Here is a 144,179-nt window from a genome sequence, read left to right as displayed (position 1 = left end):
GGCTGTTTCATGGAACTGGATGGTCGACCCTTTTGTTCCCTGCACTTTCACTCCAGACAGGGGACCCTCTGCGGTGGCTGTGGGGAGCCCATCACCGGCCGCTGTGTCTCAGCTCTCGATCGCAGATTTCATCCTGAGCACTTTGTTTGCGCCTTCTGTCTGCGGCAGCTCAACCATGGCATCTTCAAGGAGCAGAAAGAAAAGCCCTACTGTACAGTTTGCTACAACAAGCTCTTTCTATGAGACATTTACAGCAAGTCACTCAAAGATAATGCAACAGATATAACTCTTTATGTTGGGGGTGGGTGGCTGTTTTCCTACATTAGTGAGATGAATTATTAAAACACATCACATCCCAAGCTTGTATCTCTCTTTATAAAGGTATACTGCTAACTGGGCTAACGAATTGTACTGTTGCCACTTTTTACATTTTGTTAAAGCCACAACCTTCATTGTATTTTATTGGGATTTATTAAATCAGCCATGTATCAACCTCTTTCCACCTCCCAATTGTGCTTTACTTGGTATAGGTCGATCACATAAACTCCTACTAAAATATTTTGGCCCAACGTGACAAAATGTGAAAAAGACCAAGGTGTATAAATTCTTCAGCAAAGCAACGGATGACGAATAATGATTCATCTTACAGAGCCATTTACGAACTCATGTAGGAATATCAGAGAGTAATTATTACCGACATGGCTTTTATAACTCAATCAAAACATTTCCCATGAAGAAAATGTTTTCATGTGTGAACTTTCGATGCTTGTAAAAGAATTGTCGTTGATGCTCAGTTTTACTTTTGATGAGATTTCATACATCACAATCACATCAAATTCCAAATGAAGCATGATAAACACAAAAGCGCTGTTTTAATGGATTCCATGAAGCTATCCTCAGTTTGCTGTTAGACTTGGCAGTCAAGATTTACTTTCTCACAGTTTGAAACAGCTTGTCAGGAGATTTGTCTGTGCGGCCCGATAGCTTGTCTTGGCAGAGACTGGCATGGACTTGTCCTGCCAACCTGTGATTCCTCTGTCTCAGATTGACCACTTGGCCCCTGGCAGCCACTGGATTCAGACATCCCCTTCATCCTCCACACAGGCTCCTTTATGACTGCCTCTCGAAGATTAATGAATGTGGTGTGGTTAACAAAGGTAGTTTTTAGAAGGAGCTCATTCACATCCCCGCATCCCCTCAGAAACTGTTGAAGGATGTATGAACCGCAAAAGTGTTTTAATGCCACAGCGGTTGCTGGCAGATTTAGGCTCATTTTGTCATCGGCTGAGTTATATTTCCTTTCCTGAAAACTAATTGTGGAAATTACGCAGGAAGACGAGGCAGTTGCTGGACTGCGACACAAATAACGGGAAGATTTTACTCATGAGTATTGGAGATTTTTTTTTTGTAATTTTTGCAGGTTTTAAAACAAAATGGAATTTTGTGTTTTACATCTAATGACTAAACGGCACTGATATCAGCAGGCTACCAAACTTATTGTGATACAAATTTTGTGTCAGGGCTTATTATTTTAATGTGTGTTGTATATTTTGCAAAAGACTGTTCTCACTTTAAATGTGTCATATTTTGTACACATTTCCTATCAGGACAGACAAGTAAACCATGAGTTTCATTTAATAGCGACTAAGATTTCTGATAGAGATCCATCTCCATCTGAGAGAAAATACAAAAGGCTTCTCACCTTCCACTGTTTTTATATCTTTTGCAGTTTTTTATAGAAAATTTTGCACATGGATAAACATGCTTTCTAAGTTACTCTTTAGTTTTTTTTGAGGCCTCACATGCTCAAGTCACTGGATTCTACATTCTTCCATGAGTGGGTCAACCATTACCTGTATTACAATCAAATAATGTTGTTATTTTGTCAATTTTGTCAATTTGCTTAATAACATTTTAATTTTGTATTGTATTGTATTTTTGTCCAAACAGAAATTATCCTATGTTTTGAATATTTTTCGCTAAATGTTTTTACATAAAAAAAAAAATTAAAAATCTGATCAATTTATTTCAGTTTATTTGCAATTATATAATTTTCATTCAACATTTTCATCTAACATTTAAATATTTGAAGATTCATTCATTTATTCATTCATTCATTTTCTATACCGCTTATTCCATAGAGGGTCACGGGGAAGCTGGTGCCTATCTCCAGCAGTCTACGGGCGGGAGGCAGGGTACACCCTGGACAGGTCGCCAGTCCATCGCAGGGCAACACAGAGACACACAGGACAAACAATCATGCACACACTCATTCACACCTAAGGTCAATTTAGAGAGCCCAATTAACCTAACAGTCATGTTTTTGAACTGTTAAGTTAAGATAACAGCAATAATTTTGAAAAACCTGTAAAATATTCTATTAGGTTTATTCATATATTCCCAATTCATTGCATCCGTCATGTCAAAACAGGTCCAGTTCATATCCAACAATATGGGATCCAATTTGATTAAACTTCAGTTTAAACCAATCCATTTAACTTAAATATAATTCAATCATATTGTGAGATTCAGATCCACATACATGCAGTCCAGTTTAATCCTATCAATGATACAAGCAAGATGTTATCTGTCTAAGGAAGCACAGCTGATTGGTGAGCAAGCATATTCCATAACTATTAGTATCATACAGTGCTAATGTTAAAAATTAAAAAAATATTAAGCTGCCTACATTTCACAAGAAGTACATACTAGAAATAAAATATAATTACACTTTGAAGTATTAATATCAGTGAAATTACCTTTTCAATGGTAAAAATAAACCAAAATAACATTGTCTCTGTAATCACTTGTTGATATATTTGATTCTGCAAATGGAAGCAATGCAAGCTTTAGTAATCTCAGTGAGCAGTTTATTTCAGGTTTTCTTAAGCATGCCATGTGCGCTGAGTGTGTGAAGTCAGTGTTTGAGTGGGAACGACGTTGAGCATTAATCATGCTGTCATCACTGTCAGGAACGGCCTCATAAGGCTGCTGCAGACTGTGGACTGTGCATCATGGAAGAAGTATGGGTGTATCATATTTAGTCAGATCTAAACATTCAAGATCGTAAGCATTACATGAGCTAACAGACATACGCCTTGTTTTCAAATGGACTCATGTGTTCACTCTGTCATTAAATGTTTTCCAACATGATCTCACTGTTTAACACAACTGCAAAGAGTTACATTGCTACATTTCTGTTCTTCTCCTACTTAGTGTTGTGTCTGGGAGATTTCTGGATGCATCTAATCGTTAATCTAAGTGGCTCTACATCAACAAAAACACTGCTGATAGAACAGATAAGAAAATGAAACACATTTAACAATTAGTATCCCCTAAAAATATAACTAAAAGAACATTGGGGATAAAAATAAATGAAGCATTGTATAGCGAAGTTAATAAGTAGGTAAAGGAGTCACAGGCACACAGAAAAAATGAGAAAACATGAAATGGTGTAGCAGGGGCCTTTTTAAAGGGATAGTGAATAAAGTGCCATCTGTGGAAAGGAGAGAGAGTGTAAGTCAGGTGACATTTACAACAGTAAAACAGAGTCTCTGAGCACTTTGGGAAATAAGATGGATGTCTGAACTTGATGGGAGAAGGAACTAACAGAGTGAGGCGTAAACTGGAATATAATGCTCAGGGAAGCAGGGGGAGGAGAAGAGGGGATTAGAAGCATTGTTTCAGGAGGGTTTTTTTTGGTTCAGACTGTAACCAAACACTTACCTCCTCCCCTGTAAAATGACTGTGTCCGCTAGGCCACCCCTGATGGGGACGACTGGGCGCCCTGTCCAGTCTGTTACAGCCCCACTGTGGGTCATACCCAGCTAGGCCCTACCCTAAACTATAAGTCCACATCAACTCTGAACCTGTCAAAAAGTACTCAAACACATAAATCACTACATTTACTTGTAGACACATAACATACATCTGTGGAAACAGCAACCGGAGACAACTCAAAGAACTCCTGTAGGCACAGTAAATGTAGGTGGATCAGATTACTGTAACATCATTATTGAATGTTTCTGTATGCCATGTGCGCTAATGATTACAAACTTTATCTACAACATATCACAAGGATGTATACTGTACCTCGGTGGTTTTTTAAAATTTTCTACCAAATCCCACCTCAAAGAATGCTATACTCCCCAAATATCACCATTATTGCTTATTAAAAATAAAGAAGTACATACAGGCTTACCAAACACAATCCACACAGACTAACAAGGGAGAAACAACACAAAACGTTTTCATAGGTTCTCAGTTATTTCTTCTACACTTAATGAGTGTCATCTCTTTGGCTCATTTTTGACACAATCAACTGTATGTAGTGGGACCATCTTCTCCTTCAGTGCAGAATACACCCATCGCCAATAGCAGCTAATCCTTGCAGAATTGCAGAGGGGCAGGTGCCTAACTCCGGTGGTCACTGGTGAGAGGTGTGGTTCATCCTGCACTTTACACTAGAGCCACATTCACCCATTCACGTTCACAAACACATTTGTACACCGATCGGTAGGCAACTTTTGGTCAAGAGCATTGCTGAAGGGCAAATCAGCATCAGCAAGAGTAAGCTGGACTCGAATCCACAACTTTGTAATTGTAAGACGTGTAGTCTATCCACTCAGCCACAGTACCTAAAGAGAACTCATGCGTGCAAACATTGAGAACAGGCAAACTTCATGCAGAAAGACCCCAGACCAGGATTCATACCCGAAAATGTCTTGCGGCAAGGCAACAGTGACAACAGCTGCAGTTTAAAAGGCAATTCTACCAAATACTGTAAACTTCTGAATCTTAGGAAACTTAAAAAAAAGAAGTTTTTCTCTTATTATATACTGACATTTAACAAACAGAAGTAATTTTAATAATCCTAACTGACCTAAAACAGTAACATTTAGTCAAATTTAATGTCAGACAGTAAGAAACAAAAGGATATGTACCTTTTTATGTCATGCATGTAAAAATCTGGCTTCAACGCATATTTATTTGTAAGTGAGACTGTTTACAATCCCTGATTGCAGCCAATAGCAAAGACTGATAAGATTTTACTTCAAAAGAGAAGCCAAATTAACTGAACTCTGGATTACTTGGAGGTCCAGCAAGCAGATGGAAATTTGACTCCTCTGTAATGCTGCAACGGCTTGCTGAGATTAGAAGGATTTCAGTGTTGGAGTTTAAATGAATGTATTTTCCGCTGTTCAAGAAAAGTAAAGGTGTTGACACCTTGGTAATTACATCTACACAGAGAAAAGTTGAGCCAGAATGCAACTCTACTTTGTGGATGTTTGTTTTGGCGTACCACTAATGCTGGAAGCAGGTATCACACCTGATTCATGACTGACTGCTCTGTGCAAACGAACTTCTTGTTGTTTTTGGCTGAACACAGAGTTCTCCTCGCTATCTCAGCCTCTCTCACATACCAGCAGACATATAAATGCCACACACGAAAAGCCAACCATCTTGTAAATCCTATTTGGGGATTTTCTATTCATTCCATTTTGGATTCGCACCGCATGATCGTGTAAACAGGCATGCATAAATCCAATGAAACATGAACACAAACAGTTTGAGCTTAGCCACATGTAAAGACTAATAAAGTGACTTACTGGCAAGCAGAAATCCATTCAAATATATGCATAGTACCTTTGGGTTTGGTCTCCAAGTTCAGCTGCATATAGACAGAAAACACACAGAGAGGCATATATATTCTTTTTATGAGTTTGGTGTCAGTCTCTGTTTTTGAATACTCAAGAAACTATGGTTTTCTGAATAGTTGACACAAAGCATAGCTGTGTGAGCATCACTGCTTTCTCTGTGCGCCCGCTGGTCCTAAACCAAGTGAACTTGGGTTCTCTGGTTTTATTGGTTAAAATGAGTCAGCTTTTGGGGAACAATTCTTCTCCTGTTTCAGTGCTACACATTTTTGTGTCGTCTCTTTTACATCGCCTGCCAAAGACTCTTTTCCTCAACAACAAGAAATCTGTGTGAGAGAAAAGTCAAAATCTGGCAAAAGGACTGGATATTTATGACAGCTCGGACCGAAAAGACTTGGACAGTGGAAGATTTATAAGACAGTGGGCTAGCCTTCAGTGTCAAAAAGATCGATGGTTTCATTATGCTTCTTTATTGCGTCCATGTGTGGATTTATAATGCAATGAGTAAAACCAGGAGTGTCTAATGCAATGGAATAAACATTTTATTGTTTTTCACAAATTAGTGCCCTGCCAATAACTATTAGATAGCATAGCAGGTTGGTGGCTTGTAAAGCTGAAAGGTTTTAACAAGGTTTAAAGCTTGGTTGTATTTAGACTATTGACCATTCTTTCAGTTGCTTTAGTCTGGTTAGGGGTGGCAACTTTGGCTTAATCAAAGCGCAAAACTACATTTTAAAACAGAACATGCTATATAATGTCTCACCGATCCAAATCAAGTTACCATACATATGTATTTTAATTTTTGTTTAAAGAAGCTATATTTAACTGTTTGTGGCATTGTTCTTTAAAAGCTCAAATGTGTCAATACCCAGGTTGGACAGTTCTGGACCTCAAGGGGCAAGGTCTATATGTTCAAGACGTTTCCCTACTTGACGGAACTCGAGTAAAATAAATTGCTCATTAGCAGGGTCCTGCAGAACTTGGTGAAAGGATCAAGAGGTAATTTAATCATTTGAACCTAAATTTGGAGAAGTAACACCTACCAATCATATGACACCAACCCTTGAAAACTGGAGTTACCCAACTTTTGCTTTAGAGTTTTTATCAAGCAGGACTTTGGTAAAGGTTTTTCTGTCCTTAAGCGGTGGGCATGATGTTTTTGGAGAGTAAAATATTGAACCAGCCTCTCTTACTCCAGAAAAACTACACTTATTTTTGGCATTAAATGCTGCAATACAGCTAATTTTGTTTTTGATAGAGATCAACATAACCTTTCATGATGCAAGTTAATAGACAACCAAGGAAGAGTCCCGTGGCCATCTGCTGAGGAGGAAGCCAGCGAACCCAGAGAGAATGCAAAGAATGTGGTGTGCTTGGAGAGTGAGGCTTGGCAGCAGAGGTATTTGATCTGACCTGCATTAAAACATCTAAATCACTCCTTTATCCTTCTAACACTTGTTTCTGGTATAGCAGATTGATTATTACCTGCTGCAAGTACACACACAGTACTTGTACATAAGTAAGAAACAGCTGTATTTTTGTTTTTGACTGGCTTCAGAGCAACTTTTATGAATCCAGCTGGATTTGATAGAGGGCTGGCAACTAACATCCATTGGGCTGCAAGTGTGTGTCTGCTACAAAACCTATATCCAGATACTGTAGCAAATCTCTAAGTTAAAGGTTTAAGCAGAAATGGATGTGGTAGGAACCACTGCCTTTTGTAGTTTTATGTAGTTTTTGTGCACAAATTCAGGTTTGTAAATTATGTTTATAAAAAGGTAAGAATATGCAAGCCTCAAATAATTTTGGGGTTTTCCCGTTCCAGGTTGGCATCTAAGGAATGGAAAAGACAGAGTTAGATTCTGAGGAGTTTGGCAAGTATTTGTTAAGTTGAGATAAATAAATGTTCATGAGGTAGAAGCAGGCACCATAGTAAACTCAACCTGCATAAACTTGCTTGATACTACCACAATGGTTGCCCTTTAGGTGAAGAGAGACTGTTTGGCAGTATCTTTTATCCCACTAGCTTGTTGGACTGCTGAAATTTGGGTCTGTCCTTCTACAGTGGCTTAAATAGAAATTAAAACAACAAACACACACAGCAAAAACCCCAGAAACCATGTCACTGCCACTTATTGGCCACTAAAGCAGATGGCTACAATGGAGACTGGACCTTGGCAACCAAAGAGTCGCATTGATTTCTTACGCAAGTCTAGGTCTGGAGATGCAACCGATGCTTATAGGAAGACACTGTTTCATCGATATCCTGTGGAGAGCAGAAATGCAGATTTGTTTTAATATATATTTTTAAAATGCTTTAAAATCAAAGGCCTGATCATTAACACACATGAGGCCTGTAATCTCTCTACAATAAGTTACATAACATAACACACTTGTACATACTGTACACAAACATCTTCCTTGGCAATTCCAACTGCATTTTGAAGTAATTTCATTAGCAGGTGTCCATTTTCCATTTCTCCATGGTCATGGAGTGCTAAAAGACCATTTATTTAAATTTGTCTGAGGGGATTCAGAAGAATACATTAGCAGCACACTCCAGCCATTTGAGTTCGAGTGACACCTTGTTCCCACTTATGTCATTAAAATGCAATCATGAGCCCTTTTGCCTGAGAGCAGGGCTCGCCCAGAGCTATGGCTGGAGTTACTTCTTTGAATAAAAATGATTTAGTGTGCAGTAATTCAAAACCAATGTTCTGCTTTCATCATAAAGATGACCTATTCATTCTTACTATTCTGCAACTTCAGTCATCCCAATTAATTTATGAATAGTGGCAGCAAGACATTTTCAGAAAGTCCCATCTAAGGATATATACAGCTACATGGAGTGTGTGAGTCTCAAGGTGTAAAGATTTATGTTTACACTTTTATTTTATTTTATGGTTCAGTTTAGGTGGACCGAATTAACTTGCTTTCACTAAATCTCTGCAATGTCTCTGAAGTGCAATATTAAGCAGCAGGACTAGGAGACAATAATCTAATGGAGATCAAGTTTTGACAACAATACATTCATTAATTACAATGTGTATCAACGTGTAAAATAACAATATTTTAAACATCTTTTTATAAAACAAACTATAATGTGTGCCTGCATTTTGTAATTTTCTTGAAAAAAAAAAAGCATTAAAAGAATCCAGTAGTTTATGTAAACTATTCCTTTATAACATCAGGGAGTATTTTCTTTTTTTTTTGTAAAATTATGTTTGAAGAGTCCTGTTAATGTTGCCCCTTCATGATTTCTTATTTTCTCAGTTTTGATCATTTACCATGGGAGTCTGGGACATGAAATTGTCAGTAAATAACATACCGCTAAGTTAAATTATAAGTGGGATTTGACTGTTTATACTCACATTTATTTCCATAATTCACCCTATGGCTCAATGTCCAAGAGAAAAAAAACTATACAAAATGGTAAATTAAATGAATATTTTATAACTAAATAAACTGATAATAATTAGAGACTTATTTAATAAATTTCAATTATTTCATGAATTAAATTCAAAAGAGAAACTAACAATAAATACATACAAACTGATATATTTCAAGCATTTATTTCTACACATTGTGATGATTATGTCTAACAACTAATGACAACAAATAAATACGCTTCTCAGAAATTAAAATTCCCAAAGGACCAATGAAACAAAAGATTTTTCAGACAGAGTTAAGCATTTCAGCAACTTCACTCCATACATGGGCAAGGCTCCTTTATCTTGAATTATTGCATTAATGCTATGTGGCATGAAGGTGACAAAGATCTGCAAAAAAACAAAACACAATAGGAAACATCATGAAAATAGCATTTTCTTATGCTTAAGCAGAGTGCAAATTAGTTCCTCAAGTGGCCCCATTAGTACAATATGACAATATTAGACATTATTATGGCGCCAGTATCTGCCAGCTTGGATGCACTACCTTTGTTTAGGTTTAGATTCAAAACTCAGGGATTTTCTGTGCCTAAACAGCAATCAGAATAAATAATTCAGTTTGAATAACGGGAATAGTGGTAATGTTACTGTGTTATTTTAGTATTGAAAGGTTAGCTTATTGCAGTGCTAGCAATGTGATTTGAAATCCAATCTGTAATTCTGTTTTTTGCTTCCTCTAAGTCTCACAAATCATGTGGTACCCAATAAAGCCAAGACAAACAGGAACCCTGGGATTATTTGGTCCTTTTTATCAATATCTTCTTCACTTCCTTTCCCTGAATGATGTCTGGGCTTTGGAAATGTTCCACTAAACAGCCAAGACTCCACTGGGGCTTAGGATGGGATTAGAGCTCAAATTGCAGACTCTGTGGCTCATTTACTCTCCGTGTCCATGGTCTGCAAAACAAAAGTTGCATGTGGACATGTCCAGTGATATGATAATGGGATGAAATGAGGAACACATTTCAAGAGAGAAACTCTTCCCAGGCGCCATGGAGAGGCTTTTATGTGAAACGTTTGATGTTACAACATACAGAAGATGTGAAGGACCAAAGCAGAAGTAAAAGGAAAGAGGTTTTGTGCATATCCCTGAACAATCGGAAAATGGCAACAGGATGAAAATAATGATCTCACGGAGAAAAGGAGGAAATTACCACCATTACGTGGAGCTATTAGCATTTTCATGGGGCTGGACTGAGGAAAGTATAATAAAACAAATGTCACATGAAGATAACCTATATTAGTGAGAATCTTCATATTGATTAACACAATTTGATTGGATTAGCTTTATTGATTATTTTTTCTCTGTACAGATATTTATTTTTACCGATCACAAACTTATTTGTGTAGTGTTCTATAATTCTTACCTAAATAAATGGAGACATTGAATGTTTAACTTAGACAGCTTTGGAACCAAACAATGATCAGTTGTCACAAGATGACTTATACATTTTGTTGCAATAGTCAGGTCCAGTACATTACTGCTGTTATTATCGTCCACTTCTGTCTGCAGTAACTAACAACTCTGATTTACCCTTTGACGCACCAGCACTAAATGCAACGGAGGTAGCTGACTCAGGCAAAGAAAATATTGCCCCTGTGTTTCAAAAAGTTAGAGAAAATGGAGATTTGCAATGCATGGTGTCCAATTCTTTGCTGTATTTATTTTCATAATATTTAGCACGAATCAATAAAGCCAAACATACAATGACTTGAAAAAAAATTTACATGGCTTTGTGTTTTTCAAATGTGTCACGTTTCTTACATCCACAAACGTCAGTGGGATTTATGTGATAGATTAACACAAAGTTGTGAATTACTGTAAAGAGTACGAAAAAGGTATAAATGATTTCAAATGTTTTACCAACTTATTCAGAAAAGTGTGGTGTGCATTTATAATAATCCCCCTTTACCCTGATACCCCTAAATAAAATCAACCTACCAAAGTCATGGTCATCCACCTAAACTGACAGGCTGGGCAGGTACGAATTGGTCAAGAGCCCTATGGTAACTCTGGAGGAGCTGCAGACAACCAGATAAAAACCACATGGAACCACATGTACTGTAAAAGTTTTAGTCTTGTACTCTACAAATCTGGCCTTTATGGCAGGGGACCTGAAGGAAAGCTATTGCTGAATTAATAAGCTATCCCTTCTCCAAAACATCTGAACCAAATGGTTGGCTCGGTTCCAGGCCTCTGCAGAACTGAAAGACATTCCATTTGAATCAGGTGTGATGGAGAAGGGATGCATCTAAACGTTGCAGGATAGTAGCTCCTGATGACTGGAGTTAGGCACCACTGTTATAGATGGATGCTCTCCATTCAATCTAAGCTTGAACTATTCTGCAATGAAAATGGACAAGAATATCAGGCTCTGAGTCTGCAAAGCTAGCAGGGGTATACACTGAAAGACTTGCAGCTAAAATTGTTGCAAAAGGTGGTTCCACAAAATTTAGACTCAAGGTAGTTGAAGACATATGCAGCCAATAGTTTTGAGATATTTACTTGAAAAACATGTCAAAAAACCATGAGTTCACTTTGTTTCACTTGAACGTTAACCCACTACTTTGTGTTGATGACAAAAAATCCCATTAAATTACATTGTGGTTGGTTGTAATGTGGCAAAATGTGAAAAAACGTCTCAGGCATTTTCTTAAAATACTTTTGTAAGGCAAATCACATAGGTTAATAGGCATCCTTAAACATAATTCTGTTTGGCCTTAAATTTTTCGCATCACAAGTACTACAAACATCTGATTTGACCGGAGTTATTAGAAGGTCATGCAATAATGTTATGAGTAGCCAGAAAATCACATTCTCTCTGCATAGTTATACTAAGAAAAGGTTCAAGCTACTGAATCACTGAGGTTTTCTGCGTGCAAATGGACACCTATGCAGTATATGATCAAAGGAGCAAAAAAACGGAAAGAACACAGGAGAGAATTACAATCAACAAAATCCAAATGCCATTTCACAAAAACAGTAGACTCTTGTATTGGATGTGCTCAGATTTCTTCTTAAAAGTTGACATGTCAACTTAATTTGTGAGCCTCCGATGTCAAAACAAAGCTCAGTCATGTCTGTGTGTGTGCACAGTCTGCAGAGTGAGAGGCCAGCACATTGGCTTAGATGTGACTTTCAATCATGGTGCGTGCCTCAGCCCACCAGAATGTGCTTAGCCCAGCTCTTGCTCATAAATCAACCTACTGTCTCAGTTTGGCTGCAGCATTCTGAATTCCCCATAGAGTGATGCACCGTAAGTGTTAACCCTCTGTAGTCTTTACAGGCAGGCCAGTGGCCAGCCAAGTCATCGCAGTGATCTGCCAACAAAGATTTACAGCTGTTTACTTTGCTTTTTGCATTTTTTTGTCTGGAGAACTTTTTGTTGTTGAAAAAAGAAATGGTAGTTGTGTATGATGATACACAACTGTTCAAGCTTGGCTGTTTTAATCACTATTTATTTATTTTCATACATAATCTGTATTATCTTTCTAAATTACTGTTCATTCATTTTTTCTTGCAATCTTAGTAACTTTATAAATACTTTCCTGTAAGCATTTTGTCTTACAAACAACATAAACTCAATATTTTGTCAGTTTTCGAATGAGGGACCCAAAAATGATCAGATCAAACTTTAATTAAAAAGATAATGATGAATTAATAACAATGTCTACCACAATAAAGCTTTCCTATTGTACCAAACATGTCAGAATAACTAAAAACTCTAAAGCTCAAGAAATGAAGCACATTATGTGGATCATCAAATCCTTCAGTATCTATGAAGGATGTGTGTCACTCATGATGTGGCTCTGTTTTGTATGTCGTGTGTGTGTTGGGTTTGAAATTGACATTGTACAACTGAGTATAAACTAAGTTCAGTTCTTTTTGCTGTAATGTTACTGGCTTACTGCCTGACCATTTAGGGCTAAAAGGTCAATGCTGAGTTCACAGACAATGAGTGCCCTTTAGTAGTCAAATATTTATTTGTCTGAATTAATTAAAAATAAGTCCAACTCCCCTCTCACCTTAGCCAATCCATGCATTCAACATGTTGAGTGAATCTTCATATGCACAGACAGTGCGTCTGCTTACGTAATTTTAATATCAAGTCATTACTGCAATACCTTTTTCTTTGAAGTTCCATAGCAGTGGCGCGATGCACTGTGGCACAGTTAGTAGCACGGTTGCCTTGCAACAAGAAACTCCTGATTTTAAATCCTGGTCTGGGGTCTTTTTGTGCTGAGATTGCATGGTCTCCAAGTGCATGTGTGGGTTCTCTCCAGACACTACGGCTTCCTGTCACAATCCAAAAACATGAGTGTTAAGTTGACTGGTCTCTTTGACTGGTCTCTCTCCTCTATAGGGACTGGCAAACTGTCCAGGGTGTACTCTACCCCTCGCCCAATGACTGCTGGAGATAGACACCAGCCCCCTCAGTGACCCTGCAAGGACAAGTGGGTATAGACAATGGACAGATAGATAACAATGGCATCTATATATGGTAAATATTTAAATTTTAAATTGTGTAACTATTGCTAGACAACTTTTTGACATGCCCAAACATTCTGTGGCAGCCTAGTTTAGCAGGAAATCACATTATGTATACTGCAGAACCGCATGGGTAGAAAAATAATTATTTTCTGAAAGCAGTTTATCTTTGTATGCTACTAACACGCAAAGCGGATATGCACTAATGTGATTGGGGTAAAGAGAAGTCAAACCTAATAAACTTTAAGCTGGAAAATTAAGAGAATTGATTTCATTGTGTGACTGTTTGTGACATAACAAAGTCAGGTAGAAGGTTGTGCACTTAAAAAAGTAACAAATATTTGAACAGACGTCACTCTTTGTGCCATACAGTCAAAGAAAAATTAAGTACAACTCGTAAAGTTGGTTGATGTTGTTACATGCAACTTCTCACCTAGCACATTAAACCCAGTAGTATGTGAACATATGTTTGGTTCCATATTTTTTCATAAAGGTTTGCATGTAACATTGTATGCATGAGTCTTACTGAAACAGAATGTAGTGCTCCAAGTGTTTTATTAACTCGGCTGCTGGGTAGTGAGTGTCAAAGCTTAGTCAGATTCAGGCTGTAATTTATCTTACATGAGGCCGGTTGGAGACTGAGAGCTGTCATCGCTGGTTTTTAGCTATACTCCTAAACCGCATTGCTAAAAGAGCCAGACTAATCTTTGCTTGATGGAGTAGCAATGCAATAAATGCGATGATTATTTTGAGAATGAATTTTGGATGATATTCATTCAATTCTGTCTTACTCACTGAAAACTAAGTGGCTATAGGGGCACACACTGGAGCACAACAGCAGAGTCCCAAACAGAACTCCAGGAACGATGAAGTTAGTGTTTTTTCTTTGTTTGATTTTTTTACTATAGACTTAAACACTGTAAACCGTGACACATGTTCAGGATCAGCTAAAGAAGAAAATCCCTTTTGTGGATCTTTCCCTGAAGGCCTGTTTATAAATCCGTTTGTATGTTTCTGTACTCAGTCACAGGAGTCATACTGTTTTCATGTGTTTCAGCTCTTTGTATGATGCTTGTGTGTCTTGCAGCTCAGTCATACAAACGCCACTGTTTAATGTGTTCCTCTGACATACCTCGTGTGTGTTTGTGTATATTTTGTCAGAGGAGTCATCTTGCTTGACATGACTGTGTGCGTCTGTATGGATCTGTTTATATCAGTACCGATGTGTGTGTGTTGTGATGGTGCAGCTTGCTTTTGTGCAGACTCTGGGCCTGTCAACAGTCCAACTGCTCCCTGTCAACCACCAGAAGAGCTCTAAGTGTTGGTGAGGAGCTGCTGAAGGAACAATGCCCAGAAAGCAGAAAAGGAGTCTGGTGTGTGTGTTTGTGTGTTTAAGCATGTGTGTGTAGGTCTATGTGCATATATATGTTTTACTGTTTATGTGAGTCTGTGTGTTTATGTGACTTGTCAGCTACACTATGCTTATGGATTCAGGTTTTCTTCCTTTTCGGCTGTTTTTCCACAAACCATGACTTACAGACACTTGAAATGTGCCCTTAAAAACAATAAATCATATTTGTTTGGTATCAATTCAGAGTCATCAATCATACCTAATCAGCTCTCTCCATTACAATCCTGTGTCTCCTCACATTAACAGCTTTTGTTTACAACTTTTTCTTTTTTGCATTTTTTTTTTTCTGTTCCCACTCCTCCTCTACCTCCCAGACTCTGATGAATGCACATCCAGCACTGACACATAAACTCGGCTCCTGAGGTTTGAGGGAGCATACCAGTCAAGTGTTACAGATCCCCACCTTGATCTTGAAAATAACCAGAACTGAAGTCTGAATGTACGGCGAGTAAGAGACCGAGACTCAGAGATGACCAAGAGTCAGCATGAATTGACATATTACACAATATTGTATTCATACTCTTCAGCCCCTGTCAATCACAGCTAATAAAGTAATGATTTTACTCCTGAGGTTAAGCTATATGCTTAATAATAACAACAGGAGTATAGACATGGTTGGGTTATAACTGTCAAACCATGTCAAGGCTTAAAAAATGTTAACGGTTAAAAAAAATCAATGTTTTCCATCATATAGTTTCCACAGTTTTAAGTCCTTTATTGAGATGCCAGAGGAAGTACTGGTGGAGTTTTCTCCAGCTGTATGGAGCATAGAGCAGTGCAGCACTGGTCTCCACCACGTGTTGCTGTGTACTGCCCACTAGCTGACTGAAACAGGCTGATAACCCCTTTTCTTTGCGTAAAGGAAGAAACAATTTTACTGTATATTTGTAAATGTTTCCAGTCACAAGAAACATGAACAGCAATGTTGTGGAAAGTAAAGGAGCAACATCTTCACACTTATAAAGGTAACTGTTGTTGTGATTATGAATCTGAGAATATTATTTTATATTTAATATTAATATTTTATCAAATAATATTTCGGTCTGTTAAGGGTTGTCCTGTGAATACCAGCCCAGTAAGGCGATGGTGTTAGGACAAAATCGAAAAGAGTGAGCCAAGCTCTGACATTATTGAACAACTAAACTCTGCACACACATGGAATGAATTCACACAATTTCTTAAAATACATGGAGGAATCAATGTAGTAAAGAGACATCTGGCATGAAGGTGAAGAAATTGACAAGCTTTTAACTACAGCGAAGGTAGATAGTTGACAAGAAAATCAGGTGTGACTAATCAGTGAAATTAAATGATCATCATAATAATCAAGAAATGTCTTCATCCACACAAAAATCAAAGACCTAAATATCTAAATATGCCAGGCCAGTATGTGGTGTTATAGTGTGAAATGCACAAAAATAAAAGGTCTGAGGCATGTTTGCTGTTGTTATGCCTGACATGCTTGCATCATGCTTGATGCTCGGGTTAGAGGTCATGCAATGATAAATGTTTTCAAATAGCTGCTTATTGATTATCTACACAAAAATCTGACTAAATAAAACATCTCATGGTGGCTTGCCCATTTTTGGAAACTTGTAAAACAGCAAGTTTTCAAAGCATCCATGTCTTGAAAAAATATTTGAATAAGAAAAACAGTTTTGTAGCCCCAAATACTTTGGTGGAGGGGCTACTGCCCTGGTAAAGCCTTGCTAAAGTCAGGCACTACCCCTAATCCCTAACCCTTAATAATGAAATGAGATAATCTTCTGCACTTGAAGTACAAATCAATTTGTCAGGGGTTTATTTTTGCTTAAGCCTTTGTATCAAAATAATAACAAATAAATGCTATATACGGTAATTGATATCAATAAAATCAATTGTATAACTTTGATGTGCTGTTCAATTTTTGTGATAGTGATAGGAACAATAGTTACTTTCTGTTTTAAATAGAAGCACTTCAACCAAGTTATATTTTATTTTATTTATTTTCTTCGTAAATACAAATTAAACTGTGGTATTTTTATTCAAGATTATAAGACTAAGGGAATCTCTCACCAGCTCATGCCTGCAGCACTTTTGTGCTGACTCTGTTTGTGTGCTTAGCATTTATTTTGAATTGAATTTTGAATTGAATTTTATTAAACATATAGCTAAAGAAAAACAGAATAAAAGAAAAGCAAAACAAAACAAAAGTAAAAACAACAGTTAAAAAATAATATTTGCACGTTTATGTCAGGCTATGGTGTTCAGAGTGGACCCCAGATTGCAGACAAGCAGAAAGCAGTGTGGCGTGGTGAGTAACCAGATTTCCAATAAAACAAAAGAAAACTCACAGCAGGCTAAAGGCAGCAGATGCAGGTATGGACAAGCTTGGCAAAACAGGCTTGGTAAAACAGACTTGGCATGAACAGATGAGATGTTTCCGCAAGGAGTAAACAGAAAAGAGGAGTATATATGGAGCATGGTGCAGGTGAAATGGCGAAACTGATTGCATAACATATTCTTAAAATACTCAGAAATGTATTTTTGCTTTTCTTATATTTAGATTCTGGTTCTTTAATTTTTAATCTTATGAAGTTTCTATAAAGCTTATTTTTCCGTTTTACATGTGTTTTTTAAACCATTCATTATTATTAAAAAAGTTATCTGTTAGCTGAAAGGAAACTTATCAACTGTACAAGTCTGTCAGCATATCCAGCATGTCTGACCAAGCAAACAACTTCACTTAGTTCGGTATTTAAACACCTGGCTCAAGAAGACACACTATGGCTGAGACTCTTCCCTGAAATGATTTTTTTTTCTGCGACTGAGGCGACAGCACTGGGAATGCTGTATGACCAGAGAGAGTACCGCAGGGCACTAAACAAACTCTACATGAATGTAGAGTAAACAGTTAAAATCCTGTCAGTCTGAACGCTGAGCCAGAAGCTAAACTCTCTGAGGCTGGGCTTAGCTTTCTTTAGTCCGTGTAAACTCCCAGAAGCTAGAAAGAGCAACCACAGACCATCAGTGGCTAAAACATCCACTTCACATTTTCTGAAGCACTTTAAGAAGGGTACCTTTTAACCAAGGCAAACTTTGATGCCATGAATTTGCCAAACATATGACATTAAAGCACCTGGAACAATAAGCTAATCTTCAAAGGACCTCATTAAAGCATACAACCTTCTTCAAAAGGACGTCGAGTCCAAATCCCTTTTCCTTTATTTCTTCGTCTTACAGAAGAGCCTATCTGATCCCTGAGGCTGGATTTCATGTCTGGTTCCTGCACATTACTAAAGGCCCAAGGCTTTGGTTTCATGATATCAAAACACATGCCATTAATACTCTCCAGCAAATACAAAAAGGCCTTGTTTGGCTGTGGCAGCCTCTGAACTACAAACAGGACAATGACAATGACAACATTATCACAGAGACCAACATTAAAGATATTCTACTTCCATAATATTATCATATCAGTGAAAACTATTGTCCAGCTCTGGGATTTACAGAAACACCACTATGGCAGCTGAAATGACAAGAGGGGAAACATTATTATTTCTCTGCGTTCTATTTTTTTTACCATTCAAATAGCTAAAAGGTAGATGTGCCTAACAGCAGGAGGAGCCTTTTCACTCCTCCGCCTCTCCTGCTTTGGCTTTCACAAGGTAAATGGGGTTGAAAGAAGAAAGAAGATGGCAGGGTGCCTGCAGATTTGGATAATGCAATTACTCACAATGGTGGTGATCAGTGGGAGAGAGCATAATGCATCACAGGGTGACTTTGGCAGCCTTTGAAGTGAGAGCATCATCTGCTCTACAAAACAAACATGAGGTATGCCTCTTTCTAAAGGAAGTTGGTATCTGTGTATACAAACTGAAGGATAAGAAATATTATGATCCAAACAGTTATTTTACCAAAATCTTGGAACAAAAGAAAATTTCTACAATGATTGCAGTGATCCCAATTACCAAGCAGGCTACTGTTATCTTAAGATAGAATCTCATCAATCCATTAATTCTTTTGTAGACTTATCAAAAGAAACCCAAACAGGAAGTGTGCCAATAGTTCAACAGAGGTCTCAGTGTCAATAGAACAGATTCTTTATAACACACTTCCTTCCTTCTAATGAAGGTTCCTTGTCCATGAAAATGTAGAAGAATACATGCCTTTCTTTTAATAAGACATTTGAGCAAAACCATTTTTATTTATGAATGCATTTAGTTTATTATTTAAAACAAAAAAGTGAACAAAAAAAATCCACAATACATTTATTTACTTTATTGTGGATAACCAAAAAACTAAGTTTGATTTTTGTGGCCCTTGAGTACTTTAAACTTGACAATTTTGGCCCACAGGGCAAAAGGTTTTGACATCCCTGCTCTAATGTTTTCTGTTCTGTAAAACAAGACTCTGAAATTTTAGTTTTAGGTTTATCACTCTAAAGAGTTTATCTTTAAAATGCAAAAATGAACTGTAAAATGTGTGAAATCAGCAGTGAGAAGCGATTTAAAACAAATTAAATCTTCTGTTTGGAAGGACCAAAAAAGAAAACAGAAAAAACATTCATCGCCATCATGCCTTTACCTCAGAGCCACATCCTTCTTCCCTTTCTTTACTTGGCTGTGACCTCTGCCATTTTATCTCCTCCTACCATCTTTCTCCTCCTGCTTTTGCTCATTCAGGAAGATGAAGATAGACAGATAGCTTTCATCTGCATGTGTTGACGAGCCATGGCAGATATCAGTCTGATTAATGGTGGGAAACACCTTTACAGAGCCTCTGTGAAGTTTCTCAGTGACAACAAAACAAACCTCATTTCCACTTCCTCCTCACTTTTGTATAGTCCCAGTGTTAAACATTTTGGAGTTCTGTCATATTTTGTAACAACTATTATTGTCCTCCACCTCCTAAGCCTTTCTTATGGCCCTCTTTTCCCATGACATCCGGAAAAGGGAAACCACTGTAACATTTCACAAGAGACTCCGTCAATATTATTCCTTGACATCTTCAAAGCAGGAGAGAGGATATTGGAGCCTGAGCAAGAGACGGGTGGACGTAAAGGACAGAGTGTGCATGTGACTGTGTGTTTGTGTGAGTCTATGTGTGTGTATAGCACCCAGCAAAAATGTTCACAACCCTTGAGCTTTATCCCATTTTGTCACGAAAACAACCATAAACTTCAGTGTATTTTAATGTGATTTATGTGACTAATTCAAAGTAGTGCATAATTGTGAAGTGGAATGCATATGTATACTAAACCTTTACAGATACGGTTTGGTATGCATTTTGCATTCAGCACCCTAAGGAAAATATGAGGTTGAATTACCTTTTGCTGCAATTGCAGCTGTATGTCTTTTAGGGTTTGTCTATAACAGTTTTGCTTTTCTGCACACAGAAAATGTAGCTTACTGTTCCTTGCAAAACAGCTCAAGCTCAGTCAGGTTGGATTTAGAACATTTCTAAACAATAACCCTTCAAATCATGGCACAGGTTCTCAATGGGATTTAAGTCTGGACTGGGCCATTTTAACGTGTCAAAGCGCTTTGATCTAAACCATTCTGTTGGCCCTATGAACTCAAATCTGAACATCATTGTAACTTCTAACAGGGTTTCTTTGCCCGGTATTTAACGTTTTTCCAGATGTCCATCAACTCTGACCAAACTCCCTGACAGTGCTAAAGAAAAGCATTCTCAGAACATGATGCTGCCACCACCTTGTTTCACAGTGGGGATGATGTGCTCAGGGTGACGCAGTGGCCCAAAAAGTGGGTGTGCACTACATGCGACGCATAGGGCCACTGTGCTAAAGGGGTGCCAAAGTGATGGCGGGAAAATTATTTTTAGTCGGCAATTTCCGTATTTAATATTTGTTTGTGCATTTGTAAATGATATAGTAAAAAATGACAAATGGCCTGAACTTGTATGGCGCTTTATCAAGTCCCTAGATACCCCAAAGCGCTTTACACTTCAGTCAGTCATTCATCCATTCACACCCTGACAGTGGTGAGCTACAATGTAGCCACAGCTGCCCTGAGGCGCACTGACAGAGCGCCATTGAGTCCTCTGACCACCATCAGCAGGCAAGTCGGGTGAAGTGTCTTGCCCAAGGACACAACGACTGAGACGGACAGAGCGGGAATTTGAACCAGCAACCCACTGATTACAAAGTCCTACCACCTGAGCCACAGCTGCCCCATCTAAATGTCAAAATATATAATCAAAAATAGAGGCACAGCACTGAAAATGCGCCCCTCCGCTCCTTCACCGTCCATCCTGTCACCACACACACTATAGGCTCTCCATTGTGTTCCCCCTCTAGACTGCGCTCAAGCATGATGGTTTCAATTTGAATTGTGTAGTCATCAGATGACGGAGCTAAAGATGGAGAGGCAGAAAAGAAAGCTCTCGGAAGCACAAAACAGAAAACAGAAGAGGGAGAAGGATAAAGTTGTGGCAGGGATGAAGAAAAGGCTTTCAAAGTGGTTGAAAGACAGTAGGTAAGATATGTCAGGGTATCAACAGGAGGCTTGTAAATATTCAGGTTAGCTAAACTACAACTAGTAAAATGACAGGTTACCTTTGTCTGGCAAGTCTGTACTGATCAGTATTTACAATATAACAAATCATGACAAGAAAAATGAAGGAAATTGTTTGTGGTTATTTAGTTGTTTAGACAGTAATCATTTGTTTAGCTAGATTGTGAATCATAATAAAGATAAATTATAGAACCTGGGAGTGATACACTTGAGTTAAATGTCTTCACTCAGATATAACACTACAGTGCTGTTGTGATGTATCTGACAAGTCTGCTCAGATGCAACATCCAATCAGTAAGTGAACAAGGATATCATTTAAAATTAAAATTTCATGTTTTTATATTTGGTTTGACTGCAGTATTTGTCATGTAATTCAGGTGTCAGGATGAAGAAAAAGAAGAGATGCAGAGAGAAAGAGTCAAGACAGACAGAAGAAGGCGACAGGTTGGTCTTATATTCAGCGGAAGTATAGGAACCAAGTGATTCATTTTAAAATAGTGTTTATGTTGAAAAAGTGCATTAACAAGATGTGTAAACCTTTAAAGTAGTAAATAAAGCTTCTTTGACCACATGACGTAGCAAAGAAGAACAGGGAAGGGGTGAGTGGTTCCTACCATGCCTCTGATGCCTCTGATGGTTGCATCTGCAGAGACATCCTTTAATAAGCTGAAGCTTATAAAAACATACCTTTGCTGTAATATATAACATAAAATAAAAGTCTTTAATAGTAGTCTTGTATCTTCTAAGCCCATGAATAAGTAAGATTTATATACATAAACATAAAAAAAGAAAAAGTCCAGCTTTAGGGGTGGGGTGGGGGTTCGGGGTGCCTGCAATGTGTCTGCATACCCCTCAGAAAGTAGGTAGTTGTGCCCCTGGGGTGAGGTGCAGTATTATTTTGGATACCACACAGCATTTTGCATGTTGGCCAAATAAATTCTTTTTCAGTCTCATCTCATCAGGCCAACTTCCTCCACGTTTGTTGTGTTCCCTACATGTTTCCTACAAACTGCAAACATGACTTCTTGTGGTTTTCTTCTAACTAGGAGTTTTTTTTTCTCCAAACACTCTGCCATTAAAGGCTAGATTTGTGGACTGCACAGCTAATTGCTGTCTCAATGAGAGTTTCTCCCACCTGAACCATAGGGAGTTTCCATGGGCCTTTTTGCTTCTCTCATTAAGGCTGACATTTAATACTCCTGCGTTAACTTTAACATTGTACCAACTCCTTCCATTTTCGGATAATGGATTGAACAGTGACGCATTTTCAAAGCTTTTTTTTCATAACCTAAACGTGTTTTTAACTTCTTTGCAACTTTCTCCGTGCTTTGTTCATTGGTCTTCAGGATGCTGTTTGTTCACTAATGTTCTCTACCAAACCCATGATGCCTTCATAGAACAGATGGATTTATACTAAGGTAAATTATATACAGGTGGACTCTATTAACTAATTATGTGACCTTTGAAGGCAGTTGGCTGCTCTGGAATTTATTTAGAGGCATCAGAGTAAGCAGATATACACACTGCACTTGTATTATTTTCTTTCCTCTTTAGAAATATGTATGACTTTCTGATCTGTTGTTCAATCAGATAAAACCTCTATAGAACAGATTGATGTTTGTGGTTGTAGGGTAACAAAATGTAACAAAGGTTCAAAGCATCAAGGTGCTGTCTTTAAACTTAAGACAGAGAACTAGAAATGATAAAGAAAGAATGTACGTCAGTAGTTTCAAACAAGAAATTGATCCTTCATGTTCATTACAATCGTAAATTATATCGTTGCCCTCTTTCCAGTCATCCATCTCTCTGTTGATCCCTTCTTTGCTCACGCTGTGCATAATTTCAAGTCTTCTTCACACCACTAGGGGTCCCTGTGCACATAATAAACAAAACAATTTGCTTGCATCCCAATTGTTTTTATTTGGCGCTGCAAGGAGCTGTATTTAGAGGGATACATTTGGTATTGGATACCTAATGACAGGAAAGAATGCAGAGCAATGTTAGAGATTTCTCAAGGAATTTCTGCACAACATCAGACAGACAGACAGACCTCCTCAAGGACAAGCAGACATTTATTCTCCTCCCTCAACGTGTGTGCTTTCCTCTTTATCTGCTCATGCAGAATCTAATAGCCAGATAAAGTGCTGGAAAGCATATTAACTTGGTCAACTACAGACACACATTGTTCAGCATTTCAAAAAATATCTTTACGAGTAGCAGGGGGAAGCTTTCCTTTTCTCCAACACCTTCCCCAAACTTGTCCTCTGTAGATGAGGGCATTTCTGCAATCTTCTTTCTTCCCCAGCTATATATGCGAGCCATGCTGTAAGCACTGGCCCCGGTCCAGGAATCTCCAACAGCAGGGTCGTTCATAAGCCCTCTTCTAACAGGCCAAGAATGCAAAAAGCTCCTTCAAAGAGAAAACCCTCTGCAAGGTGTGGTTACAGAAAGGCACCAGAGTCCGCAGGTGGCAGGGTTAGAGAAGTTGAAGCAGCTAAATGAAATCCCACACCTGTCGGAGCAAAAACCACAAAATGTGAAAAACAGGGTAGTATGTTTATAGTAATTAGATTACATCATCATCCTTTTATTGTCTTATTGCTTTTTATCGGCAGCAAGCATGTAAAAGCATTTCAGGTAATGCTGAAGAGAACACTTTTCTACTTCTTTGATTTTATAAAGAGATTGATAAATGGGCCTGTAAAAGTTATTCATGTCTAATTTTTACAATGTGAAACTTGTTGAAAAGACAATTAGATCAAAGTTACTCAGCACTCATGTGAATGAAAAACACAATAAAGATGCAGAGGGACAGTCAGCTGTGAGCAGAGTGGGTCACAGCAAAAGTGAACGCTGAGTGGTGAGAAGAGGAATGGAGAGGATGGGGAGAACATGGCCGAGGACAAAGAGACGCTTGTCTGGGGTCTTTCTATCACCGGCACGGTTGGTAGGGGGCCCGGTGCCACTTGTTTAAGGGGGTCCCCATGATAAATTTCCACTACTTGACTCTGTCACACAGTCTGCCACTTGAACAATAACTGAGGTCACAGCTGAGTAGTGGAGTGCTGACATTGTGGGGAGGGGGGCAGTCACTTTCTCTCAACACTGGCTGCTATTTCAGATCCGCCTGCTCCACTTCATGACTAATGCTTCTTTAGAAGAGAACTGCATGTAACATAAATTCAACAACTCTCACGGTTTTCTTTAATCGCACCTATTTGTGTTCATTAATCAAGCTTGTAGGGGTCAAGGGTATCTGCCTCAACAAGATCCCTGTACAAAGGTTTGTCAAGCAAGGATTCGAGGAGCACGCAAGTGGCCGCATTTGAAATATTGCGTATTTACATCTTTGAAATGAAGTTGCTGAAAATAAGGCAAAATAAACCTCTAAGCTGCCCTGCAGTGTCACCTTTTGTAAAAGAACAATATTAACATTCAGAAGGTAAATAGTAGCCATTGGCCTCTACCTGGTATCGTGGTATAACAGGGCCTAAAAAAGAAAGCCATTATAAAACAGCTAAACATATTTTTTTTTATATGGTTTAAAGTGGTTTTAATGAGAAACCAAAGAAAATGCCATCTTCGCCTCTCCCTGACCTGTTGCTATGCATTGCTGGTGAGCTGCCTGAAATCAGGGTACTACACTTTTCCATTACTAAGAAGAAGGAAACATTTGGCTGTTTGGATATGTGTATGTTTGGTCACAGAAAACATGGAAGGTGGTGATGGAAAACTAAACAAGCACAACCCACCGCTATTTTTTACACTCTTTTAAAATTATAGCTAGTCACCTACGAGCAGTGTCTTACTACAGAGGCTCCTAATGAATCATCTAATATCAGCTTTTCTGTAAATACTGTGATTTTGGGAATTTAATTAACAAATAGTGAATAAGACCAGCTTGGTAAAAGATTCTCCAGCATCTCCTTCAAAGCTCTTTAAGGTGTAGGAACAGTACCACAGAATATTTTGGAGATTTGAGTTACTATTTTCAGCCTTGGTATACCTTGATGATGCTTACCAGCCCAGGCATTGAAGCTCCTGTTTCTAAAGGGAGAACATTTCCAGCATCTTGGGGGATTCAAGAAATTAACAGCTAATAGCCAAAAAACAGCTGCCCTAACAGGAATTTAATTTGGGGCCCACCTCCAATTAAGCCCAAACTTCACCACAGCATCACTGACCTTCTGTTTATATTGTCCATGCCTGATCTTTTGTGTTGGGTGACTTCTGAAGGTAAATGATTGATTGACACTATTGTCTAGGGGGATATTTTATTCAGGTTTAGTAAAATTTTGTTTTTTTCCTATCACTTAATTTTACAAGTGACCAGATTTGATGTTGTGCTAACAAGCAACCCAAAAAAGAGCCTATGAGCAGTTAACATGTGTCTAAAACGTTTTCCAAGCTCAGACATAGGCTATGGAAACCATTAAATCAACTTGAAATTATAGCTTTGTTACCATAACTTTCAAATTATGAAGGTTTTCCTCCACAAAAGCACAGAAAAGAGCTATATAAATCCAGACTATTTACCATTTATATGTGTGTACAACTGGTGTGTTTGTCAACAGGTCTTGTGTGTATTTAAGTTCTCCTGAGCCCCAAGGCAAGCACTTGTAAAGTTGGCTTTTACCCTGACTGGCCCTGCCTACAGCAAGAAAATATACACACAATCACCAACTCTGTACGGTTTGTATATGTTAAATGATTGTTTGAAGGAGTCTGTTAACACCAATTAATACACAGGAAAGATCCAGCTGTGATAATATTGAGGTTATTGCATTATCATAAAACGATTTAAACCACGCAGCTTTGTTTCTGTGACTATATTTAGGGGCTTTTCTCACGCAAACCTGAGACCACTGGATCTGCTGCTCGCTCATCTCTAAAGAAGCTGGGGTGGTGTGTGCATACTTTGTGAGTAATGTTGTGGAGGGGCGAGGGGTGTACTCACATCGTTTCACCTCTCTCTCTTTCTCTCTCTCTCTTTCTAGCCCTCGTCCAAACTCGCGCAGCGCAAACTTTTCCCAAAGACTTTTTCAGCTCCTGCCTCAGGAGCGCACCGAGCGAAGACACAAGAAAAACTGCAGACAGAAACAAAACAAACTCAGAGGCGGAGTGCATGAAGAGGTGGGATGGTGCTCCAGACGAGCTGCACATGTGAGCCCAGAGGCCACCGGTAGCGCTTCTTTTTATTCTTAATTCAAAGCGCAGAGAGTAAGAGGAGAGGACGCAGTTAGAGAGAGAGAAAAAAGTTCTCTGGCACAAGTGTCCTGTCACCTCGGGGAGATGTTCTTTTCGCCGGTGTTTAGCTGGCTCCTCCTGGGCGGTCTGCTGCAAACAGTGGCACCCTGGGGCGCAGGGCGTACTGGCAGACCAACGCAGTGCGACCCACCAAAGTCGGTAAGTTTTAATGGGGACGGTTTGTGACGCAGAAGGGTCCTTTTATTGAACTCATGACATAATTTGGCAAAAGGTCTGTGGCACATGTCAGACGTAGCGTAGACTCTTTTTTTCCCTTTTATATTGCATTTTTACTATTACTGTTTGGAGAATGTGGAAAAACTAAAAGAATTTAGCTATTCAGTGTATGTATTCAATAAACTAATATATTTGTACCTTAATAACTGTATAGGTTAGCAACTTTCAGGGTTATATAATATGTTTAAAGTAAATATATCTGTATATCTCAACATATTATTTTTCTTAATAATAATAATAATAACAATAATAATAAAATAATAAAAGGTTCATTTTAAAATCTTTAGATCTCGGCCTTCCCAATAAGCGGGTTTGCCAAAAGAAACTACGCGCTCGCCAATTTTACGGCTGTTTATGTGACAAAGTGGGGAACACCCACGGTTGACTTGACTTCATTTGGAAAAGTTTCATTGACCTTTCAGAAGTGGTCGTGTTTCAGTACAGCGTGCGGCTTATTAAACAAATAAAGGTTATTATTGGTGGAAATCAACGATTTTTCATGATGCGCAGAAGTGCATAAATCATATAGCTAACATGCTTTATTTCTGCTGTCAGGAACAAATGCATCACCTCAGAAACAGGTGGATGACACTTGAAAATTGCTTGCCAAGTATTTGCAGTGCCATTATCATTATGTCATTATATCATTATGTCTCAAAAATGGTTTTGTTTTCAGAGTTCAATAAAGACTTCGTGCCCCTTCGCTTCGTGTGATTTGTATGCGTCAGTACAGTGGTCTCTGCTTTGCATTAGGAGTAATTACCCTCATAAAAAGCACCGCGCGTCAAGGCTCTCCAGAAAAAGTCAGCGCTGCCTCAGCAAAGGGGATCTCGCCTCTCGTCGGTTAGAAGTCAAGCACAACCACACTTTCCGTGTCTAAACGTCCTCTTAACCCTTTAAAGCCTATATAAGTAATGAGAGTCAGAAAATTATGATTAAAAAAACCCCAAAACAGTTGATTGCATGGTTTAACTAGTATTTTATCTTAAACAGTAGCCTTTTCCTCATGTTTTGCAGGCAGTATTTAGCATTCTTAACACTTATAAAAACTACATTACATTTTTGTCTCACACATCTGTTCACATAATCTTTTAAATATATTTAGCAACATCTTTATTTCTCGTGGAATTTCAATTTAAACTTTCTTTTTTTTTCAAGATTGCATGTGAATACAACATCAAACTTGACAATATACACAGTCATATTCAATGAATAAGAAAATAAACTTCAATAATGCCCACTTTTCATCTTTAAAATACCTTTTGAAAATAACAACCTTCAGAATCAAATTAGTCTGGTTTGTTTCATAGCAGTGTAGCTGACTACTCTGGCTGTAAGGTTGTGTTCATTAGAGAGGCTAAACTTTGGGGGAAGAAACTGTCTCTGTAGCAGCTGGTTTTTGTGAATAGTTCTCTGTAGCAACGACCTGAAAGTTAAAAGTCTAAATAGTTTGTGTCCAGGATGTGTGGGGTCTGCAGAGATGTTAGCTGCCCTTTTCCTGACCCTAGACCTTTACAAGTTCTGGATGGAGGGAAGGTCAACCCGATGGTCCTCTTTGCAGACCAAATTGTTCGTTACAGTTCAGACCTGCCCTGTTTTGTGGATGATCCAAACCACACAGTGATGGATGTGCACAGGACAGACTGAATTATGGCAGAGTAAAAGATTACCAGCGGGTCCTGTGGAAGGTTGTACACTCTCTGCTGGGCCTTCTTCTGCACAGTGTCTATGTGTGAGAATTACCTCAGGTCCTGTGAAAGGGCTGCCTTTATTACCTTTAAGCAGGTAGTAAACATGCTTTTCATTAAGCCCACATTGCTTTATTAAGAATGTGTTGTTATTGGTCTGAGGCAATATTCTAACCTTATAAGAAATGAAATACTGTGTTTTCATTAGCTGTAAGTGGAAAAGCATCATAATTAATATAAATAAAGGGTTGAAAGCATAAGTCTGTGTAAGACAATGCACTACAAATTATTTTTACTCAGTTAATTAGAGACTTTGTATGTTGTTAATCTGAAGTCACTTTTTTTAAATAAATTTGGACGTGAAAACTTGCATTTATAAAATAGCAATATTTGACACTCTCAGTGGCAAATCAAGTTTTTCAATCAAATAAGATTTAAATGACAACTGAATCAATGACTAGACATACATACCTGGACAGTCATGTCAATGTTACTTATTTTGGCTCTGAACCCCACCATCTGATTTGTTGTTGGCTGTTGTAGTTAAAGTTAGCTCTGTTATCGGTGCTGGGACAACATGTTTTGCATTAAAGTAAAACTGTAGTCTTGAAGTACTCAGTGTGTCATCTGTGCGGTTGACAAACACGCTTTAGATGCATTACTATCACCTACTGGGTGGAGTGTGTGCACCAGTTTTACCAGTGTGTCGGGAACCAGTGAACTGAAAAAGGTGTGATTTACTGCCTTGTTTTTTTCTACACATATTTTTTATGTATGTATAATTTTATATATTAATGCAGATTTGTGAAATAGTTATTTTTTTAAACAAATAAATACCGGAAAATGTGTACTCAGTTCACTTTACTCTGATATGCCTAAAATAAAATCCAGTGAAAGCAATTGCTTTCAGACGTTACCAAGCATGGAGAATATAAATGGGAGGCTAGTGGTGCTGAGGTGGATGGTGGGCTTAACCTGAGCTTTGCCCAAAATTGAGTTCTGCTTACTTCCTCAAACAACCTTGAGCTGGCTCTGGTGATTAGAGGTAAAATACTGCATCCCCATTTCTCAGAAACATGATGGAGGGAGAATGTTCAAATCCAACCCTGTGTCGGGAGAATATTAAAAATGAAACAAAACTAACAATCTCCTCTACTTAAATATCTCAGCTTATCTGCAAAGACTTCAAACCACTGTAATGAAATCATCCAGACCATAGCAGTTCTGTTTAGTTTGCCCTTCCATAGGACTGCCAGGAAAAATACTGGATGCTCATTGCAATTAATTAAAGAGAACATCCTACAAGAAGACTTTACTCATTTTGGCTGCTATTTCAAAATTTTAAGGAAAACTTGGCAGTGTGCAGTATGGCTGGAGCGCAGATCAGGGAAATCTTCTTGATTTAATTGTAGAGGTAAACATTTTCTAAGAATAACTTTATTTGACAGTAATGGGTCTCATCCCCTCAGTGGCCTGATTACACTGTGTGTCGGTGGCCAGCAGTTTGATATTGTTTAGAGAAGCAATTTCTTTTTTCATATTTGAATAATGCCAACATCAAAGTCGTAGCACATGCACGGCACATTGGCTGAGCTCTTAACAAGAAACACATTTAATATGCAATACAGCATGATGTTCATTTAAAATGACTATGATTATTTAATTTCCATTGTGACATTGTTTTTTATGAATATAAGCATAACAGACAAATGCTTCCTGTTATGGAAACCGCAGAAAAACACAATGCTGTGTTTAGGACTGTCAGCATTGCATCTCCGTCTTGTGGAGAACACAACAACATCACAAAGAAAAGGATGACAGTGAGGTCAGAATGGAGAGCAGGTTTCTTTCAGCTTTTTGTTTCTTGGAGCTTCAACGTGTTACTCTATTTGCACTGTTGCCTTGAAAATGCTACACAAAGAGGCTTTGGCATCAGAGGGTTCGGTTTACAGCCCAGAAGGCCTCACTATAAACTCCTTCAACCCCAGCATGACTCGACCTTATATTTCCTCACTATTGAACCTAAAACTGTTTTAGAGGAAAAAATACTTTAGCTCTAGTTTAAATGTAAGCTTAACCACTCTAAAGAGACACTTTTGGTTTTCCTCTTCCACAGCAAAGCGAGCTGAACTCTTTCCTCTGGAGAGTAAACCGCACACCTCCTCAGCCACCCTCTTACTTGTTTGGTACCATCCACGTGCCCTACACTCGAGTCTGGGACTACATCCCCAACAGCTCCAAGCAAGCCTTCCGAAGCAGCAGTAACGTGTTCTTTGAGCTGGATCTCACAGATCCTCTGACTATCTCCAAGCTGACCAGCTGCCAGCTGCTCCCCCATGGAGAGAACCTGCAGACCCTTCTGCCTCGAGACCTGTACCGTCGCCTCAAGCGCCACCTGGACTATGTCAAACACATGATGCCCTACTGGATGACGGCAGACCAGAGAGGCCGTGGCCTGTATGCTGACTATCTGTTCAAAGCTATTGCAGGGAACTGGGAGAGGAAGAGGCCTGTGTGGGTGATGTTGATGGTTAACTCCCTGACAGAGTGGGACGTCCGGTCCAGAGGGACTCCAGTGTTAGACTTGTTCTTGGCTCAAGAGGCAGAACGAATGGGGAAGAAGACAGGGGCGGTGGAGCGGGTTGAGGAGCAGTGTCACCCCCTTAATGGGCTAAACTTCTCTCAGGTAAGGAGGATAAAGAAAGATTCTTCTTCTTGATTTTACTGTTTTGTTTTTGAGTCTAAACAGCTGGAATATCTGGAGAACTTGAGCAGAATCTCAAGTCATAACTCTGGCTGCATTAAAGTACCTCTAAAGGAGAAGGAGGTGGGGCTTTTTAGTGTGCTATATAGGTTTAGTGAATATGCACACATTCTGATTCTGAAAGAACAAACGAGAAAGAGGGAAAGGACAATATAAGGAGAAAGAAGCATTAAAAACATGTCTGTATAGAGACAGCTTTATGGTTATGGATGTCTCTCCACCTCACTAAACAAACACGTTCAACAGCTGAATCTGCAGAAAGGGTATCAGTGTGAGCAGTAGACACAAGAGCAGATTAGTGAAGGTGAGGAGAGCATGGAGCTCTCCCTTCCATCGGTGTAGGCTTGCTCTGTCTCTGACAAATTGTTTGACTTTGAATGTAACTGGAGACTAAAATATGAGTGAGGCACTAATTAGTTGTTGAGAGAAACATGACTACTAGATCTTTACTTTTTTGTAAAAAGATAACGAAAGTATGAAAGTATCTATTGAAAGAATTTGTTTGTGCTGACACAAAAATCATGAGACCTATTTAAGGTAGTAGAAAACCCAGTAATGAGCCTCAGCAGGAAGAAGATGCTCTCTGTAGCCATGCAGAGACTCGACACAGCCACATTCATGGTGCGGTGCAACAGAATCTGTGGGGTGGCTAAATGTCCATGTGACGGCGCAGATTGGTTCACAGCTAATTTGAGCGGCAGTGCCTTTTGAGCCTCTCCTCTTTCATCAGTGCTCTCTAACTATGCTGTCAAAACGGCACTGCATGCACTGCACATGCCTGAGAGTGTTGCTACCCCTAGAAATAAGCAGCTGCAAGGAGAACCGTTTTTTTAGTAATGACAGGGGCAAAGGCTACCAGCTTTGGGTGGGCTTAGCAGTGGTCTGTTTTGTGCTCCAGACATGCCATTTGCCTAATGTGCGCAGGTATTCTCGTTCTATGTGTGTAGCTGTACCTTGCATTTAAAGTGGATCTGCATTTTTTGTGGCAGACAGTGTCATTTTAAAGCTTTGTTGTATATTGCATCCTGCATGGCTGAATATACAGTGCATTTCTAAAGAATTATTACCACTGGAACCTTTTCACATTTCACAACCATGGACTTAAATGTACTGGGATTTTATTTGATAGGCTAGCACAAAGTACCACTTTACAGTAAAGTGGGAGGGAAAGGACAAGCAATTTCCAAATATTTTAAAAAATAGAAATCTGAAATTTGTGTCATTCATTCTTATTCACGGGTGTTGGTGGAAGGACGTGGTCTGGCCAGATGAGATCATATTTTAACGTTTTGCCCAGTATCCCCCATGCTATGTTTGGCAAAAACCTAATGCTGCGTATTACCATTGAACACACCATTCACACTGTAGCACATAGTGGTGGCAGCATCATGCTGTTGGAATGCTTCTCTTCAGCAGGGACAGAGAAGCTGGTCAGAGTTAATGGGAAGATGGATGGAGGTAAAAACACGGCAAAAGTGGAAGAAAACTAGTTAAGGCTGTAAAAGACTTTAGACTGGGGCAGAGGTTCACCTTCTAGCAGAACAACAGAAAATATGGTAACATAGCTACATTGAATTAGGTTAATTCAAAGCATACTCATGTTTCAGGGTGGCCCAGTCAAAGTCCAGACCTAAATTCAATTGAGTATCCTTGGCAAAACTTGAAAATTGCTGTTTACATATGCTGTCCATCTAATATCATTCAGCCTGAGCTTTTTTGCATGAAAGAAAAGGCTAAATTTCAGTCTTTCATATATTTGTAAAGCTGGTAGAGCCATTCCCAAAAAGAAGCTATAATGTAGTTATAATTGCAGAGAAAGATGGTTCTACAAAGAATTGACTAAGGTGGGCTGAGTAGATTTTTATTTGTTATAAAAATACCCTGTATAATTTTTTTCTGTTTCACAATTATGCACTACTTTATATTAGTCTGTCATATAAAATCCCAATCCCAAAATTCGTTAAAGTGGTTGTAACACAACAAAATTTAAAAAACATTCAAGGAGTGTAAATATCTTTGGAAGGCACTGTAAGTGTAGAAAATATGAATTGCATTCAGTCTTAACACACTACATTTTATATAACTCATGTGTTCAACAGGGCAGGTGTTCAAATTCAGACTTTACTGGCTAATTAAAAAGATGACTAACCTGAAATCCACCCAACCCATGCTCATGCAGCTCTGAACTTTTGAGCCTCTGGTCTCCTCTTTCCACATATGTATAAGAACAATTCATCGCTGTACTGAAACTTATATGGAAACCATTATTCTCAATTACAATAATGTGTGGTTTAATCTGAAGATCATGGTTGATTGGATCCTTTTACGCTTGACTGTAACAATGATGAGGTCAGGAGAATGGATAGACCTCGAGTCAAAAGGGAAACTGTGTGGGTGTGAACTAAAGGAAAGTGAAGCACCAGAGAGAGAGGGTCAAAGACTCACACTATCTGGGGATAGACAGAGTGCTGAAACAGCGGTAAGGGTGAGAATTGGAGACTAGGCTGCGTCACTTCACTGCTAACAGCAATCTGAATCACTAGCAAAGGCAAATTTGAATGTGGAAATATTCCAAACCTTACAGGATTCACATTCTTTTGTTCTCACTCAAATAGCTGTATGTTGTAACATTCACAGAGAAGCTTTTACAGAAAGGTGAACTATCTCGCCGCACACTGGGTTCCTCACCACCCGTATTTTACGTTTTTTTGGGGTGACAGTGGCTTAGGTGGTAGGGGTTAGGCCTGTAACTGGTGGGTTGACGGTCTCAGTTCTTGTGTTCTTGGGCAAGACATTTCACCTGCCTTGCTTGCTTACTGTGTGAATCAGAATCAGAATCAGAAAAGCTTTATTGCCAAGTACGTTTTTGGACATACAAGGAATTTGTTTTGGCGTAGTCAGTGCAATACAATACAAATTAAACAGCATAAACATATCTACAGTATAATATAAATATATGTGCACAGTTTTAAGTGAGTGAGAGTAAATGTAGAGCAGTATAGGATGCGAGAGTGGTACAACAACAATGGGTGGATGACTGATTGTAGTGTAAAGTGCTTTGATTTCCTCAGACTTGATAAAGTCCTATACAAGTGTAGGCCATTCTGTATTTATCCAGATCTGGTAAATTAATAAACAAATTAAAAAAACGACTGCTATGACATTTCTTAAAAAGGAATCTGAAACACAGCTAGAGTAAGTCATGAGCTTCGAATGGTTTAATACAGCTCTTGATCTTTCTGGAAGCTGTATTTGCTAAGCAAACAAGATTCTGTCTGAAGAAGGAAGAAGAGGTATGCTTTAATGGAATAATCATCTAAATCTTGGGAGTTAAAGAGAAACAATAGGTACACTAAAGCCTTTATTAGACAACAGTGGTCTCCCATGAGCTCTGCCTGTCTGAGACCTCTCTGTGGTCTCTTTAGATCACAGAGAGGTGTGAATATGTCTATGAGAAGCAGTTTAGAGGCTGTGGAAACAATGGCAGGTTATGGTGCATGGTTCTTCTCCAGCTCTGTGAGGGCTGATGCAGCTTGACAGGTGGGCAGGACAGCGAGGAGCAAATGCTTTGAGCGCTGATTGGAAAAGGCTGGAGAAAGTTTAGTCAGTTCAAAGAGTGCAAGCTGCACATCGGTATCCCTTTAAAGGCTTGCTTTTTCCCACAAGAGTGGGTCATTACAGTGCCATCCGTGTTTATCAAGTAAATGCATCCGTCAAATATCAAATAATTGCTTCAAAGACAAAATGCTTCTCTTGGATCAAATCTTCAGTTGCTTAAAAACAGTTTTGCTTAATAATCTCAGCTCTCACAAGTTATCAATAGTGATGCACATTACATAACTGTAATGGATTATTTTTACAATGATACTTTGCCTACTGAACATGTCTGTAAGAAATGTCTCTAATTTTGGGAAACATCATTGCAAATTTAGCTTGTGAGTCTCCTTCTATTCCACCAATACCGGTATTTATTTTCCCAGGGTCACATTTCAGCTGAGGCCAATGGCCCATGTTGTTGAGAAATTACATCATATTGGAGGCGCCTTTCTCCTGGGCAGGGGTCATAGGTTATGGTAGGAAGTGGTGGTGGAGTCACGAGCAGCGAAGCAGTAAGGAGACTAGCAGTCTGCTGGGGTCAAGCCTGGACACTGCTAAGCTGGCCCGCAACACCACTACCCACATTGGTCTTTGACCAAGTTGAGTTTCCATCAGCTGCTTTTTATGGGGATCTGTGCAAGAGAGAGATGTCACTTATCACTTCATGGCTGAAGATCAAATAGGGTTAAAGGTTTTGAGAATGCTAGGTGACATAATCTGGTTTCCTCTTTGTCTAATCATCTTTTTATGTCTGTGGTGTTTACAATGCTTATTTCAGTGACTACTGCAGTATCCTTCTGCTTAAGTGGGATTCTCCACCAACCAAAAACAGACCTATAGGTCATGTGTTCATGCAGGAATTTACAATCTGTAGCTACAAGAATAGCTTCAGGAACATGCTACCTCTAGTGGTCATCAGAGCAGCTGCATAAGAAGCTTTAAAAAATGCATTTCAAATGACAGTGAACAGCTGTCAAGGACAAGATGAAACAAAATCATCAGAAGAGTTTTTCTTGTATGATTTTGTCTTCTTGTCTCAAGGAAACACTTCCTGCATGTGGTCAAATCTTTAAAGTTGAAAGTGTTGTGTATGTATGGTGGTGCTATTTTTCCTCCTTGAGAGGACTCTTCGGCTTGTCAAATGAAACACTTTAGAGAGGGTCTGTTGTAAAGTGCAAATGCTTACATAAGTGTTATTTCTAGTGGATGTAAGAATCTATGTTAAACTATATTAACATACATACTTTCTCTCAAGCAGTGTCATATAATGTATCACATAATCCATCAAAACTCAGTCTGAAAGATTAACTCTTTACCCATTTAACAATTTTACCATGCATAGAAGCAAGGAGGCTCTGTGTATTTCACACATTTACGATTTATTTCACACCAATGGACTTAATCACACATTTTATTCATTATTAATGACATTAAAGCGTATTTTTCTATTTCCTACCTTAACAAAGGGGAAAGTTTCCTGAAAAACAAACTGAATGTTCAAAATAATTGTTTGATGTTTGGAGTTTATAATTTTGAGTTATAATATCAAGGTCAATTTGAGAGATAAGAGTTTGGGAAAGGAAACTGAACTGAGAGGGATTCAAAGTTTTCTCTACACATTAATTCCCCAGCACCAGAAAACCAGCTTAGCAGAAGAAGCGGATTGCCATACCACGGCATGGATCTTGCTGTGTCACCTCTAAGTGAACCTTACTGGGTCTCTGGGCCTGTGGTTCTTGCCATTCTCAGCTTGAAGGATGGAGAAAACCTTTGCTACAAGGGCAGTTCAAACCAGAGAGTTTGAACTGCCTATCTGGCCCAGGCTGACAGGTAGTTTTGATAGTTAATACTCGAGAAATGGAACTGGACAAGGAGAAAAAGGAAACTCACTGAGTGATGCTGAGTATGTCTGAGGGGTGGAGGAAAGAAAAAATAAAGCTTTGCAGGACTTCACAAAAAAATTAGATGAAAGTGACAAGGCCTTGGTTCTGACTTGGCTGGGCTTCTTACAATTTCTCTCTCTGTCTGAGTCCCAACACTTAGCTGCTTGAAAGCCAGCAGCATCTGGTAATGGAAATCATCATGAGAGCTTGATCAGCCAATCAGATGCCGAATTTAGGTAATGTGCAACTAGGTGACAATTGCCAGCCAATACGAAAAAATATTCTATTTTGAGTTGTATTAGGTTTTTGTGGCACTAATTGCCGTTTTTTTTCCTTTTTTTGAAAGTGAGCTGATAAAAAAAGTAAGCAGACAGGAAATGGGGTGGAGAGAAGGGAAGACAGGCAGCAAACGTCAACGGGCCGGGACTCGAACACGTGAAGGGCTGCGTCAGGGACTAAAGCCTCCGTACATGCGTCTCACACTTCTATCTCTGCACCCCTCTTTTGTTTCTACTTAATTTCACGGAGAGGCAAGCCAGTTTAACATTGTAGATAAAGTAATATCTCCAGGCTGAAGTTGTTTCACATTAAGGGTTTCTACCAGGCACTCAGTCTACTTTTGCAAATAATATTTAAGGGTCATAATACCTTTCATATATTTAAGATCCAGGATAACATTGGATGGTATCGGATGGTATCGGATCTAACAGTTCAGCAATGGCATTTTTAAGATCCTTGATAAAAGAGCGGGTGTATTTGTAAACCCTACATATTAAAGACAACATCAAACCCTGTGTAAGGGCAAATCCATTACCCTACACTTTGCTCTGATTTTTGCGCCACTGCCAAGCCTATGCAATGGAAATATTGACATCTGTTCATGGCCTCTAGGGTTCACCAAAACTCTCCGCTGTGTACTACAGATTTTTGTAACAGTGCAGACTGTGTGTGCCAACAGCAAAAATAGGTCTCCCATTCAAAAGTTGGCACCAGGTACAAAGCACCAAGAGAAACCCACAATTTAGATAACAAGCAGCAGAAGTAAAAACAAGGATGCTGTTTTTTACTTAATATAAAGTTTGGAGATTTGGGTTTTCTTCTCATTTGAATTACTTTTCTCTCAGCAACAACAAGGGCACTGTATTGATTTAATGGTAAATATCATTATTCTTTATTTTAAGTTATCTTCTTCAAAAGAGAATTATCACTTCCAAAGAGGCTTTAGTAAAAAAATCTTATTTCCTGGGAGAAAAGTAGAGGTTCACCTCAGTTAATGAGTGCGAGTTTGTAGGTGAGGTCCAAGCGACTCACGTTCATAGACACGGACAATTTGGGAAGATTTTTTTATTTTTTTGCAGAGTAGTACCTTTGGCCCATCCCACTTCCATTTCCTACCTGTAAACATCCTGTTTGGTTTTTACCTATGCTCTTAAATAGTCACTGTTAATTTTGGTTGGTAACTAATTATTTTTAATGAATTATCGAGATAGTCATCAAGATGCTTCATTTCATTTTTTTCTATTATTTCTTTTTTCCTGAGTACTTGGTAATACACCCTAATTCAGTTTGTTTTGATTCTGTTCTACGTTTGGGTCAGTTGGCTCTTATGAAAGATGACAGACCTGTCAAAAATTTGAAATATTTCTTGCTGGCAGATTCTATGTCTTAGAGAAAACTGAGTGCTGCCCTGACAGGTACAAACTAAAGCATGGTCAGTGCAGGCTCCTTTTCATATCTTAAAAAGTAAGGTACCAAAACTAAAAAGGTATGACTGGGTGAAATGACCAGCAACCCTACAAGGTATAAGCAAACAACCAATACATTCATATGAATTGGTGGAATTGTTCAATCCTTAGACTTTACAGATAGCCTGTTTATTGCTCTGATGTCAATGTTTGATCATAATATTCTCCAGACCCTTCAGATCTTAAGATGTGGCCAAAATTTTACAACAGTGTACATTATCAGGGTAGCACTATGTGCAACATGTTAACATTTATGCTTAATTATTTTTATGACGACATATAATGAAAGAAAAACAATGGCACTCAATGAGTTTACACCCACTGGTTTTAAAGAGATGTTTTATTTCCTGTCTGGACCAAAAAATGTTCCACTTAACTGTTTACAGCCACACAATATGTGTTTTCCATAAGCCACTATAATTGTGTATGCTGCTAAATTTTATTTGTGTTTAGTTCTTCAGTTGAAGAAGAAACCTACTACAAATTATCCCTTAAAAACCAAATCAATATTTTAAAATATATTGAAAAAAATGTAAAGCAACTATAATGTAGGATATCCAGGGGGACTCTCCACTGTGCAGATTCAGATGGTTCTGGTAGTTCAACAATAGTTCTCCAACAAGCATTTATGTTAAGTAGCTAGTATAATACTTATAGCTCGGGGCAGTAAAGTCTGCACTTGCTGGGCAAGTACTGCTTTGAAGAACAGTCAACAATTCTTACATGTCATATCAAATGATGCTAAATATTTTCTTTGGATAGTATTTACTCAAACAAGAGATGTTTAAGGGAGGACTTCAGTAACATGCAACCATGGCCAAATCCAAATATTTACATTCAGTGATGGGTGTGTATGTCTAGGTTTAAAGGGATGTGCTAACCATGGTCTGACTGATGTAAAAGGCAATTCTGTGTCTGAACCCTGCTCTTGTTTGCTCTGACCATGTCCCTCCCTTTTGATTCCTTCTTCTTGCTTCCTTTCTTCTCTCTGACATGACCCAAGGGTCTGGTTGTCTCATTGCTGACTCACTGCTCATCTGAACACACAACATCAACACACCCACACCAAGTGGAAAAAAAGTGAGAGATAGAAGGAGAAGAGGGGAGGTAATTACCTTTAAAGTGTGCCGGTGACGTCTACTACTTTAAGCGTGACATCTGAGGGCCTTTTACAGCTAACCTATAATTACCTGTGCAAATATGTGGAAAACTACTAGGTAAAACCTATCAACCTATCAAGCTGATCATCTGGTTCCCTTCGGCTGGCAGATGGCAGTCCCACTGTTACTCTAATGACTTAATAGACTTCTTAATGACCAAATAGCTCACTGCCATTCAGAAACACTTAAAGAATTATTTCCTGGCCAGAACTCTGTAGGAAAGATGGAGCAAGTTACAGTGGCCCTGTACACTGTAGACAAAATACATGTCAACAAATCTTTTGCTTGATTCATATTTTGAGAAGAAATTAGTAATTTCCTTGAATGCACTTCAACAGAAGGCTGCTGCCAGGAGTTTATTGAAAAATCCTACATGGTTACAGACATGCTTCTGTAGAAAATAATCAGCAAATATTTTTCCTGTCTGGAAAAAAACCTTAACTCTCTTCCATTTTAACAAAGATAGAAAAAATTACTGGAAAATGCTAATGCAGAAAGTTAACTGTGTATCCAAATGTTTTTTTTTTCTTTTAAAGAAATCACATTGAACTGTTTTTATAAGTCATTTTCAGTCAAACCAAGATGCCTGTAAAACATGTGCGTCTCTATTAACTTTCATTGGTGTCTCCATTCCTTGACTCCAACTGAAGCAATGTCCCCTTTTGCTCTAAGTACCTGAAACCTAAAGTGATGACTCCACCATATTGTTACTACACTGCAAAAAAAGCTTTTGGATGGCATTTTATTTACTTAATTTTGTCAAATAAAGAAGTCAAAGACTGTTCTATAGCAGCAGCACTCACAAAACCACATTTCAACAACTCTGTACAACCTCTGTTGGCCACCTTAATGCCAGAGAATTAATTTTAAATGGTAAATACTTAAATGGTTTCGCTACCCTCTACCACTCTAAACTGCTTTAGTGTTATGTTCCAGTGTAGGGTCTTTCCTCAGCTTACCAGCTGCTTTTTGTTGCCTCATAAACGAGACTGAGACTCAGAGAAGATTAGGCTTTTTCAGTCGTGGGTCCTGAACTTTTGCACAAGCTCAGATATTAGACAGACATTTTCACATTATGTTTTTAAGTCTGTTTAACAACATGTATTTCCAGTGACCTTTAGCACAATGTGAACTGGTATATTCCTGTTATCGTTTGTGTTTTATTGTGTCCTTCCTTACCTCTGTAACATGCTTTATTTTGATTTATATTGTTGTTATTGAGTTAGTTTAATGTCTTTTACATGTTTTATAATTTTACAGCAGTTTAGTAATTATGTTTTAGGAATAAATTGGACTTTGGCTACTGTTTTTTGGTTATGTTCTGACATTTCTTTTTTCCAGTGTAAGCTGAGTGCTGCTGAGACTGGGAGTAAAGTGTGGGGCTAAAGTGCTCTTTCATGCCTCTGTCCTTCGCCCACAGAGAAGACAAATGTCCCTTCCTGCTTAAATTGTAAAAACCTCACGTCTCTCTCTTTATACACACTTCTTCCCTTCATGAGAAAAACAAAGCTGCCAAGCACACCTACACAGTAGTCAGTTTCTATGTAATTACTGTGTCAATCTTAAAGAAAGGAGAAAAACTGCAGTAAAGGCTGACTGAAATTGTTTTGTTGTTGGCAGGTTGTCTTGTTTGTGTTAATTTTTTTCAGATACAACAAAACTGCGGAGATGGCTGAAAGTTAGAAAGAACTGAAGGTTGTTTTTTTTTGTGCGAAGGGCAGGTAGTTTTAAAGATTGGTTGATTTGACCTGGGTTTGGCTGGGCCACAGGCTGATTGATCACAGGCAAGAATGTGAATGACTGATTTCCTCAGAGGCCCACATGGCCCCTCTGGAATGTTGTCTTTAGGAACATTGTTGTTTTATAGCCTTTGTTTAACCAAGGATCCACCTTTGTTTGAGGCCAGGAGTTTAGAGAATTAGAGATATTATATGCCCTCCCTCCAATAACATTTAGGAAGAAAGGCAACACACTCACTGCATCATTTTATTTAGTTCATTATGGTAGCCTATTTGGTTTCTGGCTGATATAAACAAACCTATACATTAATGTACATTAATGGCCCATTCAATTAATGTAACATTTCTTCAACTTTATTCAGTGAGCTGACTAGTGCATCTAAGGAGGCCAGCAACATGCTCAGGAACATTCACAAATGTGGCCAAATCCGTTCTCATCGCATTCCTCCACTTTATAGCCCCAACCTTACATGCGCACCAGGAAAACTGGGGTGTTCCTTATTATTTTTATAATGTAGGAGAAATATGTTATTAATGTACACTCCCATAGCACCACATGTTGCTTCATATTTTACTCTGTAGCATACACAGTTTGATCAGTTTTGACCAGACTGGCACAGATTTTTAGGAATACATGACACAGCGCTCATGTCATGTATAGATGTGCACCACTGCTACAGAAACAAAGCAACTGCAACTCCCATGTCACAGCAATGACCCAATATTAACATCTGTTAATCTCACATTACACTAGCAGATTATTATTAGTTAAACAATCTTATTTATTTTAAGCCGTCATTTGCTGCCTAAGCAATTTGGCTAATAATTGCTTGATCACCTGGGGACATTCATAGACCATTTAAATGCTAATTTGTGAATGACGTCATGAGCTATATTGCTTCACTTTATTTTAGACAAATAATGATAAATGAACGAGAGCTATTTTAGGTTGGAGCAGTAAACTGAGTTAAACAAGTAATGTAGTTTTACTATACCGTACTTTTTACTGTTACCTGAGTAATATTATTAAGTATCACTACTCTTACTTCAGTACAATTCCTGACTACTCTACCCACCACAGGTAACTTCACTGAATGAAGAACAAACCCGATTTAACCATAAATACTTCAGACACAGACCTATGGTTTATGAAAAAGTGCGACTAACTGATCATAACCACAGATGTCATGAAGAGATGCTCAGCACTTGAGTAGCCTTTTTACCAACACTTTTTTACTCTTACTTTAGTCATTTCTTGTATGGCTACTTTTTACTTTTACTTTAGTAAAAATATGATGAAGTAGTGCTACTCTTACTTGAGGAGAATGTTTGGGTGCTCTACCCACCTCTGTTAAAATAACAAAAATGCTTAAGCCACATCTTATAGTTTCAGGCTTTGGCTTAGAATCGAGCAATTATCATAACTACTTTGTGTTTTGTTAGAGCTACACAATGTTTATTGAAAACAGGAAGTAACTGTTTGTAAATGTTAAAGTCCAGTGTTTGGTTGACCCATGAACCCACCCTAAACTCTCTTTTTGTTGACTGTGTAAGTCATTATAATTGCAACTTTTAGTACTCCCCATGCTCTCAGTGCAAAAAAAAATAATTCACATGCAAATTAAAGGAATGTGTAACTTAAACACAGTGTTGCTTAATCAGTTAATCATCTATTTTGCAATGTTTTTTTCTGTTTGTTTTAGAGGGTACATTATGTTTATTATTTGAAAAACTTTGCATGATTGTGAATGAATCATAGAGCACTATTGTGCATATCACTAACTAGAAGATGTGGTGTATTATTTTCAGTAAGGTGAACATGTAAAACGGATGGTCAGCATGCCATGGTATGCAACTTTCCATGTTGGATGCTTGGTCCATGATAACCTCAGTTTCCAGGTCTGCCTGTGACATCAGCAACACATACGCTGCAGTCCAACAATCAAAAATAGACAAGCAAATGCATGTTGTGTGTTGTGAGCTACAGGCTTTTTTAGGATTAAATGTCATTAGCTAAGCCCTCTCACTGAACCCGGTTTTAATGTGACCTGTGCTTCTCTTCAGCCCCCCTCTATCCATGTCTCATTATATACAACCCAGTGGAGCACTTTGTCTTTCCTCCCACTCTGCTCCCATACTTCTTCTCTGTCTACACCCTCCCCAACCAGAAAAGTGACCAACACAACATCGGGCCTAATTGTGATAATAAAATAAATATCTGAAAAACGTTTCATCGAATTGTATTCAACCTTTACTCTGATACGTCTAAATAAAACACAGTGCAACTAATTGCCTTCTGTATTTACCTAATTAGTAAACATAAACAAAAAGTAAACCAAAAAAAAGTAAAGCTATTGTCGAAAGGAAGTTGTTTTGAGTTTGACACAAGAAATGCAGGAGCTTGTGAATGAAGGTGTTCTGGTCAGAGGAGACCAAAATTTAAACTTTTCTCTAAATTCAAAATGCTTTGTGTGGTGAACACCTACCATTTCATGTCCACCTGAGGTTTCACCATCCCCAATGTGAAACATAGGGGAGATGGCATCATGCTGTGGGAAAACTTTTCTTGAGCAATGACAGAAAAGCTGGTGGGAGCTGATAGGGAGATGGATGAAGGAATCCTGGAAGAAATACTTTTGGAGGCAGCAAACTACTTCAAACTGGGGGAGAGATTCAATTTCCAACAGAACTTCAATCTTAAAAGTACAGCCAGAGCAGGAAAGGAATGGTTTAGATTAAAGTATATTTGTGTTATAATAGCTTAATATAAATGCAGACCTAACTCTAACTGGGAATTTGTGGCAGAGCTTGAAAATTGCTACATCCAATTAGGATGACAAATATGAATTGGTGAAAACAGTTTCTAGATGTGCTACACTTATAGATTCATACCCCAACAGACTTACAAATGTAATTGGAAAATGTGGATTTACTTGGAGTGGGGTGGCTGTGGTGGTGGGGTAAAGCTTTAATATTTTTCACCAACACTTTTGAACTTAAAAACAGTTAAGTCTTTTGTTTCTCTCCCCCAATTATGTAAAAACTCCTTGTTGGAGGTCTTGAGACAAGGCTCCATTCGTAAACTTTACTGAAGAGCAAATAAATCTTGTTGCGTAATCTTCACCATTATAAGTAGGTTTAGTGACTCCCTTTGAACACTTCTCCTTAAAAGACAACTTTGTAGCAGAAGCCGGAGTGTTGAGAGTCACTGGGTCAAAAGATAAACGAGAAGAGAGGCCCAGAATCAGGCAAGCAGACAGTCAAGGCACAAATATGTTGACAGGGAAGCTCGAGGAAGGCTGCGGTAACGTTAAAAAAATATCAGGTGTTCTAGTATCAGTGCAAATAACATTTTTGCATGGATAGATTACATCAGAGATGAGAGAAAGTGCAAAATCAGAACTTCAAAAGTCAAACTGAGTTTAATGTAAAAAATGCCAGCCTCCACCTAGATATTCATCCTCTCTTACACACTTGTTCTGACTTTCAAACATATAAAGTGTAGCCAAGCTGTAGACATAACAGAAGGATGGGGTTCAGGATGATTGTAGCAAACATTAAAAAATCTTAAAGGACTCAAAATTTTGAAAAAATCCCAATCTGTAGTTTAGAACCTGGAAAACTAATATGTCACGTGGGATTTCGCCCATAATCCCTTAAACTCTGATCAATATGCTTCTTTGAAACTGGTGTTTCCTTTCTATGGATTAGAGGCCTCTGTCTTACCTTTCAAACAAGGGTTTGAAGAACTCAGACTCCCTGTACTGGGAGACTGTTGGTCTTGCCCTCTGGGTGACCCCACTACTTTGTCTGAGGCCCAGTGGGTTCCACCCCTCCCTGCTCTGCAGTTGAACATGACATTTTATTCCTTTGTAATAAAACAGACCTAAGTCAATTAGTCATTGCCTGTTTGGCTTCAATGAGATAAGAGGCTTAGTGAACACATCAGTGGAGCATTATATACAAATATATTTTTTTAAAGTGGGTATACAGCATCAGGACAATCGTGAAAATAAAAGATTTCCTGATGCTTGTAACTCCCTCTGTGTGATTCAATTTCCTTGTACCGTTTAGTGCGTTCAGAGTAAAGAAATGTTGAAAGCAAGACTAAGAAAAGGGGAGAAGAAGCAAGATATGTGCAATGAGAGATGGACGAAACAATGTAGTTTGATTGGGTTAAACTAGTGAGCAAAATCAACAATAATACAGGATGACTTTCCCTCCCTCTTCTCAACTGTTTTCTGTGAGCTGAAATAAAAACTAACAAAAATAAGATGCTGCTCTGAAGGTTTCCCTTTCTTTTTTCTGGTGCTGATTTGCTCCCCTCTCTCATCATGCTCAATTTCACCTGCCATTCACCAGACCAATTTTTCCAGCACAGTTCCTCTACTTTTCCCAAGGCATAGACTCTCTTGGCATCCACTGGAACTGTTTAAACATAATATTAACCACATGGTAGAGTTTACATAAAGTATATGAGATGAAAAAAAAAATCTAATTTACTTAGTGAGACTTGCAGCGCTGAGGTCCCAAGGAGGACATAGGTGTGCTGCTGTTGAGAGACTTCCTGAAAGATGAGCAGCTGTAATTACACCTGCAAACTGAGTGGGATAAGTGTAGGAGCCAAGCGAAGGGGGAGCATGAGAGGAGGGATCAAGGTTCAGGGGAAGGAAAACCAGGGTGAGAAGAGGGAAAAAATTGGTAAAGAGGGGGCTCTCTGTGGGTGGCTCATTTTTCTTTTTCATTCTGTCTTGTGGGTGTGCTTCATGTGACCATATGTAATTGCCCTGTGGTCACACCAGAGTTGTGCAAACAGATTAGCAAGGAAACATGTCAGCCTGAGGGACTGTAGAGGTGAATGTATGGGTTGTGCAATTCCCAGATGTGGGATGGTGTGGGAAATTGTTTGCTGGAGTAAGGTATGTATTAATGGTGAACAGGTGGGTCAGTTGATTTTGTCATTGACAAATTTGTTGTCCAGGGCACTTGAGAAATGTGGAAGAGCAGTATAGAGGTCTGTTTATGCACCATTACACATATACTGGATGTCCAATGCAAACACTCTTGCACGAACTTGCACCAATCTTTACCAGACCACTTACTGCATGTGTGTTTAAGGTTTTGTATTGATCCTCAAAACACCCTGAACTAACGTTGTATAACAAAAACAGCACTCTGGATAAATGTGATGAACTGTAAATGTAACAAAGCCCAAAAAGGTTTGGGCTCAAGTTGCCTATACTGATTTTTACCTCTGAATTATAATGCACTGCAATTTAGTCCTGACCTACCTTCTGCTGGTTAAGTACTTTGCTGAACTATCGCAATAAATTATCAAAAAACTGTTTCAAATCTTGTGTATAATTAAAATTATTTGTTAATTATTTTCCAGTTCTGATCCTGGGCTGTGGCTCTTATAAAATATGTCCCACAATCAAATCAAAATGACTCCCAGCTGGAAGATATTGATTTTGGAGCCACATATCCTTACAGTAGGTTATTTGTAGCATTTAGAAAGAATAAATCATCAGTTGTCAAAGTAGGTCTTGCGGCAGACAGTTCCTTTGTGTATCCGTAAAAACACGGGAACAAAATAATCAAAACTCCAAAAGTATAAAAATGGTGAAGTACCTTTTGCCAGAAATAAGAGCACATTCATTTGCATTATGAAGGTTCCTAAACCTTGCTGTTGGTCCTTCTTGTTTTGTTATTTTTTTTAAACTTAATATGTCAAAGTAACTTACAAAGTTTTACCGTTTGACTTATCTGATGAAATATGTAAAATATAGTTTTTTGTATTAATGTTTATATAAATAACATTTATTTTCTCATTTCCCCAGGTTAAATTTGAAGATCTTATTATGTAGAAAGATCTAGCGTGGTGTACGAAAACATTAGCACTGATTTTTAAGAGAATTCAAATGCACTGATGAACACCCCTAACTGTCAAACTGTTGTGGGCTCAGTGTTTCACCAATTTCATTTTACACTAATGTTGAATAAAAAGCCTTGCAGCATGTATATTTTTCTGCAGCTAAACATTAATGTATGTCTTACTCCCTTTCCAAGAATGAACATTTTCCTGAAAGTATCAAGCAATTACATTAGGGACACCACATAATTTTTATACCCTGACAAACATTGGATCCATCAGCTGTGTTGTGAAAATAGTAGTTATAAAAGCTATGTTCTTCTATCTATAGCTCAGAAATGCTCTCATGTACAGTCAGTTCAGGGAATAAGAGAAACCTTCGCAAAGTGAGCATTCCTGTAACCCTGCTCTGGAGACAGACAATTAGAGACTGTTAAGGAAAATAGCAGCTATAAAGGAATGTCATGGACACACTGTACAGGCCCATTCACACATCTAAGTTTAACTTGGCTTAGGAAAGGTGTGTAAGCAAATCCAGTTATTGCTTTTTGATGCTTCTGTCAGCTCTGTGCCAAACCATCACATTTTGGCTTGAAAATCTCCAAGCTCTCTTAGGTTGGTGTTATTCATTGTAGCTAAAGAGAGCCTTTCATTTTCAATAGGTGTTTACATTGAACTAAAGTATACTGCTATTTAATAAGAAGAAAAAGTCAATCTGTATTACCTGTAATGCCAATATTAGTTGTTCAAACTGCACTTAGGTAACTTGGGCACTTGTTGTGGACTTCTATTTCACAATCTTGTCTAGTAATGGGTTCTTCTATGGACTGATATCCCTCATTTAGGTAGTATTCTCTTGGTACTTGTATGTTATTAGAATACAAGAATGTGAAAAAACGTTTATCTGCCTGTTGAACAGAGGCAGATTCTCAAAAATCAAATGTACCGTGAAGGCACCACTTTCATTACCAATTTATCTGGGATTTTTAACAGCTAATACATAATAGAATTAGTATCAATTACAGCTATTTGCTTAAAAATAACTAAATCTAAAGGTTTGTCTAAATTCAACTTCAATTGATACAATTATTGACTCAACAAAATTGTATTCTTATCTTTAAAATATACTGGATATTGTAAAAGTACATAGGCTAATTGAAAGAAAAGACTAAGTAAAATGTGTTTTTATATCTAAAAGACAGAATGAAAGTAAATTAAAAAGAAATTCATTTTTACATGTGAAGGACATGATAAAATCTGTCTTACTCTTTTGTTTGTCTTCAGATGCTGTCAAACTTTTCTATAGTCGTTTTTTGTATATAATCTTGCAGCAAAAACAAAAAAAAGAAAGTACTACTGAGCTGATGACATTTCCTGCATCATCAGTACCGGGACCGGATGATACACAGCGACCGAAGAAACAAAAGTGAAAATATTGTAGAAAATATAACTGACAGCTAGGAGTTTGATGTCTGGGGGTTCAGTTGCTAAATTATGTTCCTGGAGCCATTCCTCAATAAAGCACATTACATTCCCACTGCCTCCTAATCAGAACTTTATGTTGGTCCAGTTGTTGGCCAGTAGGTTTCCTTTCCACTTGATGATCGGCAGCATCCATCAGTGCATTCCATATTGGTCTTGTCTTACGTCCACAAAATTAGTCTCCTTTTTAGATTTGGGTCAGGGTTATGAAAGGTCTGTAATTTAAAAATTTTTTTTTCCATGCTTTTGTTCCTGTTAAATGGGTTCCAGTTTCACGTTAAATAAACTTTTCCTGATTAGAGCTTGATTCCACTGGTTTTGCATGGGTGTATTTTTGGTAGCATCTGGAAGGCATTCGCTGCTGATGTTTCAGCCTTTAAGATCATGGATCTACCACACATCGTGGATCTAACACCTGTTTTAACACATGCCACTTTAAAATCTTAATAGAGGAAAAAATAAATGCCCATCTAAGTGTGACTAAATGCTGCATTGGTTTGACATCTGCACTTCCCATATTATTCAAAGATTTTTCTAATATTGTCACTTGGAATAGTGTCAATAACCAGGGCAGTTAATTGGGCCAAGCAAATACAGTCGTGTCCAAGATAATTGCAGTCCAACAACACTAACCAGATTAGTCACTGTTTTTTTTTTTTTTTTTTTATATTTCTATGTATTTGACCCACATGCAGAAAGCAATTCAGGAGACTGAGTTTAACAGTAAGGAGTTTATTTACAGTGTACTGGAAAGTGCAGGAAACTGGAACTGGGACAAAAACTGTAAAATAAACAGAACGGTAAGCAAGGGAAAACTCAGGACCTATATTTTTAAATAATAATTCAGTCTTGCTGGATAGATGGGAAGATCCACCAGAGGGGGTGTGGAGAGACCAAAGGATTGTTTACCCGTGAGACTGGAGACTGAATACTGGAGTGTCAGGATGTTAATAGGTCCAAGAGTATCTGATGTTTGTGCAGTGGACGAAGGAGGGTGGACAGGGTTGGCAGAAGGAGGTCCAAGGAACGAAGGAACCAGGAGGCTGCCAGCCGATTTAATCCAATGAAGTAACAAGAGGCTTGAGTCTTTATTCATGGAGCAGGATAGCTTCTTTCCAGAAGACAGTAATCCAAGCAGAGGACACTCTGGCAACGAGTTGCTGGCCGCCTCCTCCTTAAATACTCCTCTGGTGATGATCAGGGAGAATAGAGAACACCTGTCACCTCTCCTCCAGGTTCCAACGCCATCTAGAGGCTAAACACAGTAAACAGCACCAAACAAACAGACATAGCAAGATCCTGACAAGCCCAAGTTTATTCACACACCTTTCAGATTTAGATTTTAAATTTTATTCAACCAAGAAGTTTGTTTCTGATAGGAAAAGAGACTGGCATTCCTCAAAAAAATTAAATAATGTGAATAGAGTATAATAAAAAAAAACTTCTCACTGTTTATTTATGTTTTATTTAAAAATTTTATGTAGAATATGATTTATGCCCTTCTCAATAATCAGTGAAAAACCTTTATTGGCACTACAGCAATCAAACAGTTATACAAGCTGACCAGCTTTTTGCATGTTTCCTCTTGTATTTTAACGATTAATCTTTAGTGATAAGTTGAGAGTTTTTGAGGATGAAAGACCTCCTTGCCATCACACTATTCTTGAACTCCCTTCACAGATTCTCTATCAGATACAAGCCAGGTCTCTGGCTGGACCACTCTTAGCCCCTTTCCACCAACGCGGTTTGGAGCCCGTTCTGATTCCTGAAAGTGATTTCGACCTGGTGACGCCTGTTTCCACTAATGAAACAAGGTTCCAGAGCGCGAACTCTGGTTCAGCTCGAGCATCACAGAATACTTGATTCTTCTTTGCAAACCATAACGTCACCCATGGGAGGGTAGAAGCTGCAGACAATAGAAGTAACAAGTACAAAGGTGAAGACGGAAACGCACCGCATAAAAATTATTTATATGTTTGCAAAAACACACTAAACACGCATACATATACAACTACTTGTTCCCGTTTCATTTGCGAATACTGAATTTATGCAAATGAAAACACTGTACCATTGTCTTGCTAGTGGAAACTCATGTCGGATCACAACAAAACACCAAAGTTCAAAGACATGCAAACTGAACCGGTTTAAGGTCGATAGTTCCTGCGGTGGAAAAGCACTATCTATAAAGTTAATAATACCTCTAGTAAGAAAAAAAAAACAAGATGGTAAAAGTGAAATGATTACTTTAAATCTCAATCTATGTGGGGAATTAATAATTTTGGGCTTAACTCTACCTGTGAATACTGCAACAATTACAGTGGGAAGTCAAGATAACAGCAAGAAGTCCCTACAAAGTCCCACTGTTGAAAAAACATCAAGCCCCATTACACTATGAAGCATGGCAGCTAAGGTATCATACTATGGGAATGTTTCCCATACTTTGGTGTCTGGGCTTTTTTATCACATACCTGGGATCATGTATTGGTCATAGTAAATGAAAACACTTGCAGAGGTCATGTTGCCATATGCTGAAGAGGAAATGGTCTTAAACTGGGTGTTTCAACAAGTGAGCATCAAATTGATTCCAGAGCAAAAAGATTAACAATACAAAGGGGCAAGCCTACTACCTAAATTTTACTACAGTAGAAAACTTGCGGCAAAACTGAAAAATGCAAAGGCATTATGGAATAAATTTTAATCATTCTGGGCTGTAATACCTGAAGTTGTTCATCTCCATTCACCACAATTATAAGCAATTATAAGCAAACAGTGGTTACATTCCTAAATATTTTGTGATTCGCAGGAAATTAAAAAAATTTAAGCATTTAAGCAGGGGATGTGTATCCTTGATGGCAGCAGAAAATTAGATTGGTATGAAAAGCATGTAGAAAATGATTATACTGGTCTGCAGAAACGTAAAGAAGAGGACTAGTTGGCAGACTCAGAGAAAGAGAATCAGGCGGAGAGAGAGGAAGAGTCTAGGATCTCTTAAAGTCTCTTTACAGAGCCGTGGTGGCAGCCAATTGAAGCACTTCAGTTGTGGTCGGAATTGCTTTTTAATGCCTGCTAACAACCAGGGATTTTAGTGGGTTGCTCGGATGGATGAAGTGATATAGTGAGGAACTGAAAAGATGGGAAGTGAGTGAGAGTGCCAACAATGTTTGGACAAGAAGTTTCAGCTGACCACACTGCTGCTACACCGCTGCCAGTCCTACTGACTCTAAATGGCCGCAAGACTTAAGTGCAGTTTGGGTTTATTGCTATCAGTGATTGTATATTTAACCTTTTGGTCTTTTCTCTCACTCCAGTCTCATTTATCTTGGTTGTGTGTCTGTGTTTCTGTTAAGACTTGTTATGTTGTCCAAGCTGTGGAAAGTACAGGAGCAATCGCCTTTATTGTTCTTCAATCTGTACATGACTATCCAGCTGGCTGCTGATTACTCACTTGCTTAATTTGCTGGTAAGGAACTGCATCCAACAAAAGTAAAACACAGTATCAATAGCAGTTATAACAAATTCGTACAGTATAATGGCAGTGATCACAAGACATGCATTAGCTGTTTTTATCTTGACGTGAACCCAACTCCTGTTTAATCTATTCTTGGCTTTGTGTGACACTATTTCCTACAACAAATCAAAGCACAAAAGAGAAAGTGTTGCTATAGTCTTCAAACATCATTTTCATAATTTACCAAATAAAAGTCAAGGTTAGACTTGAGCAAATAAGTATGGATCAAATTTTAAGCGGCTACAGATGTCAGTTAAACAATGTCACAATCCCATCAAACTGTGGGAAAACCTCAGTGACTGTTTTTTTTAATCCCGCTCCCGATGAATTTCTGACTTACTATCTGTCTCTGTCACTCCCTGCAATATTTGCGACCAATACATGCTGCACTCACCACTTTTTTTGATGCACTGTATGATTCAATGAAATTATATCCAATGAATGTTTTACTGTAGCTAAAGCAGAATAAATAAAATATATTCGACAAAAACCTCTCTGCTTTGAATCACAAATTCTCATGTAAAACGAGGCCGGAAACCAAAAATAACATCTGCACAGCAAAAGAAATATAAAAACTAATAAAAGGTATAAAACAACATCACAAAAAACTGATGAAACATTAATTCTGAATTGTTGAACATTGATGAAAAAACAATAGCTCAGAAAATAAATATAAATAAATATATGACAATGATGAAATGAAATAGGGACTGTTGTCCTACTCTAAATTGCTGTGCAGAAAAAGTATATTGCAGAGAGACTCTGATATCAGGCAAATGCAGCATTCCTTTCAAATGTGCGCACGCTAAATGCTCTCTCTGATGGTGCAGAACAATCATATAATAAACCCATCAAGTCAAATAAACAACATTAAATACATTATCTATGCTATTTGCACAAGACTGTCTCTAATTTAAACAAACGTTGGAAAGGTTATCTGAAAACCCTGTAGAGAGAAGGTGTGAAAATGAGCAGAGGAAACAGGAGGTGTTGAAAAAGTTCACACAAAAAAAATATAAATAGAATTAAAACTAAGGACACCGGGTTTCTCTAAATATGAATGACTCTTGCATTTTTTAAATTTGATTTATTGTTACTTCTGCATTCACTTTTCAAAGAGCTATTTCAAAAATATTCCTAAAGCCTTTACTTTCTCCATGATTAACGCACAGTAGGGAAAGCTGCTTGGAATTTACTAAAGCTGTCACTTTGTAAGTTGATATGAGCCATTCTCAGTGCTTGGCAATAAAATGGCTTCTTACATATGACATTTTTGGTCAGACTACACCATTCCAAGGAATTGATCATAACGTGAAATTTTGTAATGACATCTTTCCTGTTGCTTGCAAGTTACTCAGCAGCACAATAGACATTAACCTAAACTCACCCTAAAACCTTTTTAAAACTCCCCTACACATGTGAGAGATAAATTTAAATATGAAAATACCAATTTAGTTCTCCAAGGTTCTCAGCAGGGGTGTAACAATATCTCAAGATATTAAACCAGGATAGGTTTGTTCTATACAGTTGCTGTTTAAGTTCCAGATATAAAAGTAACGGCAAATGTTTAGGTTTTACATTCAAAATCTATGACATTTGTTTTGAAGTAAATTAGAAAGCCATTTGGTTTCATGATAAAGTCGATAGACCTGCAGGCTGACAACGCTCAGTTACAGAAGCACTGAAGAAGTCTCAAACACTTTTAAAGTGTTTGTCTTGCAGCATTTTTGGTACTTGGCAGAAAAAGAAACATTGACAGACAAGCTACAAATAGTTTGAAAGCGCTGTGTGTGAAACTGTAACTTACTAACACAAACTGTTTGCCACGTCGGCCAAAATAGTCAAGTTGAAGGTACTCACAGACCAAATAAATTAGTATTTGAAAACCCTTAAAAATTGTGTGATACTCAAGAAACTTAACAGTATATTTTGATGAAACCAGCAAAGTACCTTGATTTTTGTAGAAAATGGATAATTAGATCCTGTAGACTGTAGCCCTAAAAATGCATACAATGTCCTGTGTCCTATGGGTGGATTTGTTTCTGTTTTCTTGGCCAAGACATTTTTTGTGTATTCTAAGCAACAAAAATAGTTAAATTTGAAAAGGCATGGTTTACTTAACCATGTTTAGTAAACTGGTGTACCCAAGTCTGCTTTGAGGAGAAGCCAACGCTTCCTATTTACTATAAAAATAAAATGGAAGAAAAAAAAACTTTGGGCTTATTCTTTGTGCTCTATTTGACATAAAAAAAATTGTATGTTATTTTGTGGCACTAGTGGCTTTTATTTTGTTAGTTGATCGACAGTAAATGTTGTGGAGAGAGAGAGGGGAAGACATGCAAGTAACCTAACAGTCATGTTTTTAGACTGTGTAGGAAGCCAGAGTACCTGGAGAGAAAACACCTTGCAGAAAGACACCAGGCCAGGATTTGAAACCCAGGCATTCTTGCTACAGGGCAACAGTCCTGCCAACTGCACCGCCGTTCAGGGCCTGGCATACTTACTCAAATATTTTGGATCATTTTGGCATCGCTTTTATTCATGGCATAATTTTTAGAAATTTCTTCTTATGAGTAAGTGCGCATTTATCGGCAGTTGGCTGGATTACGCTTGTTTTTGCCATTGGCTCTCTTCCTTTGCCGACCCATACTAGGCTAGGTACATTCTGTGTAAAAAACCTTTTAAGCTTTGCACCATGAGGTTAGAGAGCCATTTTAAGTATGAGAAGAACAAAGCCGTTGCAAAGAGCCACAAATGCCCATTTTCCACTGGCTCCTTTTAGGCGACGAGGCTCTGCTCCCCTCTGCTCTACTCAGTACTGGTACCAGTTGTGTTTCAACTGACCCACTGGCGTCTAAAGCTCCGCCTCCAGCCGTCAGTGTAGTGGGCTGTTCTGCTATTAACGTTACTGTGTGACATTGTCACATTAGTCTGCTTAAAAAATAAATAATTAAACACAAAATAAAAACATGATAAACCAAATACTAATAATGTTTGTATTATTGTATATGCCAGAATGTCTTATATACCTTTTTGTGATCTATAAAATGATCCACTGGGAGAATTATCTGGACCACAGCCCAGCCAGAGCTTATGAAATAAGGCTCAGGGGTTCTGATGCAAGGGGGTGTGGAGAAGAGGAGATGCTGCTGTCTGGACTGGTGAAGCTACAAATGTTTGCATGAAGTTACGATTTTGAGCTTTATGAGAAAGTTTCTGGCTCAGCCATGGCAATACCGAGGACAAGGACTTTCTGGCCACGGTGAAGTTAGTTTTATGGGCAGCAGCTCTCTGCCTGCTCCCTCCTCCTGCAGACACTGGTTCGCTAAAGCACCGTCAGTAAATTTCGGAGCCGAACACACTGTTTCATGGTGGTTTTGTTTTGTGTGTTTTGGGGGAAATGTTTGTGCGTCTGAACAGTTGATTTTATGTGTGATCAGCTGGTTTAGGATGTTATTAAATACAGCTCCTCCTACCTGTGTGTAATTCAGAAAGCTGTCATTGTGTCCTTTTTCTTTTCTCTCAGACTTCAGGCATGGGATTCAGGCATTTATGATTTGTAAATAGTACAATTATTTTTCGATTTGACCCACAAATGTAATCCTTAATATTACTGTAGTAGCTTTGAGTTTTATTAACTTTTTGTTGAACTACTTCAGTAAAAACCCTCTCATTTCCCTTGGTCCCATGGCCAATCAGTAAACTGCAGTCTGTTCATGTAACATGTAGTCCCGACTCAGCTTCAGTCGGGCCTGCTCAGGAGCAGAAAAGTAGGTACTGGTACGGACAAAAACAGTAATGGAAATGCTCGTAAAGCAAGCCGAGTGGAGTTGAGCAGGGTCAAATCCAGCCAGTGGAAAAGGTACAAAGTAGACCCCAGAAATTTCACTGTGGCGTGGCTAAAGCTCCTCAGAAAATGGTCGCCGCTGCTACTACTAACACTGATCTAAGAGCAGCATTTGGACAACGCAAACTCTAAAGTTGGAAGTTTTGTGGATTTTAAACAGTGGTCAAGCACCAGTCTTACAACTCCAATGAGAGGATAAGGTGATGCGTTTCGCTTGATGTTCCCTGACTCACAAATTGCGAGCACATTTTTATGCACTTGTTCATACAACAACTGAACCAGAGACCACCCTCTGGTTCAGTTGTTGTATTCATAAATAGACAAAAACTAAACGTAAATGTGTCTCATTAGCTGCGCTTCCATTGATCAAATTGGAATTACAAAAAAAAAAAAAGAAAATCGCTTAATGGAAACAAGGCAATTTCGAAAAAACTTTTTTTTTTTTTTTTTTTATAAAAAAGTTTTTGCGCTAGGATGAGGTGTTTTTTTTGGCCATATCGAAATTGTTGTAAACTGCAATGGAAACACTTTTTTCGCATCACACAAGTCATGTGATCAACAACCGGATGGTACTGCTGGTGTAAAAGATGAAGAAGACGACTGGAAGTAGTAGGAGGATGGTGGCGTGGCATGTTTGGAAATTTAGTTCGTGACAGGGGCATTAGCAGCATTTTAGATTCCAAAAAGCAAAAAAATGCGAGCATTTACAAGTGTTAGCAAGCGTTTAAATCCGTCGCTTCCATGTTTTTAATGAGTTGTCGCGTAAACAAACTTATTCACGTGTGATTTTAATTATTTTTCTTATTTAATGGAAACACCACAATTGCGAAATTTAGTTTTCTCGACATTGGCAGAATATTGACAAAGTTTTGCGCACATTTGAAATGGAAACGCAGCTACTGTGGGACACACATGCTATGCTTGATTGTAACACAGCAGGATCCCCCAACCATCCCCTATATTTACTGTTTTTTGGGCCTTAAATTTAATTGAAGGTTACATTAAAACGGTCTTTAAAAGTCTCAAATTTAAGTTGCTGAAACCTGCAGATACCCTGATTAAGAAATAAAAAAAAATGATGCCATGTTGATAAGGAACCCTTTAGAACGGATAGAAACATTGTTTTTGTTTTGTTTTTTTTGCAAATACACAATTTTAATATAGACAAGGCCTACAAACCTTAAAGTTGTATCAAGGTATCAATCTTTTTTAATTTTTATTTGCAAACTTGTGTGGGTGGGAAAACAAAGCTGGCAATAGCCAAGTGGCCCATGCCCTCTCCTGTTGCAATTTTGTCTAATCTTGTTCTCATAAGCTCATTGTATTGTTATACCTCTAGTGTTCAAGAATTTGCCCGTACTAATGTTGCCCATACTAACCTGGGATGTTTTTGAATTATGGATATGATAGCATGTTGGATGGGAGGACTTCAGTTGCTAAAAAAAAGTATTTGGGAATGTTTGTGGAAAAGTAGATGTTTCTGTCCACTGAGGGAATTTTCTTGCATATCTAATGTTTATCTTGGATCTGCCACAGCAATTAGCACATCAGAGATTCGGGATGAAATCCTGACGAAAGATATCTGGTTTGGGTTGGGTACCATTGCCCACCCAGGAGCTCCTGCTGATCTGGAGCTTGTAAAAATAAAAAATAAATCCCCATTTCACGTCGTCTTCCATAGAAACACAAATAAATTCCTTTTAATCAGCCATGTATTGTCCAGGCCTCATTTGGAAAGAATGTAATCAAATCTAAGGTATTGTTATTCATAAGGTAAATTTGCTTTCTTCAGCTTGATTTCTTTTTCTACCACTGCTGGCTTTTGATGCACACAAGGGTGATCTTGCGGTTTACATAAAGACTCAGTTATTGGAGATGAACAGAGGAGGGCTTAAACGTTTAAGGACTGCAGCTGGTTAAATGTTAGAATTCACACGGCATTGAAGCTATTTGAACAAATGATTAAATATAAACTCTTTGGTACCATGAGAGGTCCTTGGCTCTCACTTCATGTCTGTCCTGTTTCCTCTGTGTTTTGCTCCTTTCCTGCCTGCACAAGCTCCTGACACTCTCTGGAAGTGCTGATGGAAAAAGGTCCCAGGTTCACCTTCTCTGAAAGGGGATCTTAACCGCCTGCTAACAGGAATGCCAAGCCTAACAGGGACTGACAGCTCATCGCACTGAACACTGTTGCATGCATGTGTGTGTGGTGGTGGAAGTGTGTGTGTGTAAATGTGTGTGTGGTGAAGGGGAGGGTTATTCTCTTGGAGTGTGCCAAATATCTGTGCTCATTTATTATGAGAATGCAAACATCCCTGATAAGGCTTAATAACTTATTGTTTTCTCTTGCGTGCATGCTAGGAATGTTCCAGCATAAACACATGCAGCTGATTAAACTACACACACAGACACAATCACACATGCTCTACATATATCAATCACTTGGCAATAATAATATTTAGGAACTTGATTGGAAATGTAAGGTATATGTCCCCCTCCCTCCCTCCCTCCTCTTTTAACTGCGTCAAGGCCCTAACCACCAGCTTTCTCCACTCGTCAATCTCGGCACAGATGGAAAGCAGATGGCTGCTTAAGATCGTCAAAGGGAGACTGAATGAAAGACATAAGGTGGAATTAAACAGGCATAGAGTCAGATAAAGGCCAAAGGTCAAAGTTGAAGACAGATGAGATGAAAATCCACGTAAAAGACATAGTGCCTAGGAGAAGGCTAGAGACAGAGAGAGACAGACAACCAGCACGAGTGACACAAAGGCAGCCAAGGGATCAGGACGAGAACCATGGACCAGACAGCCATTTTCAGATGAAAGGAATCCAACCAATCCCCTCAATGATAAACATGTGTCTGTGTCACCCATCCCAGGACTTTATTTATGCATGTGTGTGTTAGTGTGAGACTGTGTATCATTGCGTTGTTATAGACACTGATTCCTGACACACACGATGCAGATGAAGATATACACTCAGAGACACGACACCTCGTTCACCAGTTTGGCAACAGCCAGGGAAATATCCAGCAGGGGTGTCAACTGACAAAAACCATCATCCTCTCAGCACAGCAACAACCCAGATACAAAAGTATTTCATCTTTTCTATTCTTTGGTCCAAACCGCTACTACTTTCTAACATTATACTTTTGCATTAGCTCATAGAGCACTTCTAAGACATCTGCTCTTGACATAATTGTACACTTAGATGAGGTACCTTAAAGTATTTTAATCATTGCTGTATAGCTTTCTCTGTAAAAAAAATTACAATAAAAATCTCTTGTGAAATGTGAAACTGGCAGTGATTACTCAAATGTATATTCCACTTTAACATCCCAGTGTCAGAGGTTATGCAACGGTGTATGAGTATGAAGAAGGTAGGGGAATTACTGTGACCCAAGGGTATTGAGGAATTTATAGATAAGGAGGATTTTCCAGTATATGTAAAATTTTACTGAAAGCCAGTAAAATTAAATAAGGGTAATAGGGATGTGCCACATGGATTTGGATAGCTGTGTATTGCTCAACTCACAGTTGGTGAGTTAAGACGTTTTTTGGCATCCAGCTGAGGAGTATGGTGGAAATACTGAGGGGTAGTGGTTTGGAGATTAGAAAGTAGGTAGATGAAAAAGATGTGTATTCCCAGCACAGGGCCTTGAGGCACACCATGTTTGATGGGGGACTGTAAGGGTATAGGAATTATTAATAAAGTTATTAGACTGCCTTCGATTCCTTTGAAGAAAGGGCTTAGAGAGATTATTGGTAAAAATGAGGATTTGGAGGTTGATTTAAAACATAACTGAAAGCCTGTAAAGTTAAATATAGGTTAGAGGGGTGTGCTGCCATCATTTGGTGTGGGTGAAAACCCTTGCACCAGTTTTGGATATCTTGATTTGGAGTCCTGAAGAGGGGTTTCTGTCCCTCTCTATATCCCCAGGAGGAAGAGGTGTGTTCTAAGCTCTGAGCATTGAGGCACACCCTGCTTGGCTTTGCTTTAGAAGAATAGGAATTCTTCATGTTGGTATTAGACTACTACATACTGTAAATGTAAGACTACAGCCAAATGGGTGAACTAAGAAGCAAGTTAAACAAAGCTGAGTTTCTTTGAGTAAACTGCCTTGGCAAAATCTAAACTGCAGCTCAGAGATAATTAGCACAATATCATGATTCTGGTTTTACTCTGTACCCCATAAAACAACGCATCTTCGGGTGCGCATTAGCTTGCTGTATGGTTATGCGGCAAACTGATTTTGTCTAACTTTAAAAACATGAAGAAAATGTATGTCCTTTTCTGTCATGATTTCATGACTGATTAGTTTTTTTTATGTGGTTTTTGTGGCTATGTTGCAATATATTGTGAATCTATTTTTTTCTAAATTGTAAACAAGATGTAATGGACACTGCATATACATAGATGTCCATATACACTTCATATACATACTGAAGATCTTGCTTTTGTTCCTGGTCGTGAGTGTGGTTTGTTGTAATGACGCTGTTGTGTGGGGGTACACAAGTTAGGGGATATACAATATGATGGTTATTGCACAGTGATAGTGAAGAGATTGCATTGCTTACTTCTATGCAAGTAGCAAAGACATGTCAAGAGTCTGAGGGCTTGTTCCCTTGTATGGGTATAGGTATCCTAAGATAAATCAGATGTTAAATGTCTTATTTGCCCTGATTCATGGTCAGTAGCTGGAGTTTAGAAGTGTTCATTTTATTTCCAATATCAAACCTGGCTCAAATATTGTTTTGTTTGTGCATGCCAAATAAGTAAACAGTTCAATGTGGATGAACTAAAACAATTCTGTTAGAAAGACTGGGCCAGAAGTCCTGCAAACATTATATATGATTGATAGGCTGGGATAGTTTTGATAGTTTTTTTCTCCTAAATAAATGCAATCGTCATTTCAAAACTGCATTCTTTATTTAGTCGGGTTATCTTTATTTGAAATAAAGATTTGTTTGATGATCTGAAAAATTTAAGTTTGACAAAAAAGAAGCCTGTAAGGGGGCAAGCAATTTTTCACAACTTTGGATCTTTGCTGATTATGATTATCAACCATCAAAAATACACATCTGCATAATAATAGTTGAATGCTAAACCACTTTTGGGAGGCTTTTGGTGAAAATGCAATCAGTAACACTCTGGTGCAGAGCCTCCCATGATCACATCTCCATTAGCAAGTAAGCCCTCTTCAAAAATCTGTCCTGTCCAGCATTTGTTTTTGTGAATGTTTATCAGTGTATGTGTAGTGTTTTATAATAGTTTTACAGAAATGGCTGTGGTTAACAAGGTATTTATTTGTGGCACATGGAGTGTACATTCATTCCTTTTTCTTAGTGTGTAACCCATAACCGTGTTGAGCATCAATCAGTGTGCCCTTTGTTTGTGTGTATGTGAATGTGTGGAGCCATTGAAACCACGGGTACTCACCCGTAACCACACCATCACAACTGGGTTGCTGGCATGCATTGATGCATGCTGAAGAATAGATAAACACCGGAGGACACTCACTCATTTGTATACTGCATTATTGCTTCTTGTGGCTCAACTCTACTCACTCACTTTGACAGTTATTGTTTTAGTTAGGTAACATCATGTTTGTGTGACACCTTCTTTTTCTGTTGACACACTGTCGCCTCAGCTTTAGCTTTAGCACTTAATTACTGTCAAAGCCAGTACTAAACCAATAGTAATGTAGTAAAATCTCAGTGTTAATTAATGCAGGTTTTGTTACATCAGGAATGGAGGCAAAAGATAACTGAAGCGCTTTGCATCTGAAAAACAAGTGTTTCTAGGTTCACTCAATGCTATCATTAATTTAAAAATTTAAGCACAACACAAAGAATTGAATCTATACGAATCTATACCGGATGCCTCCTGGACGCCTTCCTCGGGAGGTGTTCCAGGCACGTCCCGCTGGAAGGAGGCCCAGGGGACAGCCCAGGATACGCTGCAGGGACTATGTCTCTCGGCTGGCCTGGGAACGCCTTGGGCTCCCCCCGGATGAGCTGGAGGAGGTGTCTGGGGAGAGGGACGTCTGGGCATCTCTGCTGAGTCTGCTGCCCCCGCGACCCGGTCCCGGATAAGCGGAAGACGACGAGACGAGACAAAGAATTGATATAAGATTGAAAGGATGAGAAAAGAAAGAAAGGAGTATCAAATAAAAATAATGAGATAAAGAGCTTGGAAAATCCACGGTCTCAATAGGAATTTGTTTCCTCTGTAGTAACACTTGGCCCATTAAACCGATGGTATGAGAAACTGTGAGAAAATGTTTGTTTGTGGTTCTTTGGCTTCAGTTCAGTTTGAAAGTTGACCAGCAGTGTCTGTCAGTGTTTTGAAGAGAGATAACCTTAACGTAGACTACATGGACAAAGTGCTGTTTGTGTTTGTGTGTGTTTGGTTTTGTCCTTTACATAGACCTTTAATAGACACATTCTACAGTGAGAGGCATAATGACATCTGTTCTTTGCTGAGAGGGCAAACATTTTGAGTTTTTTTTTTAAATTGGCAAGCATGAATACATTTTATCCTTTCAATTTTTAGCTAAATGCAGTCAATTTTGAAGACTTAGCATGACTTACAAAACTGTTTATAAAACTGTGATTGTTCTTTTATTTCTTAAGAGGTGAATAAGTGCTGATGTAGTCCTACATATATGTGCTGACATGCAGACTTACTATGCTTTTCAGAAAGTCTGCCCAAAAAGAAAAAAAGGAGAATTTTAAGGCTTTAAAAGATATTGTGTTTTGATAGAATTTATTGACATGGCATGAGGCACCTGCATTATGAATCATCACCAGACTGAAATGCAACACAAAGTATCAATGAATCCCAATTTTAGGCTTATTTTGCAGCCTGTTTTAGTCTGCCTTCAGTTGTTGCATCTTCCTTCCATTATTTAGGATCTGGAGTTAAAACAATGTAATCAACTGGTGACAGCGCTGTTGCAGATTTCCAGTCTATGACATGTCTGGCTTTCCTATTCAAATCTGAACTGATTCCAGTTAAAATATATTACTTTAAAGAATATAATTAACAGAATAAAGAAAACACATTTCACCGGGAGCCAGAGCTTCTATGGAAGGAGTTGTCATGAGGTGGTGATCAACCAATCAGAAACAGACTTTGTACAAAGTGTGGCTAAGCTATGTATATTGAAGCCAATAGAAAAAATGGACTCTTCTGTTTTTTTTTCAACTATGCTCTTTTGACTCAGGTAAAGACCTGGAATGTAAACAATTATTCCTGTTAATAAAACTGCCTTCTGTCTGAAGGTGTTTTACCCTCAAGGTTTCCAGCAAGTATATTCAGTCTTTTAGGTAAAGAAACAGATGTACATTTCAGAATTCAAGACAGGTTTATAGAAAAAATTGCTATAAACAACAGTCTCTGTTTGGGTTCTTTGGATAACTTTTTAAATCCAGTATGTTCCTTGACAGAAATTGTCTGGAAGCTTAAATAAAACGGGCAATTTTGCTCTAAAATGTTCAGCCCTTCTGTAAAATGCTGTGTAAAAGTCTGGCTTCTTACACAGTTTGAGTCTTCTTCACTCAGTAACATCTTTGGGTCAAGCTTAAAATCTGCCAGTTCAAGTAACCTTCTGATTTCTCTCTGCATATTAAACATTAGGCTGGGTATTGAACCATTCCCTAGTGACAGGTAACACAATCCAATAAGATAATGGGCGAATAGCTTAGTGAATGCAAAAAATCTACTTTAGTACAACAATACTTCCACTCATTGAATGAGGACATAAACTTTGTAATTTCTTTGTATGACCTAAAAATAAAGTTGTGTTGCACACATCCACCACAAAATATTCAATATTAATAGAAACAATAAATAGTTAAGAACAAAGTCTAAGTAAATAGGTTCAAACTGGGCTAAAAATTTAATTCTTAAAAATCTGAATGAATGAATAATACATGTACTATACACTCATCGGCCACTTTATTAGGCACACCTTGCTAGTACCGGGTTGGACCCCTTTTTGTCTTCAGAACTTCCTTAATCCTTCGAGGCATAGATTCAACAAGGTACTGGAAACATTCCTCAGAGAGTTTGGTCCATATTGACATGATAGCAACACACAGATGCTGCAGATTTGTCAGCTTCACATCCATGATGCGAATCTCCCGTTCCACCACATCCCAAAGGTGCTCTATTGGATTGAGATCTGGTGACGGTGGAGGTCATTTGAGTCCAGTGAACTCATTGTCATGTTCAAGGAACCAGTCTGAGATGATTGGTGCTTTATAACATGGTGCGTTATCCTGCTGGAAGTAACCATCAGAATATGGGTACACTGCTGTCATAAAGGGATGGACATGGTCAGCAACAATACTCAGGTAGGCTGTGGCTTTGACATGATGCTCAATTGGTACTAAGGGGCCCAAAGTGTGCCAAGAAAATATCCCCCACACCATTACACCACCAGCATGAACCTTTGATACAAGGCAGGATGGATCCATGCTTTCATGTTGTTGATGCCAAATTCTGACCCTACCATCTGAATGTCGCAGCAGAAATCAAGACTCATCAGACCAGGCAACGTTTTTCCAATCTTCTATTGTCCAATTTTGGTGAGTCTGTGCAAATTGTAGCCTCAGTTTCCTGTTCTTAGCTGACAGGAGTGGCACCCGGTGTGGTCTTCTGCTGCTGTAGCCTACCTGCCTCAAGGTTCGACATGTTGTGCGTTCAGAGATGCTCTTCTGCATGCCTTGGTTGTAACGAGTGGTTATTTGAGTTACTGTTGCCTTTTTATCAGCTTGAACCAGTCTGGCCATTCTCCTCTGACCTCTGGCATCAACAAGGCATTTGCGCCCACAGAGCTGCCGCTCACTGGATATTTTCTCTTTTTCGGACCATTCTCTATAAACCCTAGAGATGGTAGTGCACGAAAATCCCAGTAGATCAGCAGTTTCTGAAATACTCAGACCAGCCCGTCTGGCACCAACAACCAGGCCACGTTCAAAGTAACTTAAAACACCTTTCTTCTCCATTCTGATGCTCGGTTTGAACTGCAGCAGATCGTCTTAATCCTGTCTACATGCTTAATGCATTGAGTTGCTGCCATGTGATTGGCTGATTAGAAATTTGCATTAACGAGCAATTGGAGAAGTGTACCCAATAAAGTGGCCGGTGAGTGTACATCCTTTGGTTAAGCATTTCCTAAGCTTACTTAAATCTTGCAGAATTGTGGGGTGGTGGTGGCTAGTTGTCAATAAGACAAGGTGCATTCTGGGCAGTTTGCAAGTCCATCACAGGGCAACACAGAGACACACAAACAGAGTGGGCAATTAAACCTAACATGCATGTTTTTAGACAGTGGGAGGAAGCCAGAGTATCTGCAAAAAACCCACACATGCACACTGAGCGCATGCAAATGCAACCCAAAAGCCCCCAGCTGGGATTTGAAGACGGGACATTCTGGATGCGAGGAAACAATGCAACTACTGTAAAACAACTAGTTTGAGCAAAATTAAAAAAACACAATGAAAGACCACCAATCAGTGATAAAATATGGCATTGTGTCATAAAAACCTTAGTAGTGACAGTGCAAGACAAATATATAATGCATTGGTACATTTGATCAAAACTTGAGCACAACCTGTTGTTTTCTGCAGATGCCACTGGATGGTTTCTTTTTACATTAATTACTGCACATAGACTTCTGTTTAAACATTTTACATGGTGGCCTAAGTGCAAGCTGACTGTAATCAACAATAAAAAGAAAACAAAAAAACAAAAAAATCTATGTAAACTATCAGTCACTGACTAGTTTTAACCTAGTAGTCTGGGGACTGAAAAATCCTTAAATAGACACCTTCATTAAAATAATCTGATATGCTTTATTATACTTTTAATGGTCTAGCTTTAGAGTTGATATTTAAAAGCCTCAATATCTTTATTTTTTAAGTAATTAGAGAAAAATCCCTCCATTCTTAGTCCACTATTGAGTCCCAGACTTTTTTAAGATCAAAGGTGTGACTTACGGTTAGCAGAACTCTTGACAAGGTCCTGTGATAACTGCCTATAACTAGGAACAGCAGTTTAACAGTGGTGATACAGCAGAAATGTATTAATGACAGCTGCTTTTTGCATTTGAGTAGAAAAACAAAGATTGCCTTTTGAATTGAGAGCCCTGCACCCAATCCCTGTTAGCTTTTTCTGTAAGTATGATTTGAAATATGTGTCAAATAAATCAGGAAGGACATGGTGGCAGCACTAGAAGGGCTTATGAGACAGCAGTGCTTTTGCTCAATTTAGAGTGGACTGTTCAAATAAAGTAATGTGGAGCATAGTTTGGAGATTGTGATAAACATTTAAGAAAAGGTATATTTTAAATATATCCTGTGTTTAATAACAATGCTGTTGGAGAGATAGAGGCCTACGCTGATTGTGATTTAGGACTATGTAAACATCACACGGTATAAAGAAAGTTGCCCTGTTATGAAATGGTAAAACTGTACACATGGTTGTAATCTGCTCTACTTCCACTTTGAGACTTTTTATTTTTTGTTCCACAGGTTTTATTTTTTGTCTTCTTGATAAACTGCAGAGGTTGTAATCTTGTTTATCTTGTTCTCTTCCTGTCTGCTTTGGCATCCCTCTCCATCGGTGTGGCCTCTTTGATGATTTGTGGCCCACTTATAGCCATAATCCTGTGATCTGCTGGTCATGTTGACCACAAACACTCAAAAGCAACATGAGCTTACAGTTTTACATGCATTGAATACAATGCATGTGCATAAATTACATTGAAGAGAGTGGAGGAAAAAGTTAGTCAGGCATATTCAGATGTATATACAGCTCACACTTATTGTATGTACATACACAATATTAAACACTGAATTATAGGTTTTTCCCACAGGCTGATCCTCTCGGTCAGAAGCTTATGCTGAGCTGTGGGTTTAAACCTCTCTATTTTTCCTAATAGATGGTATGGGTGCTAAAACTATTAGAAACAGCAATTGTAGACTTAAGAATATTGTATTTCTTAATACCAAGCAGTTTTCCTTACAGGCTGTGAGTGCTAGGTGGTTAAAAGGATGATGGATGACATTTATGTGAAAGCAAAAAAAAAACCAACTCAAAAAAGTTTTTTCATGCAAACCTGAAAAGAAAAATAGTCTGTGTCACTCCCCAACGTGTTTAGAGTAGTGCAGACATTATAAACCTATGTGTATTTTTAGTTTAGTGTATGTTTATGTCTGAGACTGCAGAGATGCAGAGTTTTGAGTTTTCGTAGACGGTACGTCAGCAGATGACATGTTCTGTTGTGGGAAGAGCCCTGATAACAAAGACAATGCAGGGATAAAGATGAGGCCAGGAATGTGACTGTGATAAATAAAATAAAATATGTGTCGCATTTTTATCAAAGGACAATTTCATGTGCACACCAGATGTGATGGCACTGTATAAAAATTGTCACTTTACAGCTCCCGTCGGAAGGTGCACAAAGACGCAGAGGAGAGGGAGTGCACTCCACTTTACTTTACTTTAACCTACTGGTGGGAGGTCAATTCCAAATCTTATTGAGGGTCTCTGTGTGTCTGCCTCTGTTCTTTGTGCTGCCATTTGAAATACTAAACGACCAGACTGCCTAACAACAATAAGCACAAGTTTGGATGTTATAAAATGCCTTGCATTAGTATTTGTAAGACTTGAACCTTTTCACAATTTGGCAATTTAAGAACACATATTTCAATGTGTTTCTTTGGGATTTTATTGCACTGCATAACTGTGAATGTTACACATACAATTGCAAAAAGTGTATGCGCACATGTATTAAGCCCCTTTAAAATAATACCCTCAAACAAAATCTAATGCAATCGAGTACACCTGTGTGTAATTTATTTTTTGTAGAAATACAGCTGTTCTATGAAGGTCTTACTGGTTTGTTGTTTGAGAACATTAGTGAACATCATGAAGACCAATGACATACAGGTCAAAGAACGCTGTAGAGAAGTTTAAAGAAAGATTGGATCATAAAACTCCATCCCAAGCTTTAAAGATCTCACAGCAAACAGTTCAATCCATCATCCCAAAATAGAAAGAGTATGGGACAACTGCCAAACTAGGCTGTTGGGCCATACAATATATGACTGGCATAGGACAAGTAGTATTGATTAGAGAAGCAGTCACAAAGTGAATGATAGCTCTGAAGGAGAAGAAGCAGCCCCATTTAAAGTTTGCCTCAAGTCATGTAGGAGGCACACCAAACATGTAGAAGAGGGTACCCATGTCAGGTAGCACCTTAATCTAGATGCAAAACACAATGGAGGATTTGACTCTTGGAGATAGCTACCAGTATTAAGTGGCTATAGAGAGATTGTGATTATCTTTTCACCATCATCTCTCCATTTAGTACTGTTGATTTTCTTTGTTCCTTGCTGTAACATCTAGACACACATATTCAAAGCTGTACACACATAAAACTCAAGGCTGTAAATAAATTAAAAAGACTGTAAAAACATTTTCTAAGCCCTGGCTGGGATTCAAGTCAACAGAGCTGACTGCCCAAACTGCAGATTTATGAAATAATGAGAGTCTTACGAGGGTAGTTAAAAACCCGGTCTCTGATGTGATTGCCAGCTCCGCTCTTAATCAAGGCATGCTAGAGGAAGGTCAGTTAATCTAGGGCCGGCATCGCATTTTCTCTTTTATCACGTTATACAGACACTGCCTCCCAATCTTTAAAACCACTGACAACATAAATAAGTTTCCTCCCTTATCCTATCTCTGCTCTCATTCCCTATCACTCCTACCTTCTTGGTGCTTCTGTGAAATTTTCAGTGTGCCTGTTTTGCCTTGTCTCCATGTTGGCCTCAATGTCTTTTACTCTGCCGTACCTTTTCAACACATACAGATGTATTTTACGTCTGTATCTTTTTTGTCTGTCTGTCAAACTGAAATGTGCTTAAGTCATTGAGCCAATCCATGTTTTCTCCAGCTTTCTTCACTCCAGCTTTGATTAGTTGCTCTGATGATGCAGGCAGACTCATTCATGGGTGGCTCATAAACATGATTAATTCCTGCCAAGTCCATACTTCAGCACAAGCTTGATGATATGATTTAGTTTTTATTAACAGCTGATCATGGTAATAAGGTACAGCATGTGAAGGCAAAAACATTTAATTTAAAATCTCTGCTTCTAAACATATGTAAGCCAAGTTTATGGTCACTTCATAGATGTGGTAAAGTCAGGCCTACAGCACACTCTTTACTAAATTAAATTAAATTAAATTAAATTCAATTCAATTCAATTCAATTCAATTCAATTCAATTCAATTCAATTCAATTCAATTCAATTCAATTCAGTTCAATTCTCAATTGAACTGAATGGAACTGCTCAGTTAATATAATCCAGTTTGATTTGACTCAGTTCATACCAAATTAGTTCAATTCTGTTCCATTCTGTTCAATTAAATTACATTTGATTCAGTTTAATGTAATTTAGCTTAGTACAGAATACAATGATTTGCAAGTCCTCTTCAACCTATATGCAATTGAAAACACTGCAAAGACAAGATATTTCATGTTCAAACTGATAAATCTTATTGTTTTTTTGCAAATATTCACTCATTTTCAATTTGATGCTTGTAACACGTTCCAAACAAGCAGGGACGTGTTCATTTGATTTTATGCAACAAAAAAGCTACAAAACCCACTAAATTACATCAGACAGAATGATGCATGGAGAGCAGTAAAACGTTGCAGACACTATGTTTCCAACATTTTGTGTGTTAAACACATCAGAGCTTTCTTTGGTGGTCCAACAATTTGAGGTCCTGACAGACATTGACTTACAGGATAGGAACAGCCGTAAACAACGTTACATGTGAACCTCTGATGATACTGTACCTCTCTTTGCTCTACCAGTGTGATTTCAGCCTTTAAAAAGGCTGAATTCAAATCTGACACACACATGCAATTACCATTCAGTCAGTGCCTCTTTTGTGCTTGAAGGTTTCAGTCTCTCTGTGTCTCTCTGTTTTCCTGCCGGCTGACTACACTCGCGTGAAATCGAACATCTCTCCTGCTGATTTGCCGTGAAATGGTGTGCTTGTGTGGGATTACCCTGTCAGCTTCAGCTCTGAGCGTAACACGGACCAGACTGCAGGAAAGGAAGGGAAGAAAGGAAGCCTGGTCCACCTACAGCGCCTTCTGCTACTCAAGTCACCCGGAGCACTGTGCAATTTAGACAAATTTTGTGGTGTAGACAGATGCATGGGGAAATACAAACAGGGTATCCTCATGCATGTGCATATGCACACAAGCTTTCATGCTCCTTTCGGACTGTGTCAGTGTGTAGAATGTAGAGCACAGGGAGGAGAGAGGATTCAAAAGCTAAATAAACAGAGATCAGTGACGGTGGGAGGGGATCCGCCATGAGATGAAAGAAAATGCAGAATGAGGCTGTGGTGAGTGGAAGGGAGAGAAATGGCAAAAATTTGAATTTGTCACAGTTAACATATAACCTGGAGACATAAAAAGAGGATGGCTGATAATTAAGTGTAAAACAAATCAACGGTTGATGAGATGAAATAACATGAGGGCTGAACCATCTGTGCTGCAGATATGTTTCGACCAGGAGGATGAAGAGGTTAGAGAAAAAAGTCGCACACTCATCTCTTACAGTTCGGGGTTAACTGTAAGCATCTGGTATTTTGTTTCTTTTTGTTGTTGTTTTTGTTTTTGTCCTGTGGATATTTAATAGATTAAGCCTCTAGCTGTTTATCTGTTTTTCCCTCTGATGATATTTCATCTCAAATCTCTTTCTTTTCTGATTACTCTCTGCTAAATTATGACGGAAGAACAAGGATGCACAAAGTAAACATATATGCGCTTTTTTATAGCTGTAATTTTCAGCATTCTTCCATGAACAGTGGCAAAAATTCGATATGTAATGTAAGTGATACATTGATTTTCATAAAGGGTAAGATGTGCACACTTGAATAAGAAGAGACAGAGACAATCTGAATGTCATTTGAACCCAGATGTTAGACATTGAAAGATATTTTATTAAAATAATGCTAAAAATGCTAGAAATAATGCTCTTAAATAATGCTAGAAACAGACACTTTTTTGATTGATTTAGATTTTTTTCCCTTATTCTTATTTGATGTGAGATTGCACCTACAGTGCCCTGCAAAGGGATCCAGACCCCTTGATCATTTTAAAATGTTTTGTACATTAAAACCACAAACTTCAATGTATCCAATAAAGATTTTATGTGACAGACAAACAAAAAGCATTACTCAACTCTGAAATAAAAGGAGCCTCTTTTACTCTAGCAAGCACTAAATACAATCCAAATACCCTTAAAGGGCTCGGAGGTTTGTTAGAGACCATAAGTGAACAAACAACATTCATAAAATCAAGCAACAGAGCAGACAGGTTGTCGATGAAGATCTGGAGATGAATTAAAGCAGGGTTAGGTTCTAAAACAATATTCAAAGCTGTGAACGTCTCACAGAGCAGTTTTCAATTCATTGTCTGAAAATAGAAAGAGCATGGCACAACTTTAAACCTACCAAGACATGACCATTCACCATGTCTTAACAGGCCACACTAAGAGAGCATTAACCAGAGAAATAGCCAGGAGGTCAATTGTAACTCTGGAGGAGCTGCACATATCCACAGCTCAAGTCAGAGAATCTGTTGATTGGTAAAAAAATAGCTGCACACTCCACTTATCTGGCTTTTATGGCACAGGGGCAAAGACAAAGGTATTTTTAAAAGATAGCCATCAAATCTTATTCAAAAACTATGGCACCTCCTATTTTAGATTCTCTTAACAATGTTTTCTTTCAACTTCAGAGTTCTGCACTGATTTGTGTTGATCAGTTTGAGCCCCAATAAAATACATTAAAGTTTCTTGCTGTATTGTGACAAAATGTGAAAAAGTTCAAGGTGTGGAAATACCTATGCTAGCCCATGTATCCTAATGAGTTTAAATGTCTTGATGTATTTATGATTGTCATCATTTATCAGGCTGCTGCACAATAACATAAAACCATGCATCATCACAATGACCCAATGCCACTCTGTCACTAAAATCACAGTCACTAAACTCTTTATCATGTTTAGCCATCAAGGGCAGCATTAATTTACAGGATACAACAATGGTAATTCGATTAGGTATATTGTGTGGTTTTATTAAAGGTCTGTTGTGGAAAACGTTGTGTCAAAAACAAGATCAAAAGATTTAACACAGTTCTTAAAAGAAAAACATAAACAGTAAAAGCAAAAAGAAAGCAATGGAACAGAATGATGTGCAATGAATGATATGATTTAATGCTTATATTACTCACATCTTCAGAAATGTCTGCAGGGATTCCAAAGGACTCAACCCCTGTTATCTGTTCAGTCACATCCCATTTCTCAGTATGAATTCTGGATTTTGCAAAGTTTATGTCCATGCAGAAGATTATGTGCTGTTCTTGTGTTTCAGCCACCCTTCAAATTTAGACTTTGCAACAGACAAACCATTCCTTAGGAATGATTCTGACTAAATCCTAAGTCCTGCCAAAGAGACAGAAAGAGATAAGACAGAGTGGTTGGGGTCGGGGACGTATGTTTTAAACATGAAACTGTTCATTTCTCATGTTGTGGAGATGGCTCCACTCATCTGGTTTGCATAGCATCACACATAATAGTGGAAAGCCAGATAAATCCGACTGAATTCAATAAGAGCGTTTCTCTTGGAAAGAATGTAGATGAGAAATGTGTTGGGATTAGTGGAAGCTATGATGGCAGAGATAGCCCATGAGTTTTGGGAGAGATAAGGTTAACGTAACTTGATGCAAGGTCTGCCTGTGCAGGACATTAAAATGTTATTTTCCTTAAGAACAAAATAGAAAAATATGTAATTCTAGAGTCATGTGAAAAAAACAAGAACACCCAGTGAAACTCTGTATGTATTTTACTTCCATGGAAGGTATACAAAAAGGAAACCTTTGCTCTACGAAAAAAAAACATTAAGACCAGACTTTAGTTTGCCAGAGAAAATTTAGACAAAGACCAGGACTTGTGGAATAATGTTCTTTGGTGAAATAAGTTTGAAATTGAATTATATAGGCACCAGAACAAAGAACATGTTTGGCATTAAGTAAATACAGCAGCCCAGAAAACAAATTGTTTTGCATCTCTAATGCATAGAGACATGGGAGCGTCATGGTTTAAGGGTTGGTTTGCTGCAGCAGGACCTGGTCAACTCATGAATTATGCTGTGTATCAGGCGGTTTTTGAGGAATATATAAGGCAATCTGTGAAAAAATGAAATAACATCAAAGTAGAACAGGGCATGCAACATGACAGCACCCCTAAACATGTCCAGTAAATCCACCAAGGACTAAATGAAAATCGAGAAAAAAAGTCAAAATCTTTATTTCATCTTGAATATACTTTTTTTTTTAATCTTTTGTTTTATGCAAAAAGGAGGACAACCAGATATAAATAAAAAAAGATCAGTCAGCAATATTTGAAAATATTTCTTTTCAAAGAGTATATTATTGTATGGGGTGTCCTAATCTTACACCTCTGTCTGAACACATGACTTTAAATGACTTACATGTGTATGACAGTGAAATAAATGTTCCACATCAAATGGTGTGACAGTTTTGTTGTTTCTTAGTTCCGTCAGGACAACAATGAAACCTTGAAAATCTGTAAGTCTATTCTTCTTTATTGTATTTGCCCACATCCTGCTCCACTTTCTGGTGGGCATTTATGATCAGTAGCCAGCTGCTTGCTTTTTCCCTCTGGTTTGATCTGGTCTGATGCTTTATTATTTTCTCCCCCTGCCTTCTGGGGAAACAGGAAAGCTAGTATGACTGACTCAGCGGTGGTTCTGCCAAGTCAAACAGCAGGGTTTATTCGTGGACAAGTGTATACAGAGGAGATCCCCACCTCAGAGTCTCTTGACAGTCTCATTAAGAGGGAAGATAGGACACTCTTGAGATGTTTTATAAGTGTTTTTGTGGATGCATGTAGAAAAAGCTAAGCACAAGGAAAAGAGCAAGCAAAGAAATGGCAAGCGTATAAGCAGGGTTAATCAAGAAAGAATTAGAAAAGAGAGCAATGGCTTCTATTTTAAAAGGAAATTGTACTCTCCTGCTTCAGAGGAAATTGGGCAGAATGGATGGAAGAAGGTTAAGGGGGTGGGGGGCGGGTTTTCTGGAGACGCTGGGAGCAGCAGGCCTCTGCCACTTGGATTGTCCCTCTGGTAATCCCTGGATTTCCTGAGCTGAGACAGGAGGTAGACCAGGCACGGTGAAGGACTTAGCAAAATAGAGCGAGGGGTAAAAAGAAAAAGGAAGACTGGAGGATGAAAAATAAGGCTGAGGCAAAACAGAAACAGTGTTCCAAACACTGGCTTTGTAATTTCTGCATTATGTGGTTTGTATGTAGGTATTGCTCTAAGAGGGCTGCAGTGTTTGTAATTATTTCCACATGTATGGTTGCATATGTGTTTTTGATAGTGCATGTATGTGTGTTTGTGTGCACCTAGTATTAACAAGGATACAAAAATTGGAAGAAAACTACTTTCCCTGCAGATGTGGTGAGCTTACCTGCTGCTAATCTAAAAAAACAATTACAGAAAGGCTCCAAAACTATTTAGGCAAATGCTCCAGCACGTTAGGTACATTTGAGACTGGTGCCGTTAAAAGTCCATGAGACTTTACACAGTTCGCTCAAAATGAAAGGAAAGAACATCAGGTTCTGGTTGGCATCTTGATAAAGTTGTAGAAGACCACAGTTTCCTAGTTGACCAGATAGTTTCCTAGTTGGGACGCCATCTCGTCATGATAATGTATTTAAGGTACCTTTACTAGCCTTGAAAGTGGAGGGTCGGATCACAGCATGTTTTAACACGGCTGTTTTGTTTGCACAGTAAAAATAACAAAAAATAAGATAAAACAATATTTTTTACGAGTTCATTTATGGCCCTATCCTGAGGCTAGGAAAGTACAATCTCAAACACACACACACAGACCCCTGGTAACTACCTCCTTTGGGGCTCCTCTGTGGGGAACAGAGATGAGATATTGCACTTCATCTATTCTTGGGTTGCCCAGGATGTTATTTCAACTCCCAGCCTCCATCTCTTTAGACACCCCTGGGTGTTGTGAACCCAATGCCTTCTTGTAGTCTGTATAGCTGAAGCCCATAGGGAAGGTCAGTTAGACCCAGAGGAGCTCAGCAGTGTGTGTTTTGGGTCAGAGGTCCAGCTCTTCCCTTTCTCGGGCAATGAAACACAAGTGGCTCTCGGGGAAACGAGAGTGTTTGAGGGGAAAAAAGCACCTCAAGACTGTTTTTTTTTGTTTTTTTTTGTTTGGAAGCTGATTAAATAACAATGGCTAAGAGCTGCAGAGAGAGCAGAATTTCTACCATTTTCTGAATTTAAATGTATTTTAGAGTCTTTGAAGATCAGAGGGAGGAGCCTTAAACCTTATGACTTCAGAGATATACTGAGTGCCCTTTCTTTAGACATGACTCATACTTTTTGTGTACTAACTCGAACTCTGCTCTCTTTCATCTGGGTTTTCACAGCAAGTATAACATTATTTACCTTACTGTTTCATATTTCAAATACTTTTAAGGCCTTGGAAATGTTTTCATACCCCATGAACATTTTGACATGTTACCAATTTATTTTAATTGGATTTTAAATAACATACAAGCAAAGAGTAGTGCATAATTGACGAGTGGAATAATAAAGCTTACATGGTTTTAATTGTTTTCCTTTTTTTTTTAAAATAAATCATTGAAAAATGCCATGTATTTGTATTCAACCCCTCCTCTCTGTTATTCTTAAATCCAATGTGGATTCAACATAACTTTGAGAAGCCACCAAACTAGTAAATAAGTATGACATGTATAATTTAGTCTCAGTGTTAATATAGCTGTTCTGTGAAGATCTCATTAGAGAACAAAGAGCTTTAAAAAAAACAAGGAACACACCAGAGCTATCAGAAATAAAGTTAAGGAGAAATTTAAAGAAGGGTTTTGTTATAAATCAATATGCCAAGCTTTGAACATCTGAAAATGCAAAAAGTATGACAAAACTAAAAATCTAATGAGTCCTAGCTTTCCACCTAAGAATTAATTAGAGAAGCAGTCAAGAGACCCATGGTAAACTCACGGCTTAGGTGGGAGAAGCTTTTCACACTACAAATATTTTGACACTGCACAAGTGTGGCCTTTATGGTGGAGTGGCAAGAAGAAAGGTATTGTTAAAAGAAAATCATAAGAAGCCCGGTTTGCAGTTTTCCACAAGCCATGAGGGTGACACAGCAGACGTGGAAGAAGGTATTCTGGTCTGATGAAGAAAACCAACAGTTCACAAACACTGCTCCCCAAAGTGAAATATGGTAGTGGCAGCATCATGCTGAGATGGTTTTTCTTTAGAAAGGACAAAGATGATGGGAAGATGCATAGAGCTAAATACAGGACAGTCCTGGAAGAGAACCTGTAAGAGGCTGTAAAACAGTACAGGTCAATAGCCTTAAACATACAGCCAGAGCTGCAACGGGAAGGTTTACAACAAAATATATTCATGTGTTGCCAGTGCCTTAAGTGTATTGAGGTGCTACAAAGTATTGAGTCAGAGTGGCTGAACACTTGCACACGTCGTTTGTAAAACATTTGGAAGTCATGTATTCTCTTTTCCGTACTTCACAATTATACACTGCTTTGTGTTGGTCTATAATCTAAATAATTCCAATAAAATACATTGGAAGTTGGCGTCTTTAGAAGGACATGGTGTAGCTTTTGTTCTCTTTATTTTATTTCTTCTTTATTTTGTTCAGTTTTAGGTAGTTAAACTTAGCAAAATATAATTTAGTCCTGCTTCATTATTCCCAACAAAAAGGGAATAATTGAAAAGTGTGTGTAAGTGGAACAAAAGACAAAACAGTATAGATGTAATTGTGTATCTTTGGTTTGGTGTTGGTTTCCTTTGTACATGTTTCATTTCTGTTGTTTTTGATTAGTGCAAGCCTTTGAACCTCCAGACTAAATTATTTACTGCAAACCAAAGTCTTTTACTCTATCACTTGGTTTCTCGTGTTCAGATTTCCACAAACATAACAGGACTGATTCATGTGACAACTGGAACTTTGTTGGTTAATGCACCTCATCACAATGCGAGGTAACAGCCAGGATAATGCACTTCAAGATTAACTGTTGTGGTATACACACGTTAATACATTACATTGTGTAAGATTTAAAAGAGCTCCCAAATTTCTGGAATTTATTCATCTCCCCCTCTTCCCAACCCTGTCTTTCTGTTTTCCTTCCAGCATTCACTAATAAATTTTTGGAGCGCTGCGATCTGATTGCTGGTTCCAAGACCAGCCATGTGCCTATCTCCTTCCATCGTTGTTCTTATAAGCCTCTTTATTTAACTACAATCAGAGTTTCTCACGCATGTAAAAGACATGATTCAAGGAATGCAAAATCACAGAGATGAAAACCTGTAGTTGCAATTAATTCAGATCAGAAAAGTTGACTTTTGTTACCCTGATGAGGCATGTTGGCTACAGAGTTTGTCACTTGAGCATGGGAACACCCAAACTGTCAGTCAGCACACATGTTCAGATGCATGCATATACTAGCACACACACAGCAATATTTGGTCTCTCCTTTTTATGCCTCCTTATTTCTTCTTTGCCTCCCGTTTAGTGACTGACATGCTCCCTCATTCAGGCCAGCACAAACTTCGTAACCATAGTTACAGCTGCATAGATGTTCTTTTCCCCGGAGACAGACAATATTGAAATAACAGCTCCCTTGACGACACAGCCGTCCGTGTACTTGCTCTCATGTCTGTTGTGCCTCAGGAGAGTTTACCATGTAAGACAAACTACTGAGGCTGTCAGGGTTACAATAATCCTGGCGAATGTATTTGCTTTGTCAGCTCCTAACCACGAATCTGCCTAGAATTTGATGCAGTTTCCCTTGGAAAAACCTGAAGACATGGAGGTAGTAACTCAATGCTGCAGCATCAGTAGATCCTGGGTAATTCCCCACCTGGCAGCTTTAGCTTCTCTGGGTTTGGCATCTTTCCATGATATTACATGGAATTCAGAATAGTTACAAAACCCAAATAAGATGGAAATTTAATCTAAATGGATGAAACTGACACCCTAAAGCCAGTTCATACATTAAAACTATCTGATGCAAAGATCTGAGGGGATTAAAGCAACAAAAAATCATTCTGAGATTGTCTGCCTCTGGCAGACTAACTGTGAGTAGCATACTCACAGTTGCACAGTCATTTTTGCAAAAATATTCATCCCCCTTTAAACCTTTTCACATTGTGTCATGTTACAACAAAAATGTATTTCATTGGGATTGTTTTTTTTAGACAGACCAACCTAAAGTAGAGCATAGTTGTGAAATGGAGTCAATGCTTTGTAAAACAATTTCCACTGCATTTACAGATATAAGTCTTTTGAGGCATGTCTTTACCAGCTTTGCACATCTAGAGATTAAAATCTTTTCCAGTTTTCTCTTTGCAAAATACCTCAAACTCAGTCAATTCAGACAGAGAGCATCTGTGATGTTCAGTTTTCAAGGCTTGCCATAAATTCCCAAATGGATTTAGGTCTAGCTTCAAACTGAGCCATTGTTGCATATACATTTGCTTTGCTCTAAATCATTCCATTGTACGATCAGGCTTTATGTTTGGGGGCGTAGTCCTCGTGGAAAGTGAACCTCCACCCTAATGTTAAGTCCCTCTAACACAGAGGAATCTAGCTCCAGTCCGCAGGGGGCCAGCGTCCTGCATGTTGGAGAATTGTCCCTGCTCCAAAATAGCTGAATTAAAAAGCTGAATGAACTCCTCAGCATTTCAGGACCCTGCTAATAACCCATTCATTTGATCCTGGTGTACAAAACCAGACAACCATCTAAAACATGCAGGACACTGGCCCTTGAGATCTGATCTTGAACATCACTTCTCTCACAGTTTTTCTTCCTGGATTACCCTGATTGACCTACAGTCATCTTCCCGTTAACTCTCAACAGGTTTCTTTTCCCTGGTGAAGGCAAGCATCCCCACAGCATGATGCTACCAATGCACTGTTTTTAAGAGGGTGTTATGGGTAAGGTGCATTTTTGCATACCCCAAAAAGTTTGATTTTGGTCTTATATGGCCAGACCACCTTCCTGGCAATACAAATGTAATCAAAATATTCTGATTTCTTATAAAAAAAGTTATGACAGAGAAAACACAATTGCGTGAATTATGACCTAGAATTTAGACATTGGCCTCAATCAGTTCTGCTGCTGTATCGGTCTTTACCTGCTCTATAAATCAATCGTGCCCGGATACTGATACCGATGGTCTTTCAGTCATATTTTTCAATGCAGGTTTTCATTTATAATTGGGATCATAGACACAGATCAGCCTCGTTTAATTTAAAGATGCCCTGAGCTCAGTTTATGTTCTAATGGTCATTAGCAGATATAACACAAAGTATATGTTTGCTGAAGCTCAATACGGAAAAAAAAAACAAGAAAATCTCTATCTGATGCAGCTCTGATTTTTGTAAGAGAGCTTTACGATGATTGACAACTTGGCCTTGGTTGCCAGGGCCAGTCAGAGGAGGTGTGGGACTGTGGAAAGTGTGAGCAAGGAGGTTAACCCCAGGTGTCTAAGACAGCTGTGGACCCCTTGGGCTGGCTGGTGGCTACACGCTATAAATTCTTTCTAAAGAGGGTTAACTTCTGATTTTAATGGGTGCTGTAAATTTATAACACGCAAGTACTGGAGAGCACAAAAGGGGGATTATATGCAGAAGGTCTCTCTCTTCACCTTCTCCTTTATAAATCCATTATATTCTTCCTCCAGGAAAGCACAGTAGCTCACAATTGTGAAGTGGAAGAAAATGTATCAAATAGTTTTACAATTAAAATCTGAAACGTTTGGTGTCAATTTGTATTCAAGCCCCTTAAGCTCTGATTAGAACTCCAAAGCGTTTTAAAGGTGTTTTATTCTCAAATATAGGCACATTTTTATTTAAAAATTCCTAAACATCAACACTGACCATTTTAAAGTAGTTATATTGTTGTATAATCTAGCCAGGCACTGGCTATGCCTGCTTATACTACTTTTTTCAATTAACAAAATCCAACCAAATCTCCAGTCAGTTATATACTCTACACTTTTCTAAAGATTTAGAACATAATAAAATCAAATGGACTTAAGAAATTGATGCTGATGGAAATAAAAACAAATATACCCAGTAAGCCTTTCTATTCCCCCCGTGAGTTCGCTTCGTTCATCCTGGTCGGTGTTTACATCCCGCCGCAAGCTAACGTGCAGGTCGCACAGCGCATGCTCGCCGACCAGATACTGAGTGTGGAGCGGACCAACCCGGACTCCTTAGTAATCGTCGCTGGCGACTTTAACAAAGGTAATCTCACCCACGAACTCCCCAAATATAGACAGTTTATTAAATGTCCGACCAGAGAGGACAACATTCTGGATCACTGTTACACCACCATCAGAGACGCTTATCATGCCGTCCCACGTGCTGCACTGGGCCAATCCGACCACATCATGGTCCACCTGATTCCTGCATACAGGCAGAAACTAAAGCTCTGCAAACCTGTTGTGAGGACGACAAGGAAGTGGAGCAGTGAGGCTGTGGAGAATCTCCAGGCGTGTTTAGGCTGTACAGACTGGGATGTGTTCAGGACTACTACCAACAGTCTGGACGAGTACACAGAGGCTGTGACTTCCTACATCAGCTTCTGTGAGGACAGCTGTGTACCATCATGCACCAGGGTGAGTTACAACAACGACAAACCCTGGTTCACAGCTAAACTCAGAAGGTTAAGACTGGATAAGGAAGAGGCCTTCAGGAGTGGGGACAAAAACATATACAGAGAGGCTAAGTACAAGTTTGGCAAGGCAGTGAAAGAGGCCAAACGACTGTACTCTGAGAAGCTCCAAAACCAGTTCTCAGCCAACGACTCTGCGTCTGTCTGGAAAGGGCTCAAGCAAATCACCAACTACAAGTCGAAAGCCCCCCACTCCATCAACGACCGACGCCTCGCCAACGACCTGAACGAATTCTACTGCCGCTTTGAAAGACAAAGGGACAGTCCTGCAACCATCTCCCACGACGCCCCCCAACAGCTGCAGCCACAATCCACCACCCCCACCTCCCCAACCTCAAGAGGGGCCTTGGCACTTCCAACCCCCACCCTGAAGTTCCCCCCCACCAGCCCCCTACCCACGCCGAGGACGGCTCTTTCCATCCAGGAGAGGGACGTCAACAAACTCTTCAGGAGACAGAACCCCCGGAAAGCTGCTGGTCCGGATTCTGTCTCACCAGCCAGCCTGAAGCACTGCGCTGATCAGCTGTCTCCAGTCTTCACAGACATTTTTAACACCTCACTGGAGACATGTCATGTGCCAGCCTGCTTCAAGTCCTCCACCATCGTCCCTGTTCCCAAGAAGCCAAGGACCACAGGGCTTAATGACTTCAGACCCGTCGCCCTGACCTCTGTGGTGATGAAGTCCTTTGAGCGCCTTGTGCTCTCACACCTAAAAGACATCACCGACCCCCTCCTTGACCCCCTGCAGTTTGCCTACAGAGCCAACAGGTCTGTAGATGATGCAGTCAACCTAGCCCTTCACTTCATCCTCCGGCACCTGGACTCCACAGGAACCTACGCCAGGATCCTGTTTGTGGATTTCAGCTCTGCCTTCAACACCATCGTCCCAGTTCTGCTACAGGAGAAGCTCTCCCAGCTGAGTGTGCCCGACTCCACCTGCAGGTGGATCACTGACTTCCTGTCTGACAGGAAGCAGCGCGTGAGGCTGGGGAAGCACGTCTCTGACTCCCTGACCATCAGCACCGGTTCCCCCCAAGGCTGTGTTCTCTCTCCTCTGCTCTTCTCCCTGTACACCAACAGCTGCACCTCCAGTCACCAGTCTGTCAAGCTTCTGAAGTTTGCGGACGATACCACCCTGATCGGACTCATCTCTGATGGTGACGAGTCTGCGTACAGATGGGAGGTGGACCATCTGTTGGACTGGTGCAGCCAGAACAACCTTGAGCTCAACGCTCTAAAGACAGTAGAGGTGGTTGTGGACTTCAGGCAGAACCCAGCCCCACCTGCCCCCATCACCCTCTGTGACTCCACAATTGACACTGTGGAATCTTTCTGCTTCCTGGGAACCATCATCTCCCAGGATCTCAAGTGGGAGCCAAACATCAGCTCCCTCATCAAGAAAGCCCAGCAGAGGATGTTCTTCCTGCGGCAGCTGAAGAAATTCAACCTGCCAAAGACTATGATGGTGCACTTCTACACAGCCATCATTGAGTCCATCCTCACCTCCTCCATCACCATCTGGTACGCCGCTGCTACAGCCAAGGATAAGGGCAGGCTGCAGCGTGTCATTCGGTCTGCTGAGAAGGTGATTGGCTGCAGTCTACTGTCGCTCCAGGAACTGTACACCTCCAGGACCCTGAAGCGGGCCGGGAAGATTCTGGCTGATCCCTCCCACCCCGGTCACAGACTCTTTGAGACTCTCCCCTCTGGCAGGAGGCTGCGGTCCATCCGGACCAAAACCTCACGCCACAAGAACAGTTTTTTCCCATCTGCCACCAGCCTGGTTAACAAAGCCCGGAAACCACCCTGACACTCTCCCTTTCCCCCATACCCCCCCTTTTTTTGCTGACAGGACACCTGTAACCTGTAACTCTATGCGTTACATTAACGCTCAGCATGGACTCCTGCTTTACTTGCACTGCTTTACTTGCACAATGATCACCTGCACTGTTGTATTGCTCTTGCATCTTATACTGCTCTATATTTACTCTCACTCACTTAAAACTGTGCACATATATTTATATTATATTGTAGATATGTTTATACTGTTTTATTTGTACTGTATTGCACCGACTACGCCAAAACAAATTCCTTGTATGTCCAAAAACGTACTTGGCAATAAAGCTTTTCTGATTCTGATTCTGATTCTGATTAAAGAGAGTACATCCCTCACAGTTTTGTAAAAAAGGTTTTAATATATCTTTTATAGGACAAAACTGAACATATGAAACTTTAATACAATGTAAAGTATTCAGTGTACAGCTTGTATAGCAGTGTAAATATGCTGTCTCCTCAACATAACAACACAGCCATTAATATAGAAATCGCTGGCAATAAAGGTTAGTACAGTCCTAAGTGACAACCCACAAATTGTGCCCACAGGGTCAAAATTTTGTGTGGCCACCATTATTTTCCAGCACTGCCTTAACTCTCTTTGGCAGAGAGTTCACTAGAGCTTCATAGGTTGCCACTGGAATCTTCTTCCCCTCCTCCATGGTGACATCACGGAGCTGGTGGATGTTAGAGACCTTGCGCGTCTCCACCTTCAGTTTGTGGATGCCCCACAGAAACTGAATAGGGTTTAGTTCTGGAGACATGCTTGACCAGACCAGCACCTTTTACAGTTTATTTAACGTGGCAGTGTTCATCTTGGAGGTGTGTTCGGGGTGGTTATCATTTTGGAATACTGCCCTGCAGCCCAGTTTCCGAAGGGAAGGGATCGTGCTCCGCTTCAGTATATTAAATTACATGTTGGCATTCATTGTTCCCTCAATGAACTGTAGCCATAACATTCCCACCACCATGCTCGACTGTGTTCAAGACACACTTGTACTCCTCACCTGGTTGCCACCACACACGCTTGACACCATTTTAACCAAATAGGTTTAACTTGGTCTCATCAGACCCCTGGACACAGTTTCAGTAATCCATGTGCTTAGTCTGCTTGTTTTCAGCAAACTGTTTTTGAAGAGGCTTCTTTCTGGGACCACAGCCATGCAGACCAGTTGAAAGCTGTGTGTGTTGAGTGGTCTGAACACTGAGAGGCTGCCCCCCACTCCTTCAACCTCTACAGCAATGCTGGCAGCACTTATGTCTATTTTCAGAACACAACCTCTGGATATTACACTGCGAATGTGCACTCAACTTCTTGGCCCATGTGTAGGAGCTCAGATTCAGGATATTGGCCATCTTTTTATAGCCTAGACCACCTTTGTGTAGAGCGACAATTCTTTTTGTAGATCCTCAGAGAGTTCTTTGCCATGAGGTGTCATGCTGAACTTCCAGTAACCAGTATGAGTGTGTGAGAGCAATAACACAACATTTAACACACCTGCTCCTCATACACACATGAAACCTTGTAACCCTAATGAGTCACATGACACTGAAGAGAGAAACTGGCCAATTGACACAATTTGGACATTTTCACTTAGGGGTGTACTCACATTTATAGCTGTGTGTTTAGTTATTTTGAAGGACAGCAGATTTACACTGTTATACAAGCTGTACAATGACTGCTTTACATTGTAGTAAAGTTTCATATCTTTAGTGTTGTCCTAAAATATTTACAAAATTGTGAGGGGTGTACTAACTTTTGTGAGATACTGAATTTTTCATTCATTGTTCTTGATTGAAGCCTACCGAAAATTTACTAAACAATCACTTTAAAACCCAAATACATCCTGAACCATGATTTTTGTGTACCGTTACACCTCTAGCTCTGATACTCTTAAATGATATCCAGTGCAACCAACTACCTTCAGAGGTCCCTGGTCAGATGAGAGCAGAATCTAACATTTTGGCCCACTTGCAAAATTATATGTGCGTTGGTAAACTAACAATGCATATCACCCTGAATAACCGTGAAACATGGCATCATGCTGTGTGGATGCTTTTTTTCAGCAGACATCAAAGACGTTGTTAGAAAGGTACTCTAACCTTACCCTAAACATACAACCAGATCTGGAATGGTTATGATTGATACAAAAGCATACTACACTTTTCAGATTCTTATTTATAAAAACATTTCTAAACCATGTATGCCTTTTCCTCCACTTCATAATTATGCACTACTTTGTAATGGTTTATAACATAAAATCCAAATTATATACATTAAAGTCTGTGGTTATAGTGTGACAAAATGTGAAAAAGTTCTAGCAGAATGAATACTTTTGCACAGTGCTACAGAACTAAGATCAGGCCGTTTTTATATTGATAGTGCAGTTCCATTAGCTTTCTGTTTAAATCTTCTTGAGAACAGAGTAGAGAAAGCAGAATTTATAATTGCAGAAACCTCAGGGCATCCATTTCTTTACTTTGGTCTCTTTGTCTGCAGGTATTGTTTGCATTGAACCAGACACTGCTGCAGCATGAGGGTGTCCGAGCAGGCAGCCTGCAAGGATCTTACACCACGGAAGATCTCATCACACATTACAACTGTGGGGATCTCAACTCTATCATCTTTAACCATGACACCTCACAGGTTTGTTACATCACATTAGAACTAATTTTATCAGTTATTTTGCAGAACAATGGAAATCAATTAAATCTTGTGAGTTTTCAAAAGTTTCACAACAGAATATAACACAGGTGATTTTTCAAATATTTTTAATATTATATTTAAAAATCACCTGTTGAACACAGGCTGCACGGTGGCGCAGTTGGTAGCACTGTGCACTAAAATCTTTCTGCATGGAGTTTGCATGTTCTCCCCGTGCATGCGTGGGTTCTCACCGGGTACTCCGGCTTCCTCCCACAGTCCAAAGACATGACTGTTAGGTAAACTGGTCTCTGTAAATTGCCCTTAGATGTGAATGAGTGTGCACATTGTGTGTGTCCTGTGTGTCTCTGTGCTACCCTGCAATGGATTGGCGACCTGTCCAGGGTGTACCCAGCCTCTCGCCCGTAGACTGCTGGAGATAGGCACCAGCTCCCCTGTAACCCACTATGGAACAAGCGGAATAGAAGATGAATGAATGACCTGTTGAACACAGTACAAATGATCTGATCTATTTATCTTTCATAAACACAGAAAATTTGATATTATCCTCCCTGTTTTACCATTTACAAAGCTGCAAGTTGTCCAACAACAATGTGCTCCAACAAACCCTTTACTCTAAATGCGTAAAGGTTTTGCCAAAAGATTCTGTCAGATAGAAAATAACTTTAATGCTAGGACTGAAGTGGACCGTATTGCCCTGATAATAGCTCATCTGGAAACCAAGAAGCCACCATCATAACATACACCAACAGTAAATCTATAAATTTGTTAAATTTTCAACAGATGCTTGGCAAAACTTGTTTAGTTTCATGTTCTGAGGCAGTGTTTTCTCCAAGTTTACCATCAGCAAAGACGTTTGTTGAAATGTTGCATGTCGATGTTAATCCGCTTGTGAGTACTTCAGCTTTGGAAGCTGATTTAATGAAAAACTTGCAATTGGTTATGTATTTATTGCTCCACCACATATAATTATTTTCATACCCTATTCTCTACAGAAAATAAAAACTCAGGGCTGCAGTCTGCCTACAGACCTAGAATGCAAATTCTATTTTTATAAATTGTGCATAAATACTTCATAGAATGCTGAGTTATAAGAATATAATCCTATAAAATGATTTTCTTCTTTACAGATAATGCTTGGGCAATAGTACACGACTTTACTCTGTGGTGTTTTGAGCACATAATATTAGATTAGGAGTCCTTAACCTGAACCATGAAGAACGTCTCTAAGTGTTTTATATGTGACTAGCACCAACTATTTTTAGATTAAATCTAAAAGCCTCTGTGTTCAAAAACCCAAATATGTCAAGACTGGATTTAAGTTGGCATCTATCTCTTCTCTGCTCCTCTGCCATTACATAATCATCACCTCAAACATTATGCTTACACATCAGTTCCATAAATCTGCAAACTGCCATATTAATCCTACTTAGCCCCAAGTTACTTGATGGTCTGACACTTTAATAGCTCTGAATGTAACTGAAAACTCATCTGCTCACCTCTTACTGACATTGACTCAGTTCCTTTGCTGAAAGCTACCATCAGCATTCCCATAGAGCTGTCAAAAGGCTAGTTGGTCCATAACACATGTACAGGTCCTTCTCAAAATATTAGCATATTGTGATAAAGTTAATTATTTTCCATAATGTCATGATGAAAATTTAACATTCATATATTTTAGATTCATTGCACACTAACTGAAATATTTCAGGTCTTTTATTGTCTTAATACGGATGATTTTGGCATACAGCTCATGAAAACCCAAATGTCCTATCTCACAAAATTAGCATATCATTAAAAGGGTCTCTAAACGATCTATGAACCTAATCATCTGAATCAACGAGTTAACTCTAAACACCTGCAAAAGATTCCTGAGGCCTTTAAAACTCCCAGCCTGGTTCATCACTCAAAACCCCAATCATGGGTAAGACTGCCGACCTGACTGCTGTCCAGAAGGCCACTATTGACACCCTCAAGCAAGAGGGTAAGACACAGAAAGAAATTTCTGAACGAATAGGCTGTTCCCAGAGTGCTGTATCAAGGCACCTTAGTGGGAAGTCTGTGGGAAGGAAAAAGTGTGGCAGAAAACGCTGCACAACGAGAAGAGGTGACCGGACCCTGAGGAAGATTGTGGAGAAGGGCCGATTCCAGACCTTGGGGGACCTGCGGAAGCAGTGGACTGAGTCTGGAGTAGAAACATCCAGAGCCATCGTGCACAGGCGTGTGCAGGAAATGGGCTACAGGTGCCGCATTCCTCAGACCTGGGCTACAGAGAAGCAGCACTGGACTGTTGCTCGGTGGTCCAAAGTACTTTTTTTGGATGAAAGCAAATTCTGCATGTCATTTGGAAATCAAGGTGCCAGAGTCTGGAGGAAGACTGGGGAGAAGGAAATGCCAAAATGCCAGAAGTCCAGTGTCAAGTACCCACAGTCAGTGATGGTCTGGGGTGCCGTGTCAGCTGCTGGTGTTGGTCCACTGTGTTTTATCAAGGGCAGGGTCAATGCAGCTAGCTATCAGGAGATTTTGGAGCACTTCATGCTTCCATCTGCTGAAAAGCTTTATGGAGATGAAGATTTCATTTTTCAGCACGACCTGGCACCTGCTCACAGTGCCAAAACCACTGGTAAATGGTTTACTGACCATGGTATCACTGTGCTCAATTGGCCTGCCAACTCTCCTGACCTGAACCCCATAGAGAATCTGTGGGATATTGTGAAGAGAACGTTGAGAGACTCAAGACCCAACACTCTGGATGAGCTAAAGGCCGCTATCGAAGCATCCTGGGCCTCCATAAGACCTCAGCAGTGCCACAGGCTGATTGCCTCCATGCCACGCCGCATTGAAGCAGTCATTTCTGCAAAAGGATTCCCGACCAAGTATTGAGTGCATAACTGTACATGATTATTTGATGGTTGACGTTTTTTGTATTAAAAACACTTTTCTTTTATTGGTCGGATGAAATATGCTAATATTGTGAGATAGGAATTTTGGGTTTTCATGAGCTGTATGCCAAAATCATCCGTATTAAGACAATAAAAGACCTGAAATATTTCAGTTAGTATGCAATGGATCTAAAATATATGAATGTTAAATTTTCATCATGACATTATGGAAAATAATTAACTTTATCACAATATGCTAATATTTTGAGAAGGACCAGTATGTAAATGCAAAAAATTCACATGCTGGAGCTGTGTTGGTTTATTCAAAAAGCCATTCTTGTAGTGCTGCATTGTCAATCTCGATCATTGACCCTAAAGTTGCATTAAATGCCACACACTATGCAAAATCAATGTAACAGTTTACATTAAGCGCAAAATCAATGTAACAGTTTACATTAGGCGCAGGCTGCACGGTGGTGCAGTTGGTAGCACTGTTGCCTTGCAGCAAGAAGGTCCTGGGTTCAATTCTAGCTCCTCCCCAGCCTAAAATAAAACTTGATCAGACTATCCCTGTCCATCAAGTTGTTTTGTTCCTCCGTATGTTTGAGAAAGTGCGCTGTTTTAGTACTTTGTGTGCACATTGTACCTATGTCATGGGAACAAATTAGTATTTCGTGCACACATTATATATATTTGGTGGGCACAAATTAATATTTCGTAGGAACAAATTAGTATTTTGTGCTCATGCTATATATATTTTTTTCCCCATGTTAGTTTCCCGGCGCTGTAGAAAACAGTCAGAAATGGAGAACAGAATTAAAAAACAGGAACAAAATAAGATAAAACACAGCTGGACAGAAGTACATTGTTGTGTGCCAGGAAACAAACCAAAAAAACTGAAGAGCAGTAATACCAATAGGGAGGGGAGGACATTTATCACCATTACCCTACATTTCCTGTCTGGGTTGGCAAAGTGGTCTTTCCTTGGAAAACCTTTCAGCATTTACTGCTGCAGTCTCGCCCTAAAAGAACACTTACTGAGGTAATCATAAAGTCCTGCCCTGTCTGTACATCCTTTAAACATATGAACATATTTCATGTCAGACAAAACCTGATTATTGAACATTGGGTTCTGTGGCCTTCACTGAACCTGTGTCACATACCCTGAGAAAACACAAGTAGATACAATTGATTTATATCTTCCTTATATATTACAATTCCTTACATTTTAGCATATTTTTTGTATGTGGCTCACATAAAAAAATAAGTCATGTACATTATATAACTGAAATAAAGCCTTTCAGCCTTCATGTGAAACAGACTTTGGAAAAAACAAACACAAGGGAGTGAGAGAAAATGTGTTATAAACCAACATTGGCTTTATGCTAAAATACCATGTTATAATAAATCTCTCCATATATTTACCATTCACTATGAAATATACACAGATTTACCCACCATTTCCAGCCATTATTCTGTCCTTTCAACCTGTAACTCACTTGTAGACAGCAAAGCAATGCAAGTTCTGCATGTGTCTCCTTGTCACAATAATAAAATCCAGATAAACACATCTGCTCAACACAGGACATAAACAACCATTCTGTCGCTAATCTCTCCTTCATTTCATTATTTTCCCAGCAGCACAGAAGACTGCAGGGTAGGTTTTCTTATGTGAACTCCTGATCCCTGTTCACACCTAGTATTAGCATGCATCTTTTGAGATCTCTTTAAAGAAGTGAGTACAGCGAATATGCACCCTGAATGCACTGATTCCTCAATCCTCATCATTCATAATACTTTTGGGTTTTTCACCAGGTTGGTACCCTTTGTTAATTTTCAAAAAATATTAAGTGAATAATTAAAAGTGAGGCACTTTTGTATTTGGTCTGAATCTGACTTGTTCAACCTATGCAATGAAGCATTATGGCAGTTCTAAATGCAAAAGGTGGGTCCAACCCAGTACTGGTAAGGTATATATAATAAAGTAGCCAGTGACTTTATGTGTGCCCATCAATGTACATCTGCTCATGAACGGCCATTTGAGACACATAAGCAAACACAAACACAAATTATGAAAATATATATTTCTAGATTTCTTTCAGTCACTTTCAGACTGCCTAAGATAGTGCTCTAGCTAGGCACAGTTAGTACGCGAGCCTAAAAGCCTTCTAAAATATTATAAAGGGGTCAAAGTGTTTGATTTCAGAGGCAGTGCTGTATATAGGTAGCTACTTAGGAAACAAAGGAAACAAATTATGAACACTGTATTAAATGGAGTAAAGACAAAAATTCAATCTGGCAGACTCACCCCTCCTCCAGCTTCACCCAATGGCTTCTCCGTGCGTCTCCGTGCCAACCAATCAGCTTCAAGTCTGCAATAATCCTCAGCCAATGATCCTTCAAGGCTCCACATTTAAAGTCTCCCATCCATGGATCTCTCAGCTGTCAGTCGAGCTTCGACCCTCCTCCACCCCATCGCCTCCATCGGATTCTCAGTTCCATTACCATCAGGCCTCCTCTCCTTCACCAGTACCAGATCCGGGGGAAGACAATTCTAATTCTAATCCTAAAACGTTCATCAGTTCATGCATTATCAGCATTCATGTCTTCCTCTGGGGTCTGAGCGCCAAACAAATAAACATCCATTGTGTAACTTCTCTAATCGCATTTTGTGTTTCTTATTGTGAGTCTCTACATAATTGAATTGATTAGTAGTTCTTGTTGTTTACTTCAAAAAGTGACACAAACACCTCTTACTTCCAGGACTCACAACGTTCCAAACATTCCTGTTTAACAGTGTCGTTTCATGCTATACCTGTTTTCTTTAAAAATTTTCTTTCTATGTTTGATGTGCAACTAAGGATGTTGTCACACCTATAGTTTGTTTACTTAGGCTCAAAGTAGTTGATGAGTTGGTTAACTTTGACCTTTTTGTGGCGGATCAGTTTCTTTGCACACAGTGAAAACTTCAAGCAAACCAAAAACCTGTCTCTAGAAATCACACGAGAATGGTCAGTCTGTTTAATGGTTGGATGTGTCCGGGGCGGGATAACCAAATGTGAATACAGGGCGCAAATGCTGTGTTCCAAACTGGTAGAAAACATGGAGAACTTAATCATATACAGGTCCTTCTCAAAATATTAGCATATTGTGATAAAGTTAATTATTTTCCATAATGTCATGATGAAAATTTAACATTCATATATTTTAGATTCATTGCACACTAACTGAAATATTTCAGGTCTTTTATTGTCTTAATACGGATGATTTTGGCATACAGCTCATGAAAACCCCAAATTCCTATCTCACAAAATTAGCATATTTCATCCGACCAATAAAAGAAAAGTGTTTTTAATACAAAAAACGTCAACCTTCAAATAATCATGTACAGTTATGCACTCAATACTTGGTCGGGAATCCTTTGGCAGAAATTACTGCTTCAATGCGGCGTGGCATGGAGGCAATCAGCCTGTGGCACTGCTGAGGTCTTATGGAGGCCCAGGATGCTTCGATAGCGGCCTTTAGCTCATCCAGAGTGTTGGGTCTTGAGTCTCTCAACGTTCTCTTCACAATATCCCACAGATTCTCTATGGGGTTCAGGTCAGGAGAGTTGGCAGGCCAATTGTGCACAGTGATACCATGGTCAGTAAACCATTTACCAGTGGTTTTGGCACTGTGAGCAGGTGCCAGGTCATGCTGAAAAATGAAATCTTCATCTCCATAAAGCTTTTCAGCAGATGGAAGCATGAAGTGCTCCAAAATCTCCTGATAGCTATCTGCATTGACCCTGCCCTTGATAAAACACAGTGGACCAACACCAGCAGCTGACACGGCACCCCAGACCATCACTGACTGTGGGTACTTGACACTGGACTTCTGGCATTTTGGCATTTCCTTCTCCCCAGTCTTCCTCCAGACTCTGGCACCTTGATTTCTGAATGACATGCAGAATTTGCTTTCATCCGAAAAAAGTACTTCGGACCACTGAGCAACAGTCCAGTGCTGCTTCTCTGTAGCCCAGGTCTGAGGAATGCGGCACCTGTAGCCCATTTCCTGCACACGCCTGTGCACGGTGGCTCTGGATGTTTCTACTCCAGACTCAGTCCACCTCTTCCGCAGGTCCCCCAAGGTCTGGAATCGGCCCTTCTCCAAAATCTTCCTCAGGGTCCGGTCACCTCTTCTCGTTGTGCAGCGTTTTCTGCCACACTTTTTCCTTCCCACAGACTTCCCAATGAGGTGCCTTGATACAGCACTCTGGGAACAGCCTATTTGTTCAGGAATTTCTTTCTGTGTCTTACCCTCTTGCTTGAGGGTGGCAATAGTGGTCTTCTGGACAGCAGTCAGGTCGGCAGTCTTACCCATGATTGGGGTTTTGAGTGATGAACCAGGCTGGGAGTTTTAAAGGCCCCAGGAATCTTTTGCAGGTGTTTAGAGTTAACTCGTTGATTCAGATGATTAGGTTCATAGCTTGTTTAGAGACCCTTTTAATGATATGCTAATTTTGTGAGATAGGAATTTGGGGTTTTCATGAGCTGTATGCCACAATCATCCGTATTAAGACAATAAAAGACCTGAAATATTTCAGTTAGTGTGCAATGAATCTAAAATATATGAATGTTAAATTTTCATCATGACATTATGGAAAATAATGAACTTTATCACAATATGCTAATATTTTGAGAAGGACCTGTATTTAGTATGTTTCTAGATACTATTTCCGACAAGATTATACATACCAAATGATTTTGAGAAGCTGTCTTGACAGGTGCAGAGGGCTTTATGCTTTATGAAAATGAAGCACAACCTTTGTTTAAAAAAAACTATTAATCACAAAGGGAAATAATAATAAATATTAAGTTATTTGTTTATTAGCTTGTTTACTCTGCCACATAATAATGCAATGCAATAATGCAATAATGCCAATAATGCAACGCATACCTGGATTTGGGAAGGATTGGGTCAAGCCTGCAGCGTTACACCTGGTAGTTGTGTGGGTACGAGGTTGAATTACGTTCAAATGATAAATGATCAGCTCAAGAGTTTCTTTAGAACTGTACCGACGCCACCTTCTAAAAACAGTCTCAGTACAGTTGTTTTGTGATGCACCCTAGTATGATTGCTGTGTTCATATCTACACAAATGAACCGCTCAAGGGGGGAAACGAACCACAGTCCATTTTAAATGTTAAACCCCTCAGGTGTGAAAACACCCATAAAGAATTCATAATCTGTTAAGTTTACCATAGATTTTTATTGTAAAGTCTTTCAACATCATGTTTTCTTACAGTCCCTTTGTCTATTTCAGCTGCCTCACTTCATCAACAGCTCTCTGCCAGCACATGACCGGATCACCGCCATGCAAATTGACAGCTACTTCCGCCAGGAACTTATCTACAAACGTAACGAACGAATGGCTCGACGTGTCTCTGCACTGCTGCAGAGGAATCCCAACCAGACTTTCTTTTTTGCTTTTGGTGCAGGTATAGCATGTTTTTATACAAAATATGGAGTCTGCATTAATAGTTAACGGTTAAGTAAGGGCCATGTTATTTTACCTTCTGGTTATGGGTTGCTTCCATTGCAGCAGGCCAAATTAAAAAATTCATCATTGCTCCAAGTCTTGTCAATTCATGTTTTGCATTCGATCTTTCCTAGTGAATTGTTGGAGTGTGTGATTGCATGTAATTGTGAAGAACAGAGATCAGGTTTACTTTGGTCTGGAACAGTATTTGTCAGTGTTGATGTCTGTTTATGGGGAACAAATTTGCTGTTATTTGTGATTTAAAGCAAAACTGGAGAGAAAGCTGAGTGTTCAATGGGTCCCAGATCATTGGCATGCAAAGCTCATGTTCATAAATGCAAAAGTACATAGACACACAACACAGAAGTCCTGATTACAGCCAGCTCCCACCTCAGAAATGAAGTTAGCATTCCTGGCTAATGCTGCTACTGTTTCCTGAATGGTGCAGTGTGTCTTGGGAAAAGTATGCATGTTTATGTGTATCCATGTAAATAGGCACACGCAAACAGGTGGTGCGCCTGTTTACTGTACAAATGCATATTTCTGTTTTTGAACCTGTTAAAGGGTGGCACTCCATCTGGGCTATGTATTTGTGGGTGTAGCAACATGTGAGTTCACGTAAGTCTGTGCCACAGTGTATGATTAACGTAGAATGCCTGGTTCCTTCCTTTGGGCTTTGTTGCTCCCAATTCTCTTTGTGATTTTTGGACAGGACATCTGTTGCACTATCCAGCTGCTAAGTGTGTGTCTGCACAGACGTAACTAAACACTGCAAGTAAGCCTTAAGCATGTGGGGATAGATGTGAGTAAAACACATAAATATGCACTATGTGAAGAAATAGCGTTAAAGAAATTAATGTTACACATCGTGTTTATAAAACAGCAAAAAAATCAGTTGATGGCTTGGAGACTTTATCAGTTTAGGACTGAAAGGCCTCGATGAAGTGAGGTTAAGAGAAACAAGAGTGAATTTGTTGTTTTAAGACTTGTTGGGAGGAATTGTTTGAATTGAAAGTGGCACTGGTTTAGGTGAAATGTGGCTCTCTCCGAGGCTTTAGGAATAAGCTACTAAAAAGACATATTTAATTATTTCCTATTTCACATAAAGTTAATTCCAAAGCTATTTATATTCCTGGCAGATTTAAACTTCAAAGGACTTTCATCCTACCAAGAAGTTTGTTTCTGATAGGAAATGGGGCAGGCATATCTAAAAAGCTTTGAGAAGGGTGCTTCTCAATAAATAATGGAAAAATCTTCATTGGCCTTACAATAATCAAACCATTCCTATAATTTCTGACCAGTTTTTTGCACATTTTCATTTCTTTGTTGATTCATCTGTGGCAATGAGAGCTGCACAGTGGTGCAGTTGGTAGCACAGCTGTCTTGCAGAAAGAAGATCCTGGGTTCATAACCCTGGCCTGATGTCAGGATCTCTTAAATCTTGAATCTTTTGCAACCTTCCCATGCAAGTGTGGGTTCTCCAGCTTTCCCCCATGGTCCAAAAACATAACCATTAGGTTAAACAGCTTATTTAAATTTCCCTTAGGTATGATAGTTTGCATGCATGATTGTTTGTCTTGTGTGTCTCTGTGATGCCCTGTGATGGACTGGCGACCTGTCCAGGGTGTATCCTGCCTCTCGCACATAGACTGCAGGAGATAGGCACCAGCCCCCCACAACCCTGCAAGGAAAAGACCGTATAGATAACGCATGGATGGATGGACAGTGAAGGGTTCTAAGCCTTTGAGGTTGGAGGAGGTTCTTGTCATCATCCACAGATTCTCTATCAAAATGTAAATAATACTTCCATTCAGAAGACACATTTTTAAAAAATAAAATAAAACACAATCACCTTAATCCTGAATCCAGCAGGAAAATGGATAATTTTGGGCATAACCATAATTTTATATATTCCTTTATGTATTTGTAGCTTCTCTGTGATTAATTTTTTTTGGGAAATTGGTTGAATTTTATCAAACTAGATGAAGTTGTTCTTTTAAGTTTTTTAGTTCACTAGATATTACTTAACAGTTTTTTTGCTACAGCAAATCAGCAGCAAGTTTGAGAAGTTTTACACTGTCTTTATTTCGAGCATACAAGAAAACTACACTGTGTCCAGCCACATACTTTAGAGGTGAACGTGTGTCAGGTCACCTGCAGGCAGCAGTCACTACATGTGACAAGACTGACAGCTAGTGTGAATTGACAGAAACCATTACATAATGCTGCGCCTGCTGAGTGAGCTCACACACGTGTGCAAACACGCTTGCTAACACAAAGCCTTACATTCAAAGGTGTATAAAGTCGTGTTGAATGCACATATGAGTTCATGCAGAAATAGTCATTCTAACACTCATGTAACAACATGCAATTTGTCTTTGATTTAAAACATTTGGAGCTAATTAGGAGCTGGGTACCATGGCTGATTTCTTAAAGAAATAATACATATTAATTAGAAAAATGCTTAATTAATCATCATCTGTTTATGTAATAATAAAACAGTATGACTGTAGAGTATGTTGTAATTTTAAAGATATTCAAATATAAAGAAATAATGTATATGTCAGCTAGAACCTATATCTACAGAAAATAAAGCTACAGACATACTGCAAAATAAAAGTTTAAAGTTTTTCATGACCACATTTTTATAGCTCTTAAAACAAAATTAGTTGTTTTGAATAATTTTCAAGTTTGTTATAAAAATAGATAAAAATCCTATAAGAAAAATGACCATTTATAACACTTATGCAGTCAGTTAAAAACAACACAACTCCACTGCTTTATTGACATCACTCGGGAAGATCTGTGTTTCTATTCAGTCACACTTAAAAAGCAGTTGATGACAAAAAAAGCTCAAAGCCTAAGAGTAATTTGCTGATGAACTGGTTTAAAGGAAAGGGCTGTTTATGCAAAGAAAAAACAACAATGGCAATAAGCAGGACATAATTAGCAGTTATCGAGTTAGGGTTATCAACAGCAACATGCAACAGTGTTTGAATAATGCATACATTCTCTCTTTCCTTTGGGCTTTTATGCTCCAGAAGCTTTTTGTGGTTTTTGGACTGGATTGCTGTTGTGCTATCCAGCTGCTAATGCTCTCATTCAACTACACAGTAAGCTTGCAATAAGTGCTTTAACTGTGATGGCGGAATTAATTAATTTGATAATGTTTATGAATCCTTTAGCATTCTGCTAATGAATGTGGTATTTTTATTATATGTGTTTTGGCAGAAATGTGACAGAAAATTTGAAAGTTTGTATTTGCAAAAAGAGGGGTCAATTAAAAATACTTACTAGATAGAACAGCTTATGTAATATACATCTTTGTAGGAATGAACCTCCCTATAGGTGCACAGAGATAATCCTGAAGCAATTATACATCATAATTTTATGAAAAAAAAGATTTTTGCTTTCTAACTGTACATTTTTTTACACTGATTAAATAATGCTTAACACATATTCTGCTGCATATACAGGAACTAAATTGTAACAATTTTTATGATCCTTATTTACTCATAATGCAGCTAATCTTTTGTATTGATATGATGCTTTTTCATGCTTGTAGAGACTCCGTTAAAGTTGGAGTTTTGGTGTTTGTGCAAATATACCAAGTGATAAACTTATTCTGGAAGATCACAGAATTTCTGTATTGGCAGATCTGAGAGTTTAACAAGTCAAATGCCATAGAGGGACTCAATTTACTTTGGAAGATCATGTACCTTGTAGTTGGTCTGTCTTTTTTGTCAGACGTGCAGGTAATTTTTTGAAATGATCTTGATTAACTGTTTCAAAATCATTTTTTTTTTATTTTGGCAAATTTGTTTAATCATTTAAAAGCACTGAATAAAAACTGAATAAAAAGCTGAAAAAATGAAACTGCATTTTTTTCTATGCATAACAGTCAACTTAGCATAGTTATAGTAATCTTTATTTTATTTGTCATTGCATTTAACCCACTGCTCCAACCACTAGACCACCACTTCCCCAAATAACTGAATATAAAATAGAGTTTTAGGCTTTGGGCTTTTTGTTACTTGCCTTCTGTTACAACAACAATTTTTATCCAATTTGTTTTGCTGAATCTATGGAAAATATAAATTTTCCATAGATTCATAGATTTTTGCTCAAAAAAAATAAAGGGAACACTCAAATAACACATCCTAGATCTGAATGAATGAAATATTCTCATTGAATACTTTGTTCTGTACAAAGTTGAATGTGCTGACAACAAAATCACAAAAAAATCATCAAAGGAAATCAAATTTATTAACCAATGGAGGCCTGGATTTGGAGCCACACACAAAATTAAAGTGGAAAAACACACTACAGGCTGATCCAACTTTGATGTAATGTCCCTAAAACAAGTCAAAATGAGGCTCAGTATTGTGTGTGGCCTCCATGTGTCTGTATGACCTCCCTACAACGCCTGGGCATGCTCCTGATGAGACGGTGGATGGTCTCCTGAGGGATCTCCTCCCAGACCTGGACTAAAGCATCCGCCAACTCCTGGACAGTCTGTGGAGCATCGTGACGTTGGTGGATGGAGCGAGACATGATGTCCCAGATGATCTCAATCAGATTCACGTCTGGGGAACGGGCGGGCCAGTCCATAGCTTCAAAGTCTTCATCTTGCAGGAACTGCTGACACACTCCAGCAACATGAGGTCTAGCATTGTCCTGCATTAGGAGGAACCCAGGGCCAACCGCACCAGCATATGGTCTCACAAGGGGTCTGAGGATCTCATCTCGGTACCTAATGGCAGTCAGGCTACCTCTGGCGAGCAAATGGAGGGCCGTGTGGCCCTCCAAAGAAATGCCACCCACACCATTACTGACCCACTGCCAAACCGGTCATGCGGAAGGATGTTGCAGGCAGCAGATCGCTCTCCACGGTGTCTCCAGACTCTGTCACGTCTGTCACATGTGCTCAGTGTGAACCTGCTTTCATCTGTGAAGAGCACAGGGTGCCAGAATTTGCCGATCCTGGTGTTCTCTGGCAAACGCCAAGCGTCCTGCACGGTGTTGGGCTGTGAGCACAACCCCCATTTGTGGACGTCGGGCCCACATACCATCCTCATGGAGTCGGTTTCTAACCGTTTGTGCAGACACATGCACATTTGTGGCCTGCTGGAGGTCATTTTGTAGGGCTCTGCCAGTGATCCTCCTGTTCCTCCTTGCACAAAGGTGGAGGTAGTGGTCCTGCTGCTGGATTGTTGCCCTCCTACGGCCTCCTCCATGTCTCCTGGTGTACTGGCCTGTCTCCTGGTAGCGCCTCCAGGCTCTGGACACTACGCTGACAGACACAGCAAACCTTCTTGTCACATGCCATCCTGGATGAGCTGCACTACCTGAGCCACTTGTGTGGGTTGTAGAGTCCGTCTCATGCTACCACGAGTGTGAAAAGCACCAACATTCAAAAGTGACCAAAACATCAGCCAGAAAGCATAGGTACTGAGAAGCGGTCTGTGGTCTCCACCTGCAGACACACTCCTTTATTGAGTGTCTTGCTAATTGCCAACGATTTCCCCCTGTTGTCTATTCCATTTGCACAACAACATGAGAAATTGATTGTCAGTCAGTGTTGCTTCCTAAGTGGACAGTTTGATTTCACAGAAGTTTGATTTACTTGGTGTTATATTGTGTTGTTTAAGTGTTCCCTTTATTTTTTTGAGCAGTGTACTATGTAGTAGTATTTTAGCTCCAACCATACTTTGGAGCTAATAGTTGAAAACTGGATATGCAGTAAATTACAGCCCTGTAGAGGATGTTAAGGGGGGCTAAGAAGGTAACTGGATAATGCTAACCTTCTGTTTTGGAGTTGCTGCTGGAACAGGGTGCAGAACATTATCAGAGACCTATCACACCCTCTCCATAATCCTTTTAAACTGCTGCAGTGAAACAGTCGCTACAGCAACATCAAAAGCAGAACAGGGTTTGATGATTAAATGAATAATGATGCGTCTTTCAGATGTTATGTCTCATCTTTTGCTGGATTTTCTTTTCTTAGTTCTGAAAGAGATGAATTTCATTTAAACTTAATCTGCTGTACATAGATTTTTAGACTTTACAGCTCTTCTATTGTCATCACTTTCATTATTTTTAAGCACATACTGCAAAATATACACAATAAAATGAAAAAAAGGAGCAACTAAAACCCAAGGAAAACCTGGACATATCTTTTTAAAGCAAGACGAATTACTAATGCAGGACATGAAAAGATGATAAGAAAGTCTAGCTACTTGAATGCTGTGTATGGAAACAGAAAAGAAAAAGCACAAAAGTGGATTCAAATTTTTGGCACAGTGTAAAACTGGATTGTACTGTCTTGAACTCTTCTAATTCATTCAAAGGTGCAGCATTTTGGCACTGGAGAAGAAAGCTTGTTCCTTGCCTATAAATCCCTTGTAAATTTGATATGCAAGTTGAATTTATATTCTTACCAACATTTTTGCACAATATACAAACTCAGCCTCTGTATGGTGTAATAAATGTTTATGGAGCCTTTTTTTTCTTAACTGTAAATAGTGAAGCCAACAATGATAGGGACAGGGACACTTTAGAAACCAGTGAGATTTCAGCATATGGCAATGATCATTTTGGTTCATTTCAAATAACAAAGTTGCTTGTCACGAGATCTGGCAACACATCTCCCATTAGTATAATCAGTGCAGAATTAAAAAGCTGTCAGTAACATACAGCTTTCAGGGAAAGCAGAAAGCCAAAACACACTGGCTACAAATATGACAATGATGTAGCAGGATGCAATGAGTACTTGGACTATCCTTTGTAAACAGTAAGCTGAATATAATATGCCAGAGTTCTCTCTTGGGTCTCTCTAGGGCTCAAAAGGCATTGTGCACTGTGCCAAATTTAGCTATAAAAATGCCAAGTTGATTAGCCACAACCCAATTACAGCGTTGGTTAAAAACAAATTTCCATGATTTAAACTGAACACCAATAGCAATTTATTACAAATGCAGACAAAGAACTTTGAGAATAAATTCTGCAGACTAAAACAAGCAGTAGTTTAGTGGTGGTTGTAAAAATAAAGTAACTCCTTGAATGTACGTGTCACTCAGTCCAGCTAGCAGTAACTAGGTCTTGCTTCTCGCTGACCAGCACTGATCTCTAGAAGCCCGATGCTGGTTAGGTTGAGAAAACTATTACACAGATCCCCACTTCCTGAATGCACTCAGCAGAAGATATCTGAAAATCTACATTTGTTACTGACCCAGTCTTTGTCAACTTAAATACAAGTTCTAGTATCTGAAGGTTTAAACCCCAAAATGTATATTTTCTAAAATTGTAGTGACTGACAAACGTGTAGAAATGAATAAAACATAATTTTTCTTTAAATAACTATTCTACTGATGACAAATGCATAAACCAACATAATTTAGGAGTTGCATTCACATACTAGATACACACGTGGACAAAATTGTTGGTACCTCTCGGTTAATGAAAGAAAACCCCACAATGGTCACAGAAATAACTTGAATCCGACAAAGGCAATAATGAATAAAAATTCTATGAAAATTAACCAATGAAAGTCAGACATTGCTTTTCAAACATGCTTCACCAGAATTATTAAAAAAAAATAAACTAATGAAACAGGCCTGGACAAAAATGATGGTACCCCTGAAAATAATGTGACCAAATGGACATGTTAAATCAAGGTGTGTCCATTAATTAGCATCACAGGCGTCTACATTCTTGTAATCAGTCAGTGGGCCTATATGTAGGGCTACAGGTAGTCACTGTGCTGTTTGGTGACATGGTTTGTACCACACTTAACATGAACCTGAGGAAGCGAAGGAAAGAGTTGCCTCAGGAGATTAGAAAGAAAATTATAGACAAGCATGTTAAAGGTAAAGGTTATAAGACCATCTCCAAGCAGCTTCATGTTTCTGTGACTACAGTTGCATATATTATTCAGAAATTTAAGATCCATGGGACTGTAGCCAACCTGCCTGGTCGTGGCTGCAGGAGGAAAATTGATGACAAAACAAAGAGACGGATAATATGAACGGTAACAAAAGAACCCCGAAAAACTTCTAAAGAGATTAAAGTTGAACTTCAAGCTCAAGGAACATCAGTGTCCGATCGCACCATCCAACGTTTGAGTCAAAGTGGACTTAATGGGAGACGACCAAAGAGACCATTGTTGAAAGCAAATCATAAAAAAGCCAGACTGGAATTTGCCAAACTACATGTTGACAAGCCACAAAGCTTCTGGGAGAATGTCCAATGGACAGATGAGACAAACATTGAACTTTTTGGCAAAGCACATCAGCTCTATGTTCACAGACGTAAAAATGAAGCATATGAAGAAAAGAACACTATCCCTACTGTGAAACATGGAGGAGGGTCTGTTATGTTCTGGGGCTGCTTTGCTGCCTCTGGTACAGGGTGTCTTGAATCTGTGCAGGTATCATGAAATCACAAGACTATCAAGGGATTCTAGAGAGAAATGTGCTGCCCCGTGTCAGAAAGCTCGGTCTCAGTCGCAGGTTATGGGTCTTGCAACAGGATAATGACCCAAAACACAGCTAAAAACACATAAGAATGGCTAAGAGGAAAACATTGGACTATTCTGAAGTGTCCTTCTATGAGCCCAGACCTAAATCCTATTGAGCATCTTTGGAAGAAGCTGAAACATGCCGTCTGGAAAAGGCCCCCTTCAAACCTGAGACAACTGGTGCAGTTTGCTCATGAGGAGTGGACCAGAATACCTGCTGAGAGGTGGAGAAGTCTCATTGACAGTTATAGGAATCATTTGATTGCAGTGATTGCCTCAAAAGGTTGTGCAACAAACTATTAAGTTAAGGGTCCCATCATTTTTGTCCAGGCCTGTTTCATGAGTTTATTTTTTTTAATAATTCTGTTGAAGCATGTTTGAAAAGCAATGCCTGACTTTCATTTGTTCATTTTCATAGAATTTTTATTCATTATTACCTTTGTCAGATTCAAGTTATTTCTGTGACCATTGTGGGTTTTTCTTTCATTAACCGAGGGGTACCAACAATTTTGCCCACATGTGTAACATCAGACCAAACCTAGAGCAATAGTTATATTTTTGTTACTGTTTGCACTTATAGTCATATAGCATTTTAATTCTTTGTTTCTCCTTCCACACACATTTTTGTTAGTTGTTTTAAATTCAGCTCCTAACTGGGTTATATTTGCCTCCCATACCTGATAGAGAATAATATGAAACAACCTGCAGGGCCTAGATGAGGTCACTTCCTGAACACATGGACACGCCATGGGTAATATGGCAAGTGCTAGCGAGATCCCTTATATACCATGTGGAATGCATCCTGAAAATCTTTTAAACATTTTTCTTATCTGTGTTAAACAGTTGGAATATTACTTTGCACTGTAACCAAGCTGATCTTAATCAGGCATTTATAACAATTTTTTCATGTTCCTCCTCTGTTTATTGGCCTCTGTGTCCTCCATGTCTCTGATCTTGTTCCTTTGGTGCTCCATGGTCACTGCTGTTCACTATTATTATTAGGATCATGTAATGGGGGCCAATCAGGAGAACCCACCGCAGCACTCTAAATGCCAAATGAATGCATCACAGTTTCCTCTTTGGCAAACTGTCATAGCCTCACCAGATGATAATACTGAAATATGCAGCTTACAAACTATTTCTGAAAACTCAATGAATTAACATTTTCCTTCGTTTATTACAGACCTCAGCTGGATCTCTGTTCTTGGGTCATTGAGTCACAAAGAAGCTGTAACCTTACCCACAGGGAGATGTGAGTTATCTGTGCTAAATAGTGAAGGACTGCAAGGGCAGGCAGCGTGTTGTTGGAGCTTTGTGAAGTGCTTCAGCAGGTTTTCATTTGCCACTTCCCTGGCTGCTGTGGCTCGTCCTTATAGAAAACAGCCCCTGGAATTTCCTGACATGCATTACACAAGTGGCAGTGTAGTTCCTGACAAAAACATCATATGCTCTGCAGATATTTATCTCCAAAAAAGTAGTTGCAGTCAGAAGTACGTGTCATTTTGTTTGATTTGAAGTTTGAGGCACTTCAGAGTTGTTGTTTTGCTAGCTGATAATAGTCCATTGTACAGACACAAAATACCCATGTGTTTTGGAGTCACGTTGTGGTATTGTGGTGTTGAGGTGATGACTTAGGGAGAGAGCCTGCCTGGCGAGCGTGTCACTTTGTGACTCTTCCCCTCTTCGACCATATTTGCCTCTTCAGCCCCTTTCTGCATCTGTCTGCTTTATGCCTCAGCCTTCACTTTAGTCTGTCTGCAGCAAAATTCAGCTTTCTCTCCTCTTTGTGCCATCTATCAGTGTCTATCTTATGCTGCTGTTGCTATTTTGAAATTGTTTCCATCTTTTACTCACTTCATGTACTCTTAACTTTCGCATAACTTGGTCGTTTTATTAACTGACTGAGAGGGTTATTTTAGTTATTCTCTGATGACAGTTTCGTCTTAACCCATGCTGCATCTAGACTTATTTTTAACTAGAGTGGGGTTTGACTAAGGGTTTAGTGTTGTTTTCTGAAGGGTAATTTGGTGGATTGGCGCTGTGATCCTTCTATCCTGCACTAGTATCAGTGTTGAACTGCTGCTTAAAGCTCAGTGACTTAATTTCCTAAGTGATATTTTTGGATGTGAATATATTGTGTATATATATTTTAAACACATTGATTTGGACCTTTGGGCAAGGTGTGACAGTTGTTTTCGTTTAACACCCTCTGCTCTCTTTGAAGTAGTATGCTGGAAAAGATTGATGGGAACAGCAAACTTTAAAAGACCTTTAAAGGTGCTTTTACATAAAAGTAATGAAAACGGCTATTGGTAATAAGCTGTGATATAGCAACATGGATCACATCACATGATGCATATGGAATGGCAATATGCATCATAAAAAATGATTAACAACTGTTAATACGCTTCCTGAAAGTCAAAGACAGAATTATTTTACAGAACTTGTTTCTGATTAAATTGCAAGTTGAAGACTCATGTAAACACTTATATTGCTAATGCTTTTAAATACACAGCCTTGTAAAAGAATTCATAGCCATTGAGGTTTTTCATTTTTTTGTCACATTTAACCAGTCAACTGTAATTCATTTTCTTGGGCTTTTATGTATTACCCCAACAAGAAGAATCAAATTATTGTGGGAAATAATACATGGTTTCAAATCCTATTATAAATAAAATCTGAAATGTGTGGCATTCATTTGCAATCTGTGACCTTTACTCTGTTATTCTAAAAATATTATTTAGTGCCATTTGTCTTCACAGGTATTCTAATTGTTAAACAGAGTCCACCAGAAGATGACTTTAAACACACGGCCAGGCCTACATTGGAACGGTTTAGGTCAAAATCATTAATGTGTTAGAATGGACCTAAATCCGAACAAGAATCTATGTCAATACTTAAAATTTGCTGCTCACACATTCTCTTCATCCAGTCTGACTGAGCTGTAGCTATTTCAAAAAAGAAAAATGGGCATTTCCCTCCACAGATACGGAAAGCTGTTAAAGACATACCCCCAAAAGTCTCCAAAAGGTGGATCAACATTGTACTCATGGGGGCTAAACATGAATGCATGACACATTTTTCAGATTTTTATTCATGTAAGGTGTTATAATTCATGTATTATTTTTTTCCACCTAACAATTATGAACTACTTGGTGTTGTTCTTTGAAAACCTTTTGCAGGGCACTGTCTGTGATATTCTGACACATTGTTTTTCTTATTACAGTAGTTGAAAGAGTCCCCCCAACCAAAAGTTGTAAAAATACATGCATTTGAGCTCAGATCTTGTACATTCCCTGGAATACAAGGTCAGGGTCTTGTGTACTTTGGTAACTCTTAGATGCACTGATTGGATTCATCTCTGTAATTAAATCAAAAGAGCTCATTAGGTTGTTCAAAGATTTCACACGTCATTGGGAAGTAAAAGTTCTTGTTATTGCCTACAGAGAGCCAGCAAATTTGATGTAACCTTTAATAAACACATGGCAGTTGCTATAGTCTCTTTTCTAGTCCTAAAAAGGATCTACATGCTCACAGCAGAAACTACATGTGCTTTAACAGGGCAGGAATGAGAATGCACCAGTGGCACTGTGGCTATTCCTTAACTACATCCACCTGTTGTCCCAGGTGTTAATCAGACCTTGATTTAAGGGCAAGAATGAAAACCAGGCAGTCTGCAGGGTAAAAAGCAGCAAATGTGATACACTGGTTTTAGCCAGGGCACATACAGCTCAGCACAAACACTCACTTACATTTGGTTACATGCACAGTTACATATCTGAACAGTTGCAAAGAGAGATATGTTTTTGCCATTTAGGTCAACATCTCATGTGCACAGTTATGTAGATTCGATAACTTAAATTTTCTGAATGTTGGCTTATCTACATGTCCAATTCAAATAAGAACAAAGGGAAGAGGCGGTGAGGAGTGAAAAGATGAAGAGGGCTGAGAATGTCAGCGCTTCACTCATTATTTATTATGTCTTATCAAATACTATATTTAGACCAAGTTAAAATAAAGATGGTGCCCATTTGTATTTTAATATTTGAGTTCCACTATGCATTTTCTTCTTCTATGAAACTTTTCCTTTTACAATACTATTTTATTTTCTCTCCATAAACATTTCCTTTCTTCACTCCTTTTCTAAACTATCTGCATAACAGTAGTGCTTTCCCAATCGAAGCAGCAAGTTCACACAGTCTAAATATTTAAACGTGGTGGAATCCTTCTAAAACCACACAACAATGGGGGAAAGGGAGAATGTCAAGGTGGTTTCCGGGCTTTGTTAACAAGGCTGGTGGCAGATGGGAAAAAACTGTTCTTGTGGCGTGAGGTTTTGGTCCGGATGGACCGCAGCCTCCTGCCAGAGGGGAGAGTCTCAAAGAGTCTGTGACCGGGGTGGGAGGGATCAGCCAGAATCTTCCCTGCCCGCTTCAGGGTCCTGGAGGTGTACAGTTCCTGGAGCGACAGTAGACTGCAGCCAATCACCTTCTCAGCAGACCGAATGACACGCTGCAGCCTGCCCTTATCCTTGGCTGTAGCAGCGACGTACCAGATGGTGATGGAGGAGGTGAGGATGGACTCAATGACGGCTGTGTAGAAGTGCACCATCATAGTCTTTGGCAGGTTGAATTTCTTCAGCTGCCGCAGGAAGAACATCCTCTGCTGGGCTTTCTTGATGAGGGAGCTGATGTTTGGCTCCCACTTGAGATCCTGGGAGATGATGGTTCCCAGGAAGCGGAAAGATTCCACAGTGTCAATTGTGGAGTCACAGAGGGTGATGGGGGCAGGTGGGGCTGGGTTCTGCCTGAAGTCCACAACCATCTCCACTGTCTTTAGAGCGTTGAGCTCAAGGTTGTTCCAGGATGTGATCCCCATAGCTCTCCTTGTCATAATGCGTTTTCTTGTGGTGGACCAGAGGCAGACAAGTACGGAAAAAGCAGAGTAGGATCAGTGAGAAAACTCGTACTCGTACTCACGCTTGTACTCGTCGTCTTCCGCTTTATCCGGGACCGGGTTGCGGGGGCAGCAGACTCAGCAGAGACGCCCAGACGTCCCTCTCCTCAGACACCTCCTCCAGCTCCTCCGGGGGGAGCCCAAGGCGTTCCCAGGCCAGCCGAGAGACATAGTCCCTCCAGCGGGTCCTGGGCCTTCCCCTGGGCCTCCTCCCAGTGGGACGTGCCTGGAACACCTCCCGAGGAAGGTGTCCAGGAGGCATACGGTATAGATGCCCGAGCCACCTCAACTAGCTCCTCTCGATGTGGAGGAGCAGCGGCTCTACTCCGAGCCCCTCCCGGATGGCCGAGCTCCTCACCCTATCTCTAAGGGAGTGCCCAGCCACCCTACGGAGGAAGCTCATTTCAGCCGCTTGTATCCGGGATCTCGTTCTTTCGGTCATGACCCAAAGTTCATGGCCATAGGTGAGGGTAGGAACGTAGACCGACTGGTAAATCGAGAGCTTCGCTTTTCGGCTCAGTTCTCTCTTCACAACAACGGACCAGCACAACGCCCCCATTGAGTGAGAAAAATTCCTTCTTTAATTCTCAGCGCTTATTTACAGGCGAGTGCAGAGCAACAAACTGTCCAGATACAGGCACTGAAAACCGGATCCAAATAAGGGTAAATGCAAAGCTCCAACAAGACGTAGAAGACGTAACCCAAAGGACATAACGACACCGCGTGGAACAAAGGACGAAGACAGACTTAAATAGGGACAACGGTGAACATGAAACAATAGGACAGGTAATCAGGGAAAACAGACACAAGTGTGGAACAGGTGTGTAGCAAGACAGAGGGGCAGGTGAACCAGGTAGGGATAACGAGAACATGAGGAGCCTGACAAGACAAACAGTAAACAAACCCAGGGGAACAGAAGACAGGGAGATAACAGATCTAAAAATACAATAAACAACACAATGAAACAGAACAGAACCTAGGAAACAAAACACCAGAAACAAGGACTCAAAGACTAACCAAACAGTAGCAGAAAAACACCTAACAAAACATAAACAATTACAAAATCAAAACCACATACATTAAACTGAACATAACCTAGAAAATAAGACACCAGAACGGGAACTCAAAGACTAATCATACTGGACAGCAACCACCTAAATAAAATGTAAACAAATACAGAACCAAGAATCCACATCGTGACACTCCTGGTCTCTCCCTTGGACCAGAACCTCAACCAGAACATGCACATGTACAGCTCCATCAGTGGTTGTCACTCATAAACCCTCGCTGCGGTGCAGTGAAACAGGCTTACGTCTTGCTCCATGGAAAGGAAATGAAGTCACTGAAATGAGGAATGGGTGAGAGACGAAGGGCAGTAAAGGTGGCTCTTTGGTAAATATAAATTTGTACCCTTAAAGAAACCCAACACCACCCTTAAATTTGGACTTTATCATTGTAGATACACACATCATTTGAAAAGCATTGCCACTGCGGGGGTAGTTGCTTCTGTAGGTCTGCTCTGTTAATAGAAAAGCTGATGTGTGATTTATAGAAGGAACCCAACGCTCTTAAACTGTACAGGGAAGTTCACAGCAAGGCACATGGCTGATGGGCTTATTAAAATCTTTGTTGCATTACTCATAGGTTTTGCAAAGGAAAGTGTGGGGGTACTACACATGGTTAGTCAGAAAGAAACTTTCCCATATAACACAAACAGGTGCACAAATTACTGACTGCTTTTATCATTGAGGTTCGCACATTAGCAGTTTCAAACAGAGATCAGTCATGACTGAGATCATAACACATGTGCTTTTGCAAAAAAATGCATGCATTGCAGATGTTTTTGAGCCAACTTTATATTTTAATTGCAATTATTATTATTCTCAGTTATTATACTATACTTCTATCCGTAGTAGTTAAATACTGTAAGATAATGCTAATGTATGAATAAAATTTTAAACACAAACCTTGAAAAATAATTTTGTTTCCCCACTGTCTGACAAGCAAACGTAATTTATAAATCCAAAAGTTTTTTCCACCTTGTGTCAGGTTATTTTTTATATAAAATAGAAGTATAACATTATATCCTAATCTCAACTATTAAACTGATCCAAAACGTTTCTGCATATATGAGCTGCTATGCCATCTACAGAAGCCAGTGCTGGGAAGGAAACCAGCAACCCTGTGATTATGGTATGAGTACTCTGCTTCCTAAACCATAATCTCTGAAACATTACATTTCTCAGTGTTTCTAATAAAAGGGTATATGAATTTGGAGCATTTAAAACTATAGTTCTTTCATGCTCAAATCAAGCCAGTGCATCAGAGACACACACAGTATGTCTGTACATTCACTTAAAATCATATATTCTGGAGGTAAATTCAAACTAACAGATTTACCTAAAGTCAATGTTTTGGACTGTCAGAATCCAGGGTAACCGGAGGAAACACATCTATGTTGGTGGAAAAATGCGAGAATTCCACATATATATGCCCACAAAGCTTAAAATTATAGTACGGAAGCTTTAGGCAGTGAGGCAACAGTGCTACTCGTCATACCATCATGTCATCCCAGTAAAAGCACAGTTTAATTCATTTATGCTTCCATGTTAAAGAAATAAAATAATTTCAAATGGATACTCCCTTTCCTCCCTTTAATCTCTAAGATTTTGGAGAAGATTGTTTATCATCAGTTTAGTTCTTTCTTGGATCCAGTCTGGTTTTAAAACCTGTTACGGTACTGAGTCAGCACTGGTGAGGGTTTTAAATTATGTTCTTTTGGCCACAGACTTTCCTGTCTAGAGACCTGGGTCGGCATTGAGGGGGTTGCTCTAGATTGGGTCAGGTCTTATCTCATAGGAAGACGTTTTTGTGTTCATGTTGGAGCCTCTGAGTCCCATGCAGCACCTCACTCATGTGGAGTGTCTCAGACTCTATTCTTGGCCCGCCTCTCTTCTCTCTTTACCTACTCCCATTGAGGTCAGTTCTCTGAAAACACGGTATTACCTAAACATTTAATTTATATTTTAGAGCACCACCTCCTGCAGTTAAAACAAGTTTGAACAATACCCGTAAAACAATATAATGGTTTTCAACAAAATGAGATTGGAACTATGAAGGTGTTTCGTCACCTTACAACACCTGACAATGTTGGTTTTAAAACAAATCAGTATCGGTCACAATTGGAATCGGCAGGACAAGCTTTTTAAAAATCAGTAATTAGTGATCATAGATTGGCCAAAAAACAGCAATCAGTGCGCCCCCATTTATTTACATTCATTTCTTTATTGTCTGTTTTTAATTCACATAAATCCTCACACTGCACTTTTTCTGTATAATTGCTGATTCGTGATTATGCATCTACACCAAAGACAAACGGAAGGGCAAACCTCTAAACATCTAGTTTGTTTGAAACCACTCTCACCTAGAGCCACCATCGAGAAGTATGTAAATATTTAGAATCAAAAAAAGGGAAAAAAAAATTCTACTTTGCTTAAAACAAAATAACCAAAGTGGCTGAAATGTCACTGAAGGCAGTGAAAAATGCCTGAGCAGGCGACAATGCCCATTTCACTTTAGAGACTTATAAATTACATTGGCAAAAATGCTTTAAAACTCCCCTGGTTATTCATGGTGGTCCAATACATTTGATGTATTTACTACCCCATTTAACACCTACATACACATTGAGAAACACTTAGAAATGAGAGGAATTTTCCCCTCATCATCTCTGATTGGATATAGATGAGACACATGTTCAAACAAATCTAAAGAGGTGCTAACCCACGTCAAGTTTAAAGTAACTTTTTCCCTCTGTTTACTGGAGTTATCACCCTTTTCTATTCTTTCTCCACTGTTTCTTTCTATAGATCTTCTGACGCAAAACCTTGTGTTTGTTTGAGCCATGATAAAGCGACAGTACCCAACATGTATTTTGGTGGGGTGGATGGTGCCCACCATTGCATTTTCCTGTTACTTTGTGATCAGACTTTTTCTTTTTCTCTCTATGATCAGACTCTTTTCTCTCTTTGTCTATTGTTTACAGTTTCTTCTTATTACTTTATCTCAAATAACTCTCCAGTAATAATTCTGCTATGCTATCCACTCTTTTGTTTTCTGTCTGTCGTTTGTTTGTGTAATTTTCATGTGAATCCCACATGGTCTGTGCGCAAACCATGTGGGATTTTCTAAACCAACACTACATATCAGTTCTTGCAGTGTTTACATGATCTAATTGCAAACACATTTGCTTTGTGAAAAACAGCAAAATACACACAATTCTCATCCTGTTTTCTTCACATTTGGATGAACCTCAGATGTATGATGCTTTTCTCTTTCTCCATCCCATCTTTCTTCTCTACTTCCACTATTGCTTTGCACTTTTGCTTGTACATTTGAAAAGGAAAGGATTGCAAGAGAGTTGAAATGACTAAACAGATAAGCGTGCACACATGGATTAGCTTGGCATAAAGATATACAAATGTAACCAAAGTCAAACATACATGGGAATTAAAATGACAATCTTAAGTACAGCATTGTGAAATATATACTGTACCAACCACTTGGACAGAAACTGAAAAAACAAAAAGGTATTGTGTAGTTTTCCTGTACCTGCTGAAGAAAATCATCCTCACAGCATAATGCTCCCATCACCATGTTTTACTGTGGGCATGCAATGCAGTGATATGAAGGGTTAGTTCTTTGCCACACATAGCTTTTTGAGTGTAGACCAAATAGTTTAATTTTGGTCAAATTTGGTCAGAGCACATTCTTCTGCATGTTTAATGTTCTCTACATGACTTGTAGCAAACCACCACTGATACCTCTTATGGTTTTCTTTCAACAGCTTTCTTCTTGCCATTCTTCCGCAAAGTGAAGGCCAGATTTGAGGAGTGCATTATTAGTTGCCCCTTCAACAGATTCTCTCATCTGAAGAGTGGATTTCTGCAGCTTCTCCATAGTTATCATGAACCTCTTGGCTACTTCTGATTAATACTTTTTTTTTTCTTTGCTTGCACTGTCAGTTTACATAGACGAACGTGTCTTGAAAGGTTTGTAGTTTTTCCATGCTGTCTGCGTTTTCTAATAACTGATTGAAACTGTGAGATGCTAAAAGCGTAGAATATTATTTTACAACCTAACCCTGTTTTCAATCTCTCTTTATCTTTTTCCATAACCTGTCTGCTGTGTTCCTTGTTCTTGATGCTGTTTGTTCACTAATGTTCACTAACAAACCTTTAAGGCCTTCACAGAACAGCTGGATTTAAGTGATATTAAACTGCACACAGAATGACTATTTGCTATTTAGGTGACTTCTGCAGGCAATTGGTTGACATAGGTTTTATTTAGGGGTATCAGAGTAAAGGGTGTGACATGAATCCAAATGCACGCCACACTTTTCAGATTTGAATTACTGAAGTTGAAAATCCTGTTTTCAAATCCTTACACTTTAACATTAACATGCATAATGGGAAAAAGTTAAACTGGTATGAATGCTTTTACAAGACACTGTGTAATTACAGAATTAAATACAGTGAAGCAATGACATACAAGCAAAGACTCTTTAAGAAAATTATGTCTGGGACACCAGACATAATAAAACTCGCCAGAACACAGATGGAGCGTGTTAGACTTCCAATGTAAGTATGCATCAGGGTTTTTAACTGAGGAATCGCTGGGTCATTACCTCAGTTCCCAGGGGTGACAGATGGGAAAAACCTTGGTTCAAGAGGTATGTACTGCACAACTCATAATTGCACCTCTTAAACAATTTTTTTTAAAGCAAACATGAAGTATATTGACTGAAAAAGTGATGACAGCAAATTGGCAGGAAAAATCAGAGGTAGAGATGATGTTCTGGAGGAACATAGTGGTGGAAACCATTTTTTACAGCCAATTTTTATTCCACAGACAAATTAAACCTTTACTAATCCAAAACCAAGCATCTTTCATAAAACAGTATACTGGCTTTTCATAGCGATTGCATTTTCCTGATGTTCCAAAGTGTTATTGTACCATCTTATTTATTTAAAGACATGTGCAGTTGAATTGTAGGAATGGTTCTCACATATAGACACTGTTCACAAGACAGCCCGTCAGAGACCGTACTTTCGGCAAGAAAAATCGGAGGTCGAGTGACATGTGAAAAAGGTTGTAAGTAGTTTGATATCACAGTAAGTTTTATACAGAGCTACAGATTACTGGAAAGATTAACTGCAGTGATGATACTGACGAGGAAGATGTTTTCATGTAATGTCTACAGTCTATATAAATGACAATAAATAATTTCTGGTCCAGCAGTTCATAGGGCACGAACCAACAAAACTGTTGTTTATAGAAACTTTGCCTACAAACTAATAAATCTGATTGAAAAAAAACAGACCCTCAACATATGACAAGAGACCTGCACCATGTACTACATCAAAAAATCACAATGAAATTGACAGAGGGAGATGTTTTTATGAAACAGTATTTACAACAGCTCTGGAGATAAAAGCATTGTGCAACAATTTCATCTGTCCACAATTTTCTTAAGAATATTTAAAAATACCACAAAACCTAAAATGGTGAACAGCTTGATCTTAACTGACCTATCCTCACCAATATTTAAAACAGCAACACAGTTTCAGTATTTCTTTTCTGATAAAAGGCATTAGCTAGTGGTGTATCGATTTCTGCTTTACTTTTGTATAAAGATGATGAAAATTAACCCTAACTGGCAGAAGAAGAAAAAAACAATCAAACACTTATACTCTCTTGAACAAGTCCACACGATTTGTTAGATACAAACAGTTATAATCGTGTTTTGGCATCTACAAGCCACAAAACACAAACAGTCTGATCTTGACTAAATAGATATTTATGAGCTTTTTAAAAACTGTTTTTTAATTTATTTTCAAAGGAAATACTGGCCAACAACCATTCACCAACCATTCAAATTATCTACAACCCTGGCAGATTTAGATTTGAGATTATTTTCATTCAACCAAGAAGTTTGTTTCTGACTAGACAAAAGACAGGAATCTCCTGCTGCATCATATGTTGTCATATTGGTTGCCTCCTGTTTTTGGTTGTCTGACTTGCTGTAAATTGACTGGATATTTCAGTTCACCTGGCAATATTATGCTACAAAGAAACAATGAGTTGGGTGGCTCCCTCTGTGTAAGTAAACATGACAACAGCTAAGGGGAGATTGAAGATTCAGGGTAATAAATTCTAAGGATTAAGGTTCAGGGTGGCAAGATAGAAGGACACGTTTGGTTTTGTTTTGAAAGATGTTTAGATTTACCAATCTTACCAGGAGGGGGCAATTAAGTTTAATTGCTGCTCTCATTTGAAACTGAAATCTTACAACATGACTTTTTAACTATTTTGTAACCCTTTTGGAAAATAGAATTGTCTCTCCCAAGAGGACCAAAAGGTTATTTTACATGCCAACACAATTTCAGAGTCACTGAACATTGTTTTTCAGTGAAAAATTAAAACTATGTATCTGTGACTGTAGGAGTAGATTTCACATGAAAAAGCAGTTTGTTTGCTACTCTTCAATCTTTCCAGTCAGTCAAATAAGGCAGAAGTGCCATTAGGCATTAACTGACCTCTTATTACATCTTGACAAGTGGAATTGTTTGTTGGGTCTACTCTCGGCTTCTGAAGCACCACACAATTTACCGTCTGGACGCTCCAATAACAAATACACAAGATCAGCCTCCCACGCATATTTAAGAGCTATTATCTCTCACTCACCCACATATGGCGAAGAACCACAAACCTACACAAGCACAAATACACATGCCACTGTTGTAAGATGAAAAACTATTGTGTAAATTCTTTTCAAAATACCAGATCTGAAGGAACCTCTGATACAGCTGCTGTTTGGTTTGACAAATTGTGCCAAATCATGGAGAACCATGCAATCCCTCAAATGAAGTTCAAACATAATTTCTTAGAAGTGGGGTTTTTCAGTCTGAGCCAGACAGTTTGATTATGTTTATGAGTGCTTTGGTTTTGTTTTGAGTCAAGACCAGAACAAAAAATTGGGATTGTTTGCCTAGTTTGTTTATGAGTACAGTAGGTTTTTCAAGGACGGGGTACATGTTAATGATCCTGAACATAACAAACCATCACAAGGTTTAGTGTGGTGTTGGAGGGTCTGAATGCAGATTATGTTCTGGAGGAATATAGTGGTGGAAACCATTTTTTACAGCTCATTTTTATTCCACAGACAAATTAAACCTTTACTGACCCAAAACCAAGCATCTTTCCTAAAACAGTATACTGGCTTTTCAGAATCAGAATCAGAATCAGAATCAGAAAAGCTTTATTGCCAAGTACGTTTTTGGACATACAAGGAAGGCTTTGTTAACCAGGCTGGTGGCAGATGGGAATTCCCTTTTCACAACGATGCCATTTTTCTGATATGTTTCAAAGTGTTATTGTACCATCTCGTTTATTTAAAGCCATCTGCAGTCAAATTGTAGGATGTGTCTATAGTGTCTGTATGTTCCTCACATATAGACACTGTTTGCATGACGGCCCATCAGAGACTGTACTTTCTGTGGCAACAAGGTTTCAGAGGAGCTGCTGGTCATGTTTTACACAGCTATTATTCAGTCTGTCGTGCTCATCCATCACTGTGTGGTGTGGCTCATCCACAAAACAGGACAGGTCTAAAATGCAATGATGAATTGGATCTGAAGAGAGGATCATCAGGGCTGACGTTTTCCCCATCCAGGACCTGTACAGGTGTTGGGTCAGGAAAAGGACAGCTAACATCCCTGCAGACCCCACACACCCTGGTCACAGTCTGTTTAGACTTTTACCTCCGGGTCAGCGCTACAGAGCGCTATTTGCAACAACCAGGCACCACAGAGATAGTGTCTTTCCCAAGGCTGTCTCTTTGATGAACACTAAAAAGTCAGAGTGCTGGGATCGATACTGTGCACATTTGCACTAATTCAACCAATTCTTTATCTTTTGTAGAACCATTGTAAACACACATTTTTATAAAAAAAAAAAAAAACTTTTACTTTAATTTCCTTTCTTATATACAGTGGCTTGTAAAAGTATTCATGACCCTTGAACTTTTCCACATAGTTTCACATTACAACCACAAACATTAATATATTTTATTGGAATTTTATGTGAAAGACCAACACAAAGTAGTATACAATTGAAGTGAAGTGGAATGAAAATTATACATGATTTCCTTTTTTTTTTTTTTTACAAATAATAAACTGAGTGCGGTGTGCAAAAGTATTCAGCCCCCTTTACTCTGAGTGCAACCAGTTGCCTTCAGAAGTTGCCTGATGATTGCTAATGACTAAATAGAGTCCACCTGTGTGTAATTTAATCTCAGTACAAATACAGCTGCTCTCTGACAGCCTCAGAGGTTGGTTAAGAGAATATTGGGGAGCAAACAGCATCATGAAGTCCAAGGAACGCACCAGACAGGTCAGGGATAAAGTTATGGAGAGGTTTATAGCAGGTTTGGGCTATAAAAAGATTTCCCAAGCTTTAAACATTTCACAGAGCAATGTTGTCCATCACCTGGAAATGGAAAGAGTGTGGCACAACTGTAAAACTACCAAGACAAGGCCGTCCACCTAAACTTACAGGCCGAACAGGGAGAGCAATTTTCAGAGATGCAGCCAAGAGGCCCATGGTGACTGGACGAACTGCAGAGATCCACAGCTCAAGTGGGGGAATCTGTCCACAGGACAACTATTAGTCGTGCTCTGCTCAAATGTGGTCTCATGGAAGAGTGGCAAGAAGAAAGCCATTGTTAAAAGAAAACCATAAGAAGTCCCTTTTGCAGTTTGCCTGAAGCCATGTTGGGGACACAGCAAACATGTGGAAGAAGGTGCTTCGGTCAGATCAGACTAAAATTGAACTTTTTGTCTAAAATGCCAAACGCTGTGTGTGGCAGAGAACTAGCACTGCACATCACTCTGACCACACGAAAGAAAAAAAAAAACACTTTGTGTTGGTCTTTCACATAAAATCCCAATAAAATATGTTTATGTTTGTGGTTGTAATGTGTTCAAGGGGTATGAACACTTTTACAGGCCACTGTATATTTAAAATGTCCTTGGTTTGAATCCTGATGGGCTTTTCTGCATGGGGACTGCGTGTTCTACCTGTGTGTGTTGGGTTCTTTCCAGGCGCTCCGATTTCCTCTCATTGTGCTTAGTGGTTTGTCCTGTGTGTATCTGGGTTGCCCTGTGCTGGACTGGAGATTGTCTGGGGTGTAACCCACCTTTTACCAAATGACTACTGACAAAAGACAGCAGCTCTACATGGCCATGAGTGCTCCATGAATGTGTTCAAGTGATAATTAATAGTTAAAGTATTTAGGAAAGTAGGTCAAGCTGCCATCTGCTGGAGAAAACACGAGCATTCAGCATGCGGAGTTGAGAAGTTCACACAGAGAGTCTGCAGAATGTAGCATGAGATTAAATAATGTAATACTGGTTGATCGCTGCAACAACTGAATAACACACAAATCCATAGCAGTATTGTATGTGTGGATATTGACTCAGCATTCTGACAGTAAAGGGCAAAACATAGTACATAGTACTTGCCTCCACGAATGTACGCACAGACTCAAAGTGGACGTCTGCCAGTCATGTCCACGCAAAACTCAATGGGTACCCGGTGCCACACAATAAACTGCTCAGGAAAAAGTTTCCACATTGAACTGTTTTATATGTGACATACTGCTCCAAGCGGTGGATCGCGAGAACGCACAGCTTCACGAGCACTCGCTCCCTCACACTGAGAGGTGTATTCCTCTTCTGCCCCTTTTCCACTGGCTCGATTTGGCCCGACTCGGCTCCACTCGGCTCGCTTCGCAAGCAGTTCCATTACTGTTATTTCAGTGCCAGTACCTACTTTTTTGGTACCTCTTTCTTACCTCGACCAGCATAAAAAAAAACAACTGCCATTTTCAAACGTGCATTCAAGCGAGTGAGAGAATAGCAACAGCACAGGCCCGAAGTCTTCCATAGCTCCTTCTTCTTGTTTTTGTAACGTGTTTCCGTCTTCTACTTCTTTACATTGGCAAAGAACGGTAGTGCTCCAATACCGCCGCAACGTGTTTCAGTCGCGGTAATGCCGCTCAACACATGATGCTTTAAAACCAGCCTCCAGGAGATGTTCCCTTCAGCGGAGCGAAAGCGGGCCTATTAAAATACAACACACAACGTGCAGAGCCGTGCGTGGCGAAGTTGAAGAAAGCATCCACAGTGAACAAAGGGTTAACTTGCAGCTAACCTCCGTAGCTGTGGGGTGGGGCGGCTCATTCTGTTGGCCGGCCAAACTACACGTTACAGCTGTAACCACGGTGATGCGGTTCCGTTGTTCTGCCTTCGGACCGGGAAAACCGCTCCACTCGCCATTGTAGAGACAGGGTCTCTGGGAACTCTCTGGAACACAGTTTGCATCGGTAGACCTCAGAGAGAAAGTCAAGCAACTTCAGAATCAGCTTTATTGCCAAGTTCGTACATACAAAGAAGGAATTTGACTCCGGTACACTTTGCTCTTTTGTTTTGTTTTTGCATTACAGAATATACATATTTACAATGTACAATATACACATATATAATAAAAAGGTGCATTTGCAACATCTGTATGCTGTTGTTTTGTACTCTATTGAATGTTCAACAGAGAAACAGCCTGGGGGAAGAAACTGTCTCTGTGGCGGCTGGTTTTAGTGAACAGTGCTCTGTAGCGGCGTCCTGAAAGTAAAGCTCTGAACAGTTTATGTGCAGGGTGTGTGGGGTCTGCAGAGATTTAAGCAGCTCTTTTCCTGACCCTAGACCTGTATAAGTCCTGGATGGAGGGAAGGTCAGCCCTGATTATTATCTCTGCATTCCTGATTATTCGTTGCAGTCTGGACCTGTCCTGTTTTGTGGATGAGCCAAACCACACTGAGATGGATGAAGACAGGACAGATTGAATGATGACAGTGTAGAAGATGACCAGCAGCTCCTGTGGAAGGTTGAACTTCTTGAGTTGCCTCAGGAAGTACAGTCTCTGCTGGGCCTTCTTTCGAACAGTGTATATGTGTGAAGACCATCTCAGGTCTTCAGAGATGGTGGTTCCTAAGAACCTGAAGTGGTCCATGGCCGATACAGTGTTGTTGAGGATGGTGAGGGGGGTGTATGGGGGTGGTGTTCTCTGAAAGTCCACCACCATTTCCACAGTCTTGAGTGGGTTCAGTTCAAGGTAGTTCTGACCGCACCAGTGTACCAGCCGATCCACCTGCTCTCTGTATGCAGACTCATCACCGTCCTGGATCAGTCCAATGACAGTGGTGTCATTGGCAAACTTAAGGAGTTTCACGGACGAGTCCGATGAGGTGCAGTCATTTGTGTACAGGGAGAAGAGGAGTGGGGATAGAACACACCCCTGGGGGCCACCAGTACTTATTGATCTGGTTTGGGAGAAGGTGCTACCCAGTCTCACGTGCTGCTGTCGGTCCGTCAGGAAGCTGTTGATCCACTGACAGGTGGAGGCTGGGACGTTGAGCTGGGTGAGCTTCTGGTGGAGGATGTCTGGTATGATGGTGTTGAAGGCCGAGCTGAAGTTTACAAACAGGATCCTGGCGTACGTCCCTGGGTGGTCGAGGTGTTGCAGGATGAAGTGTAGACCTAAGTTAACAGCATCATCTGCCGACCTGTTTGCTCAGTAAGCAAATTGCAGGGGGTCCAGCAGGGGGCCTGTGATGTCTTTCAGGTGCTTCAACACCAGCCGCTCAAAGGATTTCATGACCACAGACGTCAGGGCTACAAGCCTGTAGTCATTTAATCCTACGATGGTGGGTTTCTTGGGCACCGGGATGATGGTGGATCGTTTGAGGCAGGAGGGGACCTCACATTTCTCCAGTGATTTGTTGAAGATCCTTGTGAAGATCGGAGCGAGTTGATTTGCACAGGCTTTCAGGCATGATGGGGAGACGTTATCAGGTCCTCCAGCTTTCTTTGTTTTCATGCGCTGAAAGAGCCTGTTTACATCTTCCTCGGAGATCTTTAGTGCAGGCGGAGGATCTGAAGGTAGGGGGTTGGTAGCTTTGTGGGAAGAACTTGTTCCTGAATGGGATGTGGAGGAGAGGATTTGAGGTGTGAATGGCTTCTTGTCATGTCTGCAGTAGAAGCCATTCAGACGGTTGTCCAGGAGACAACTCTGTTCAGGATGGGTGGAGGGGCTCTTATAGGCAGTCAGGTTTCTCAGACTGGTCCATACAGCTGAAATGTCACCAGTAGAAAGGCTGTTCTTAAGCTTCTCACTGTAGCTTCTCTTGGCTGCTTTATTCTGCTTTGTTAGTTTGTTCCTGGCCTGCCTGTACTGCCCCCAATCTCCACTGCTGTGAGCTTCTTTCTTTTCCCATGGCTTGTTATTCCCAAAGGTGCAGAAGGTCTTGGTCTGCACACACATGTCTTCACAGAAACTGATTTATGATGTCACCACATCAGTTAGTTGGTTTAGGTCAGTGGCTGAAGTTTCAAAAACAGTCCAGTCTGTGCAATCAAAGCGTCTGCTTTGATTCTTCAGTCCACTTCTTAACAGTGTGAACCTTGGGTTTGGAAGCTCTTAGTCTCTGTCTGTAGGTTGGGATGAGGTGGATTAGATAATGATCCGAAAAACCCAGAGCAGCCCTGGTAACAGCATGATATGAGTCCTTTAAAGTTGTGTAACAATGGTCCAGTGTGTTTTTGTCTCTGGTGGGACACTTAATATGCTGTCTGTATTTGGGGAGTTCATTGGAGAGGTTTGCTCTGTTAAAATCTCCCAGTATTATGATGAAAGAGTCCGTGTATTTTTTCTCCACGTCTGTAATCAGCTGTAATTCCGCGGCAGAAATGCAGCCATGCGGTGGAAAATATGAGCCGATTATTATAAATGAGGAAAACTCTCTCGGTGAATAAAACGGTTTACAGATTATGGAAAATGACTCCAGATCCGGACTACATGTTTTTCCCAGCACTTTTACGTCTCTGCACCAACCTTCATTTATATAAAAGCAGATTCCGCCTCCTCGCCTCTTCCCCGATAGCTCCGCGCTGCGATCTGCTCTGAGCAGCTGAAAGTCCGTCATCAGCACTGCGTGGTCCGGGATGTTTTCACTCAGCCATGTCTCAGTGAAGTAGAGAACCGCTGATCCGCGGAGGTCCGTGTTTTTACCGGTGAGAAGAAGCAGCTCGTCCATCTTGTTGTTGAGAGAGCGGACATTTGCCAGGTGGATTGAAGGCAGTGGTGTGCGAAGTCCTCTTTTGCGGAGCTTTACCAGCGTGCCAGCACGCTTTCCTCTTCGACGCTTTCGGCGCAGTATCCCGTATAGAGCCGCAGCTCCGTTTGCCAGAAGCTCAGTGAACCTCGGATTGATGAAAGATGGTGAAAAAATCCCAAGAGAGCACTCTCTGATGTTGAGAAGTTCCTCTCTACTGAATGAGACCACAGGATTGTGGCCCGACACCACAGTACTGTGGCTCGTTTTTTTTTTTTTGTACCTTAATTTTTTGTACCTTAATTACCCCCATTCATGAATGAATACCGGATACACAAACAGCAATTAATTCCCACTTAACTTAGTGCATATGATTGCGTGATCGTATGACACTTTTGGATCCACTTTGAAGAGTTATGTCTATTTGCCTGCAAAGAGACATTAGCGCGCTGTATCCTTCCATCCAGTTCCGCTGGGGACCTGCATGGAAGAGGTCAGTTTGTTGCAAAAGTGGGATTTTTATTTGGACCGTGACGTCACAGGACGTCTGCTGTTATTCCCTGTTTCTGGCTGTGCTGGAAGTAAGTTAATGGGATTAATTTTGAAAGTTCCAGAAAAGTTTCTACTGGCCTTTCATTTTGTAACACATGGCTGTGGTCTCAACAATAGATTCCAACCCCAATGTGATGCTGAACACAATTAAATAGGTACAGAAAATATATGCCCACACTATATTTGCTTGAAAACCAGAACCCCTACCCAAATATTGTCAACCTGAAAGGAGAATTACAATTTTGTCCAGACCAGAGGAAATCACGTCAACACATGTACCTGAAGTTCTGACCTAACAAAGGTCAAACAAGCACAATATACTCTCCTCTCCCTCTGGCTCACAGAAATTGATGGAATAGCTACTTGACACAGATATGAGAGAGGTTGAGTCTGTCAGCATGCAGTTAGTGACTCGGCCGCGTTTGGCCCCAATATGTTGTAAGATGAAGGGAATGAAAAGAAAGAGAAGAATGTTTGAGAAGGGAGAGGTGAAGAAAGTCATTCTCAGTACCGTTTTAGCAAATATTTGTGGAGTTTTGTTTAATTATAATTTACAGAGTAGAATTTATTAGTATGTTCCTACTGAATTTAATTTGAAATTTGAAAGTGGCAGCTAGGTCTGATAAAATAAGCCAATGAAGAATTACCCTTATTAGGTCTCAGTCTAGCATTAGCAAAATATTGGTTTACTAAATCCTTGTGATGTCCTATAAGGTACATACAGGGTGTATTGCCTTACAGTTTGCTACTGGTAAATCTAAATTTCCCAATTGAGGGACAATAAAAACATTTTCTATTCTTTTCTGTTCTATTCATATGCCATCTGTCACTGGATGTCTTAAAGTCCCAACACAGCATTTGATTTAACACTAGAATATATTGGTAGATTGAAACGTCTGAGGGTTGACATCGTTGAAACAAGATCTAACTCACCAACCTATTAATAATTTTCCAAATTCATAGGGCAAATTTGACTGGCAACCTGTCAAGGATGTTCTCCGCCTCTCATTCATTTCACTGCAATGGATATAGATGTTTCAAAGCAGCCTGTGTATAATTCTTTTATATAATGTGGTTATTTTTTGTGAAATCAGTTACTGAGACAAATACACTTTTCAATAATATTCTGATTTATTGAAAATGACTGTATATGTAATTTCTTCAACACACTTGGGGTAAAGTAGGTTTGTGTGTGAAAGCAACATTTGATGCAAACATAGCTTCATTTTCACTTTTGATTATGCTATCCTTTAGTATGTGTGCCAAACATATGAACTCTACAATAGCGGCGCTCAAGGTGACAGCATGTTGGAGTAGCTCTGTTACTTTTCATAGTAATTGATTTTTTTTAAGAACTCAGATTCCTCTTGTGGTGGATATACATTTATTTTTTGGACGGTTATCGTCTCCGGTATCAGATGTTGTGCAGCTGGAAGAATTTTTGCTGGATGTTTCCCACCAGAACAGTGAGATGCTTCCCAGTAGCAAACCCTGAATCACCAGTGACCTGAAGGACCTGGTTAACAAGGAAAAAAGAGCCTTCAGAGAGGGAGACAGGAAATTATTGCGGAGTATTGAGGAGTATATACCTGAATAAGCAAACAATAAACTATCAGGACCCCTTCAGTTTGCTTATCGCTGTGGAATTGGAGATTTCAATAAATCCACTGTCATCTGAACAAAGCCAGCAGCACTGTGAGGATCATGTTCTTTTATTTCTCCAGTGCATTTAATACAATCCAACCTAATTTGCTTTGTCAGAATCTCCAGAAGACTCAGGTGGAGGCCTCAACAATCTCCTGGATCAAAGACTACCTGACAAACAGACCACAGTTTGTGAGACTGAAGGGTTGTGAGTCTAACCAGGTAGTCAGCAGCACAGGAGCACCACAGGGGACTGTACTCTCACCATTCCTTTTCACTCTGTACACCTCAGACTACCAGTACAAGACAGACTCCTGTAATCTGTTGAAATACTCGGATGATTCTGCAGTCGTGGGGTGGATCAGAGATGGAAAAGAAGCTGAGTACAGGAAGCTAGTTGACAGCTTTGTGGCATGGTGTGACAACAATCATCTCATCTTGAACGTGAATAAAACAAAGGAGATTACTGTAGATTTTAAGAAAATTAAGAATAGGCCAAACAGTATTTCTATCATGGGGAAGAAGTGCAGGTGGTGGAGGAGTATAAATACCTCAGTGTTCATCTGGACAACAGACTAGAGTGGAGATGCAACTGAGAAGCCATCTACAGGAAGGGACAGAGCAGGCTGTAATTCTTGAGGAATCTTAGGACCTTCGGTGTTTGCAGCAAGATGTTGCATATCTTCTAAATGTCTGCTGTGGAGAGTATGATGTCTTCTGCTGTCATCTGCTGGGGCAGCAGCATCAGAGCCAGGGACTTTAAAAAACCCAACAAGCTCTGGAAACTCCTCTGGAACCTCTGGAGATCATTGTACAAAGAAGGATTCTTCATAAAATGTAGAACATTATGGAGAACCCTGAGTATCCTTTTCATCAGTGTGTCTTCAGTCAGAGGCTTCTTCAGATGTGCTGTAAGACAGACGGCTACAGGAGATCCTTCCTGCCCACAGCCATCAGCATCTACAACGGCTCTTTGAAGAAACCTGCATCATATGAGCTACAATAACATTTGACTTCCCTTTGAGATTAATAAAGTGTTTTTGAATTTAATTGAACTGAATTTAAACAATGTCTTATGGCATTACTGCCTGAGCTATCGAGTTTGGTAAACACTGCTCTAGTTAACATGATATTGAGGTTCAAATAATTCATTATCATTCAAAGTGTTGGATTGACCAACAAACCCTTGGTGCTACCCGTAACACCCGTCACTGTCTTTTAACCCAATCTTATTCAGTCAGAAGCAGCTTCTACCTCTACTGGTTTTGCCATGTTGCTCTATGAGTGCTATGAGTGAAAGCAATTACGTTTCACTGCTGTCAAACTTTTGCCATTATTTTACTTTTCTTTTTAATGTGCCTATAACTGAGAAAATGACCTAACTTTACCTTTGGTTTATTCTGCCCTGCAAATTAAGAACACACACTCATACATAAATAAATAGAAAGAACCACTTTCACCTAGTCAAAACCTCACACTCAGCCCTCTGTCTAATCCCATCTCATCTACCCCGACACTGTTGTTAGCAGCTGCCTCTCACTCTGTGGCCTCGCCATGGACTGCCTTTGAACTTGGCTGCCAAGAAAGTGTAACACTGCATGCTTCTCTCATTGACTTTCAGGAATGATTGGGAACATTATAATGACTAAATTGACAGGAGGTGGAGAGCTGAGTGGGAGCAGAGGGCCCTGACAGAAAGCAAATAAAAGGCTTGAATATTGTCAGCATGTTGCTAATAAGCTGCAGGAAGAGCTGAGGTGTGTGAGTGAGAGAGCGAATTCCTTTGTATGAGCACAAATATGAATTCCTCTCATAGAGCATGTGTGCTTGCAAAGGTGATGTCAGGCTAAATAACTGCTTATTGCTGAGATGAGTGACACGCAGGATTATTGGTCGACAGCAGAAATAAAAAAAGCTTTCATCTGTGTGTGACTTAGGACTGCATGTTTGATGTTAGGCTGAGGGAATCCTAGACAAGGTGACTGAAAGTGATGGATGATTGGAAGAGAGGCAAGAGGGTGAGTGTCAACAATATGGGGTCATTAACAAGCAACAAGTAAGCCCAGTAGATATGAGCATGATTGCATTTGAACAATCTGTGTTTGAAAGCTTCTCTGCTTCTGTCTTGTTCTCCCAGTAAAGAAATAATTGTCTATAATTGTTATGGAAATGTATTTCTGCCTCACATCAGTACACATTTAGTCATCTTGTAAATATTGTTTGAAAGACAGTTATCTTCTCAAAACAAGTAGAAACATGGCAGCATGCATGTTTTGGAAGTGAAAAATAAAATTAATAGTAGTAATTTGCCAAAACTAAGAACCCAGTCTGATATATACCTTGATTCAAATCAAGGCAAGGTACAGTATATAACACACTACACATCTCATCAGTATTAAAGTAGACCATGCATTAGTAACTACAGTATTAGCATCTTCATAAAAGTGATAAGAGATATTAAATATATTAATGATCTGTCCAAGGTATGGTATATAGGAAAAGAATCGAGTGCAAAACAGAGCCCTGGGGTACTCCACATTTTAGATCAATAGAATCTGACATGACCTGGTTTATACAGGCACTGTAGTTTCTGTTTGAAAGGTAAGATCTTAACTTCTCTAAAACAGTTTTAGAGGTCCCCACTGCACTATGAAGTCTGTTAATTAAGATGGTCTGATCGACAGTGTCAAAGTCTGTTATCGTGAATGCCAGATTGCATACCAAATATACGAAACAGTGTAAAAACAGTTTAAAGTCAAACAACCTACACAAAAAATAATATGCTGGATTTATATTACTATTTTGCAAGCCTTGCACAACAAAATAATCTTTTACAAAATGGTTTTGCATAACATGTCCACAAGAGGTGCAGTGGACACAGACATTACACCAACAATAGCTAACCAGAGTTGAGTTTTGTCAGGGACCTCAAAACTGAGCATTGCGGTGTCCAATATTTTCAACCCTTTAATTCTGTTAATTACAAAACATTTAAGATTAGGATATTACTTCAGACTAATAAACACTAATTTAACACTGAAAAGTGGGCTTAATGAAAAGTATGTTTAATAGCTGCTTAAAGGTTGTTTTCAAAAGGTACTTTTAATCTGACAAATGAGTCTCATCAGAACACATATTCTAACTTATTGAATATTACCATATTACCGAATATTACTTAGGTCAATGGTCATTTTTTTTTAAAGAGCTTTCTGAAGAACTGTTGCAATGGCTCTCAAAGTCATATAATTGAACAGAGATTGCTTAAATCTTGAAGTGCATGCACAATGAAAAGGATACTATACAAAAAAAAATTTACATATATATTCAAGCATGATTTTAAGATTTTTGACTTTCAGCTAATTGTTTGTACATAACTACAGATAACACACTGCTTTGTTGCAACTTTTGATATTGTAAATTGTTTTGTAGCTGAGATGCTAGGGCTCAAGGAGAGTGGTGGGGACATTGTGTGTTGGTAAAGAAAGAAATGTGTCCAGAAGATGTGGGATAATCATAATCAACATTGTTATAGAAAATTAATGGTTTGTTTCATACAGGAATGTGTTATGAGCTTTTAATAATTTAAATGAAGCACAGTTGAAGTTTGCCATGGAGATAACACAAGAGCTTTGCAGCAACTTGGTATAAAGTAAATTTCCCATAACCTTTTTCTTGTTGTCCACTTCTAGGTCACTTCCTTGGGAACCACAGTGTGCTGGACATACTCAGGCATGAGGGCTATGAAATTGTCCACCTGCCCTCCGACCATCAAGAGCAAGTTACAGAGTAAGTGTTGAGAAAGGGCAATTTGTTGTTTGACAAGCTTCACTTTAAGAACAATAAAACAGAACTTCTAGCAACAGTATGTATAGGCTATCCATAAATTTTAGACTGAGGTGAAAGGAAAATGTTACAAGGTTTTCAAATGTCTCACAAAATTGCAAAAAAATCTGAAAAGTGTGGCTTGTGTTTGTACTAAAGTGATGGTGGTGTTGATGTTTCAAAGTAATCTAAAATAGCTGAGTTTTATGTGTAACTTAGCTCAGTTTGGATTTTATCTGTCTTCAATGAGCTATAGTAAATCTGTTGGGTTTATATGTCCCAAGTGTCAAAAATTATTTTCCATTTTTGGATGATGGATTAAACAGACCTCTGTTAGATGTTCAAAGTTTACAATGTGGTTATTTAACCTAAAGTCACTTTAAATTTTAAATTTTAAGCTCTGTAACTTTATGCCTTAGCTGCGTTTAAAAATGGAAAATATGAAAAAGGGTATGAATAGTTTTTCAATGCACTGCGACCTGCTGTTAGCTATCTAATTCTTGGGACATATAAACCCAACAGATTTACTATAGCTCATTGAAGACAGATAAAATCCAAACTGAGCTAAGTAACACATAAAACTCAGTTATTCTAGAATCATTTTAAACATCAACACCTCCATCACCTTAGTCCATCTTTTCTCCACCACCCTCTGATCTAATGCTGCCAAAGCAAGCTGCCAAACGTTGTTCTGCCTGTTTTCGCCACAACACACTAGCACATGTCCACACACACGTGCTTGCTGCCACAAGTAGGATGATGTACGATGCCAAGGAACATAGGGGGGCAGTATTGAGCACACTTAAGCTCACAGATGTTCACTACATGCAAGAACCACACAGAAAATTGGAGTTGGCTAGGGTGATTGTCTTCCAACCAGTTTTCGACTTTCTCTACTTTCAGCTGTTGGCATACTGCAGCTTCCCTATTACCTTGGGCCTTGAGCCATCTGCCAATAAAATGATAAACAGCAACTTCATTCAGAGTAAGAAGGGAAAAAAAGCTAGGTACAACAAGAAAAATAATTTTACAACAGTAAGAACATCCCCATCCATCAATTTAGAGCACTTACAATGTTTTCTTTGCAAATTAAAGCTTTTAAAGTAACCCTGCTACCCCCCTCTGCCAATTTGAAGGCTTTAGCCCGAAGTAGTTCGTGTTGTAAAAGCTGTCAAAGGGGCTGTGGTATTTTTTGGTCACAAAATACAAGTGCATGCAAACACACACTTGTACCTCCCTATTGTGAGATTACGCAAACTGCACGTGAAAGCACTCCAAGATGGCTGCATGACAGGTGTTTATGAAAGACCTGGAGTATGTCAAGCTGACTAGCAAAAATGACCTAAAGAGCAATAATACTATGATATGACAGACAGCACAGTTCAATGCTGAGTTTGACCCTACAGCAACATGACCGCACGACTGGAGATATTATCCCACTAACCGAGCCATCGGGATCTGCACTGAAAACCATCTAAATGAAAAAGACTGGAAAAATAACAACCTGCTGATTGAGCAGTTCGGTAAAATCACAACTTAAAAAGCTCTTGAACAGATAATCGGATATCAGTTTCAAGGTTTCATTTCCAAGTACAACCCAACTGACAAATATTTTAAAACTGAAATAGCACAGATTCTGTAAAAAGAAAAACAATTATGTTATTAATTGAGACTGCATGATTGGGTAAAGGATAAAATCCAATATGTCTGCCTTGTATATAAACCTTAGGGATCACCTAATTAAAAAACAGTTCATTTGCCATTTAGAGGAAGCAGATCTTTCATCCACATAGTACTTTGGAATATCCTACATTGAACATGTTGTTACAGTGTAAAAGTAAAAAAGTACAAAATAAAGAAAAATACTTAATTTTTATTATTATTATTATTATTAGAATAGAACAGAAAAACATAAAAATAGAAACATCATTTGTTGTCCTACAGTGGGAAAATTCAGGTATACCAGCAGCTAAATGAAAGGTCATTTGAAGCATTCCCATAGGTAGAAAACATAAAAACATCAACAAATAAGAATAAGACACTGTACAGTAAGTGAAAAATTGACAGCACAAACAAAAAATACTGTACAGTTATTAAAAATAGCATATTAATTAAATGTTGTGGTGTTTGACCTTATAAAACAACAGCAGACTATTTGCAAGAAATGAAAAAAAAAAACTGTGCAAATGACAGCAGGGATGTAAACACTTATTGAGTTTTTTGGGAGTAGTGATGGTTATAAAGTCTAACAGCTGCTAGGAGGAAGGATCTGCGATAACGCACCTTTGTGCACCTAGGATGCAGCAATATTTCAGTGAAGGAGCTATCCAGTTCTGCAACAGCTTCATGCATGTGATGTGCAACATTATCCAACAGTGATGTTATTTTTGCAAGAGTCCTTATGTCTCCCACCATCTGCACTGGATTGAGGAGGCCTCCTAGGACATAGCTGGCCTTCCTAATGACCTTATCTAACTGCTTCCTCACAGCTGTGGATAAGCTGCTGCTCCAACAAACTGCAGTATGAAATATGGCTGATACCACCACAGAGTCAAAAGAGGTCTTTGGAACACCCCATGCAATACAAAAAACCTCAGCAGGTAGAGTCTGCTCTGACTCTCCCCATTAAGAGCATCAGTGCTGTGAATCAAGCCCAGTTTATTGTTCAGGTGAACATCAAGGTACTCATAATAGTCCACTATCTTTATGTCAGTTCACTAGATGTTCACCGCTGTTGGTGTGGTGGTTATGCGGCTGCATCAGCCATTGGTTTTCCCAGTGTTGATCAGGAGGTGGTTCTGCTGGCACCAGCCCATAAAGTCCTATGTCCACTGTCTGTCTGTAGTCATCCTCACCTGGGAACATCAGAGAACTTCTGAAGAAGCCTGGGGAGTTGATGGAGAAGTCTGCAGTGTAGAGGGTGAATGGTGCCAGCAGAGTTTCCTGCGAGCCCCCACATATTGCAGACCAGCCTGACAGTGACACAGCCATTGGGCAGCCAATGAGGTAGTCCAGTATCCACTGGTGGTGGTCCACCTCTGACAGCTCTAGTTTGTCTCTGAGAAGTTCAGGGTGGATGGTGTTAAACGCACTGGAGAAATCAAAGGTTTTGAAAGGTTACATTTAGGTTTCCTACATTTTTCTTTCTCACTGTTTCCTTGCATGGCAGTACATCAAATGACATAACCCCGGCTGCTAGAATCTAGGAGTAACAATGTCTTTCAACCTCAGATTTGATGCTTGTTTTAAAGCTGTTGTTCAGCTTTGTTTTTTCCACCTCAAGACAATATCATAAATTAGGTTTATTCTTTTTTTTTATAATAATCTAAAATAAATTGTGCACATTTTTGTGTGGATTTATCTTTACCACTATAATGAGCTTCAAAGCAAAACAGTGACACAGAATACTAGGGAAGAAAGCCCCAAAAATATGCCGTTGTTGTTACCTGCATACCTTATTCTGTATTGATTTTAAAATCGTTTTACTTATCTTTAAAGCCTCAAGTCGCCTTAAACTTAAATACATGACAGAAAGAGTGACATGGGCTCTCCAAAATACTTGGTTCCACAAACAGTGCTCTACTAACTTAGGTTTGTAACAAAAGGATATTATTTCCCATTTAAGTCCACTTTCTATATAACTCTTTGTTTGCATTTTTTTAGCCATGGCTTTGGTAAATTTGAGCTGTTTTCGTTCGTTCGTTCGTCGTCTTCCGCTTATCCAGGACCGGGTCGCGGGGGCAGCAGACTCAGCAGAGACGCCCTGATGTCCCTCTCTCCAGACACCTCCTCCAGCTCCTCCAGGGGGAGCCCAAGGCATTCCCAGGCCAGCCGAGAGACATAGTCCCTCCAGCGTGTCCTGGGCCATCCCCTAGGCCTCCTCCCGGTGGGACGTGCCTGGAACACCTCCCAAGGAAGGCGTCCAGGAGGCATCCGGTATAGATGCCCGAGCCACCTCAACTGGCTCCTCTCGATGTGGAGGAGCAGCGGCTCTACTCCGAGCTCCTCCCGGTTGGCCGAGCTCCTCACCCTATCTCTAAGGGAGTGCCCAGCCACCCTACGGAGGAAGCTCATTTCAGCCGCTTGTATCCGTGATCTCGTTCTTTCGGTCATGACCCAAAGTTCATGGCCATAGGTAAGGGTAGGAACGTAGACCGACCAGTAAATTGAGAACTTTGCTTTTCGGCTCAGCTCTCTCTTCACCACAATGGACCGGCACAGCGCCCCCATTACTGTGGCAGCTGCACCGATCCGTCTGTCGATCTCCCGCTCCATTCTTCCCTCACTCGTGAACAAGACCCCGAGATACTTAAACTCCTCCACTTGAGGCAGGAACTCCCCTCCAACCTGAAGAGGACAAGCCACCCTTTTCCGGTCGAGTACCATGGCCTCGGACTTGGAGGAGCTGATCCTCATCCCAATAACAAAACACCACTCGGATTCAGATCGGGGAGGCCATTCCTCCCGATCACGCCTCTCCAGGTGTCACTGTCGTTCCCCACGTGGGCGTTGAAGTCCCCCAGCAGAATAATGGAGTCCCCGGGAGGGGCACTATCCAGCACCCCCGACAGGGACGCCAAGAAGGCCGGGTACTCTGCACTACCACTCGGCCCGTAGGCTGAAATGATAGTCAGAGACCTCTCCCCAACCCGAAGGCGCAGGGATACAACCCTCTCATCCACTGAGGTAAACCCCAACACGAGACGGCTGAGCTGGGGGCAACAAGCAAACCCACACCAGCCCGCCGCCTCTCCCCGTGGGCCACTCCAGAGTAGAAGAGAGTCCAACCACTCTCAAGGAGATGGGTTCCAGAGCCCACGCTGTGCGTGGAGGCGAGCCCGACTATTTCTAGTCGATATCTCTCGACCTCCCGCACAAGCTCAGGCTCCTTCCCCCCCAGCGAGGTGACATTCCACGTCCCTAGAGCCAGCCTAAGCATCCGGGGATCAGGCCGTTGAGGTCTCCACCTTCGTCCGCAACCCAATCCTCTTTGCACCGGTCCCTCACGGTTCCCCCTGCAGGTGGTGGGCCACCAATTTGAGCTGTTTTCTTATTTTTTCTTTTTTTTATTTAGCACGGCTTTCATGATAAGGGCTATAGTTTAACATGAGCATTTATTTATTTGTAATATGAGTGTTTATTATTCTTATTATTTTTTACTGTAAGGATGAATCCTTAATTCCTTACTGACTTTAAACCATAAATTCACAGTGATAGTAAAAAGAAATTAAAATAGTTAGAGAAATGTGAGTAATGGATTTAAGAAAGATGAGCATGTTGTGTTTTTTTATGGAAGATTCTGGGTGGTCTTTTGTGGTCAAATTGTTGGTAAAGGTAGAGAAAATTTGGCAACCACAAATGTTGAACTTTTCTCTAATGTTGGCGGCTTTGTATTAAAGCTACTCAGGGCATCATTAATAGTGTGAAGCTTTCCTTGTATTCATGTCCTTGATTTAAATTGGGGTATTTGACGAGGAAACTGACTGAGTGGTCAGAAACCACCAAAAAATAACATTCACTAGCTGCAGGTTAAAAATTGTTGGAAGGTGTACAGCAACACACAGAAGACCTTTTATTTCCCATTAGCTGCGGGACTGAATTGTTTTAGTGAAACCTTTTGATTATGGTATGTTAAAATTTATTCAATGAAATGTTTTATTAATTGGTGCCATGCATGCCTTATTTTATTATTTTTTCCATATCTTCTTCTGTTCCAGGATTAAACAAGATCCAGAGCTGCCTGTAGCAGGGTCTGTTGAGGAGCTTTTCGATACCAGCACACTCACTCCCACCAGCTTGCCAGCCAGTCTGGAGGAAGAGATCGAAGACCCAGATGATGTGCCTGGCCTTGAAGAGGTGGAGCTGCCTCATATGCTTCTCCCCGACAGCCTGAATCAGCTGGAGGAGTTTGGGCGACACAAACGGCCCTACAAAGCTCGCAGTGGCCATGGGAGGCCCCGACTTTTCAGCGACCTGTGGGTTCGCATTGGGGATAGGTGAGACATTTACTATGATCAAAGTTTAGACAGACTTTGCCAAACAGTTTACCATGAAGAACTTATTAAATTTATTTAAATTCAGTTAATTTACATAGAGCCAATTCAAAACAGATGTCATTTTAAGACGGGTTTACAAGAAAAACAGATTCCATTTATATCTTGTTCAGTCAAAATTATTATTAAATTAATCTAAATTATTCCAATCCAATAAGATGGTATAAATGCAGTTTGGAACTGCCCCCGGTCTTAATAACCAATAGATGGAACCACGGGTGTAAACTTCTGATTCCTCAAACTAAAACAACTCTGAAGCGCTGTTTATCATGGCTCATAGCTGTCCCCACAGAACCCCATTAAAAAAATCCAAGTCTTAGCTTTAAATAGGATGACCATATGGGATTTATTTTTTTTAATTAATAATATATTACCTGCACATGTATATAAATTCAGCGTATCAATCCTTTTGAAAAAAACAAGAAATATGAACTGTGAGGTTTCTTTTTTTTTTTTTTGCAAAAAATATAAAGATTTTCTTTAAAATTAGATTAAACCAAATTTGTTTAATTAACAGCTTGTCATTCTTTCTCCAGCACACCGCCATCTAATGTGAGAATAATTAACGGGTATATGACAGTGGAGCCTCCGCTGACCCATCAAGAACAGCGCGGACAGTTGGAGATCTACTCCACAGATCGACACGCTGACTCCTCTTCACCCATGCCACGCAGCCTCAGCTCAGCCCAGTCGGCTCACACATCCCTCATCTTGTCTTGTATTTTAGCCTGGTCTTTTTCACACATGCTGCTCACCTCCTGACCACAAAACAGAGTTATCTCACAGACAGACATTTAAAATGCTACTACATCCATACCAGAGCACAGGAATGTACCTGATAAGGGGGAACAAGGGTGGCCATCATCAGCACTGCAGACATGATGGAGAGAAGTTTCAGCCAGGGCAACGGGTCTTCAGAAGGAACACTCCTGCTGTCAGCCTCCTCCACACAGAGACATCATGTCTGGCCTGTTGGAAGTGTTTAGTGGCCCACCAAGTGTCCAAGTATGAGGAATAGACTATTAACAGTGGCATAATCAATAAATGGGCCATGGAAGAAGGTCTCCAAGCCTCTTGAATTATTAGAATAACAAACACATAGAACAGTGAATTTTTTTAAAGATTTGGAGTCTTCGACCTAATGACGTTGTAACATTGTGTAGAAAAGTTTTACTTTAAAAATGAGATCTGAACATCTTAATGACAGTTATAACTGTGATAAATGACTTCATTGCATACAGTGTTGTGCATGAGGTGTCACTTGTAAATTGTGAATTTGTTCATAAAGAAAATTTGTATTGTATTTATTAATTCTGAAAAAACAGAGTATATTTTCTTGCTAGTTGATAAATAGAAAAAACAAATTAAAAAAAACTAATGAACTATGCTGTGAGTTCTTCTTTTCAGTGAATATACAAATTGTGGAAGGGAATTATAAGATAAACAAATAAACCAATGCCTATTTCCAAAATGAAGCCTAAACAAAAAATAAATGCCTCCTGATTATTTTTTTTGTATAGATTTATGACATTTCAAATATTTTTAAATGCAATATTATTTACTGAAGAAGGGACTGAGAGCTTTTGCAGGTTTGTAAAGTGGAAAGGGAAGATTTTGCAACAGGTAGTCTCAATCTGCCATCTGCTGGTTAAGTTAAGACAAGCATTGAAATTTGAAGCGACTCTTCTCAAATTTGCCCTTCCCACAAATACTGCTGTACTAAATCAGTAATGGAAAGAGACGTGCTTTCAAAAGGTAAACTGACTTGAAGAAACAGCAGTGTGTTGTCATGAAATACAGGAGAAGATTGTTTTTACCTGCATTTCAGCTCTGTATTACTTACTTTCTGTTGCCTATTGAAAATGTTTTCATGACTAAGCTTTGTTTTAATAAAAATAAAGCATACTTGCCTTGGAAAAGTATTCATATGTTTAGACATTTACAGATTTTACAATATAACCATAAACTTAGATATATATTGTTGGGATTGAAAATGAGAGAAAATTAAAAAAACATAGAATATTGTGAAATGGATTAAAAATTATACTTGGTATAAATCTTTTTTTTATGAATGGATATCTGAAAAGTGTGGTGGGCATTTGCATTTAGACCTCTTTACTCTGATACCCATAAATAAAATCCTGTTATTATTGCATAGGATCTACCAGTGTGTTATCTAATCTCACAGTTGTTCTGTGAATGCCTCAGGCCTTTGTTAGAGAACACTAGTGAACAAACAGCATCATGAAAACCTAGGAACACAACAGGCATGTTAGGGATAAGGTTGCATAGATGTTGAAAGGAGGGATAGAATATAAAACAATATGTCAAGCTTTGAACATTGCATGGAGCACTGTTCCATCATCTTCTGAAATTTAGGAGTCCGGCACAACTGCAAACCAACAGAGACATGACTGTCCACCAAAACTGATTGTTCTGGCAAGGTGAGCATTAATCAGAAAAAACAGCCTAGAAAAACATTCATACTCTGGTGGAGCTGCAACATTTCACAGTTCTGGTGGGAAAATTTGTTGACTGAAGAACTACTAGTCATGCATTCCACAAATCTGCACATATATAGCTGAAACAAATGTTTCAGAACAACAGTGCTTTGTGAGAGTTAAGTTGAAGAAGTATCAGTACCTCTTCAACTAGTTCACATTTAGTCACATTACAACCTCAAACTTATAATTATCTTTATTGTCCACAAATCTGGGCTTTATGAAGGAATGGGAGGAATAAATCCATGCATCACTTTTTCTTGCTCTCGGTAGAAGACACACGTGTTTTCTCTCCCTCCCTCCCTGCTGATCCCTGCTTCTGCTTTTTGTCTGTATTTTTCTCAGAGCCTCGCTTTGCATATCCTCCAAACTTGTAAATTATGGATTTGGTCAGCTGGACTCTCAACGTAATTGATCAAGTTTTTTCGACGGGAAGACAGGGTAAGAGACCCTCTTGTCCAGACGGGACGTTCTTCTCTGGATACACAATGGATTCTTGGCAGCAGTGGAAGATTGTGTGCCTGACTACGATGTCGGTCGAGAACGTAGAAGATATGTACATATTTGAACTTTTGATAACAGGATTTCTGCTTTTTGGAGTTGGTGGTTACCTGGCTTATCGAGTGATTCGCAAAACGCAGGCGGCTGTTCAAAGCGTTCCAAAGCTGCCTGCGATGTTGGATGGAGTCTGCAGAGCGATCAACACAGACTGAAATGTTAAGAGAGCAGAATCGCAAGCTGGACACGTTTCTTGAACAGAATCGCAGCCTGGCAGCGGTTGGACTCAGAGGTTAAAGGATATAATCTTGGAGAAGTTGTACGCTCCAGATCTGCGGAATGTACCAGAAATTTGGCTATTTGGATTCGCAATTGAGACATACCAGTAAAACTCTTAAGGTAGTTGGAAATTCACAACTGCCTGAACCACAACATTTATTGTTTTTCTAAATCTGGCGCCCCAATGTGGCCATGGCAACTTCTGCTAACTGGCTATCAACAAAATATCTCCTGGATGTTATATAAACACGATGCTCTTCCCCAGCACTCCCCTACCAGCTGTGTGCTGATAGGACTATGCGGCCGATTGATAAAACTTCCACCTCTCTTCTCAAGGAGAATGGCGCTTCTATCATTGTTGACAGTCTAATTCTTGCAAACACACTCGGACTTACATTTGCACCCTCAAGATTCCACCGTAGCCTTGCTGAATCTTTACTTATGTTTGTGTTGCTTACCCCTGCTGAGGTCTTTTGTACTATTTCAGTCTCTATTCTGCTAAGAATAGAGTCTAAAATATGATTTTTTTCCCTCCTATCGTACTTTACCTAAATGTGTGATTTCATTACTTTTCATAGATTTTCAGATTTCTCAGAAGGATTACCAGCAAAAGCCAATTATTATTAGTATTTGAAAATTTGACTAGAGTTGTTTTTACACCAATGACCAGAGATTTTTAAATTTCTTAGAAGGATTCATAGATTTTTAGATTTCTTAGAAGGATTTTATTACAACAATTTCATACCAGTGAAAGCCAAACATTATTAGTATTTAAAAAGTTTGGACCTACCAGTGACCCAGCTTCTCTACTTAGACTTCAGTGAGGGCCCATGACTGTTACTATTTGAATGATGGGACCACGGCCGCCTCATACCAGCGACCTCAAGGATTAATATTATAATTTTTCTTCTAGCACAGGATGAATTCCTTACCACAGAGGACTTAATGAGCTAATTACCTCTATTAGAAAGATTGGATTAGAACCAAGTCTTACCAGTAAACTCCCAAGGATTATTAATGTAATTTGATTTGTTTTTCTGTGTTTGATTTTCCGTATCATTGTAATGTTTTTTCTCATGTACAGCGCTTTGAGTGCCTTGTTCCTGAAAAGCTCTATATGAATAAACTTGACTTAACTTGACTTGACATTCTTCAATCCATTGAAAAAAGAAAATCATAATACATCATGTAGCTAATCACAAGTTATTTAAATAACACAGCAAATATAAAAGAAGGTCCCTGGTTCGGCTACTTCCACAATACTATCTGTAAACCACACTTGATTCAGCATTTCCATGGTGAAATGTTGTGCTGACAGTATCATGCCATAGGAATCTTTTTCTTTAGAAGAGAAAAGGACACTGATCATATTTAATGGGAAAATGAATGAAGCTAAATATAGAAGAAGTCAGGAAGAAGAGGAAGATTTGAGACTTGGGCAAAGGTTTACCTTCCAGCAGAACAATAACTCTAAACACAGCCAGAGCTCCAATTTAATGGCAGGATCAAAGCACATGTGTGTGTTAAAATTACTCCCAGTCAAAGTCATTGATGGATGGATGGATGGATGGATGGATGGATGGATGGATGGATGGATGGATTCTTTATGATGCTCACAGTCAAGAGGTGTTGCTAAAATTGAATTTGTTAACAAAATTACTGTCAGACAACCAACTATAGGCAACCATAACATTTTCTAAGGGTTGATTAATAGTATATTTATACACAGGGGTTGGACAATGAAACTGAAACACCTGGTTTTAGACCACAATAATTTATTAGTATGGTGTAGGGCCTCCTTTTGTGGACAATACAGCATCAATTCTTCTTGGGAATGACATATACAAGTCCTGCACAGTGGTCAGAGGGATTTTAAGCTATTCTTCTTGCAGGATAGTGTCCAGGTCACTACGTGATACTGGTGGAGGAAAAAGTTTCCTAACTCGCTCCTCCAAAACACCCCAAAGTGGCTCAATAATATTTAGATCTGGTGACTGTGCAGGCCATGGGAGATGTTCAATTTCACTTTCATGTTCATCAAACCAATCTTTCACCAGTCTTGCTGTGTGTATTGGTGCATTGTCATCCTGATCCACGGCACCGCCTTCAGGATACAATGTTTGAACCATTGGATGCACATGGTCCTCAAGAATGGTTCGGTAGTCCTTGGCAGTGACGCATCCATCTAGCACAAGTATTGGACCAAGGGAATGATATGCCATGATATGGCAGCCCAAACCATCACTGATCCACCCCCATGCTTCACTCTGGGCATGCAACAGTCTGGGTGGTACGCTTCTTTGGGGCTTCTCCACACCGTAACTCTCCCGGATGTGGGGAAAACAGTAAAGGTGGACTCATCAGAGAACAATACATGTTTCACATTGTCCACACCCCAAGATTTGCGCTCCTTACACCATTGACCCTGTGGAGCTCCCGACAGACAGTTCTGGTGGAAACAGGAGAGTTGAGGTGCACATTTAATTCTGCCGTGATTTGGGAAGCCGTGGTTTTATGTTTTTTGGATACAATCCGGGTTAGCACCCGAACATCCCTTTCAGACAGCTTCCTCTTGCGTCCACAGTTAATCCTGTTGGATGTGGTTCGTCCTTCTTGGCGGTATGCTGACATTATCCTGGATACCGTGGCTCTTGATACATCACAAAGACTTGCTGTCTTGGTCACAGATGCGCCAGCAAGACGTGCACCAACAATTTGTCCTCTTTTGAACTCTGGGATGTCACCCATAATGTTGTGTGCATTTCAATATTTTGAGCAAAACTGTGCTCTTATCCTGCTAATTGAACCTTCACACTCTGCTCTTACTGGTGCAATGTGCAATCAATGAAGACTGGCTACCAGGCTGGTCCAATTTAGCCATGAACCCTCCCACACTAAAATGACAGGTGTTTCAGTTTCATTGTCCAATCCCTGTATATATATATATGTATATATATATATATATATATATATATATATATATATACATGTGTGTGTGTGTGTGTGTGTGCGTGTGTGTTTGTTTGTGTGTAAGCATTCAGTCTTCCAAACATTCTGTATTTGGGTTACCTAAGTACATTGTTCATTCATTCATTCATTCATTCATTCTGCTGTAGTTATAATGTCTGCCACTAGATGACACTAGAGTCTCAAAATAACTGGCGCAGAAACAAGCAGCATGGGAGCTGGGTATAAAGGCCTCACGCACAGAGACAGCTAGGCCATTTGGCGTTTCTTTTTGTGTAAAAATATTCCAATAATTTATATTTAATTTTAGTGTAATATTTATGTTTAGACAATAAACAACTTTAGAGATATTTACCAGGAATAATTCTTAACATAGATTTAGTGTAAGTAATTTCTAAGTTATTATCAGATTCCCTATCAGACTTAAAATACTAACAATATATTATTGTTAAACCATGTTTAAAACATGCATGTTTTTTATTTTGAAATGTTAAAAAATGTTAAAAAGAAGGAAGTGCATACCAGGCTATATTAAATGAAAAATACAACTGAAATACAAATCAGTTTGCAATAAATATAATCAGATCAGTTCAAGAGGGAATGGTGCAAGTCTGTGATGCAATGCAATCTGCTGAGTTTCCTTAGATTAAAAAAAAACCTTTTTTAACTAATTTGAAAAGTAAACTGAACTTGACGGCATTGTTTGATGACCCTTAGGAATGTAAGCAATTGACTTGGAATCTGTATGAATGATTGGATTGCACTGACTTTTTTTGTAAAGTGACTTGGTGTTGTGAATTGGTGCTAAATAAATAAGATGCATTGAATTAAGTATTAATCAGTTTCATGAACAACTACCTATACTTTTTCCAATGAATAAAACATAATTTTTTAATAGAACTAATGTTAGACGTTCTTAACGAATTTATAATTATATTTATTTAATTAATAATTTTGACTAAATTTATAATCAGCAAAATGAATCAAGAGTGCTAAATATATTATGAATTAAGCTTTGTTTCTCCTTATAAAAATAAAGTTAAAATGATGTTAATATGTGTTTATAATATAAAGATCCCAATATATGATGAGTGAGATGTATCAACCTTTATTGTTTCTGTAGAGGTTTTCTCTCCTAAAATGTTTTTTGTTAATCTGGAAAAACAGGAGAAGAGCAACTTTTTCTCTTTTAGAGCAAACATCCCCTTAAGCCAAGACAGGGCAATATTTGCCTTAGCTACAATACCATTTTCCCTGGGCTTTTGGATGTTGTTTGAGGAAGTGGGGCCTTGACAGGGTGCTCTGAGAGCACACCCTCCCTCCGCCAGGGACACGACGCCGGCCGCATATAAATAAAAGATTACAGTGGAAAATCAATTTCTGAGCAAACTCATTAAAAATGCCCCTCACCTTAAATGATTCCCATTTCCTTGCATTCAACCTGTTAAGTCCTAGCTGTCCCTGAGACCAACAACGCTTACCTAGACCTCGTCCAGCCCCCTCCCTCCCCTCCTGCCTCTCCTCTGTCCTTTCTTCACCCTGTTGCTCCCCCCCCCCCCCGACCCCCCCCCCCCCCCCCCAGTGGTAATTACTTGCACAAGTCGTTTTTGCCCTTTGATTTGCACCGTTTCACAAATGAAGGTTAAGTTTGCTTAACCGTGGTGGATTTGCTAGTCATGTTGGAGCATATAATGTGGCAGGTCCTCGGTTTTTCCTGTACACCTCAGACACGACTGAGTCTAAAGACTCCCATCCACCTTCCAACCAAACCACCTCCTTCTCCATATCCACTTTACTGGAAGGGAGGGGGATTCCAAGGTTAAGGCTTTGTGGGCCTTTGGAAACCCACCAAGGATCGGCTTCATTTTCACTCAAAGGAGACCAGGAAGTTGTCAAAGATCCCCCTTGTTAAAAGGATTAAGAATCAGACCAAAGTGTTTAGAGGCTTACTGACAACTTATAACTCTTAACGTGACAGAAGGCAAGGAATAGGAGATAAGTAAGAGTCAATTTGTTAAATTGTTCTTCATTTAGGCTCTAGAGACCTTCACATGCAGTTAAAGCGAAGCCAACATTTGATAGGGGCTAAGCAGGATTTAATTTTGGGGCCCATGTCCCGACAAGCTCATTACTTATTATGTTATCACAATTTTTTTTTAAATTATTGATATTTTATCTAATGTGGTCAATGCCATGTCATTTACAGATATTGATTTTAACACAGCTTGTTTACAGTGAACTACGAGATAACAACAAATTCCCTAAAACTGTGTTCTGAAATAGGAAAGTGGAGCCGAATTTAAGTGGTTGTCCTTCCAAGCAACAACACAAAAGTGGCAAGAAGTTGAGATGTATTCGCAAACATTTATGGTGTGTACTAAATAACATAAAAAATAAATATTGTGGTCTGAGCAACAGACATAACTAAACTTTTTGCATCAAAATATAGCTATTAATGCTGTTACAAAACTGTGAATATTTTCTTTTGTATCTCATGGGTCTGTAGGCCCCATATGGATTTTGCGCAGTCTCGCCTCAAAATTTATTTTTTCTATGGGACCCACTAAATGCAAACCATACCAGGAAAACCAGCTGGGGACCCTGTGTTGGTCTTAGGTGGGAATCAAATGGGTATAAAGAAAATAATTCAAAATTGGGCAGTGCTTCTAGGACCTGTGTGGGTCCTACTTTCTACTGAGAAGTGCCCCACATAAAACCCATTCAGAAACCTGTAGATAATCCCATCTGGGGACCACTTTTCAACTCATTTCACACTGATATGGGTCCCATGTAATGGTTAGCCAGGATGCTTATAACTTGTACATCTATCAAGTTGTGAAAAGACAAATTTAAAATTACAATTAACCTTTTAAATATGTTAATGGTAAATGGTCAAACAGAACTGCAGAAAAAAAACAGGCCCATACTTGATCTACATTATGTGTGAGAATTTAAGCACTATTGGGGGACCCCTGCTGTTTTGGAGGCCCTAGGCCGCAGTGGAGGGCCTGTCCACAATGACTCTGACATTTTGGAAAAGAGATTGTGTGCAGGATTTGCATCTCTAATCCATGCAAACCTTCATAGGGGTAAAAGTGTAAAGCATTTCTAAGAAACATTTCCAGATTTAAGATTTTTAAAAACTCAGTTTGTATTGTATTAATGTGGACTGGATATCTGCAGATCATCAGAAATTATGATGTAGGAGCCATCTTTGAACATGCTCACTATCATTTTCTTTGCTAGAAACTGCCAGAAAAGTGGCAAATTTTGAAAGGGTTATCTCTCTTCGTTTTCTTTATGCTCCAATAAAACTTCAAGTTTAAGATAAAGATGTTAATGACATGAAGGAAAGAGTAATTCTATTTGCAATTGTTTTAGAAGAATCTTTAGCCCAGCACTCCTTTACCCATGCTCAGGATCTTCTTTGGGAATTTAATATAAATAAGACAGATGTTTTATTGTAGGTAAATGTTTAAGAAAATTGAGGAAAAAAAGGTTTCAAAAAAATATCAAGAGTGGTGTAGAAGGTGTATGTCTGCCTGGCTCTGCATACAGTGTAAAGGACACAATGACAAAAAATGCAGAGTAGCAGATGGAATAAGTGGTATAGCTTAAAAAACGATCAATACCTGATAAAGTGTCACTAGAGCCAAGGAGAACATTGATTTCAGGTAGCTGCAGCTGTTAAGAGCATTTCAAGAGTGTGTTGGTTTGACTGTTGAGCTGCAGCATGCACAATGATGACAGCAATATTCTCCAGAAGACTTTGCTATCACAGTCCCCACAACAAGTGAAGGTTCCTTTCAGATCTATTTTCACCTAGTGAACCATGTCTCTCAAAGCATCACATTGTATTTCACAGTGATTGTTGCTGAACAAGGAATAATACGTTTTTTATTTATTAACTAACATATAAACCTCTGAGTGACCGTCTTTCCACCTTCCCTTTGTCCTGCGTACCAAGGAGAGCTAGCCGAGAGGGAAGCCATAAAGCTTTAGGATAACACAAAGTGTGTTTAGCCCTGGAGCAGATAGCTGTTCTCCTTTTTAGATAATCCCTCTGATAGCGGTGTAAAGCGAGGCTGTTTGG

At 39.4% G+C, this 144,179-nt stretch overlaps 2 protein-coding genes and 1 long non-coding RNA gene across 4 annotated transcripts in view; 2 read left to right on the top strand and 1 right to left on the bottom strand.

Annotated features, from left to right (window-relative positions):
• lpxn (leupaxin) overlaps positions 1-497 on the top strand; it is a 12,379-nt gene extending 11,882 nt beyond the window's left edge. Inside the window, exon 9 of the mRNA XM_047373955.1 lies at positions 1-497. This exon is cut by the window's left edge and continues 24 nt beyond it. Within this exon, the coding sequence (XP_047229911.1) occupies positions 1-243 (243 nt within the window). The 3' untranslated portion in view covers positions 244-497.
• A 23,081-nt stretch (positions 498-23,578) lies between these two features.
• On the bottom strand, positions 23,579-26,603 carry LOC124874532. Its single transcript, XR_007039828.1, has 2 exons — positions 26,482-26,603; positions 23,579-24,036 (listed from the first exon to the last, which is right to left on the bottom strand). It is a non-coding gene; the product is annotated as an uncharacterized LOC124874532 (long non-coding RNA).
• On the top strand, positions 26,576-135,751 carry trabd2b (TraB domain containing 2B). Of its 2 annotated transcripts, XM_047375922.1 has the most exons (7): positions 26,592-26,930; positions 30,813-31,382; positions 85,503-85,649; positions 93,854-94,028; positions 127,656-127,752; positions 133,506-133,784; positions 134,378-135,751. In XM_047375922.1, exons 1-7 carry the CDS (start codon positions 26,817-26,819, stop codon positions 134,601-134,603), a joined length of 1,608 nt encoding a protein of 535 aa, XP_047231878.1. In that variant the 5' UTR covers positions 26,592-26,816; the 3' UTR covers positions 134,604-135,751. The 2 variants fall into 2 exon arrangements, with proteins under 2 accessions (XP_047231879.1, XP_047231878.1); XM_047375923.1 differs by lacking the exons at positions 127,656-127,752; positions 133,506-133,784; positions 134,378-135,751 and adding an exon at positions 112,390-112,605 and having other exon boundaries at positions 26,576-26,930.
• Positions 135,752-144,179: the final 8,428 nt, after the last annotated feature.

The sequence above is a fragment of the Girardinichthys multiradiatus genome, chromosome 9 (genome assembly GCF_021462225.1).
Source record: "Girardinichthys multiradiatus isolate DD_20200921_A chromosome 9, DD_fGirMul_XY1, whole genome shotgun sequence".
Taxonomy (NCBI): Eukaryota; Metazoa; Chordata; class Actinopteri; order Cyprinodontiformes; family Goodeidae; genus Girardinichthys; species Girardinichthys multiradiatus.
Note: the sequence above shows the minus strand (reverse complement) of the source record. Positions and strands in the feature narration are given on the sequence as shown.

Excerpts from the sequence above, each read along its gene's own strand:
- trabd2b (XM_047375922.1), top strand. The coding sequence starts at position 26,817 with ATGTTCTTTTCGCCGGTGTTTAGCTGGCTCCTCCTGGGCGGTCTGCTG. Across the intron at positions 26,931-30,812 it reads AGTGCGACCCACCAAAGTCG|CAAAGCGAGCTGAACTCTTT; the intron begins GTAAGTTTTAAT and ends CCTCTTCCACAG. Across the intron at positions 127,753-133,505 it reads CATCAAGAGCAAGTTACAGA|GATTAAACAAGATCCAGAGC; the intron begins GTAAGTGTTGAG and ends CTTCTGTTCCAG.